Consider the following 144,179-nt stretch of genomic DNA (forward strand, 5'->3'; position numbering starts at 1 on the left):
CCAACACAAGGTGGATTTAATTCGTGCTCTTCATCATCCATATCATCAACTTCATTTTCTACATCTTCCTCAAAATGAACATTCCCTCCAACTTCTTTATTTGCCCCCGCATCAACCTCAACTTTTGCAACTTCAAAATACCTTGAGAATGTACACTTTCTTGTTGTACATCATCGACTTCATTGTCAACATATTCAATGTTCAAATCCCAATCGACCTCAACAAACTCATCATAAACATCATCTTCAATTCCTTCATTATCACGATAAATATCCTTAAATAAACGGTACAAATCGACCTCATCAAACTCATCATGTAACCGAAACTCATTTTCAAACTCCTCATCCAGATCAATATCCATACTGCATTCAACAATAACAAAAACATATATTAAAATTGAAGGAACTTCAATATTGAACCCTTTAAATATAAGTATTTAACTCTAAGTCAATATGTTACTATGGATAAAAAAGTTCACTGCACCAAAAGATATATTTAACTCTAATTCAATAAGTATTTACCAGATGTAAAAAAGATCTCTAATCCTAACTGTTATCCCCACTTTTAATATTAAACCCTCACTATACAAGTAATTAACTACAAATCAATATGTATTTACCAGGAATAAAAAAGTACCATGATTCTCAGTAATAAAGCACAATTGGTCTAACACATATATATCAAATCATCCACAACTGTATAACAAAGTATTAATCCCTGACAAACAAACAAAAACATGACATTAAGAACAAAAAAACTTGAATTCAACCATTATTAGTACTATGATATAGTATTAATATCAGTTTTTATCAAGTGTTCATACTACATCAATCAATTATACATTCACAAAATCATAAAATACCTGATCAATTCTTGCAATAACTAATCGATTGAAAAAATCACAGCTCACTAGCGAATACCAGATCACCTGAAAATATGAACGACGAATTAAAATAACTATGCATCAAAACATTAATCCTAAAATGTACGAGTATTAATACTACATGAATCCATAAATTATTGATAATTTGTGAAATAATACCTGATCAATTGCTCAATTAATCAATCACTATGAAAAGTGACAGATCGCCTGAAAATATGATCAATGACTTGAAATCAAATTCAAAAATAGTATTAATCCTGAATTTTAACAAGTATTAATCCTACATGAATCTATCATACATCCACAACTGGTTGAATTTTCTAAAAAAAATCCATCGATTAAGAATTCATCGAATCTAGATAATAAAATGACATAGAAATAGATTGAAACTAGATAAATTGTTATAATTCAAAACGCACTCGCCTGAAAAATTGAAGATCGTTGAAGAACAACAGAGATCGGATGAATGATTCTCTCGCCTCTATCGCCTCTAATACACCCCGCGCTCGTGCAATTCCTAATGGACAATTGCTTCTCTCGCCTCTATCGATTGCAGTCTACGCTCGCCTATGTCGCCTTTGAATTCAGCCTTTAATTGCCTCAATCACCTCGGATCGCTGGAAAAATTACCTCAGAGCTGAAAATGGAAATTGCGGGACGCTTTAATTTTGAATTTTGAAAATGAAAATTGGGGGGATGCATTAAGGGAACATATATAATATATATGCGATGATGAAGATGCTTAATTTCAAAAATTAGTGCGGGAATTATAATCTCTTGCGGGCCTACACCAGGCAGCTAAGGCAGTTAATCCTATATAGAATTCTGCGGAGAAAAAAAGAGGACGGGTGTGAGGAGAGCAATATAATTATTCAAAAATCAGCAAATAGTATTTTCTTTTTAAAAGAATCGGGAGACGCCAAACATTAACTGTCAATAATATATTTAGATTCTCCCTCCTATTCGTACATCATGAGTTCTATATAATGTCCAAGTCTCCGTTTCCTGGGCGGCTTCTAGGCTCCTATTTTCACTAACCGAAATAGCAATTTTACATATTAGCACCTACACTTTATCAAAAGATCTCCTCCCCAAATTTTCTCAATCTATCACCTACTATAACTATTTCACTTAAATGGAAGGGAAGATAGGAAAGATTGAACAAGGTCATCCCCTTCTAAGAGGGAAGAAAAGAGAGAAAGGAGAATACACTCATGGCTTTTCTCAAGCACAGATCCAATCATTGTCTGCCATCTGTGCTACCATTATCCCGTCTGTGCCAACTGAGGACCTCCACGTTAGCAATGGCAAGGAGGGCTCGCCGACCAAACCTCTTCAGGAATTTTACATGGCTTCTGGCTCTGATTTGAATATTCCAGATGAGGTATCCTTCTTCTTTCTTCGTATTTTCCAATTTTGAGTTGACTTTTCATTTCATTGTGTCATGATTTCCAGAAAAGTACTTTTATTATTATTTAGTGGATTTGGTGTTTGAGAGTAATGATAGTGTAGAGGATATTAAATTCCACAAGAAAAGCATTAAATGTTGATCTAGTTTGTAAAATTTTGTAGAGGATATTAAATTCCACAAGAATAGCATTAAATGTTGATGTACTTTGTAAAATTTTGAGCTTGTTTTTTATGAATCTGTATCCTCTGAATTAACTCAGAATTTAAGTTAGTGCATCTCGGCCGTTTGATCAGGATTCGAGCCAATCCGGTCCGAGGTGGAATACGCAAGGCCTTTTTAATATTCGTGCCAACATGGTTTGAGTTAATGCAGACCATATGAATTTATTTTTTATAACATCAGGAAGCTGAAATTCAGTAATTCGTTCTGATTAATTTGATTTGGTATATAGTTTTCTCCATCTTCTAAAAAATGAACTCTAAATTTACCAATATGTTTGTATTATCTTAATCAATAACACTGCTTTTTTGTTTGGAATTAAATTTTTGACTAAAGGTTAAAAGCATGACATGCAAATTTGTTTCCTCCTTGTTGCATTTACCTTTTAGTTCATACAAATAAATGGTACAACATATGCAAATAAAACAGTAGTATAAGAAAGGGTACTGCTTGTGATCAATTTTAGTCTATTCTATTTATGCGTTAATAATTTAACAATTGTTTTTCCTAATAGGTGGCTGAGCGCTTAGTAAAGAGGTGTATGAAAGAGGCGCGTATTCTTGTTAGAGTAATTCTATGGCTTCTGGCTACCAGACTGGGAACATTTATTCTTTGTGGTTTCGTATGCATATCTCGGGATTTCCCGTTTATACATAAATTCTCTGAATTACCCTTGGGTAAGCGAGAAACTGTACTTAAGAAATGGAGCAGAGAAACAAAGTATAACCCTCTGAGAATGTTCTTTGTGGTCATCAAGATCTTATCTCAGTTCATCTTCTATACTGTGGTAAATATATTTTTGCTGTGTCTTTATACATAATCATTTCATTTAATTACCCTCACAATGTCAAATTTGCAATTAGATTCATCAATATAACTAATTTGCATCAGTGTTTAATTAATTGTCAGTACTTAATGAACAAAATAATAGCAAATATTAATTTAAATTTGGGCATGATGAACAAGATGGACTTGTTTTTCTTGTCAAATTGGTGCCACTACTTTCAATGTTTTCTCTGCTTAGATATTTTTTTATGTCACTATCATGTTTGTTAGAGCTTCAATTTTAAAAAGATTTCTTGTCAAATCTTATCATGATGGCCATCCTGTCACTATCATGTTTTTAATGCCAATATATTTTGTGGGACTGTACATGTGACAATTACATATTTAATGTAACAAAATTGATTTTGTTCAAAACAATCCTTGAAATGAAGAATATGCTTTTTATGGGCCTCTTATATCACTAGGATGCCACTAAGATATGAGCAATCTGAAAAAAAAACTGATGCTAAAGTATTGTAAAAGTTTTGGGGTATTTTGAAAATACAATCTTTAGGATATACCCATCCCCGTTTCACTTTCATAAAAGTACACCAAACAAAAGGGAAAAAGAGTTCCCCATAATTTCTTAAAACATTGTGGTCCCCTTTTGATTTCGTACTTGATGTCATTAAGGCGTTTTGATCTTGATTCGTTTTTTTTTTGTTTGTTTGTTTAATTTCTGCTTTGTTTGGCTGCCTAAGCTAGTTGTTGCCTCTTGCATAAACTAAGTTATACTTGTTGTGCTGATTTAGGATTTAGGATTTTTTTTAATTCCTACTTTTGTAATTTAGGATTTTTTTTTTTGTATTGTGGTATGGTCTAATTCAGGCTCTGACACTCGTTAACTTTTTAATTCAAATATCTGACAGCATCTGCTACTATACCAAATGAGCCACTGCATATGTAAAACCAACTAAAACCAGTATATGCATAATGTATTCAAAGTAAGTTCATCAAATGAACTTGTTAATAAGTAAATGTGTTTACTTGACAATAATTATGTTTGTGCAGACTGATGAAAAATCTCAAAACCCAACATGGGAAGCTATTGGTTACAACCTGCCAACCGATCCAGAACACGATTTAATAACTGAACCCCAAACTAACCGCCCACTTGAGAAAGGAATAATAGAAACAATCCACCTAGAGTCCTCATCAATCCTTGAAAATCTAGCCAAAAAGAATCTAAATCTCGCCACCAGCTCCTTAGGAAACCACTATTGTATACAATGTGATGTTGTCATATGTGGCTCCGGGAGTGGGGGTGGTGTTGCAGCAGCAGTTCTCGCAAAATCAGGGTACAAGGTCGTAATTCTCGAAAAGGGAAATTATTTCACATGTAAAGATTACACCTCTTTAGAAGCCCCCTCTATGGATGAAATGTATGAATCGGGTGGCATTTTGAGCACAATGGATGGAAAAGTGATGGTTCTTGCAGGGTCAACTGTTGGTGGGGGGTCGGCAGTTAACTGGTCAGCTTGCATTAAAACACCCTTTACGGTTTTGCAAGAATGGGCTCAAAAAAGAAAACTCGATCTTTTTACAAGCAAGGAGTATGCTACAGCTATGGATGAGGTTTATGCGAGATTAGGTGTTACATGCAAGTGCGAAGAAGAGGGATTTCAAAATAAAGTTCTGCGAAAGGGATGTGAGAAATTAGGGCTGCCAGTTGAGTATGTTGGGAGAAACTCTTCGGAGCGACATTTTTGTGGGAGTTGCAGTTATGGCTGTAGAACTGGAGAGAAGCGTGGTACTGACACCACTTGGTTGGTAGATGCGGTAAATTATGGTGCGGTGATTCTAACTGGGGTAAAGGCTGAGAAGTTCATATTAATGGATAATATTTCGGGGGGTAAGAATAAGAGATGTACAGGGGTAATAGCTAAGAGCATAAATCCAAATATTTCACATAGGTTTGAAATTAAAGCTAAGGTGACAGTATCGGCTTGTGGGTCTCTGTTAACGCCTCCTTTAATGGCTGCTAGTGGGTTAAGAAATCCTAATATTGGGCGCCACCTCCATTTACACCCTGTAGTTTTTGTATGGGGATATTTCCCGGATACCGACCCAGATTTGAAAGGAAAGGTTTTTGAAGGTGGCATTATAACCTCCTTAAACAAAGTTGAAACTTCATTAGAAAATTTGAATTCAAATTCAACACCACGTGCAATAATAGAGACCCCAGCTCTGGGACCTGGTTCAATTGCTTCTCTTCTTCCATGGGTATCTGGTTTAGACATGAAACAAAGGATGCTACGATATAGCCGTACCGCACATTTGTTGGTACTAACTAGAGACCATGGTTCTGGCAAAATAATTAGTGAAGGAAAGATCAAATACAGACTAGAGGATATAGATAAGGAGAATCTAAAATACGGCTTGAGACAAGCTTTACGAATCCTTGTTGCGGCGGGTGCGTCAGAGATTGGGACCCACAGGAGCGACGGCCAGAGGTTGAAATGCAGAGGAACTGGAGAAAAGGAGCTGGAGGAGTTCCTAGATGAGGTTGAAGTGTCGAGAGGGCCTGCGAGCAAGAGCGAGGTGTGGGGCCTAGTCTCAACTGCTCACCAAATGGGCAGCTGTAGAATGGGAACGACTGAAGAGGATGGGGTTGTTGATCAAAATGGAGAGAGTTGGGAGGCTGAGGGTTTGTTTGTGTGTGATGGAAGTGTGTTGCCTAGTGCTGTTGGGGTTAATCCAATGGTCACCATTCAATCAGTTGCACTTTGTATCAGTAAGAGGATTGCGGGGTTGATGAAGGAAAAGAAAGCCAAGAGATTGTAAATTGCTACTAGTAAGGTAATAAGCTCTAAGGCTAAGAGGTATTTATTTTTGGTATATGATGTTAGAATATTGCATAAATTAGAAGTTGCTAAACTGTATGCTGGACGTTTTCCAAAATAATAGTTCTATATCTCACATGTTTGGTGATGAAATTAAAAATACTATTTTCTTAGTTGTCACCCTAATGTGCATTTTGATCTAATACACGGGGGAGATAATTTTCTTCTTAGATTCGGACGGGCTTAAAACAAAAAATTCCAGGAAATCCACCAGATGTCCAGTATTGTTTGTGTAAAAAATTGAAATTCAGATCCAGTGCAACACCTGACAGTGTCAAATGAGATCTAAGTCGTTAGGGGTGTCTGATATGGGTCGGGTGAATGTATTTACATACTCGTTGTGAAATTGAACTGTTACTGTTAAAATTAGCACTCTAACACGTCATAGAATCAGAATAGATCTAATCAAAGAAGGAATAATAAAACAAAGAAGGCAACTCGTGGAGGTGAATCTGGCCAGCTCATGACCCATGAAGGATTCGGTCATGAACATGAAGGATTCTGTCATGACTGATGGAGGAGGCGATGCTTCTTGATTTCTTTACTTAGATGGCTGAAGTTATTTATTATTTTGTATAGATAGAGATATATGTTAAATATAGAAAAGATAAAATAAAAAGGAAGAAGATCTATTTGTAATTCTATAAGAGAGGCTGTATTGTAACAGCAGTGTAAGAATAAAAAAATTTAAGAATAAATAAAAAACAGGGAGGGAGGTTTGGGGATCAATGTGGTCTTCTCTGTGTTTGATTCCTTAATTTTTTGAGAGTCGTATCCGTTAAGTTAACGAAAATAGAGGTACCATTGACACTTTAATAAGTGGTTCATTTTAATTTGACACGAATCTCAAATCAAACCCTCTATATTTTAAATAATTAATTTTGAGACCTTGAGTACTTTGCAGGGTTAGATGCATTAGGGGATACTCAAAATATTGTAGTACTGGGTCAGGTCAACCAGAAACTGGCAGGTGGTACCAAATATCAACTACCAACAAAGTAGTTCTGGATGAATCTGAGTGGCTAACATTAATTTTTAAAACACATAGGGATGATTACGGGATGAATCTGACCCCTCGACACACACGCATGGACCAGATCTTTTTGCAATAAAGAGCTAAGCAGAGGCAAGCTATTATAAATGTTCAACAGCTCATATAAATGCTGACTTAGTAAAGGTGAAATGTCAGAACTAAAGAATCAGAAGAGTAATTGAAGCTAGAGTCTAATAGTAGCTATTGTCATATTGCGCTACTATAGCTGGCTATAACGCTGGTAGTGTCATAATTTTTATGGTTCGAAAATGCTATAAGTCTGTAATAGAACTATAGTGCTGTTATAGTATGCTAATTAGAACCTTGGTTCTGATACGAATCAGAAGAGTAATTGAAGCTATAGCCTAATAGCAGTTATTTTTATATTGCACTGCTATAGCGCTGATAACGTCATAACTTTTATTATCTCAAAACATTATAAGTCTATAATATGCTATTTAGAATCTTGATTCTGATTATTTTTATAGCAGAACCCTAGTTCTGATTACCTGAGGTATCAGAATATTATAACATCGAAGTTTTCCTCATCCTCATAGAAAACAACTCCAAAAAAGAAACTTCATAGAATACCACAAGCAAGAGTTAAAACTTCTTTATAATTGTACAGCTTTCAATAGAAAGCTCTAGATAGTCTTGATTGCTTAGTTCGAATCAAGCTCTATACCTATCGGGTAAGGATTCAAATCGGCTGTTATCCTTTTTTGTGAATTAGTAATTTTGCTATTTTTTCGAATTTAGTCGTTTAATTTTTTTTCAGGAATAAATCTCAAAGCAACTTTTTTTTCAGAACTTTTATGTGTACGCATTTCAAAACAATTTGATAACTGGATTTGGAAAAACAGAGATAGTAGAGTTACTGTTCATGCACGAGAATAACAATAGATTTAGATCCATTGGGTAAACCGTTCGATTTTAAATGTACAGATACACAGATTATCTTTTAAATTAAAATTGCAATTTTAAATGAACAGAAAAAATATGCTTAATATTTTCCAATAAAATCTATACAAATGAAGAGGAGCCTAATCTCGCACGCAATGGAGATACTGAATTTGTCTGGAATTAGTGAAGCAAATTAGTTACATCATTGTCGGTTAAGCAAATTAGTTTCAACGGTTCGGATTCGTCATTTGAAATTGATTTGATGAATTTTAGAGTTAAGCTCACCAAAACTTTGGTAAGCTTAAGAGCACCCTAGTTCTACTCATATATTAGATATAGATACTTGATATGTTATATATTAACACTTGTATGTTTAAGTATCAATATTTATCTTATAAAAAATAAATTTATTTATTTCTCTCTCATCACTCATTCATTTTTTACATGTTTTAAAAAGATATAGTTTTTTCTCAATTCAATCTCGTTCATATTTTCGACAACCTGTGAGGAATTTGAGAATCTAAAACTACGAACGCCTTGTACTCGATTTTTTTTTCAAATGATATACATATTGAAGTACTGTCATGTTCTATTTGCTCCTCTTTTCTTCTTCTTCTTCTAGATATGTAATGTATAGAGACTTGACATGTTAGGTATAAGTACTTCAAAGTTTAAGTATTCGGACTTAAAATTAATATAAGACTTATGAGTATATATGTATAAATAATTGATATGTTAGATATAAATATTTGATATACTATATATAAATAATTGATTTTTTTCAGGGTATGATGAAAAGTTTAAAATCAATGAATTTTTAATATTTTACATTATTTTTTATATAGAACATTTATTGAAGATTCTAATTTTAATTAATACCCAACTAACACTAATTGTACAATCTTTATGCCACTTGATATGTTATATATCAATATGTATACATATATATGTAATTAATATGTTAAATATAAATACTTGATATGTTATACAATATGTATACATATATATGTCAATACTTGTATGCGTTAATTGTAAATCCATTAGCGATCTTCTAGAAGATGATGTCAGTCAAAATTAGTTAGAGTGGGAAATTTGACCGGAGATTTTTTTGAATGACAATTATGACATCTTAAAATATAATTAAACATAATTAGTTACATCACATCACGTAATATGACATAATTATTCATGTGATATAACTAGTTGTATGCATCAGATCATATAAAAATAATTTTGTTATCATGAGATATGAATATATGATCAAATTAATTAGATGACATATCGAATCTCCTGCCCCCAGAGTCACTGTTAGTGGGTCCCCTAAACTCTAAATCCTAAACCCGGCCCCACCCACCCTAAACCCGATCCCACCCCGCAGTGACTGAGGGGGCAGGAAAATCCTGCACCCCGGGGGTAGGTGATCTGCTTCTAGGGGTGTCAATGGGTACGATACGGGTCGGGTGGAGACATTTTCATACCCATACCCATTAAAATTGACCTTACCCATACCCTACCCATACCCATTAAAAATTGATCTTACCCTACCCTACCCTTACCCGTTAATCTTATCGGGTAACGAAACGGTAGCGGGTGAATAACGGATAATACTAGTATAATAATTAGTTTTATTATATTTTACAAATTAAACATCAAAAACTCATTCATTTTAACACATATATAATTGCATTTCTAATAAAAAATAAAATAAATGTGCAATCAATTCCAACTAAATTATTTTTTATAAAGAATAAAAATTCAAAAACACGAATAAACATTTAAGTGGGTTAGAAATTGAATTAAATATACATTTAAGTGGGTTGGAAATTGAATTGAATACATATTTGAATTTTATAATTACCCTATAGGGTAACGGGTACGAAATAGTCATTACCCATATCCTTACCCATTTATTTAACGAAAAAAAATTCTTACCCATACCCATACCCAATAAGCTAACGAAAAGAAAATCTTACCCATACCCGCCTTATCGAATACGATACGGGTCGGGTAAACGGCTAAAAAGGTACCATTGACACCCCTATCTGCTTCCATGGACCATACTGTAAGGACTCCCAATTGGAGAGAGAATTAAAAAGGTATCTTTTAATAATTCATAAATTGTTTAGCTTCAAGTCCTTGTTGATAAATGCAGCTACAGGAACAGGACCACCATAAGTCCATAACTGTCCCAACTCCCAATTACTGACATCATTTAGTGCCTGGTAGATATTTTGTTTGGGTAGTATAAGCAAGCTACCTTTTGATAACAATAATAAAGTTTCCAACTTTTGAAAATAACAATTTTACCATTTCACATGCACCATTTAAAAACCATAACCTTTATTTAAACTGAAGTGCCAAAAAATGTAACATAAATAGTTGCTAATATTATTATTATAAAGATTTAGCTAATTTCTTGTACCACATATATTTTTTTTAAGATTAATAAAGTTATCATTTTCAAATCATATAATAATGGTGTAAAAAGAAAAATATAATTATGATCGTCTGTACAATCACCACACAACTTGGGAATATTTATAACTCGAAAGATTCCGTCGAATCTCTACAGCTATCTTTTATACTAGACAGTGTTGTAAATAACGGTATGCGTTCGTCGGACGGATAGGATACCGCCAAGTGATTAGTTGAAAATAATCAGAAATAATTGACTGATTATTCGAAAAAATTAGTGATGATTTGATCACCGCCAACAACTAATCGGACGATTAATTGGACTAAACAAACGTTTTTTACAACACTGATATTAGATAAGATATATTTTATTTCTTATGTAAAATAAAATTTAAAAAAGTACTACTAAATATAAAAAAAATTACTTTTTTTTTATAAGAAAGACAAAACCGTTTCATAAAAATAATTAATATTTACAAGAACTATATACTAAAAATAGATGATTTAATGTTAAAAAAAAAAAGAAAATTATATTATTATAATTATATAATAAAAATAATTATCTAAGTATGATATATGAATAAGACCAGCGTATTACCTAACACTGATATTAGATAAGATATATTTTATTTCTTATGTAAAATAAAATTTAAAAAAGTACTACTAAATATAAAAAAAAATTACTTTTTTTTATAAGAAGGACAAAACCGTTTCATAAAAATAATTAATATTTACAAGAACTATATACTAAAAATAGATGATTTAATGTTAAAAAAAATAGAAAATTATATTATTATAATTATATAATAAAAATAACTATCTAAGTATGATATATGAATAAGACCAGCGTATTACCTAAAATAGTGATATGCGGTGCTACCCATAAAAAAATTTATTGGATATGCTTCAACGATGAATCAAAACTGTTAAAACCGATCTACATCATGAGTAATGTATTTACATGCAAAGATTATAAGTTTATGCATTTATTTAGTATAAAGTCAAGCGGTCAAAAAATGAATATTTATAAATCAATTTTAATATATTCATTGTTCATTATTTTTTGACTAGTTGATTTTATACTAAATGAATGCAAAAATTTATAAATTTTATATGTAAATGCATCACTCGTGAAGTATATCGGTTTCAACTGTTTGAATTTTTCGTTTGAAATATACTCAATAGGTTTTGAGGGGGTAGCACAACATGTCACTATCTTACGGGTAGCACGCTAACCTTTCCCATGATATATATTATAATATAATATATTTATTTAAAAAAAGTAACTATTGAATACTATTTCTGATACAAAATAAATATTTAGTTCAATAGGTTTTGAGGGGGTAGCACAACATGTCACTATCTTACGGGTAGCACGCTAACCTTTCCCATGATATATATTATAATATAATATATTTATTTAAAAAAAGTAACTATTGAATACTATTTCTGATACAAAATAAATATTTAGTTCAATAGGTTTTGAGGGGCTAGCACAACATGTCACTATCTTACGGGTAGCACGCTAACCTTTCCCATGATATATATTATAATATAATATATTTATTTAAAAAAAGTAACTATTGAATACTATTTCTGATACAAAATAAATATTTAGGACGTGAACTCAACATAATTTTTGCTTTTTAAAATTCATCAGAAAATAGAAACACATTCAAACTACAACAAAAGATAAAAGATGTGAAATAATACGCTAACCATTTGATGTGCCAATCTACAGAAATGGTGTAAAATTGATCATCAATAAATGGCTTTTAAGAGATATAGATTAAGCAATAAATGAAAATGAGAATCTATTAATAACGGATTAATTTAATAATTTTAATACATATAAAAAATTAATATTTATTTCTGACACTTGAAATATAATTTATACTTTATTTATATTATATAGAAAAAATAATAAAATTTTATCGTTCATGGAGTTGAGATTTACAATTCATTATAACCACGTTCTCGCCCATTAAATCTGCCCCATAAAAGTCTTTGTTTCTTAACATGGACCCCTCAAACATAATAACATACAAGTCATGATATTAAAACTATTAAATTTTTTTATTAACACAAACAATAATGTATGATAAAGGTGTGAGTTTTTAAAAGAAATAATTAACGAAGAATAAAATTGTTCATACATTTAAATTTTTAAAAGACGAGCTAATAAAATGATGAGTAAGGTTAAAATGCATCATTTATTTTGTGCTCCAATCTGTTGTTCGTACAATAATCTTTTACGTCTATTTGACTAATTTGCAAAAACATACAATTATTGAATTTTACGATTTCTTCTATTTTAAGAACATATAGGTCCAAGAAGAGAAAGAACTGCGATGAAATATGCTTGGACTGAAGAAATCACGAAGACTTTTATCAAGAATATAAAATGTAAATTCAAAAGATTGATAAAGTATGTGTGAGGTTGATCAAAGTGGGATAAAACGTTATGAACGTTTACAAAACGTTGGTAACGTTTTATAATGATCAGAAGCTTCAAAAATATCAAAAGAAAACCAAGTTATAACGTTAGAACGTTTTATAAAACGTTGTAACGTTTTACAAACGTTATAACGGTTATGAAACGTTGTAACGTTTAACAGGCTCAGAACAACTGAAGAACAGGTGTTCAGTATAAACTAGAAACGTTGGAACGTTTAGAAAACGTTATAACGTTTATAAAACGTTGTAACGTTTTATAAAACGTTGAGCAACGTTTTACTAAGCTGTCAGAGAATTAAAACCCTAAATCGCATTTGAATAAAACGTTGGTAACGTTTTATATCAAACAGCTCATTTTTGAGCTGCCACTATAAATAGATTGAAGGGATCACTTTCAAAACTACCTCAGCCGACCCTAATTATTTAAAAAGTGATTTTCTGAGAGCTTAGAATCCACCATTGTTGTGAGAGCCTATAACTTCAAAATCCCTCAAGCAACCTCAACCTACTTCACCAATCTAGCTATAGATTAGGTTAGAGTAAGCTATTGAGTGTTTCTCTTGTGTTCCTAGATAATCAAGACCTTGTTCTCACCTCTTTGAGTTGGCCGTTTGACTTCCCGCTTGGTGTGTAAGGGCTCAACGGTTCACAAGTTGTAATCCTTTCGTATTGGGTAATAGGAAGGCGCACCTCACAAGGTTGCGAAGCCCCGGAGACGTAGGCCTTTGTTTTGCCGAACTCCGTTATCACCCCGCGTGTCAAATTTCTCTAAACTCATCTCTTTACTTTCAATTGCAATTTAATTTCAGTTTTTGAGCAATTAGAGGTGCCCCTAAGTGTAACAAAGTGGTATCAGAGCAAGTTACTCGAATTAAGACACACTTAATTGGAGATTAGATCAACTTGACAAATGGCACCTTATAGATCCGTGAAAGAACCCCTAATTTTTGGTACTACTACCAAAAATTTCATGCATTGGAAGAAAACCATGATCAATTACTTGAATATCCTTGAGGTATGGTATGTGGTTGAACAAGGGTATACACCAACATACACAAGTGTAGCTACCGAGGGTTCAACCGATGCCAAAATTGAGACCATCATTTCCAAACAAACCAAGAAAGACAATGATCTAGCAACCAATGCCATATTCAATTTGGTTAGTGAATCGGTAGCCTCACTCTTTGGTAGTGCATCAAGTGCGAAAGAAATGTGGGATGCTCTTGTAAACCGGTATGAAGGGAATACCCAAATCAAACGAACCAAAATAACCGGTTTAGAAGCAAAATTTGAAACCTTTAAGGTTGAAGATGGTGAAAGCATTGAGGATATGTATAATAGACTTATGCATATCCAAAATGAGTTTACCGAATTGGGAGAACCACTTTCTAACAATAAACTTGTAGGTAAGCTATTAAGGGTGATGCTCATGAGGGATAAATGGTCCGGGTTGGTGAGTGCTCTAGAGGCAATCCAAGGCACGCACGACACATTCACACCGGATGACCTCTATGCTCATTTTAGGAGTTTTGAAGAAAAACTTCGACAATCCGGTGATTTGAAGCAAAGCTCAAAGTCCAAAACCGTAGCTTTTCCGGCACAAAACCGAAACTTTCCAAGCTCCTCAAACACCCGTCTCTCAAATGATCAATTTATCAACAAAATTGATCATGAAACATCCAAGGATGCTCTTCTCTTATCCAAGATGTTTCAAGGAATGCTTGATTTTGAAAGAAAATACAACAAGGAACGAGAAGAGAAGAACAAAAGGGTAATGTGTTTCGCATGCCATAGAGAAGGGCATTCCATTCAAACATGTTTCAAGCTATTTCCACAATTGAAGAACACGGATGGCGAAACACAACAAGATAGAAAACCAAGACAAAAGTATGACGGGTATAAGAAGAAGAAGGCCAAAGCTTTGCAAGCCTTGTTCTCGGATAGTGAGACGGAACAATCCGACACGGAATCGGATAATGAAGAGGAGATCAACCTTGCATTGATGGCAAGTGTAGATGAAGATTCCTCAAAGATTGACATAGACTCAATTATAGCTAGCAAGAACATCACCGATGAAACAACCATCAACTTTCTCATGGAACTTGTTAAATCAAGGAATGCCAAGAAGGGAGATGAAGGAGTCAACACCTCAACAAACTTTGCTAGTGAGGTACATTCAACTCTTAGTCTTGATGGTTATGAGACCGAACTTGAATTTGTAAATGAAGGTGGTGAAGAATATAGTGGTGAAATTGATATTGAAAATTGTATCATCACAAATGAGACCAATAATGACTTGAATATGAATCGGTTAGATACCAATGATACAAGCACTTTCAATAGTGAAATTCTAATGCACTATGATAATGAATCTAGGTTGAAATCACTCCTTGATGAGTCAAATAGAATCTTGGTTGAGAAGGAAGGTATTATCCAAAAATTAATTGCAAAAAATGACATGCTAGAACTTGAAAATAAAAAATTAAAAGTATCTCACTTAGGTGAAATAGGCATTTTAAAAGTTAAAGTTCAAATTTTGGAAACCGAAATTCGGGCATTGAAATCTCCTAGTGAATTATCAAAAGTCACTAGTCTAGATCCCTACTATGTGAGCAAATTGATAAATGATCAATCCTATTATAAAAATGATAGAGTTGGTCTTGGATTTGAGAAGGGTAAATCCTCACTTAAATCTAATCACATGCTAAGCCCTAAAGAAAAAGGGGAACATTCTCAAACTTCATGTATTCCAAATGAAAAGCTAAAGTTTAATTGTGAACAATATTCAAATTATCAATTCTTTACCAAAAATGGTTTGACTCCCTTGAACAAGGAGTCATCCAAATTGAAGTCCTCTCATGCCTCAAATGCTAATCAAGATAAAAAGTCACCTAATTATGCATTTAGATATAAGTATAATAAAAGAAATTTCAAGAACAAAAATACTTTTCAAAATAGTGATAAGAACATGTTTAATCCAAAGGGGTCAAACAAAACTTATTTCAAAGGACCCGATGGATGGTTTTATGAACTTAAAAATAAAAATGCTTTACAAAACCAAACTCAAAGAAATGGTGTAGCTAGAGATGTTCCCCAACATCACAATAGATTTAATTCTAACAAAATCAAAAGTGTTGCATTCAAAGTTGCAAATAGGTCACATGATAGTAATAAGAGTAGTGTATGTGAAGTGAAGTACCAATCCATTCTCAAACAAGGTTCTACTACACTTAAGCAATCGACTACAATATGCAACTATTGTTGTAAATTTGGCCACACTTCCTTAGAATGTGGATTTAGGAATGTAAACAACAAACATAATGTTGTTTGGGTTCCTAAATCTATTCTATCTTAGGTTCACACTTAATCTCCCCTAAAAGTTTTAAAATTGCCAAATACAAAGGGGGAGATTAAAAGCAAGGTATATGTTAGTTACTAACTCAATAATAACTAATATATACTTTGTAGGTGTGTTTGATTTCATCTCAAAAGGAAAGTGCTTGGATCATTGATAGTGGATGCTCACACCATATGACCGGTGACAAATCAAACTTTAAATTCTTAGAACCATATGATGGAGGTACGGTTACCTTTGGAAACAATCAAAGGAAGAGCTCTATTATTGGTATAGGCTCAATTGGTAACCAACACTTGACCATATCCAATGTATATCTAGTTGATGGATTAGACTATAACTTACTTAGTGTAAGTAAGTTATGTGATTCGGGATACTGTGCCAAATTTGATGCTAATGCTTGTCACTTAGTTAGATCTTCGGATGATGCTCTAATCTATTCGGGTAAACGAAAGAAAAATGTATATTACTTGTATTTTACTCATTTTGATTCCGGTGAAACTTGTCTAAGTGCCGTATCTAGTGGATCATGGTTATGGCATCGTAGGTTAGGTCATGTTTCAATAGATACCATTAAGAAATTGATCAAACTAGACCTTGTGCGTGGTTTACCAACACATAAATTAGAACTTGAAGGATTATGTGATGCATGTGTTCAAGGTAAACAAACCAAGAGTAGTTTTAAATCCAAAGACATGGTTTCAACCGATCAACCTTTGCAATTGTTACATATGGATTTATTCGGACCAATTAGTGTACCAAGTTTGGCCAAAAAGAAATATGCATATGTAATTGTAGATGACTATAGTCGCTTTACTTGGGTTTTATTCCTACAACACAAGGATGATGCAATTAGCAACTTCATTGAATTTTGCAAACGTGTTGAAAATGAAAAGGGGTCAAAAATCATTAGGATTAGAAGCGACCATGGGGGGGAATTTGAAAATGCAAAATTTGATCAACTTTGCTCTAAAAGGGGATACAAACATGAGTATTCGGCTCCTCGCACACCTCAACAAAATGGGGTAGTTGAGAGGAAGAACCGAACCTTAGTTGAGCTTGCCCGAACCATGCTAAATGAATACCCCTTACCCAAACACTTGTGGGCCGAAGCGGTAAATACGGCATGCTACGTGGTAAATCGCGTAAGCATAAGGACCATATTGAATAAAACACCTTATGAGCTATGGAAAGGGTACAAGCCTAAGATATCTCATTTTAGAGTATTTGGTTCAAAATGCTTTGTTCTTGATGAATCTCCTAAAGTAACTAAATTTGATTCTAAATCTATTGAGGGAATGTTTGTAGGATATTCAAATTCAAGTAAAGCCTATAGAATTTACATTCCATCTCAAAGAATTGTAATTGAATCCGTGCATGTTAAATTTGATGAAAATGCTAATCAAAAGGTCGAGAAAGGTATTGAGATTGTAGGTGTTGAAGTGCCAATTCTTGATCAAGATGAAATTGAGACAAGAACCGATACAATTGAGGATCAACCCGAGCAAACTCAACCCGAAATGGATGCAACCAACATTGTCGAGATGGATCCAAGAGTTGAAGGAATACAAACCGAAGAGATGCAATCTTCACGAATTGAGTATCAAATTCCTCAAGACCTAAGGGAAGTATCTTCTCATCCTCTTTCTAATGTAATTGGTGATCCTAGGGAAAGAGTTAAAACAAGATCCGAATTAAATCAAATGATTGGTCATTGTGCATTTGTATCTCATATAGAACCTAAAAATTTTAAAGATGCAAATATAGACCCAAATTGGATTTGTGCCATGCAAGATGAACTTGCTCAATTTGAAAGGAACAAAGTTTGGGAACTTGTACCTAAGCCAAATGATAGAATGATTATTGGAACCAAATGGGTCTTTAGAAATAAAAAGGATGAAGATGGAAATGTAATTCGCAACAAAGCTAGGTTGGTAGCTCAAGGGTACAAACAACAAGAGGGTATTGACTTTGAAGAAACCTTTGCACCTGTAGCTCGTCTTGAATCCATTAGAATGCTTTTAGCATATGCCTCAAACAAAAATTTCAAACTATTTCAAATGGATGTTAAAAGTGCATTTTTGAATGGATTCATAGATGAGGAGGTGTATGTTAATCAACCTCAAGGCTTTGTTGATCCAACATTTCCTAATCATGTATATAGACTCACCAAAGCTCTCTATGGACTCAAACAAGCCCCTAGGGCATGGTATGGTAGATTAAGTTCCTTTCTAATTGACAATGAATTCATTAGAGGCAATAATGATACAACTCTTTTCACTAAGAAAAGAGATGGATCACTTTTGGTGGTGCAAATCTATGTAGATGACATAATTTTTGGTTCACCTAATGCGGCACTGGCCGAGGAATTTTCTTCTCTTATGAGTAGTGAATTTGAGATGAGCATGATGGGTGAATTGAACTTCTTCTTGGGGCTTCAAATCAAGCAACTCATGGATGGCACATTTGTGAGCCAAACCAAGTATGCGAAGGAATTGATCAAGAAATTTGGGATGACCGAAAGCAATACAAGCAAAACTCCAATGGCTACGAATGCAAATCTTGACTCGGATCCAAATGGCACATCGGTGGACATCACTCAATACCGAGCTATGATAGGTAGCCTACTCTATTTAACTGCTAGTAGACCCGATATAATGTTTGCGGTATGTCTATGTGCTAGGTATCAAGCAAATCCCAAAGAATTGCACTTGAAAGCCGTTAAAAGAATTCTTAAATATGTCAAGGGTAGTTTAAATTTGGGATTATGGTATGGCAAACAATCGGATTTAGACTTGATAGGATATGCCGATGCCGATTTTGCCGGAGACCGTATGGATAGAAAAAGCACAAGTGGTACATGCCAATTTCTTGGTGGTTCACTTGTATCTTGGTCAAGTCGCAAACAAACCTCGGTTGCCCTTTCCACAACGGAAGCCGAGTATGTAGCGGCCGGTAGTTGTTGCACACAAATTCTTTGGATGATTCAATCCCTAAATGATTATGAAATTCGCTTCCGCAACGTACCAATTATGTGTGACAATACTAGTGCCATTATGATATCCAAAAATCCGGTCCTTCATTCTAGAACCAAGCACATAGAGATAAGGCATCATTTTATTAGGGATCATATAGAAAAAGGTGAAATTGAACTCATACATATCGACACCAAAGAACAAATTGCCGATATATTCACAAAACCCCTAAATACACAACAACACAATGAATTAAGATTTAAATTAGGCATGCTTGAACTTAGAGAATAGTCATATTCATAACTTATTTCAAAATTATTATTTGCAATCAAAATAGGTCATTTAAGGAGTGTTTTAAAGAAACAAAACGTTATAACGTTTCTGAAAACGTTCCTAACGTTTTGTGAAACTTCAAAAAGTCCGAAAGCATTATAAAAACGTTACATAACGTTTTATAAACGTTATAAACGTTTTCACTTCCAATACTTAGCCAAAATATTGACAAATTACAATATAAACGTTGTAAACGTTTTGAAAACGTTGGTAACGTTTTATTAGACTTCAAAAAGTCCGAAAGCTTCACAAAAACGTTGGACAAACGTTGCACAAACGTTCCAACGTTTTCAAAACGTCACAACGTTTATACAAACGTTGCAACGTTTGTCTGACAAGGGACCAAAAGTGCAAAAATTACAAGTGAAAACGTTGTAACGTTTTCCAAACGTTGGTAACGTTTTATGAGACTTCAAAAAGTCCGAAAGCTTCACAAAAACGTTGGACAAACGTTACACAAACGTTATAACGTTTTAGGTAAAAACAATGTATTTTAAACAAACGTTGGTAACGTTTTATAAACGTTGGTAACGTTTTATAGCGAAAAATGGTTTTAAAGCCTCCAAACCCGTCCCTTCCTCCCTATTCTTTCTTTCTTCCTTCAAACCTCTCCTTCTTCCTCTACTCCGACTCTCTCTCTCTCTCTCTACCCATTCTAGCCATCTACTTCACCAAATCAAGAAATTCTTCTTGATTTCTCTTCTCCTCTCTTCTCACTACTCAATTCTCTTCTCCAAATCTCCTTTCCCTCTCTCAATCTCTCTCTCTCCAAAACCCTAGCCAAAACCCTAGGAGCAAATCCGGCGATCCGACCGTTGGATTGACGATCCGGCTTCACCACTGCACTTCTAGGGCTCTCCTCTTCTCGGTTTAGCACTTCACCTCTCAATCGGTAAACTTTCTCTTTAACCCTAATCTAATGGCTCCAAAGAAAGATGCAGTGCCTAAGGGTAGTAAGAAAAGACGTGTGGACTCGGAGGTTGGTCAAGGAAGTGGGGGAAATTTGGAACCAAATTGGAACATTCACCGGTCAAATAGATACCTATTCCGGGATATTGTGGCCTATGAGAATTATGTGGGTTCTTTTATGAATAGGAAAATAACCGATTGCTACTGGTTTAACAAAGCCGCGGTTACCTTCTCCCAACCCGAGGATGACAAGATAATTGCTTATGTGAATCATTGGGGATGGGAACCTATTGTCACTTGTTATGAACCCTACAATGACCTTCTCACCCGCACGTTCTATGCAAACATCCAAACTAGTGATGAACCCTTCAGGATCATCTCTTGGGTAGGCGGGAAAGAAATTGTCCTATCTCTGGATACTGTGGCACAATGGCTTGGGGTTGAGAATGACGGGGAGGAAACCTACCCCTTGAGAAGTTGGCCTCTTTATGCCGATGGAACTTCACTTGACTATAAGAAATGGTTTGACCGCAACTACATATCCGGAGCTAAAATCTATGCTTCTCACCTTCCATCTCTACATCGATTGCTCTTTCTCTTCATCAACAACATCCTTATGCCCAAAGCCACAATCAAAACCAATCTTGAGTGGGGACCCATGTACTTTCTTCGTCATCTCATTCAAATGGATGAAAAGAGGATTAATATACCCTACTTCTTTCTTCGTCACATTAATGGTGCATTTACAACCTCGGTCCACTCTCTGCCTTATGCCCACCTCATTCACAAAATCATCCGTCTCAACGGTATCCAACTACCTGAAGATGCAGAAGTATCCTTCCCGACAAATTTGGTTGACCACCTGACAAGAATCGGGTGGGTCTATGGTCATTCAGAATCGGGTCTGAGGCGCTATGAACCCGATGCAAGAGCCATCAACCAATGGATAAACCATCAAGAGGCACTACCCAATCAATACTGGGATCCGGAAGAACAAGTTGCACCGGCTCAACCTCCACCTCAACCACAATTTGTGCCACAAGCTGGTGCGTTTGTCCCTCCAGAAGGTCAAGAAGCACAAATGATGTGGCTTTGTCAACAAATGCACAACCAACGTCTTGAGATTCAACAGAATCATCAAGCCATGAATAGGAGGTTCGACAAGCTTGAAAAGGGGCAAATGAAGATAAGGCAACAACTGCGAGCACATGCTCGAGCTCTCAATACGCTTGATGAAGCACAATCAAGCCTCTCCAATCGCTTTATCAAGCAATATGGTCCCTCTGGAAGCCCGGCACGAGCACGTGAGCGTCTGGTTGAGGAAGAAGACCTGGATGATGAAGAAGAAGACATCCCAGTTGAAAGTCAAGAAGAAATGGCCGAAGAACCAAACGACCCCATGAATGACGAATAGATCGAATTTTTTTTATAACTTAAATTGTGTGTTATTTGCATGAACTGTTTGTTGATTGCATGTTTAATTTGAATTGTTTGAATTGCTTTGATTTTTGTTATGTTAGTTCAATTGTTGTTTTGAAATGTTTTGAATTGTTAAATTGGTGAATTTCAACTAGTTTAAATTGATTGAATTGCATGATTTGATTGAATTGTGGTATTTGAAATTTGGTGTAGATATGTATGAGATATTGATATCTTAAAAATGGTGTATGAATTGCTAACTTGTAAGGGGCTACATTGCAAAATTGCAAAAAATTGGATATCTTGGCGCCTTGACAAGTTTTATTGAATTACTTGGATTGCATGAGTTGAAATGTTGTATATGCATGAGCTATGCACATGGATATATACAACTTGATATGGTGAATTGAAATTGAATTGTTTTGCATGTAAAAGTTATGCCCTCAACTTTATTGTTGTTTGTAAATTATTGTTGCTATATTACTAAATTGAGGGGGAGTGCATAATTTGAGGGGGAGCACTTTAAATTAGTGCTAATTTTCAACCCTTTCGTCGATTTCCAAAAGGGGGAGAAATTGGTACAAATGGATTGAAATGCAAAATCAAAACTGGATTAACTAATTTCTGAAAATTTTCGATTTATGCACTTACTCACATTGTATGTTTTTGCAAATCGCCAAAAGGGGGAGATTGTTGTTCGTACAATAATCTTTTACGTCTATTTGACTAATTTGCAAAAACATACAATTATTGAATTTTACGATTTCTTCTATTTTAAGAACATATAGGTCCAAGAAGAGAAAGAACTGCGATGAAATATGCTTGGACTGAAGAAATCACGAAGACTTTTATCAAGAATATAAAATGTAAATTCAAAAGATTGATAAAGTATGTGTGAGGTTGATCAAAGTGGGATAAAACGTTATGAACGTTTACAAAACGTTGGTAACGTTTTATAATGATCAGAAGCTTCAAAAATATCAAAAGAAAACCAAGTTATAACGTTAGAACGTTTTATAAAACGTTGTAACGTTTTACAAACGTTATAACGGTTATGAAACGTTGTAACGTTTAACAGGCTCAGAACAACTGAAGAACAGGTGTTCAGTATAAACTAGAAACGTTGGAACGTTTAGAAAACGTTATAACGTTTATAAAACGTTGTAACGTTTTATAAAACGTTGAGCAACGTTTTACTAAGCTGTCAGAGAATTAAAACCCTAAATCGCATTTGAATAAAACGTTGGTAACGTTTTATAAAACGTTGGTAACGTTTTATATCAAACAGCTCATTTTTGAGCTGCCACTATAAATAGATTGAAGGGATCACTTTCAAAACTACCTCAGCCGACCCTAATTATTTAAAAAGTGATTTTCTGAGAGCTTAGAATCCACCATTGTTGTGAGAGCCTATAACTTCAAAATCCCTCAAGCAACCTCAACCTACTTCACCAATCTAGCTATAGATTAGGTTAGAGTAAGCTATTGAGTGTTTCTCTTGTGTTCCTAGATAATCGAGACCTTGTTCTCACCTCTTTGAGTTGGCCATTTGACTTCCCGCTTGGTGTGTAAGGGCTCAACGGTTCACAAGTTGTAATCCTTTCGTATTGGGTAATAGGAAGGCGCACCTCACAAGGTTGCGAAGCCCCGGAGACGTAGGCCTTTGTTTTGCCGAACTCCGTTATCACCCCGCGTGTCAAATTTCTCTAAACTCATCTCTTTACTTTCAATTGCAATTTAATTTCAGTTTTTGAGCAATTAGAGGTGCCCCTAAGTGTAACACAATCATGCTCTATGTCATTTTATCTTTTTTTTTTTCAAAGTTCGAACAGTCAATACAAACTGCTCAACATGATCTGCATATTAAAATGTGCTTGTAGTCCAAATTTTATATTTTTTAGAATATTTTTACTATTTTTTTAGGTAGGTACAAAATTATTGTTTTTTTATGGTCTATAATCTTCCGAAAACAGTGATTTCATACCAATCTAAAAAAATAGTAAAGAAATTTAACAAAATATATAAAATTTGAACCCAATAATATTTTAATGTAAAAATTATATTAAACAGTTTGAATTACTATTTAAACTTTAAAAATAAAAAGGTTACGAAAACATAATTAGAGCACAAAATTACAAAATAATGATCCATTTTAATCCTACTCTGAAATGATCGATGGTATTATTACATGACCTATAAAACTGCAATAGACAGGCGACGTTTCAGCTACTTTCCAAAAAAAAAAAAGGACCCAGCTCTAGAGTTTGGCAAAAACCCGGGTCGGGTATACCGCCCGTACCCTCCCGTACCCGCCGCCCGGGTTACCCGTGCCCGAGCTCGGGTATGGGTCGGGTACTCGGGTACGCGGGTACGGGACAAAAATCGGACCGGACCCGTTATTTTGGACCAATACCCGACCATACCCTACCCGAGTTTATCCGTACCCGATTAAACCCGTACCCGACTACCCGAGTACCCGTATACCCGAGTTACTGTTCATCCATTTCAAAATTCAAAAATTCTGATTTTTCCCCCCCAAACCAACAAAAAAAACCAGAAAAAATAGGAAAAAACCAGAAAAAAAACCAAAAAAACCAACAAAAAAACAAAAACAAAAAAACCAGAAAAAAAAACAGCAAAAAAAAAAAAAAAAAAAAAAAATACCCGTACCCGTACCCGCCTTACCCGTCAAGGGTACACGGGTAAGGGTATAGGACGGGTAGGGTATGGGTTTTGAAAATTATACCCGCCATACCCGTACCCGAATACCCTTGTACCCGAGTATACCCGTACCCAAGACGTACCCGTACCCGAGACGGGTATACCCGGGGTACCCGTACCCGCCCGAGTATAAATACACTACCCAGCTCTCAAGTGAATGAATAGTGCAACCGATAAATCATTAATAGTTTCGAGGAAACTTTGTGAAGTGCAACCGACAATTCTAAAGATAGAATATATTAATTACGGATGAAGACAGTATACAGAATTCTTTTTATAAACTATAAGGGCGTGTTCGGATGTCACGGGATTACGGAATAGAATTCTTTTTATAAACTATAAGGGCGTGTTCGGATGTCACGGGATTACGGAATGGGAATGAGAATAGGAATTCACTTTTAAAAAAGTGGGAACCCACGGGTACGGAATGCACGGGATTAATTATGGGAATATGAGAAAAATGAGTGTTTGTTTGTATTATGGGATTAATTGTGAGAAAGTTTATTTGTTTTAAAATATGTATATTTATTTAATTAGTTTAGTTTAATTAGTTATAAATAATTTTTTTATTTAATTATTGTTTTTGAATAGTATAGCGTTCTGTTTTGTATTGCTGTTAACCAATGGTAAACATAATTTTTTTTAAATTATATTAATGAAATTAAATAAAATTGATAAAATAATAATATTAAAAAAATGAACCATTTCTAATAAAAATATTACTAGAATGGTACAAATAAAATAAGAAAATATTTATAAATAAATTAAAAAATAAATAAGAAAACAACAATTAAAAACATTTAAAAATATTTACAAAAAAATAAATATTTATAAACAAACACAAATTAAAAATATGTAACATTTGGTAAATATTTTATTAATAATAAAATAAAATAAAATTGATTAAATAATAATATTAAAAAGATGAACCATTTCTAATAATAAAATATTACTAGAATAGTACAAATAAAATAAGAAAATATTTATAAATAAATTAAAAAAAAAGAAAACAACAATTAAAAACAATTACAAAAAATAAATGTTTATAAACAACCAATAATTTAAAATATGTAATTAAAAAAAAAAAAAGACAAGGCCGGTCCGGACAATTTCATTAGTCCCACAATTGAAATGAATTGGTTCCCTCTCGTCTTATATATACATGAAACTGGATCTGTCAAATGGAAGAGACATGAGAGAGCCACGTGGCTGAGGTGAGGCAGGAAATGAAATAAAAATTGGGTGACGTGCATTCCAGCAGGAGAGAGAGATCGGGAAAAAAAAATGAAGTTGGAGTTCGCGTTTTTTATCCCAGAATTTTACAAAGAGAAGGGAACGAGTGGGGTGTTCCATTCGGAATTTCCGGGGACTAAAATGGATCGCCGAACGCCCAATTAGAAATTTCAACTCATCAAGTCCAAACCCACGTAATTCCCAGATGGAATTGTGCAGCCGAACACGCCCTAAATAATTAAATTAATTTTACAGAACTAACACGATTGTTTTTTTTTTTGAAAAACCATAAGTACCGAACGGGCCGTTCGGTCTCACAATTGTCTTTTCCCCAGACCGAACGGTTCGTTTGATCTCAACTTTTTTTCTTTTTTCAATTTTTTCAATTCTTCACGATTGTTGCACAATTTCTACCACAGAAGATCCCATCAATGATATTTTTTTCACCAGACCAGACGGACCGTTCGATCTCTACATTTTTTTTCTCCAGACCGGATCCACCGTTCGGTCTCTATATTTTATTATTGTTTCCATCGCAACCGTTTTTTTTTTAAATAATTTCAAAGTAAAGATAAAAGTAATTTTTTTAATTTTTCTAAAGAAATAATTATTACTAGTTTGACTAAACAAGTGTTATTATTGACTCGAGAATTTTAATTGGAGACCGAATTAGGAATTCGGTCTCCATATAATTTTTTTTTTTAATATAAATATCCATCTTCTTCTTTCCTCCAACAGACAATTGATTTCTTCTTCTCCACCATTTTCAGCTAAAAACCAAGCTCTATAAAAATATTGTGTTTTTACACATCGGCCTCTGCATTGTGTTGGTAGCTTTTATCTAAAGATTATAATAAGTTTATTTTTTTTCAATTACGATCATATTTTAAGTTGTAAAATTGAAAATAATATCGAAGATTGATTATGAATTTTTTTTGTTTAGAACACACAGCTAATTGCTAATTCAAAAAGAGAGGTCTAATTATAAGATTATGTATTAAATTATGATGATATCGAAGATTGAGACCAAACGGTCCGTTGGTACTTGTGATTTTTCCAAAAAAAAAGCAATCATGTTAGTTCCATAAAATTGATTTAATTATTTATGATTTATAAAAAAAATTCCACGCTTTCAGGTCTGGGCTTTCCATCTCATTCTTTCCCTCTTATTTTGCGTCTCAATCCAACGGCCCACGTAGCCCCCACTTTTTTTTTTGTTTTTCGTGTATTTATTATAAAAAGGTTGTGAATTTTAACTTAGGCGAGTAATAGTTTCATATCTATGATTTGCTTTTTTGTTAGACTAGCTCATATTTATGGATGCGCTACACTGTTCTGGAGAAAAAAATGCAGAGACCGAACAGTCCGTCTGGAGAAAAAAAATATCATTGATAGAATCTTCCGTGACAGAAATTGTGCAACAATCGTGAAAAAATTGAAAAAATTGAAAAAAAAAAACAAAGTTGAGACTGAACGGTCCGTTCGGTCTGGGAGCAATTATGAGACTGAATGGTCCGTTCGGTACTTATGGTTTTTCAAAAAACAAAAGCAATCATATTGGTTTCGTAAAATTGATTTAATTATTTATGGTTTATAAAAAAAATTCCAGCATACACCATTATAAAACATGAACATATCCCTTATACCCCTTAATAACTTTGTGAAATAAATTTCCTTCCTTCTATCTATGAGGTTTCTTTAGAGGATAACACAAGTTTCCCTCTGTTTATTGTTCTCTTCCAAATTGGGTATTGGTGATTATATCTCATCTTTTGGGTGTAATTAAACATTTTAAGATCTAACCAGGATTTGACTGAGCAGGGACACTAGTTCTGAACAAATTTCTTCCCTTCACAGAGATCACAAATAGTGTAACCAAGGCCTTCGCAATATGGGCATTTGGTTCCTTCATCAATCCACTCCAAAAACTGAAAATTACAGGCACCCAAAAGGCATCATAGATAGAAATAGTAATACTACGTTTATTGAAAAAGAAATCTCTGGTAAATTAAAGTAACAGTTTACCTGTTCCTCAATATTTGGCTCCCCAGTCCCATCACACTCTACAATAAAGAAAAAAAAAAAAAAGACAATTTGTAATTTTTTTGCAACATAAAAGTATTTACTAATGCCAGTGTGTAATTGATTTAGTTCTGAAATTCTCGGTAAACTACCATGGTCCTTCTAGCAATTTGCACGGAAAACCAACATTTGGCACTTTCACAAAACTAACTCGAGACATATTTGACAAAGAGCATCAAAATTAGATAACTGAAGTAGAAAATGTGACAATGTTTGGCTATTATATGATATAGAATGAAAATGAATTTAAGCATATTCAGGTGTTAGCTCACAAATTAATATAAACTAGTTGTGATTTGAGGGTTATGCTGCTTCTGCATCATTTGCATAAGATAATAAATAGAATACAGTATTTGTTAAAATATTTCAAAATTGGTATTATTTACAAAAGTCGTGAATGGTAGTATCATTTCCAAAGACCACGGAAGATGTGCAAAGAAATAAAAACGATAGGAAGATATGTCAGTACCAATGCACATTAAGCGGCCTTCACCACGGCATGAGATGCACTTAGTACCACTGCTTTTGATTACTTGTTTAATGTTATTTTGTACCAACCTAGACGGCTCTTCCCACCTATTTTCACCTAGTAGAAAAACTCGATGTTCGGAAACCTCTACTCCAGAATTGCTGGCACTGCTTGCTTTTACAACAGTTTTCTCAATTTCTGCAGCAACTTGAGCTACAGAAGCAACTGCAGCTCCATTTACACCTTCCTGTAATTGAGAAAGAGGAACGAAGAAACAAATAAAGTTCCAATATATTGGTTTGCAAACAAAAGATCAAGATTTGGGTATTAAAAAGGAGTTCAATGTTAGCAGATACGGTTAAGTAGACAAAAGTGTTCACTTCAGGATTTACTTTTACATGTGCACCACTTGTTTCCTGTTCTGAAAATAACATCTCAAGCAGCTCTTCTGTCATAATGCCATCCTCTTGAATCCCCAAGGTTGCCTACAAAGTAAGATTTATAACTACTGAACAAAACATACACAGAATAATAGATTCATACATTTAGACTCCCACACGACACGGGAAATGTGTTTCCTAGTTCAGAGGGATGCAAATTTGAGGGCGACCAGATTTAACTAAATTTGATCATTTGTATATTCTGTACCAGGTCTTGTTTCTTAGTTAAGCAGTCTATTTGACCTACTTCAGAAAAAAATAAAAAGCTTTATAAACTACACATGCCAGGTTATGGTACACCTGTTTTGTACCAGATAAAGAGTTATTTTTGTATCATGTTGTGACTTTGTGCTAAATATATGTTTTGTAACTAGGGGTAATTTGAAAGTCCGGCCAAAATATCTACTATAGTCATCAATTACTAGAAACTTCAGTTAAAAGAAATCACAATGGTCTTCTAGCTTGTAAAAGAATTCACTCACCTGCCATGTTTTGACGGCACGTTGTGTCCCACTTGAAAAGCTAAAGAATTCCGTATCCTCTTCGCCACAATAAAAGCCCAATTTTTGCAAAGCCTCCTACAAAACAGAAATCAAATTGGAGTTAGTGTAAACATTGTTAGTCTATAGCAGAAACAGAGACTTCTAATGTCCAATGGACAGATTGTACCAGTGATTCAGACTTACTGGTAGCTTAATACGGTTTCCTTAAATATAAAAAATATCCTTATCCAATACTTTTATATCTGTTGTGTTGCTAAGAAAAATTACAGCTGAAACATACATGACAGTCAGCCAGTCAGCACTTCCTTGTCTCTTGTGTATCAACAATAACTAAAAAGTATCAGTATCACAAGTTCGGCAACTAAGCCCCAATAACCCCCAAAATCAATCCTCATTTCACCCCCAATTGTGCAATCAAACCTCAATTTGATCCAACTTAGAGTTAGAGGGACTTGGCAACTCTATGACCAAAATTGGCTATTTCTTAAAGCAATGACATTTTCTTAATGAAATAGTGAAAGGCTCAAAGCTCTCCATGATTATACCAACTTATAATTTCAGCACATGATCTCTCAATAACCATTTAAACTTCATACAATGAATGATTACTTTGATCCATTCGCAGGAAATTCACATATTATTTGAATACCAGTGCATGATCAAACTAAGAAAAGATGATTTGAATTGCTACACACCTGCATGACACGCACATCATCTCCTTCGGCACCAACTCTCAGAGTTCTTTTGTCAGGCTTCTTCTTTTTCATTTTCCCTGTCTCTTTCTTTTCTTCTACACCCACCTCTCTCACCTCTCTAGCTTCCTCAACCTTCACTGTCTCTTCAAGAAGCATCTTCTTCACTTCGGCCTTCTCCACCAGCACCGGCCTCGGCCGAGTCACCACAGCCTCCACATCAGTCAACTTCTCCTTCTCCATCATCTCTAACTTCATCCTCAGAAGGCCTATCTCCGCCAATAAACTTTCTCTCTCCTCCCTCCATCTCGCCTCTTCACGCAACCACCTCTGCTCTTCCCTCAGCCAGCGCTGCTCCTCCCTTAACCATCTCGCCTCTTCTCTGTCCCAGGAAGAAGAGGAGGAACAGAGCAGAGTAAATCGGGTGAGCCGGATATTAGGGTTCGGGTTTTGGGAGAATGTTTTGGATTTAACACGAGGGAGGTGGGAGAGGAATGGAAAGCGGGAATGCTGGAGAGGAAGTGTAATAGCCATGGCTCCTTGCTTGGAAGGTGCTTTGCAATATTTTTTTTAGTTTATCTCGAGAGATTTTTTATCTCAATTTTGGGCTGATCTGGGCCTATATGGGCCGATATTTTAGATTTTTATTTACTGTCCGATATTTTTTAAGTGTAGTAGCCATGGCTCGCTGTCTGGAAGGTGCTTTGCAATATTTTTTTAGTTTATCTCGAGAGATTTTTTTTTATCTCAATTTTGGGTTGATATTGGCCTATATGGGCCGACATTTTAGATTCTTATTTCCATTCCGTTATTTTTTCTCTTTTGGTAAACAATAGCTCGGCCCTCTGAAAATTGACTATATCCTTTTGGCAAAAAAGAGGTTGCCCGCTAAACATGAACAAATCTCCACCTCATTCTCAATTTGATCTGTCTGATTAATCCCTCTTGTGAGACAGTTGAATTTGTGGCGTGCACTCAAAATGGAAAGTTTGTTTCTTTGAAATTTGGGAGGATCCAGTTTCCAGTTTCCAGTTTCCAGAGGACATCTGGCTTTGGAATTTTCCAAATACAAACATAAGTTTTTCATTTTTCCTTCTCATGACAAATTTATTAAGGAAATATTGGGTTGGATTGGGTTGGATGGTACAGATTGGCTCTGTTTCGGGTAAAATATTATGTAGGCACAAATGCATTAGGTAGTCAAGTTCTACCGATTTTTTTATTAATATCCAACATTAAATAGAAAATATTACATATATTCAAGTTAGCTGGGTATTTTTAAAAATACTTAGATCAGCCATTTTTTTACCGATTGGATTAAAAATTCGGACCAGCCAAAAAATGGCCAGTCAGTTTTTTTTTTTTTTTTTTTTAAATATTTGATAGATTACTTCTTTTGATATATAATTAGCATAATTATATTAAAATATGCTACATTACGCTAATTAAGGTTAAATTACACTAAATTGTATTAAATTTAGCATAATTATACTAAATTTAGCTTGAATGCTAAATAATGCTAAAATACACTAAATTTTGCTAAATTTTGCTAATTAATTATGCTAAATTATACTCTTGTTCACTTTCATGAAATATTGGTAATTTTCTTTTATTTTTAAGTCATTTTGTGTCATCTTTCATAAATCATAAAAATAGTAAAAAAAAATTCAAAAATAGTAAAAATTGGTATTCTACAAGTTCATTATATAACTAATTTATTGAGCTACTTAGATTGAAAATTAGAAATGAAAAACTTAACCGGAAACTTCAACTCAAGTTTTCAGGCTCTTCCCTTTATTTTTTGACAATTTTGAATATTGAAAAATAACATAACGATCACTAATACATGCATCTTTTCACCAGCTTTCTGAAAAGTGGGAATTTGGTGAAATCGGACACTTGAGCACCGTTTTATGACCGTTGGAAGTGTCGTTGTCGTTTTTCGCCTTTTCAGTGAATATATTGTCTCTCGTACCTTATCCCTTGTCCTAGTCTCGCCTGTTTATGACCTGTTTATAAGAGATCTCTTAGATAAATACATGTATAACATACAAGTGCTTTAGAAATGAGAAAAATAACTTAAAATTATTTGATAAAAGAGGAGGGTTCAAATGCCTCCATTTTTTGTGCCTCCACCATGCCTCCATTTTTTAAAACTTTAATAATTCAAAATTTAAAACTTAAAAATCAAAATAAAATCATTGGATATGATCTACATCATTTTATCTATGTACATCTAAAAAATTATGACATTTCAATTTTATTTTGATTGTTATCAAGAGCTTGTAAAAAATGCACTAATTTGGATGATTTCTAGACGTTGATTTTTGAACTTATTGATTCACATAAAAACAAAATTGAAATGTGATCATTTTTTATAAGCACATAGAGAAAATAACATAGATCACATCTAACGGTTTTATTTTGACTTTTAAGTTTTAAATCTTGAGTTATTAAAGTTTTAAAAAATGGAGGCATTTGAACCCTCCTCTTGATAAAATGCATTATAACAAAAAGACACAGATCGAAATTGTTGGAGCATTCATAAACATCCGCCTGAAAGAAAAATATTTCTCATTTAGCTTTGAAATAACTCAAATAATATTTATTTATTTACTTATTCTTACTAGATTTTGGATTCAAATTGTATCAGAATTACTGCTAGACCAATATAACCCAAAATCAAACAATAAGAGTATCCAAAAAGAGAGAAATTTAGCGTATTTTAGTATAATTATGCTAATTATACATTTTAAAAAGTAATCTAACAAATATTTCAAACAAACAAAAATAAACTGACTAACCATTTTTTATCTAACCGGCCAAAAATGGCCGGTCTGGACATTTTTAGAAATACTCAACTAATATGGATATATTTCATATTTTCTATTTATTGTTGGATTAATAAAAAAATGGCAAATTCTATAAACAAATAAAAAAAAAGATGAGTCAAATCCAATATATATTGACCAAATTAAGTCTATTGAGGGGGTGTCAATGAATTCACATCCTCTCCAATACTGCACAATCTATTACAATTAATGAATCTGGACTGTTCTTTTTTACTTGGCACGAATCTCAAAGCCCAATAATACTGCCCCCTATGCTAGCCGAATCTCAAAGTGATGAGATTTAATCTTAAACCGCAAAATGAGGCTAATCCTCTACAGTATTGGAGAGAAGTTGAATCCGGTGTCAATGGCACCCTTTTATTTGTTTTATCTCAATTTTGGGTTGATATGGGCCTATATGGGCCAACATTTTAGATTCTTATTTACCTTCCGATCTCTTTTTCTCTTTTGGTAAACAAGAGCTCGACCCTCCAAATTACATTAGGAAATTTTATAGTAAATATTATTGACACAAAATTGACTTTATCCTTTTGGGAAAAAAGAGGTTGCACGCTAAAGATGAACAAATCTCCACCTCATTTCAATTTGATCTGTCTGCTTAATCCCTCTTGTGAGACAGTTGAATTTGTGGCGTGCACTCAAAATGGAACGTTTGTTTCTTAGAAATTTGCGAGGAAGCAGTTTCCAGAAGGACATCTGACTTGGAATTTTTCCAAGTATACAAAGAGAAGTTCTTTCATATTTTTTTCCCCATGACAAATTCAACGGATTGTTGGGTTGGATAGGATTGGATCTTGCTGATGTAGCAAAATTGGCTCCGTTTCGGGGAAAAAGGGAAATCCTTATGGACTTGGTTGTTATTTGTGCATATTCGGATTCATATCGGAAAACGACTTGGTTGCACGGAACGTTAGGAACAATCGATTATTTATTAGCCTATCTCTCTCTTTCTCTCTCTCTCAGAAGCTACTGTTGGATGAGCGATATTCAAAGTGGCTTAATAAATAGTTAAAAAAATTTCAAAAAATATAAAATTTGGTCTCCTAGTACATTATAATATAAAGATCACATCTAACAGTTTGGACTTTAAAAATCGAAAAACGATTTGGTTGCACGGGAGGCTATGAACAATTGATTGTTTATTAGCCTATCTCTCTCTCTCTCTCTCTCTCTATATATATATATATATATATATATATTCAGATACGGATAGTTAGCGGAACTGGATACGGGTACGAGTATGATTTTAATTTCAAAAGTATATATATGACTATGGATATGAATGATTATATGTATCATTGTTTAATTTTCAAATACATGTATGTTTCTAGTGCTTCTGCAGGTAGCGTACAAGAAAATTATTAAATATATAAGATTAATTAATTTGCACGGCTTGGCACATCTGGAAGAACAGAAATAAGGTTATTTTCAGGGATGCAGTTTCGAAACCAGACTCGATTGCTTACAGAGTATTCCAGGATATGAGGTTATGGCTAAAGTACTGCTAATAGTATTTCTTTAACCTATCTCTAATCTAAGTGGTCAAAGAACAATGTATGCGTAAATATTCCATTCAATAAAGCACATGGCAGCTACTGTCAGGTTTTCAAAAAAAAAAAAGATTAATTAATTTTAAGTACTATGTAGTCGTGGAATCGAAATTGTTGGTAAGTTGAAGATTGGCATGACAATTAAGGATGGTTATCTTGTAATTATATTATATCTGATAAGTACGGTGCTGCGTGCGCTAGCTGGACATTGACACAAATGTTATCTAGTACATGATAACGACGCCACGAAATCTCCTTTTAATTTAACATTGAAGAAGTACGTTCGAACGGTTTCGTGCTGCTGCTTTCAAAGTCCAGTCTTTATATTTGGAACAGAAATAGAGATGCGAAGAAGATTGAATATTATAGATAATATATTAGATCCATGGTTCCTAGAGAAGTGTGAAAAAAATTGGATTTCGCGTGTGACGCGAATTAATGACTTGGAAAAAACTGTACATAAGGCTATATCTATCTTTGATTTTGGGACTGATCAAACCTTGCTAAAATTCTCGATTTTAAAGAGAACACAATGCAACAAAGTTTTAGCCACGTATTGTTGTAATCTTGACAAGTTAGATATTTTTATAGGTTTCTTGAGAGGCATATTTGATTGGTTGTACTCTACTATTGATAAAATAAAATAAAAGACCCACTAAATATATTAAATTGTAATCTTTAATATATTTTTATATTAAATAGCAAATCGGATATTTTTATTAGAGGAGAACAAAACAATAGCAAATCAGATTTAAATAGCGAATTGGGTTTAAACTCATTAACTAATTGAGTACTCGATAAAAAAACAATACTTTTACGGTTAATTTTGACCGTTATAATCTATAACATCCAGAGAACGTTATAAACTATCACGCTTTCTCTATATCTCGAATTCTCTATATCTCGAAAAAACTCAGATTCGTTCTCCATTGTCAATATTTATTTAATTAATTTCCTATTAATAAAAATTTCGGGTAGAACTTAATTTAGTGGAAGGAAAATATTATTTATGTTTCATAAATAAGAAAGAAAATATAAGACCCTGTCCGTTAACGAGTCCTTATCCAATTAATAAGATATTCCAAATTTTCTGTTTATCTAAAGTCATATCATTTTTTTTTTACTTATTCAAATTGCACGTGATCAATATTATTATGTTTTCAGATTCATTCAAACAACACATGTAAACCGTCCAGAATTTCTACAGATCAACTCAAAATAATTTTGAGTTATCTCAGAGTGGATGTGAATTTGTCCGTTGACCGTATAAATCAATTATGATCGTGTTCTTAAGTTTAATTATCAAGTACTTTTATACGAACTCAACTCTAAAACCTATCGAATTGATTTTAAATAACGAATCTAAATAGTTGAAATTCATTTACTTTACGAGTGATGCATCTACGTGTAAAAATTTTGAATTTTGAAATTAATTTTGTATAAAATTAAAGTAGTAAAAAAATATTTAAAAAATGAATGTATTAAAATTAATTTATAAAACCTTTTGATTTTGACCGCTTAATTTTATACTAAATTAATTTGAAAGTTTAATTTTTTTTACATGTAGACACATCACTCATAAGTTAGATTAATTTTAACAATTTAAATTAGTCTTTTAAAATGAATATAATATATTTTAAAATTGAGTTCAAATAAAACTTAGTAAACTTAATAACACGTAGTTCTTCTACTCAATTATATATACTCCGATCTTAGTGAGAGACACGTAAGTAGTTGAGTCGGATCCTCTCCATTTTCAACTATAAACTTTAAAGAGGAGGGTTCAAATGCCTCCATCATGCCTCCATCTCTTCATCATTTTCAAAGTTCAAACAGTCGATTCGAACCGCTCAACTTAACCTCCATACTAAAATATGTTTGGAGACCAAATTTTATATTTTTAGGAATTTTTTTACTATTTTTTTAGATAGGTACAAAAATACTGTTTTTAGATGGTTCAGATTTACTGATTTTGTACTTATCTAAAAAAATAGTAAAAAAATTCCTAAAAATATAAAATTTGGTCTCCGAACATATTTTAGTATGGAGGTTAGGTTGAGCGGTTCGGATCGACTGTTTGAACTTTGAAAATGATAGAGAGAGATGGAGGCATGATGGAGGCACAAAAACATGGAGGCATTTGAACCCTCCTCAACTTTAAATCTCTCTCTACAACTCTTTGAAGTACCTGTGTCAAGACTTTAAACTTTACATGTAACTTATCAAAGTGCAATATTTATACGTAGCATATAAAACCTTTAAACACATGTGTGTAAGTCTTTAAATATTAATCTAGCATATCAAGTTTTTTACATCACACAAAAAAAAAAAAGACAACACAAATATAACTCAAAATATTTTATCATAGATCTTATTTGAAAGTAGAAATCGAGTAAAAAACGTTTGTATTTTTAGATTTGCAAAATTCATCACAGATTGTTAGAAAAAATAAATGAGAATTATGGAGGAGGAAAAAACCGTGATTTTTATTGATAGGAAAATAAAAATTAAAAATATTAAAAATAAGAATGGTTGACGGGAATTTTCAAAAACGGGAAGGTTGTTTATATTCAATTGATTGCGAATCCTGCAATTGAGGTTGTTTATATTCAATTGTTTATATTTCAATCTACATTACCCTCTCTCAAATCCTGCAATTGATTGCGAAAGTATTTAACTCCAGCACTCCCATGAGGTTGTTTATATTCAAGGGCACCACACCACTTAGCTTCAAATGCAAGGAAAGACTGGGGATCCGGTTTCCCCCAACCAGGAGCCCAACCTTTGGATGGACACGGACGTCCGGTCTGCAACCGCGACCATGCCCAATGCTGTAAAAGTACCACTGGACCCGCTAGCGTTTTCACCATTTTAGCTTTACGGGTAACGCCCCAACATAGATTCCTGTAGAGCAATGCTAAAACAGCCCCACCCCAATTGTATTGCCCAGGCGTATTGAGATCCCTGATAAACTGTAAATACATCACCGGTACCGAATCTCCAGAAGAATCGGCAAAAAGTAAAGACCCAAACAAATCGAGTATGTAAGCTCTTGTATATTGATGTATCTGCTCTGGTGTAGGCTCACCCTGACCCGAAGGCATGGCTTTAAATCGATTTCGCAAACTTTTTAAGTTTATGGCATACCCAGATTTTTCAATCCCAGAAAGGCCTTTTCTTTGGTTTCATCAATGCATCCCATGCCCCAACTCCAAGAAACTCATTTACTAAACCCTCCCAATTACCATCTGACATACCAGTCACCGGTATCCCCGTAATTGGCAAAGCCCACAAACAAGAAACATCATCTAAAGTAATGGTCATCTCACCTACAGGAAGATGAAATGTATGAGTCTCTAGTCCCCAACGCTCTAAGAGACCACTGAGAAGTGAAGAATCGACGTTTGCAGCCTTCATCTGAGACACCTTATATGCCGAGACTCTTTAAGATGTCTTCACATTGCCAATGGTACGGAATAATGTGCTTGTGTCCTCAAGCCCTCACTCCATTGTTAGGCTGCCAGGAATTTAAAATAAGTACAAGTTCAACAAAAAATTAACTTAAAAAACAATGAAACCAGGAATTTAAAATAAGTACAAGTTAAACAAAAAATTTAGTAACTTACATCATTAGAAATTAATGAACTCCGATGTTGCTGATGTGGCATCCACAATAACGAACTAAAATGATTTGATGATTGAGTTTGAGTCACTACATCTTCTTCAAAGACATCATTAGTGTTTTGATAGCCATACTCACCACAAGGGGCAGACATCTTGCATACATAATATTTTCATTATCCAAATCTTCAATGAACGTAATCTAACTAAATTAAAAAGAACCAATGCCTAATTTTGGGACCTTAACTATATGAGATGTTGACTTTTGATGTTATAATATTAATGACTATAAATGTTCGCACAACAAATGAACTTTATAAGTTGTTTAAAAATATTCAACATATATTTGAAAATAGATCCAACATTTTCAACAAATTTAAACCAATCAAATTTAATTCCAATCTAAACAAAATTAAAATTCTTAACCTAATTCTTATCTTTAAAATGAATTAAGTTTGTATAATAGCAATAATTTTTAAAAATATATTATTTAAATAAACTAATGACAATCTAAAAAAAACCAAAATTCTTAATCTAATTACAATTTTTAACCTAATTATTTCTCTAAAATAAAAATAATTAACCTAATTCATAGTCTAATAAAACTAACAATCAATTTTAATTCCAATCTAAACAAACTATTTCACAAAAAAGTCTAATTGAAAATCTATTTTAATCCTATATATAAAACTAATTCAGAAAAATAAAATAAAAACTTACTTAATAAGAGATTAAGAAGGGGCTGGGGCGCAGTGGACCGGGATCAGTCAACTGGGACGCCACGGACGTAGGCAGGGGACCAGCGGAGTGGGATCAGTGCTGAATCGCGGTTTTTTTTTTCGGCTATGTCGTTGTCTAAACCAGTAATGGAGGTAGGGACGGGAAGGTTCAACGCAGTATCGAGGTTTCTATTTAATTTTTTTGAGGGATTACACAGCAGATGGCGTCCCACTTTACTTCTATTTTTTTTTTTGCGGAACCAAGGATGGCATGGCGTCCCAGTTAATTTTTTTTTTCGCAGACCCAAACCATACCATGGCATCCCACTTATGCAATTGTTTTTTTTCCACCGCACCAAACATTCCAATGACGTCCCAGTTATGAAATTGGATTTTTTTTTTTTTACCGTGCAACAAAAGTTTGGCATGGTGTCCCTTGGAAAAAATTTTGCACCTCTCGTTCTGGATATTTGATTTGTAATTCGGGTTAAATTTAGTATTAAAACTAAAATAAATTTCTTAAATTATGATTGTTAATTAGAATTATAAGTTAAAAGCATCATAAATTACAAGTTAGAGCATTGAAAAATACAAGTCAAAACATTGTCTTTTTATTGAGTACCTAATTAGTTAATGAGTTTAAATCCGATAAGCTATTTAAACACGATTTGATATTTTTTTTGTTCTGAAAATCCTGGATCCACCCCTGTCAGAGTTGTTGTGCATTCTAGGATCCGTATCCTCCCAAGTACCTGACTCAAGCAAATTGAAACGAACGGTACATATTTGCTCTCAGCCGGTACTTATTTGGGATATCACAGGGTGCAGTATTATTTGTGTGTTGAGATTCGTGCTAAGTTAAAAGAACAATCCTAGACCATCCATTTCAATTGTCGTCAGGTAACCTGAGGATTACCTGAGCCTGAGGGGATGTGAATTCGTGCATTCCACTCCTGCATCCTCAAAAGTCAAAATTCTCCGAATGCTGAATGGTGGTTTCCAGTGGTTTAGAAATGGAGAGAACAAAAATTCATATCGGCGCTCCCTATATATATATTCTACAAGTACCATGCGGCTAAGCCATTTGTTCCAATCTACCATACAAAAACGATTCGGAAGCCACACACCTAAGCTATCAAGGTATCAATTCTCAATTATCCATAAAAAGCGTGAGATAGCTTAGATTTGGTAAAGTCTCAGTGATCTACATTTGGTTAAAGTGCAGAGATTATGGGGATGAAGAAGAAAACCTTCATGATCGCAGCTTTTTATCTTCTCTACTTCCTCTCCTTGCTTGTCGAGGGATTCGACCGAAGCGACTTCCCTGATTCGTTCCTCTTTGGCACTGCCACCTCTTCTTATCAGGTTCTTTCTCCTCTCTTTTTTTTTGAAAAATTTGCAAGAATCATAAGCAACATACAGGGCTGGTTCTGAAGATTTTGGAACTCAGGGCGGAAGAACATTTGGGTCCAGGCCATTTTTGTATTTTCAGAGTCTAAACAGTCGATCCGAACCATTCAATATGATATCCATATTAAAACATGCTTGGAGATCAAATTTTATATTATTTTCGGAATTTTTTTACTATTTTTTAAGATAGTAGAAAATCTATTGATTCAAAAAATTATGAACCATAAAAAACAATGATTTTCTACTTAACTTAAAAAATAGTAAAGAAATTAAAAAAATATATAAAATTAGGTCTCCAAGCACGTGTTAATATGGATATCACGTTGAACAGTTTGGATCGACTATTTGGACTTTTAAAACGCAAAAACTACTTATAAGCATATGGTGTTGAAGTACTTATGGAAGCAATTAGGAGTGTTCATCGGTTCGGTTTTGTTTCAACTGAACCGAATTAGGAAAACCAAAGTTACAATTTGGTTTCAAAATAAGAACCGAATTGATTTAGCATTACAACCGAACTGAACCAAACTAAAGTTTTATTTCGGATTGTTGGGTTTCTTCGGTTCAAACCGAAATATATTCATTTTTTATTTAAAATAATTGATTTATAATAAACCAAACTATATTAAGAAATAAACCGGGTATTAAGAAATAAACTGAGATATTAAGAAATAAACTAAAGTATTTAAAACAATTGATTAATAAATAAACTGGAGTATTAAGAAATAAATCAGGACAGTCAGGACCAAATTCATAAGATATAAAAATTCGGTCACCAAAGTTCTACTCACTATTTAATTAAAAACTACAAATATTTCAAATAAAATTTTGCAAGACAATATTTTGTATATTTTTAATACAAATATACATGTGTAGTCAGGCTTTGCTTTTTTCATTCGCAGATTGAAGGTGCTTATTTGGAAGGAAACAAAGGACTAAGCAATTGGGATGTTTTGTCCCACATACCAGGTTTGTTTTTATTAATTCCAAAGAATAATTAACTCATTAGTTTTTTTGAGTAAAGGTTGGAGGTCAAGCCACTCAACTATTTAATACCCTTGTTATTATAACAAATGATTTCTTCCATCTGGGTTTCTAATCCATGACCTCTCACATATAAATCATGTGTCTTTGCCACTAGACCAAATAATCAACTCATCAGTTGCTTAAACAAAAGATTATGTAACTATTGAATTAACTGATCAGGGTTTTGAGGGTTCAAATGCTTCCATTTTTTTTGTCTCCACCATGCCTTCATTATTATAAACTTTAATAACTCAAAATCTAAAACTTAGAAGTTAAAATAAAACCATTAGATATGATCTACATCATTTTATCTATGTACGTGTAAAAAATTAAGACATTTCAATTTTATTTTGGTTGTCATTAAGAGCTTGTAAAAAACATACTAATATGGATAATTTCTATACATTGATTTTTCAACTTATTAATTTACATACAAACAAAATTTAATTTGATAGTTTTTTATGAGCACATAAAGAAAATAATATAGATCACATCTAATGATTTTATTTTGACTTTTAAGTTTTAAATTTTGAATTATTAAAATTTTTAAAAATAGAGTCATGATGGAGGTACAAAAAATGGAGACATTTGAACCCTCATCTTTAAAGATAATTAAATCAGCCACTTCTGGAAGTATCAATTCCAATGGCATCTTCTGTATAGGATGCTTTTGATCCATGAATAGCAGCAGAATAGTTCTGAGTTTTGGATCATACATTTCAACATCATTTCCCATAAATGGGGCTAGGAATATTGAAAAAGAAACCCATATAAGACATCAGTTAAGTGTTTGCACCCGGTACATCCGTTGCTTTTCAAGATGTGAAAAACAAGCATATAAGACCCCTCTTGTATCTACTTAAACCATAAGGTTTTTCGGTGTTGTAATAACAAGTGATTTGTAATATAAGCAACTTTTTATTTCTTTTGACTTAGGAAAAATTGAGGATGGTAGCAATGGAGATATTGCGGATGACCACTACCATCTCTACATGGTGAGTTGAGAAACTGTAAAGTAAAGAAGGAACCAAAAATAATATTCTTCCCAAATAATTCCAATAATTCTCACATCTTTAACTCAGTCCTGAAATTTTGGTGCAGAATACATCTTTTTAATACACTTGTAGAATATAATGGGAAGAATATATTTTTTCAATAGTTGTTATATTTTTCATATCATTTACATAATTTCATCGATGTAATTGAAATAGAGTTCGATGTTGATTTTTTATAGGATGATATCGAGTTGATGCATTCTCTTGGGGTCAATGCTTATCGATTCTCAATTTCTTGGTCCAGAATTCTTGCTGGTAAGCTAGTATTATTTTTGGCTGATTTATTTTAAATTACTATATCTCTCTAGCAGGTAAAATAAATAGTACCAGATATTAGTTGAGAACTAAATTTTCATGGTAAATCGATGAACCTTTGATTGCCTTAAAGCATTTGACAATTGGTGCTTCAATAATTAAACTAAAAGGACACTTGAAAGATCAGGAAAAGATAAAAGAAGGGAAAAGAGTTAAACCGAGATATTCGTGAAGTGACTAAATTTGAATAACTATCAAAGTTCAGTGACTTAAGTTGAATAAATCAAGTTTGTTAACTTTTCTGAGGTGAAGTTCAGTGGTTCCAAGAAATTCACCCTAAAAAAGTTGAAAAACATAGATTAAATAAGGTAGCTAGGTCCACAAAGCAAAAAACCAGACACTATGCATAAAGTACAATTAATGGAAATTTGGTAAAACAAAGTATTTTAATCATTGACAGGAGATAGATTTCAAGGCGTAAATCAAGATGGTATTCAATTCTACAACAATCTTATAAATGCACTATTGCTTAAAGGTACTTTTTATCACAATCTTAATTATATGATTGCTAGTTTGCTACCTGTACAATTTTTATTGTATTTTATAATCTTCTATTCTAGAGAATGTCCGTGTGGCTAACTTAATTTGTTCATTGATGTTTTACGGTCAATCAGGAATAGAGCCATTTGTTACTCTCAATCACTATGACATTCCTCAATATCTGGAAGACAAATATGGAGGATGGCTTAATCCAGAGATTCAGTACAAATATTTTTTTTTTCTTTTTTATTTCTTTTTTTATTTTTGTTTAGTTTTATTTTATGTTGTGAACTGGATAAATTACAGACCATGATGCATTAAGCCAATTTGTCTTTGTTTGCTTGCTTACATACTCGTAAAAATAGAGCTAATGAATAGAAACCACCAAAACAAGGCACATAAGTAATCCTTATTTCTACAAGAAAAAACACAAGTGATCACAAAAAAGAAAACAAATAAAATGTTACTCAATTTTTTTTGGTTTACAGGAAGGATTTTGGGTACTTTGCAGAAGTATGTTTCAGAGAATTTGGCGACCGAGTGAAATACTGGGCAACATTTAATGAGCCCAATGTCATGATTAAAAAGGGATATTTGGTTGGTACATATCCCCCTCTTCACTGTTCAGCACCATTTGGTGAGTGCCTCAGCGGAAATTCATCTGTGGAACCATATGTTGCTGCTCATAATGTCATACTATCACATGGAATTGCGGTTCAAATATATAAGAAAAAATATCAGGTATGTAGATGCATATTATGTAAAGTCGTGGATCTTGGTACTTTACCAGTCAGCAACTCTGATGCTTTGCATCATTGCATGCATGAAGTTCAATGAAATTCAAGTATGCTTGAATGATTTACATAGTATTAAATGAATATCAGGTATATGTGTATTCTGATTCTGGTGCTTTACATAAAATTGATTAATGTATGTTAAATTCATAGGCAAAACAAGGTGGTAGAATTGGTATTGTAATGTCTGCAACCTGGTATGAACCGCTAAGGAACTTGACAAATGATTGGGTGGCCACTAAGCGACTTCTTGCATTTGATGTGCCATGGTAATTTGAGACAAATCATAATGATTAATTTTCATCAAAAATTTAAATTAATTAGAAAAATAATAATGTACGATATTAAACTAAAGTAAAATTCGTTTTTAATATAGTACCACAATGAACTAGGTTCACATATAGGGCACTCAAACTTCTGCATAGCTCTAATTTGAAAAACAAAAGGCTGCAGTGTTGTGGTACTGCTGGTTAACTCTGTAATTACTGAAAAAGAGGAACTTATTCTATATAATTCTCTACAGCAAAGTTCATTATATTTGTATTACTCACTACAAAGTTCGTATTGACTTACTATACTTGTTTGTTTAAGATGTTATATTTTCTATCGAACATTTTATTGGCAAATTAATTAGTGGTATATAAATGCATATATGTCCATGTCTGTATAGAATTTTTATCGCAGTTGATTTCAGAAACTTTTTACTATAGTATCAATTCAAATAGAAAATTAGATTTTGACATATGATGTTAATAAGATAGTTATACATTCAGTCATAACATTATCCTTTAAAACATGACCAACATAGAGAATATCATAATAAAATTTGAAAATTTCAAAGAACACCATATATTTGTCTGATTTTACTCTCTTACTGAGTACAGGTTTCTCGATCCAATCATTTTTGGAGATTACCCTTCAGAAATGCGGCGAATATTAGGCTCCAATCTGCCAATATTCTCATCTAAGGATAAGAAAAAACTAAGGTACAAGATGGACTTCATTGGTGTAAACCACTACACTACTCTATATGTGAGGGACTGCTTGTATTCTCCCTGCGAGGTAGCGGATTTTAATGGAAATGCCTTTACATACACTACAGGCGAGAGAAATGGCATCCCCATTGGAACCCCTGTAAGTGCAAAATGCAAATAATGTGGTTTCTCTGATTTCATCTGACAATTTTATGTTAATAGCTTCACCCAGAACCTCAGGCTCTTGATTGAAATGAAGAATTAGTTAAGGTGTGTCTGTTTGTGTAGGTGTTAATTTTTAGGTCAACAAAGTTTTAGGACCTTCTGTTGTTTTGCCAATTTGATTGAACAAGTTGAGTTGATAGTATATCAGGTCCAGTATAGTTCCATATCCTCTGAATTTGGTTGTTCTGAAATTTTGCGCATGCACACATTTTAATTAAATTTCTGTTCTGGGTATATGGGTAATTATAACACACACAACAAGAATGAGACACTTTTCGTGAGGATAAAAAAGTAATTTTTTGCAACGAACTACTCTCATTATTCAGTTTTTTCTTTTTGCGACGGACGACCGTTATAAATGCCCTTTTTTCCTCGCAAAAAGTGTCTACTTCGTTGTAGTGACAAATATTGAGGTGTCTGGGTATATGGGTAATGAAGCCCGGCCATGCACATTTTCTTTCAATGCAAATGGGGTGGATATTTGAAAAATTACTCTTTAGTGCCACTATCTGATCTGTTGGTCCTGCTGGAAAATTAATAAATTGAACCATACCCAGCCCATTGTGGTACTGGGTCTGTTCAGATCCAATTCATATTTGGTCGGGTTCTAGTAATCATATATAGGGGGGCCTCCTAATTCAAACTTCATATTTTTCATGTTTTTACAGACTGCAATGCCAACATTCTATGTTGTTCCTCATGGTCTAGAAATGATGGTCAATTACATCAAGGAAAGATACAACAACATGCCTATGTTTCTCACTGAAAATGGTACATCATATATATCATATTTATGACCTTTTTACTCCTTTTCAAGTCATAATGGGTCTTACAATTTTCCTAAACAAGGTTATGCACAAGGCGTAAGCAACTACACCACGGTGAAGGATTTCGTCAATGACTTGGACCGGGTGGATTATCTGAACAAGTATCTTGGAATGCTGCTTAAAACCATCCGGTAAAACATATCTCTGCACTTAATTAGTTACATTAAAGAGTTAGGGTATTGATTTTTGCTACAAATTAAGTCTCTTTCCTAATGTCAACAATCCTAATACATTTTAGTTTCTATTACTTTTTTATGTCATATATCTTTTTTATGTACTATGTTAGGGTTTATGGTTTGGAGTTTAGGGGTTCAGGTTTCAGGGTTTAAGGTTTAGGTGTAGTTTCTACACAGCATGTTCCAAGTTCAAAAAATGGGGGTTCGTGATAGGTTTGGCGAGCGAGCGGTAAAAAAAACTTCTTTATGAAAATGAAACCCTCACAAATTGTTGCTGATTTTGGTTGAGTTTCATTTCTAGCTTATCCGAACTTGTTTGGTAATAAAGACTTTGAATATTATTATTATTATGTTAGTTGCAACTTAATTAATTCTTGAAATTAATCAATGTGTGCCCTCTTAATATAGTGAACTTATTAGTTTACCTTTGTTTATATAGGAATGGAGCAGATGTAAGAGGCTACTTCATATGGTCCATAATGGACAACTTTGAGTGGCTGTATGGCTATACTCTCAGATTTGGGCTTTACCATGTTGACTTCACCACACAAGTAAGGACACCTAAGCTATCTGCCATGTGGTACAAAGAGTTTCTTCAAGGGTCAGATTCACTGTTGAAAGCAGATTAAATTATAGTAAAACAATTGTATGTAATTTCAAAATTACAGTTCTTTTAGATAAAAAAAAAAAGAGGCAAATGAATTTTAAAAATTAGCTACCTCTTTTGAATAAGCCAATAAGGATTTTTTTCCATAGGAGGCAAACACTACATTAAAAAAGGAATAATGAGATTTATAGTTGGATGCTATTTTGTAAATGGACTTGCTTGGTTTTTTTATTTTTTATTTTTTATCATCTATGTACAGTGTAATTATGAACATATGGGAAATAACATATGTACAGTGTAATTATTAACATATGGGTATATATGCCTCCTTATTTAGAATGCTTCTGTAATTAGAAATCCCAATGCTCAACACAAGTTAACAGTACAATTTTAGCACAACCCAGATTTTTCTGCATGAATATTTACTGTGTATTCTGATTTTTAAATTTTTTTTTAATGACAACATCCTTAATTTTTTTAGGTTTTATTATTTTATATCTATTTTCTGAACACATATGTTCGACAATTTTGACTGAACTTGTATGTTTATACAGTTGACAAATGTTGGAAAATATTTCCAAGTACAAAAATAAATAGACTAAATACAGGCACCAAACGAATACATTCAGACTGATTAATCCATCCGACTTTTACTTTTACGGACAATTCATCATTATTAATAGAATATATATATAAGAGATAATAATATAGTTCGTACAAAATATAATAAAATTTACAACACTAAACATTAATTATACGAACTAACATTTGTGACTGATCAACCATCATTATTTATAATTATTCAAACAAAAATCTAGCCTTTTAAATTTTTATATTCATAAAAGATTCATATTCCAATTCGAACCAACAACATAGATTATTGTCTTTTGTTACTAAATTAAAGGCTAGTTCTCTCATATTTTAAATTATACACTAGTGAAAAATGTTCAAGTAGTATTGCCTCATTAGCAGGGGTGGACCCACTGTAGCACAGGGGGGGGGTCAGCTGCCCCCCGCTGGATTTTCAAAAATAGTGCTAAAAATCTGCTTTTCGGACCTCTGCCCCTCCCTGGAATTCAAATTGCCCCCCTGTAGCCAATTTTGAAATTCTAATAGACGAAACGGAGCCCATATAAACTCTGAGCGAAACAAATTAACGGAGCCCAAATAGGGGCTGATCCCAAATAGCGAAAATTAGTTGAACCAAAATTCCCTATAAATGTTGAATTGTTTATTTTTTTTTCAAGTAATTTAGGATTTTTATTATATTGATTGGTATTTTTTTTGTTATGTTGAATTGTACCCGATAAGCTATTGGGTTTGAACCCGATAAGCTATTTGCATCCAATTATTGCCCCGCCTTGACAAAATTCCTGCGTCCGCCCCTCCTCATTAGTGAACGGGTTGATCACTTTCAACTAGCTTCATTTGCGAGAACTTGGGAGAGGAGATGGAGAGTGCATGGACTACTGTTAGCCGACGGAAAGGAAACCCTACCACCTCCCAGCAACCTGCGTCGATTAACCTCTACACCCCATATAACAACATGCCACTGTTCTCCCAAGTAGCCACTACCCCTCTCCTTCCTCAGCATCTCTCCAAAACCACCCCCAATCAAGCTCCCATGGCCACTTCCTCTCCTCCCTATTCACCCCCGCCGGCCAACCCAACCTACTACTTCTTGCCGCACAGCCCCACTCAGCTCCAATTTCCCCCTCTGCTCACTTCACCGAATGGCATGGCCGTTGTTTTAGGTGCTGCCGCACGGGCCACATGGCTGCCTCTTGCTGAAATCCAATGTGTTGCGGCAAGTGCTGGGGCAAAGGTCACATGAGATCAAGATGCAACACAAAAACCCTCAATCTGGCAGTCATGCCATACTGGGCCGGCAAGCCCAGGCGCCTAGCTTCTCCTCCAAAGCAAGCATCGCCTTTTGATGAGTTGCTCAAGCCATGTCAGGGGGCTATTGAAGCCTTTCCCAACAACCGTCCCAAGAGGTTGTCCTATCACATAACTAAGGACTCAATTACCAAATCAGAGCTCATGAAGCTCAGCTCTGCTGTGGTCTTTGACACCCATGGCAGGGAATATGGCTTCTCGTTGCAAGGTGTTCTGGGCTTTGCCATGAGGACTGAGCTGATCCAACCTGCTGAGGTCTTCATTGGCAGGCTACAGAGGGATAAGTTCCTCATTGTTCTTCCACATGGCATGGCGGCTGAAACTTTCATCAATGCTACAACGCCAGAGCTCTGGGATACGGATACAGATAGTCTCGGATACGGATACGGATACGGATCGGATATTAAATGTCATAGATACGAATCAGATATCGGATGGATACGGATATTTTTCATAATTAGGTTGTAAGTTACAAAACATTTATTATATTATTAAAATATTAGTCACTAATTATGTCATAGTGTCATATTGTTCATAAATATATATATATATATATATATATATATATATAGGAATATGCTAGCATGCTATGCATAGCATAGAGCCCCTCCATGCAACGCCTTGGATTTCGACTTTTCAAAATTCTAACGGTCGATCCGAACAGTTCATCTTGTTCTCCATATTAATATGTATTTGGAGACCAAATTTTACATTTTTTGGAATTTTTTTACTATTTCTTTAGATTTATTGAAAATCGCTGTTTTTTTATGGTCCAGATTTGCTGAAAACAACGATTTTCAATAAATCTAAAGAAATAGTAAAAAAATTCCAAAAAATGTAAAATTTGGTCTCCAAACACATATTAATATGGAGAACAAGATGAACGGTTCGGATCGACCGTTAGGATTTTGAAAAGTCAAAATCCAAGGCGTTGCATGGAGGGGCTCTATGCTATGCATAACATGCTAGCATATTCCTATATATATATATATATATAGGGCATGGCTAAATTGCTGCCGGCAGCATTTCTGCCGATAGTGCTGCCACCGTTTTTTTTTATTTTCTGATATCCAAACAACAAATCCAAACCGTTAGATGTTTAATCTATATTATATTCTACTTGAAGACCAAATTTTACATTTTTTGGAATTTTTTTACTATTTATTAAGCTGGTTTGAAAACTGCTGATTTCAATGCTGTAGAAATTTACTGAAATCAGCAGTTTTCAAACCAGCTTAATAAATAGTAAAAAAATTCCAAAAAATATAAAATTTGGTCTCCAAGTAGATTATAGTATAGATTAAACATCTAACGGTTTGGATTTGTTGTTTGGACATCAGAAAATAAAAAAAACAGTGGCAGCACCGCCGGCAGCAATTTAGCCATGCCCTATATATATATATATGCAATTTAATAAATTATTCATCCAATATGCAATTTAAACAATCAATTTAAGAACATATATCACATTTGTTGTGGTTTAAAAGTGTAAACGGTCGGATACGAATAGTTAAAGGTCTTACCGTATCCGTATCCGTTATAATTTTTCGGATACGGATACGGATACGGTCGGATAATTTTAGTGCTTTTCCAGATTCGAATCCGGATGAAATCGGATATTATCCGATCCGTTTATACCCCTAAGTTTCGCGGATTCAAATATATATTTGAATACGAATAATTGTCAGATATGGATACAAGTATGATTTTAATTTCGAAAGCAGATATGACTACTGATATGAATAATTATCAGTATCAGTGTTTTAATTTTTAAATACATGTATGTTTCTAGTGCTTCAGGTAGCGTACACAACTAAGCAAGAAAATTATTAAATAAGATTAATTAGTTAATTATGTAGTCGATCGTGGAATGGAAATTGCTGGTAAGTTGAAGATTGGCATGACAAGGATGGTTATCTTCTTATTATATTATAGCTTCTGATACGGTGCTGCGTTGGACATTGACACAAATGTTATCTACATGATAACGACGCAACGAAATCTCCTTTTAATTTAACAGTGAAGTGTTCGAACGGTTTCGTGCTGCAACTTTCCAAGTCCAGTCTTCATATTTGCAAAAAGAAAGTTTAAAAGGGTACTTTTTTTTCTTTTAAATAAAGGAGTGATAGATATTGTGTTGGGTTTTAGGCCCAAATAAGCTCAGCCTAATAATTGCCTTGTTCTCCTCTATTTCTTTGCCGGGATTCATATCCTCTGCATTAACTCAAAAGAGAATATTTTGAGTTAATGTATCTCAACTATTTTATTGGCTTTAAGATCTGTGTGGACTAGATCTGCACTAACATTAAAGATCTGTGTAGACTAGATCCTCACTAATTTTTTGAGTTAATGCATCTCAATCATTTGATTGACTTTAAGATCCGTGCAGACTAAATCCACACTAATATTAAAGAGACCCTATGTTAAAATCAGACGACCAGATTGTCTTCATTTAAAATCAAACAGCTGAGATGCATTAACTCAAAAGATTTCCTTTTGAGTTAATGTAGAGGATACGTGTTCCTGCTAACCTACGTTTAATGTGGCTGATGCTTGGCGGCTCTTTGTGCTAAATAGAGAGAGAGAGAGAGAAAGAGATAGTGAGATAGAGTGATTGTTTGTATTAATATTTGGAATACTCTTGTTATCTCTTGTTTGATAGTGAAATTTGTCGGTCGTTTGTCTTTCGGTAGAGTAGGCTCGACCGAATCACATAATCTCTATGTTTGCTCTCTTGTATACTTTTTGGAGTCGATCTATCTCCCGGTAACATATTTCATCCACTTTGATATATTTGCTTGTATGCAAGATTGCATTTGTTTCTAACTTCTCGGTTCTTATTGGTATACAATTTTTTGGGTCTATTGCAGGTTTTTTGTAGTTGATACGGAGTGTACCGGTATTCCGCATTTCTAGATTTAACCCGAACAAATTGTATTTCTTATCTGCAACTTTTATGTATACTTTAGATTGGTTTATATTTTTTAAGAAAATATTTATACCTTATCTTATTAAAATAAAGGGTTATTTTTTTAATGAAAATATCTTTTTAGTTTATCTCGAGAGATTTTTTATTTCAATTTTGGGTTGATACGGGCCGACATTTTAGATTCTTATTTACATTCCGATATCTTTTTCTCTTTTGGTAAACAATAGCTCGGCCCTCTGAAAATTGTTTCAAATTACATTAGCAAATTTATTTAGAGTAAATATTATTGACACAAAATTGACTTTTATCCTTTTGGGGAAAAAAGAGGTTGCACGCTAAAGATGAACAAATCTCCACCTCATTCTCAATTTGATCTGTCTGCTTAATTCCTCTTATGAGACAGTTGAATTTGTGGCGTGCATATATTCAAAATGGAACGTTTGTTTCTTTGAAATTTGCCAAGACCTCAAAGTATTAGATATTCCAAGAGAATAAATTATATATATGATAAAACGTCTTAGGAAATACGTTGTGTTTAATTCAAAATACATTTATTTTTTATATTTAATTATCTTCAAAGTAACAATGATCACTATTTTATTTTTATTCTAATTTTCATTTATTTTGGTTGATGTGTTCTTTTTTTTTATTAAGATATAATTTATTATTTTTACAAAGTATCAAACGAAATAGAAGCTTTATCCACCTTAAAAATATTCAATTTTTTTTACTAAAATCAGTATTATTGTTTTATTTAAATGTTGAAATCAGTATTATTGTTTGGATGAATTAAATGCTCTCCAAACTCAATTTCCTAAATGCCTCCGAACTATTCATGTCCAATCTTTCAAAATTTTGTTTACTATATTTTAAACTACTATTAATGAATCTTTTAAATCTAGAACCTAATTAGTTCAACCTGTAACTATTTTTTCTCTCAATTTGTCTCCAAGCTAAAAAAAAGAAAGTTTTCTTTTATTCATTTGTTTTGCTTTAAATTATTCTTATCAATTTTTCTAATGATCTGTGATGAAGTTTGTGAATCTAAAACTACGAACACCTTCTATTCGATTTTTTTTTCAAATGAGATCCATAATAAAATATTTTTGAATTATATTCGTGTCGATATTTTTTAAGTAAAAATTTCACATATATATATTTTAAATTTTGTTTCTCAAATCTTTAAATATCTCTCTACAACTCTTTAAAGTACTTGTGTCAAGACTTTAAACCTTACAAGTAACTTATCAAAGTGCAGTCTTTATAAGTAGCATATGAAGCCTTAAAACCTATGTGTGTAAGTCTTTAAACCTAGTATATCAAGTTTTATACATCACACATCTCTAAGAAAAAAAAAATACTCAAGTATAACTCAAAATATTTTCTCATGGATCTAATTTGAAAGATAAAATCGAGTAGAAAAATGGTTGTATTTTTAGATTTACAAAATGCATCACAGATTATTAGAAAAATGGATGAGAATGATGGAGGAAAAAAAAAAAGTGGAGTAAATATTTTTGGTTTTTTTAAACTTGAGAACAAATTGGGAGTTGAATCGAATTACTTGGAAAATATTTCGGAGATGAAGGCTTGGAAGAGGACAAAAACTTTTCTCTTTTTTTTTGAACAATATTTTCTCCTTTTTCATTAAGTATCTTTGTACTTCTCAGTTTAATTGGTTTTTGAGGTTTAATGTTACTTGTAAATTTTAATCATTATTCATTAATCCTAATATAATTTATCTTTAATATATATTTTTTTTGTTCTACTTCTAGTTTTTTTATCAGATATTTTTATTTATACACAGTAAATTTTTGAAGAAAAATAAATGTGTTCTTATAATTTTATTTAGAGGGCAGATGTACTCAAACGATAATTGGGTCATTTAACACAAATTTATTTTATAAGTTCATGTTTTATGACAAATTGTGAAAGATGAAAGGGGAGGTAACACAGTTAGCTAGGAAAAATAAATCTTAAGATTGTTAGTTATTCAAAGGTTGAGAGTTCGATTTTCCCTCACGATTTTGTAGCTTTTGTGAAGGTTTTTTTTATATAAAAAATAAATTTTGAAAGATAATTCAAAATTGACTCCAATATATTTAATAACAATCACTCAATATGACCTCCATTTTACAAATAATAGACTAAAATTTGAAGTATGGTCCCCATTATTATTATTTTTAAATAACAACTCCATTTCAGATCGAATTGATCTGAATTTTGATCTAACAGTTCTCATCTACACTGAAAAGTTGAGTTACGTCTGACTTTAAGAGGATCCTCCAAATGCGAATTTTTATTAGAAACCATAAATAAAGAAATAATTTTTACCAAACCAACTTGATTACTTTATTTTTTACAAAAAAATGTAAGAACTGAGATGTCATTTCGGTCCCTTTTTTTGGACCAAATTGTCATTTTAGTATGATCCATTTTCATAGATTTTGAGAAAAAAAATACACTGAAAAATTGTGAAAATATTTAGGACAGAATTGTCATTTTGATAAAAAAAAATTAAAAATTCGGGACTGAAATGACATTTTAGTTCTTATGACTTTTGTAAAAAAAAAAATAATCATGTTGGTTTGATAATTTTTTTTAATTATGGTTTATAAAAAAAAGGGAGCTGATAATTGTCTCCGCAAGCTCATCCCCACATTATCCCCGCACATACTGCCAAAAACAATCATGGGGGGACCAGTAAATAAAATAATAATCATTAAATATTTATTCTGAAGAATAAAAGTATTTACCATTAGCTGTAGCAGTATTAACTACTATTCGATGAACTCTATTTCTAAAGGGTCATGATAATTGCGCCCCCCCCCCACTCTTATCCCCCCAATTTTATTTGTTCAATCTCGTCCACATTTCTCATGATCTATAAGGAATTTTGCGAATCTAAAACCACGAACGTCTTCTACGCAATTTTATCTTTCAAATGAGATCCATGATGACATACTTTCGAGCTCGTCGTCACACAAGTATTAATATCAAGTATTACAAGTATTTATACATATGCATTGAAGTATTTATACCTATGTGGTCAACTATTTTTGTTAGAGAAAGGTTGACGCATGGATGATTGGGGAAGGTTGATGCGGAGATGCGGGGTCCACGATTGGGGAAGATAAATACTTACAAGTATAGGTATAAATACTTGCATGATGAGGTATAAATACTTGTGTGGTGATGAGCCCGAAAGTATGTTATCATGAATCTAATTTGAAAGATAAAATTGCGTAGAATACGTTCGTGGTTTTAGATTCTCAAAATTTCTCATAAATCGTGATAAATGTGGACGACATTGAAAAAAAAAACCTCCTAAAAAATGTGTATGATTTTTCTCCCTATGTAGTTTGAGTGGTCCCCCATATAATCATATCAAGTTAGACATGTAAGTATTAATATCTTAGTTTGCAAGTATTAATTAATTATCTTTCAAGTATTTATACCCATGAATTTAATTAAACTTGGAATAGCACATTGTTTTGAATAAATTTAATTAAACTAGTTAGTTTATAGAAGTTAAACACGATTGGGGAAGATAAATACTTACAAGTATAGGTATAAATACTTGCACGATAAAGTATAAATACTTGTGTGATGATGAGCCCGAAAATATGTCATCATAGATCTCATTTGAAAGATAAAATTGCGTAGAATACGTTCGTGGTTTTAGATTCACAAAATTCCTCATAGATCGTGAGAAATGTGGACGACATTGAAAAAAGAAAAAAAATACACCTTTAAAAACGTGTATGGAGGGTTTAAGAAAGGAAGCTGATATGAGTACCCGCGCTACAGTACCCGCACCTAAACTGCCATAACTGTTTGTGGGGACCAAACTGCCATAACCGCACTTCAGATCTGTAACTTTTTTTTTAATATTAATAGTCAAATTTTGAAGTATGTAGTCCAAAGAACACAAGTATTTATATCTATATAGTAAACAATGTAAATGATAAATTAATTATTTTTAAATAATCGTATCCGCACCTAAACTGCCATAATTACTTGTGGGGACCGCAACTGTTCTAGATCTGTAACTTTATTTTAAAATATTAATAGTCAAATCTTGAAGTATATAGTTCAAAGAACACAAGTATTGATATCTATATAGTAAACAATGTAAATGATAAATTAATTATTTTTAAATAATCGTACCCGCACCTTTTTTTGAAATTTCTGACGTCGTACCCGCACCTAAACTGTCATAATTGCGTGTGGGGACTGCAATCGTTCCAGGTCTATAACTTTTTTTTTAATATTAATAGTCAAATCTTGAAGCATATAGTTCAAAGAACACAAGTATTTATATATATATAGTAAACAATGTTGTAATTTTTACATAACTGCTTGTGGGGACCTAAACTGCTATAATGTTGTAATTAGATCCCTCCTCTTTTTACATATGACACTGAAAGTATTAATATCTAAGTATTGAAAGTATTTATATCTATGCACTGAAGTATTTATTTTTATGAGGTCAACTATTTTTGTTAGAGAAATATTGACGCGGAATTAGTGCCGAGGTTTTGAAAGGGTGCTGCTGGAATTTTAGAATAATAATTAGTTGAGACTATAGAAGATCTTTTAAGAATAATAATTAGTGGGGACCATAATACATTATTCCTCTAAATGCTGGTACTGTAGTGCGGCTACAGAAATGATTATTCTTTAAGAAATGGGGGATGATGGAAGATGAGAGTGGAGGAATTCATATAATTATTCATAAAAAAAAAATTCTCCAAATGCTCCTTCAATATTTCCGTGCATTCCACTCCTGCATTCTAATTCTCCGAATGGTGAATGGTGGTTTCCAGTGACTTACAAATGGAGAGAACAAAAATTCATATCGGTGCTCCATATATATAAATATTCTACAAGTACCAAGCCACTTGTTCTAATCTATTGTACAAAAACGATTGGGAAGCCACCCACCTAAAAGGTATCAATTCTCAATTATCCATGAAAAAGCGCAAGTGATCGATCTACATTTGGTTAAAGTGCAGAGATTATGGGGATGAAGAAGAAAACCTTCGTGATCGCAGCTTTTTATCTTCTCTACTTCCTCTCCTTGCTTGTCGAGGGATTCGACCGAAGCGACTTCCCTGATTCCTTCCTCTTTGGCACTGCCACCTCTTCTTATCAGGTTCTCTCTCCCTCTCTCCTCTCTTTCTTTTTGAAAAGATTGCAAGAATGATAAGCAACATATAAGATCATATAGGTAGAGCCACATAACATCCCTGCGTTTCGCTCTAACAGAGCAATTGCATCACTTAAAAGAAAAAATACAGAGCAATTACCAATTGCATTTCAAATTTCCAATATTTGCTACTAAGACCAACAATGGAGTTAGGCAATTATATGATTATCCACATTTGGTATTAAGAAGAAGAGCATCTAATTAAATAAAAGAAAATATATATTTAGCATACGGCTTGATATTGACATGTACAAAAAATGTTTAGCATGCTTTATGGCTTGATATTGACATATACAAAAATATTTAGCGTGATCTTGTAAGCATTTCTATCAAGGGGCACGGGTATAGAAACATATCCAATATTAATTTAAATTATATAAAAAAAAATATGACATAAAACATTCACTGATGTTATCTGATAAGTTCCAATATTGTTCGGAGGAGCATGGCCGAAATTTTTATTTATACCCTTTTAAAAAAATAAATAAATTAAAACACTTTCAAAATAGGGGAATTCAACATTTAAGTGAATTGTTAAGCCAATCTACAGTCCATTTATGGGAGGTCCCAGATTTATTTAGAGTTCTCTTAAAACTGTAATATATTTAACATTACAGTGTATTTTTTGGGCTTTTGGGGGCCGCTAATTCAATCTGCGCTATCCCCATAAATAAGCTGCAGATTAACTTAGCGATCCAGGTAAACATAGAATTCTCCCATTTTGGAGGTGTTTTGTTTTTGTTTTTGTTTTTGTTTTTGTTTTTAATGCTATTAGGGAGCATGTGCTTCCATTTCCCAAGATTTGTCTCTAGCTAAAAGTAGTTATTTAGTCCAAGTTTATTCTTAAATATTGTTGTGGACTATAGTACTGAAGTGGTATAATAAAAGACCTAAACATAGGTGAATATAATATTTCTGTTTAGATTCTGACCATCTGATCATAATCTGCACGAATATTAAAGAGGCCTCGTGCATTTTATCTGGACATAATTGGTCCGAATCATGATCAGATGGTCCAGATTTCTGAATTTTTTATTAATAGAAAATAAATAAATAAAATATCGAAATAGGGGATAGTTTTTGATTTTTGTCGAAAAATAAGTAGACCGGGTCCGTTTATTCTGTCCAGCGGACGGGACTAATTATCCCGTCCAGCTTAATTTAATTAACAATCAAATTAATCAAACTCAGCGGAGAGAAAAGAAAGAAAAAAAAAAATTCAAACGGTATAATCCAACCCGTCTGGGTTTAAAAAAAAAAAATGAGACGGTATGATTAAACCCGTCCGGATAATAATCTGCGACAACAAATACTTTTTAAGTACCATTTAATTTATACATTAATTTAATTAGCCTGGTGCCGATTTCAACCTATGTAACAGCTACACTTCGTTTGCAGACATTCATTATATTGACTTTGTGGTTAGTCAATCCTTGATTTATAACCAGATGGCCTTATTACCTTGATTAATGGATCATTTATAATATATTTTATTTTTACTTGTATGGTAACAAGTCAAGCATCAATAGTTTTATAATACACGGTTTATATATGCTTAATTAACAAATGCATTCAGATATATATATACCAGTGCAAATCTTTGTTTATGTACTATTTAAGTATGTACATTCAAAGGCTGTTAGCGTCGGCCAATTAATCGGTGACGGTGGCCAAACCGTCACGCATATTTTTAACGGAGGCATGTTTGCGGTGAAAAACGTTTAATCGGCTGTTTTTCCCGATTAATCGGCCGTTTTACCGATTAATCGGCCGATTATTCCCGTTTATTTCCGTTTATTCTAATTTTTTTCAGTAATTTTTTTCACATTGATTTTTTTTATGTGATAGTGTGTGATAATAAGTTTTATAAATCATGTATTGCGGTTTTGTTTGTGCTTGGACATGCATTCAATATTTTTTGTATATGTTTTTTCTTCTTACTTTAAAATTTATTAATTTTTCTTCTATTTATTTATCATATATTTTTCTTACTAATTACTGATGTAATTTTTTCAATTAGTACGACATATTCATCTATGAAACTAAGTTATTATTATAAACTAAATTTAGTGATTTTATGTTGGAATGCTTCATTTCTTTCACATAATATGTTATTAGTATTTGAAAAAAGTTTTAACTCTTGAATTTATTTTTTCATTAAATAAATGTGTTACTGACACATGTAAAGTGCTTGTGCGTTAAAAAAAAATAAGTGCAGTGTCATGTTATAATAATGAAATTAAGTTAAATTAAGTTTATTTGATAAGTTTAATGAGTTAAATAAATTATTTTTAATAAATTATGATATATATAAATAAATTTAATAGAAACGTTAAATTGTCCGCATAATTCTGATTAATTGGCCACATACCAATTAATCGCTTGACGGTACTCTGTCCATCTGACAACCGCATACCGTTATTTAAACCACTGGTGTATATATATATATATATATATATATATATTGAATGGCTAAGCTCAAATCGTTTGTTCCTGGGCTCAGGAACAAACGATTCGGTTCTCCTATTTTTGAAGTTCAAATGGCCGATTCAAACCATTAGATGTTTAATCTATATTAAAATGTGCTTGGAGACCAAATTTTACATTTTTTGGAATTTTTTTACTATTTATTAAGATGGTTTGAAAATCGCTGTTTTTATTAAAATTCTGCACCATGAAAAAACAGCAACTTTCAAACCATCTTAATAAATAGTAAAAAAATTCCAAAAAATATAAAATTTTGTCTCCAAGCACATTTTAATATAGATTAAACATCTAACGGTTTGAATTGGCCGTTTGAACTTCGGAAATCAGAGAACCGAATCGTTTGTTCCTAAGTCCAGGAACAAACGATTTGAGCTTAGCCACTCTCTCTCTCTCTCTCTCTATATATATATATATATATATATATATATATTGACTTGATCTAATGCTGCACCAGTATGCTTCTGATAACGAGGAATGGCGTGCTCCTTTTTTTAAAAAGAAAAATTCATTTTGGCATCTTTCATTTCAAGTGCACTACTATACTATAATTATAGTATAGTTAGCTGTTGAGGATTAGTTGAACGTGTGTTTTCATTGATCCTTTTTAGCCGGGGTATTTTCGCTGGGGACGGGATCCCTTAATCCGTCCGTTTTTTTTTTACCTCAGAGCCCGGACGGGTTTAACCATACCGTTCCATATATATATATATATATATATTTTACTCCGAACAGGTCAGATTATACCGTCTGGTTTTTTCTTTCCTCTCCTCTGAGTTTGATTAATTTGATTATTAATTAAATTAAGGCGGACGGGATAATTAGTCCCGTCCGCTGGACGAGATAAACGAACTCGTTCTACCTATTTCTCGACAAAAATAAAAAACTATCCCCTATTTCGATATTTTATTTATTTATTTTCTATTAATAAAAAATTCGGTCCAGATTTTGGTTGGTAGGTACCAAATTGTTCTCCTACATGAATAGGATAGTTTACATAATTATGTCAATTAATTCTGATAGCGAAACCTAACCACTGCCAAATACCTTCTGGCCCAGTACACGTAATATTTTGGAACCGTTAGTATTAAATATTATTAATTAATCTGTCTCAACTGTTGACATATCTAATAAATGCACTATTTAATTAAAAACTACAAATATTTCAAATAATTTTGCAAGACAATATTTTGTATATTTTAGTACAAATATACATGTGTAGTCAGCCTTTGCTTTTTTCATTCGCAGATTGAAGGTGCTTATTTGCAAGGAAACAAAGAACTAAGCAATTGGGATGTTTTGTCCCATATACCGGGTTTGTTTTTATCAATTCCAAAGAATAATTAAGTCATCAGTTGCATAAACAATGGATTAAGCAACTGTTGAATTAACAGATCAGGGTTGTAAAGAATAATTAAGCCAGTACTTGTGGAAATATCAATTCCCATGATATCTCATATATATATATATATAGGGTGATTGTTTCTATTCATCAATGAATAGCAGCAGAATAGTTCAGAGTTTTGGATCTTGCAATTTGGATCATACATTTCAACATCAGTTCCCAAAAATGGGGCCAGGATTGAAAAAAACCCATATAAGACATCAGTTGTTTCTTTTCAAGATGTGAAAAACAAGCATATAAGACCCCTCTTGTATCTACTGAAACCATAAGGTTTTTCGGTTTTGTAATAACAAGTGATTTGTAATATAAGCAACTTTTTATTTCTTTTAAATTAGGAAAAATTGACGATAGTAGCAATGGAGATATTGCGGATGACCACTACCATCTCTACATGGTGAGTTGAGAAAAAACTGAAAAGTAAAGGAACCAAAAATAATATTCTTCACAAATAATTCCAATAATTCTCAAATGTCTAACTCAGTCCTGAAATTTTGGTGCAGAATACATCTTTTTAATACACTTGTAGAATATAATGGGAAGAATATATTTTTTCGATAGTTGTTATATTTTTCATATCATTTACATAATTTCATCGATGTAATTGAAATAGAATTCGATGTTGATTTTTTATAGGATGATATCGAGTTGATGCATTCTCTTGGGGTCAATTCTTATCGATTCTCAATTTCTTGGTCCAGAATTCTTGCTGGTAAGCTAGTATTATTTTTGGCTGATTTATTTTAAATTTCTATATCTCTCTAGCAGGTAAAATAAATAGTACCAGATATTAGTTGAGAACTAAATTTTCATGGTAAATGGATGAACCTTTGATTGCCTTAAAGCATTTGACAATTGGTGCTTCAATAATTAAACTAAAAGGACACTTGAAAGATCAGGAAAAGATAAAAGAAGGGAAAAGAGTTAAACCGAGATATTCATGAAGTGACTAAATTTGAATAACTATCAAAGTTCAGTGACTTAAGTTGAATAAATCAAGTTTGTTAACTTTTCTGAGGTGAAGTTCGTGATTCCAAGAAATTCACCCTAAAAAAGTTGAAAAACACAGATTAAATAAGGTAGCTAGGTCCACACAGCAAAAAACCAGACACTATGCATAAAGTACAATTAAAGGAAATTTGGTAAAACAAAGTATTTTAATCATTGACAGGAGATAGATTTCAAGGCGTAAATCAAGATGGTATTCAATTCTACAACAATCTTATAAATGCACTATTGCTTAAAGGTACTTTTTATCACAATCTTATATGATTGCTAGTTTGCTACCTGTACAATTTTTATTTTATTTTATAATCTTCTATTCTTGAGAATGTCCCTGTGGCTAACTTAATTTGTTCATTGATGTTTTACGGTCAATCAGGAATAGAGCCATTTGTTACTCTCAATCACTATGACATTCCTCAATATCTGGAAGACAAATATGGAGGATGGCTTAATCCAGAGATTCAGTACAAATATTTTTTTTTTCTTTTTTATTTCTTTTTTTATTTTTGTTTAGTTTTATTTTATGTCGTGAACTGGATAAATTACAGACCATGATGCATTAAGCCAATTTGTCTTTGTTTGCTTGCTTACATACTCGTAAAAATAGAGCTAATGAATAGAAACCACCAAAACAAGGCACATAAGTAATCCTTATTTCTACAAGAAAAAACACAAGTGATCACAAAAAAGAAAACAAATAAAATGTTACTCAATTTTTTTTGGTTTACAGGAAGGATTTTGGGTACTTTGCAGAAGTATGTTTCAGAGAATTTGGCGACCGAGTGAAATACTGGGCAACATTTAATGAGCCCAATGTCATGATTAAAAGGGGATATTTGGTTGGTACATATCCCCCTCTTCACTGTTCAGCACCATTTGGTGAGTGCCTCAGCGGAAATTCATCTGTGGAACCATATGTTGCTGCTCATAATGTCATACTATCACATGGAATTGCGGTTCAAATATATAAGAAAAAATATCAGGTATGTAGATGCATATTATGTAAAGTCGTGGATCTTGGTACTTTACCAGTCAGCAACTCTGATGCTTTGCATCATTGCATGAAGTTCAATGAAATTCAAGTATGCTTGATTGATTTACATAGTATTAAATGAATATCAGGTATATGTGTATTCTGATTCTGGTGCTTTACATAAAATTGATTAATGTATGTCAAATTCATAGGCAAAACAAGGTGGTAGAATTGGTATTGTAATGTCTGCAACCTGGTATGAACCGCTAAGGAACTTGACAAATGATTGGGTGGCCACTAAGCGACTTCTTGCATTTGATGTGCCATGGTAATTTGAGACAAATCATAATGATTAATTTTCATCAAAAATTTAAATTAATTAGAAAAATAATAATGTACGATATTAAACTAAAGTAAAATTCGTTTTTAATATAGTACCACAATGAACTAGGTTCACATATAGGGCACTCAAACTGCTGCATACTTGCATAGCTCTAATTTGAAAAACAAAAGGCTGCAGTATTGTGGTACTGCTGGTTAACTCTGTAATTACTGAAAAAGAGGAACTTATTCTATATAATTCTCTACAGAAAAGTTCATTTGATTTGTATTACTCACTACAAAGTTCGTATTGACTTACTATACTTGTTTGTTTAAGATGTTATATTTTCTATCGAACATTTTATTGGCAAATTAATTAGTGATATATAAATGCATATATGTCCATGTCTGTATAGAATTTTTATCGCAGTTGATTTCAGAAACTTTTTACTATAGTATCAATTCAAATAGAAAATTAGATTTTGACATATGATGTTAATAAGATAGTTATACATTCAGTCATAACATTATCCTTTAAAACATGACCAACACAGAGAATATCATAATAAAATTTGAAAATTTCAAAGAACACCATATATTTGTCTGATTTTACTCTCTTACTGAGTACAGGTTTCTCGATCCAATCATTTTTGGAGATTACCCTTCAGAAATGCGGCAAATATTAGGCTCCAATCTGCCAATATTCTCATCTAAGGATAAGAAAAAACTAAGGTACAAGATGGACTTCATTGGTGTAAACCACTACACTACTCTATATGTGAGGGACTGCTTGTATTCTCCCTGCGAGGTAGCGGATTTTAATGGAAATGCCTTTACATACACTACAGGCGAGAGAAATGGCATCCCCATTGGAACCCCTGTAAGTGCAAAATGCAAATAATGTGGTTTCTCTGATTTCATCTGACAATTTTATGTTAATAGCTTCACCCAGAACCTCAGGCTCTTGATTGAAACGAAGAATTAGTTAAGGTGTGTCTGTTTGTGTAGGTGTTAATTTTTAGGTCAACAAAGTTTTAGGACCTTCTGTTGTTTTGCCAATTTGATTGAACAAGTTGAGTTGATAGTATATCAGGTCCAGTATAGTTGCATATCCTCTGAATTTGGTTGTTCTGAAATTTTGCGCATGCACACATTTTAATTAAATTTCTGTTCTGGGTATATGGGTAATTATAACACAAATATTGAGGTGTCTGGGTATATGGGTAATGAAGCCCGGCCATGCACATTTAATTTTCTTTCAAGGCAAATGGGGTGGATATTTGAAAAATTACTCTTTAGTGCCACTATCTGATCTGTTGGTCCTGCTGGAAAATTAATAAATTGAACCATACCCAGCCCATTGTGGTACTGGGTCTGTTCAGATCCAATTCATATTTGGTCGGGTTCTAGTAATCATATATAGGGGGGCCTCCTAACTCAAACTTCATATTTTTCATGTTTTTACAGACTGCAATGCCAACATTCTATGTTGTTCCTCATGGTCTAGAAATGATGGTCAATTACATCAAGGAAAGATACAACAACATGCCTATGTTTCTCACTGAAAATGGTACATCATATATATCATATTTATGACCTTTTTACTCCTTTTCAAGTCATCATGGGTCTTACAATTTTCCTAAACAAGGTTATGCACAAGGCGTAAGCAACTACACCACGGTGAAGGATTTCGTCAATGACTTGGACCGGGTGGATTATCTGAACAAGTATCTTGGAATGCTGCTTAAAACTATCCGGTAAAACATATCTCTGCACTTAATTAGTTACATTAAAGAGTTAGGGTATTGATTTTTGCTACAAATTAAGTCTCTTTTCCTAATGTCAACAATCCTAATACATTTTAGTTTCTATTACTTTTTTATGTCATATATCTTTTTTATGTACTATGTTAGAGTTTATGGTTTGGAGTTTAGGGGTTCAGGTTTCAGGGTTTAAGGTTTGGGTGTAGTTTCTACACAGCATGTTCCAAGTTCAAAAAATGGGGGTTCGTGATAGGTTTGGCGAGCGAGCAGTAAAAACAACTTCTTTATGAAAATAAAACCCTCACAAATTGTTGTTGATTTTGGTTGAATTTCATTTCTAGCCTATCCGAACTTGTTTGGTAATAAAGACTTTGAATATTATTATTATTATGTTAGTTGCAACTTAATTAATTCTTGAAATTAATCAATGTGTGCCCTCTTAATATAGTGAACTTATTAGTTTACCTTTGTTTTTATAGGAATGGAGCAGATGTAAGAGGCTACTTCATATGGTCCATAATGGACAACTTTGAGTGGCTGTATGGCTATACTCTCAGATTTGGGCTTTACCATGTTGACTTCACCACACAAGTAAGGACACCTAAGCTATCTGCCATGTGGTACAAAGAGTTTCTTCAAGGGTCAGATTCACTGTTGAAAGCAGATTAAATTATAGTAAAACAATTGTATGTAATTTCAAAATTACAGTTCTTTTAGATAAAAAAAAAAAGAGGCAAATGAATTTTAAAAATTAGCTACCTCTTTTGAATAAACCAATAAGGATTTTTTTCCATAGGAGGCAAACACTACATTAAAAAAGGAATAATGAGATTTATAGTTGGATGCTATTTTGTAAATGGACTTGCTTGGTTTTTTTATTTTTTATTTTTTATCATCTATGTACAGTGTAATTATGAACATATGGGAAATAACATATGTACAGTGTAATTATTAACATATGGGTATATATGCCTCCTTATTTAGAATGCTTATGTAATTAGAAATCTCAATGCTCAACACAAGTTAACAGTACAATTTTAGCACAACCCAGATTTTTCTGCATGAATATTTACTGTGTATTCTGATTTTTAAATTTTTTTTTAATGACAACATCCTTAATTTTTTTAGGTTTTATTATTTTATATCTATTTTCTGAACACATATGTTCGACAATTTTGACTGAACTTGTATGTTTATACAGTTGACAAATGTTGGAAAATATTTCCAAGTACAAAAATAAATAGACTAAATACAGGCACCAAACGAATACATTCAGACTGATTAATCCATCCGACTTTTACTTTTACGGACAATTCATCATTATTAATAGAATATATATATAAGAGATAATAATATAGTTCGTACAAAATATAATAAAATTTACAACACTAAACATTAATTATACGAACTAACATTTGTGACTGATCAACCATCATTATTTATAATTATTCAAACAAAAATCTAGCCTTTTAAATTTTTATATTCATAAAAGATTCATATTCCAATTCGAACCAACAACATAGATTATTGTCTTTTGTTACTAAATTAAAGGCTAGTTCTCTCATATTTTAAATTATACACTAGTGAAAAATGTTCAAGTAGTATTGCCTCATTAGCAGGGGTGGACCCACTGTAGCACAGGGGGGGTCAGCTGCCCCCCGCTGGATTTTCAAAAATAGTGCTAAAAATCTGCTTTTCGGACCTCTGCCCCTCCCTGGAATTCAAATTGCCCCCCTGTAGCCAATTTTGAAATTCTAATAGACGAAACGGAGCCCATATAAACTCTGAGCGAAACAAATTAACGGAGCCCAAATAGGGGCTGATCCCAAATAGCGAAAATTAGTTGAACCAAAATTCCCTATAAATGTTGAATTGTTTATTTTTTTTTCAAGTAATTTAGGATTTTTATTATATTGATTGGTATTTTTTTTGTTATGTTGAATTGTACCCGATAAGCTATTGGGTTTGAACCCGATAAGCTATTTGCATCCAATTATTGCCCCGCCTTGACAAAATTCCTGCCTCCGCCCCTCCTCATTAGTGAACGGGTTGATCACTTTCAACTAGCTTCATTTGCGAGAACTTGGGAGAGGAGATGGAGAGTGCATGGACTACTGTTAGCCGACGGAAAGGAAACCCTACCACCTCCCAGCAACCTGCGTCGATTAACCTCTACACCCCATATAACTGTTAGTTTGTAATAATCTAGAAGTCAATAATACGATAATTTATCATAAAGCTTTGTTCATGAATTGGATGATTAATATCATTTTGTTGCCTTGAGTATTATTGAATTTATGGATCATTTCGAGTTCATGACTGAAATTGTGAAACTCCATAATATAGATGATATATACTCTTAATCTTAAAAGGTCACTAACCAAGGTAATTAGCAGGAACACTAATTACCGCTATAAGGTTAGTATGTGGATTAAAAGATGGTTAAGTTTTACAAACCATTTGACACGAGATGTCATTTTAATCACATAGATACATGTTCTAGGAACATGATATTTGACAGACCCCGAATGAGACATTAAATAGAATTGTGTTCGTGTCATTAATGTTTCTCATTCAGTGTCACGTTCTAAAGTATGAGGTATTTATCGTTCCCACTAAGAAATATATATGTGTGAGTGTTATCTAACACTGTCCGTAAAAATCAGTCATAACGGTAGCATTTCGATATATATAGCTTAGCTGAGGAAGTGATAGTCTGCCAAGAATACTACTTGTCCCTCGTATCTCTATACGAGTTATAGCATCACTGGGCCCCTTGATAGAGTAAGATTATCAGCGCGCGGTACGATTACAAGAGTAATCATATTTGATAATATGCTCAAGATCAAGAAAAGATTCAGTTAGCAAGGATGACACACATCTACCTTGAAACTGATCTGATAGCTATGAGACAGAAGAACAGACACAAGTAAATTGTTTACTGGATCGTGATATTGTACAGTACAGCATCATCTGTGTAATTGGATGGTCATGATGTGTTGCCAGACGCCACCCATGATTATAGAAGTTAAAACAGTTTTAACTCTATTTACCAACATAACACAGATCCTATTGGGTCACACCATATAGGAGTTAATCGGAGAATCTTATTTTGATTGATTATAAATTGGTTATGATCAATGATAAGATGGTTATAATTAATTATACGTGTTATAATTAAATTATAAATGTTATGTAAAAATAACAAGCAAAAACATTGGTTAATTTATAAACGTGTATGACATGTTGTATAAAAGTTAACCGGTTAATTTATAAATGTGCATGACACATTGTATAAATTATCGAAACAACAACCGCAAGAAAAATATATATAATTATTCAGAATAATTATACGAATATTATTTGTGGTCGGGCCGAGGGCATTCGGATCTTTTCAGATTCGACCTTATCCGCATGACACGTCATCGATCCTATCCAGATGACATGTCATCGATACCGAAACAAATAACCGAAAGAAAAATATATATATAATTGTTCAGAATAATTATACGAATATTATTTGTGTTCGGGCCGAGGGCATTCGGGTCTTTTCAGATTCGAGCTTATCCGCATGACACGTCATTGATCCTATCCAGATGACATGTCATCAATCCTATCCACAAGGGCAAAATGGTCATTTCACACCTATGCCACCTTGCATGTGTAGAAGCATGGAGAAGGATGTGGAAGGGTGTGGAAGGGGTATTTTGGTCATTTCACATATAAAAGGATGAGGTGTCAATGGCATATCTTGTAAATAGGCCGAACTTGGAGGGCATTTTGGTCTTTTGCAACCGAATCTAAACACTATAAATAGGGGTGGAGGGGTAGAGAGAGAAAGATATATTCACATATATACATATGCACATTCACATGTATCTTTTCGTGCAGAAACGAATCGGTATTTTCTCTCTTTCCCGGTTTCTCTCCCAAATAGTGTTTCGGTTGAGAAAAGAAAGTTATACGTAGTTGACGTATAATCTTGCGGGTTGTTGTGAAGAATATTTACGGGATTGATGAATAGTGTTTTACCGAATTTCGCGGTATGTCAGTTTTGCATATTGATGAAACTGAGCAACCGAAAATTCGTGTTTACGGGTTTTCGTCTTATTCCCGTGAATAGTGTTTTTGCATAATTCTGCGGTTTACGGTATTTCTGGCAGAAGAAATAAACCGCTCTCCGGTTAGTCCTGGTGGATAACCGATAGAGGTATCACACGTGTGATACTCCGAGTCGACTCCTTCCCTGGTGAGGCTCTACTCGCTCGGTCTGCATTCCAACTGTGATTTGGAAACAAGGTATAAATATGTTATATTAATCTATTTAATTTGTAAGTAGATTAAAGTTTTAGAAATCAATCATGGAGTAGATCTGTAAAAAGGATTAAAAGGGTCCTTGCAATGAAAGACTTCAGAAGGAACTCTGCTTTGGTCTTTCCGGCATATCCCTTTTAATTCACGGCTTGAGTTAGAAGTAAAAATTTTTGTTTTACGTTCTTTCCGCAGCTTAAGCCTAAAAGGGTTTTGGTTACCGCAAAACCCCAAAAGTGGTATCCGAAAACCCAACAATAACAACATGCCACTGTTCTCCCAAGTAGCCACTACCCCTCTCCTTCCTCAGCAGCTCTCCAAAACCACCCCCAATCAAGCTCCCATGGCCACTCCCTCTCCTCCCCATTCACCCCCGCCGGCCAACCCAACCTACTACTTCTTGCCGCACAGCCCCACTCAGCTCCAATTTCCCCCTCTGCTCACTTCACCGAATGGCATGGCCGTTGTTTTAGGTGCTGCCGCACGGGCCACACGGCTGCCTCTTGCTGAAATCCAATGTGTTGCGGCAAGTGCTGGGGCAAAGGTCACATGAGATCAAGATGCAACACAAAAACCCTCAATCTGGCAGTCATGCCATACTGGGCCGGCAAGCCCAGGCGCCTAGCTTCTCCTCCAAAGCAAGCATCGCCTTTTGATGAGTTGCTCAAGCCATGTCAGGGGGCTATTGAAGCCTTTCCCAACAACCGTCCCAAGAGGTTGTCCTATCACATAACTAAGGACTCAATTACCAAATCAGAGCTCATGAAGCTCAGCTCTGCTGTGGTCTTTGACACCCATGGTAGGGAATATGGCTTCTCGTTGCAAGGTGTTCTGGGCTTTGCCATGAGGACTGAGCTGATCCAACCTGCTGAGGTCTTCATTGGCAGGCTACAGAGGGATAAGTTCCTCATTGTTCTTCCACATGGCATGGCGGCTGAAACTTTCATCAATGCTACAACGCCAGAGCTCTGGGATACGGATACAGATAGTCTCGGATACGGATACGGATACGGATCGGATATTAAATGTCATAGATACGAATCAGATATCGGACGGATACGGATATTTTTCATAATTAGCTTGTAAGTTACAAAACATTTATTATATTATTAAAATATTAGTCACTAATTATGTCATAGTGTCATATTGTTCATAAATATATATATATATATATAGGAATATGCTAGCATGCTATGCATAGCATAGAGCCCCTCAATGCAACGCCTTGGATTTCGACTTTTCAAAATTCTAACGGTCGATCCGAACAGTTCATCTTGTTCTCCATATTAATATGTATTTGGAGACCAAATTTTACATTTTTTGGAATTTTTTTACTATTTCTTTAGATTTATTGAAAATCGCTGTTTTTTTATGGTCCAGATTTGCTGAAAACAACGATTTTCAATAAATCTAAAGAAATAGTAAAAAAATTCCAAAAAATGTAAAATTTGGTCTCCAAACACATATTAATATGGAGAACAAGATGAACGGTTCGGATCGACCGTTAGGATTTTGAAAAGTCAAAATCCAAGGCGTTGCATGGAGGGGCTCTATGCTATGCATAACATGCTAGCATATTCCTATATATATATATATATAGGGCATGGCTAAATTGCTGCCGGCAGCATTTCTGCCGATAGTGCTGCCACCGTTTTTTTTATTTTCTGATATCCAAACAACAAATCCAAACCATTAGATGTTTAATCTATATTATATTCTACTTGAAGACCAAATTTTACATTTTTTGGAATTTTTTTACTATTTATTAAGCTGGTTTGAAAACTGCTGATTTCAATCCTGTAGAAATTTACTGAAATCAGCAGTTTTCAAACCAGCTTAATAAATAGTAAAAAAATTCCAAAAAATATAAAATTTGGTCTCCAAGTAGATTATAGTATAGATTAAACATCTAACGGTTTGGATTTGTTGTTTGGACATCAGAAAATAAAAAAAACGGTGGCAGCACCGCCGGCAGCAATTTAGCCATGCCCTATATATATATATATGCAATTTAATAAATTATTCATCCAATATGCAATTTAAACAATCAATTTAAGAACATATATCACATTTGTTGTGGTTTAAAAGTGTAAACGGTCGGATACGAATAGTTAAAGGTCTTACCGTATCCGTATCCGTTATAATTTTTCGGATACGGATACGGATACGGTCGGATAATTTTAGTGCTTTTCCAGATTCGAATCCGGATGAAATCGGATATTATCCGATCCGTTTACACCCCTAAGTTTCGCGGATTCAAATATATATTTGAATACGAATAATTGTCAGATATGGATACAAGTATGATTTTAATTTCGAAAGCAGATATGACTACTGATATGAATAATTATCAGTATCAGTGTTTTAATTTTTAAATACATGTATGTTTCTAGTGCTTCAGGTAGCGTACACAACTAAGCAAGAAAATTATTAAATAAGATTAATTAGTTAATTATGTAGTCGTGGAATGGAAATTGCTGGTAAGTTGAAGATTGGCATGACAAGGATGGTTATCTTCTTATTATATTATAGCCTCTGATACGGTGCTGCGTTGGACATTGACACAAATGTTATCTACATGATAACGACGCAACGAAATCTCCTTTTAATTTAACAGTGAAGTGTTCGAACGGTTTCGTGCTGCAACTTTCCAAGTCCAATCTTCATATTTGCAAAAAGAAAGTTTAAAAGGGTACTTTTTTTTCTTTTAAATAAAGGAGTGATAGATCTTGTGTTGGGTTTTAGGCCCAAATAAGCTCAGCCTAATAATTCCATTGTTCTCCTCTATTTCTTTGCCGGGATTCGTATCCTCTGCATTAACTCAAAAGAGAATATTTTGAGTTAATGTATCTCAACCATCTTATTGACTTTAAGATCTATGTGGATTAGATCTGTGTAGACTAGATTCTCACTAATTTTTTGAGTTAATGCATCTCAATCATCTGATTGACTTTAAGATCCATGCAAACTAGATTTGCACTAATATTAAAGAGACGCTGTATTAAAATCAGACGACCAGATTGTCTTCATTTAAAATCAAACAGCTGAGATGCATTAACTCAAAAGATTCCCTTTTGAGTTAATGTAGAGGATACGTGTTCCTGCTAACCTACGATTAATGTGGCTGATGCTTGGCGGCTCTTTGTGCTAAATAGAGAGAGAGAGAGAGAGAGAGAGAGGAAGAGATAGTGAGATAGAGTGATTGTTTGTACTAATGTTTGGAATACTCTTGTTATCTCTTGTTTGATAGTGAAATTTGTCGGTCGTTTGTCTTTCGGTAGAGTAGGCTCGACCGAATCACATAATCTCTGTGTTTGCTCTCTTGTATACTTTTTGGAGTCGATCTAACTCGCGGTAACATATTTCATCCACTTTGGTATATTTGCTTGTATGCAAGATTGCATTTGTTTCTAACTTCTCGGTTCTTATTGGTATACAATTTTTTGGGTCTATTGCGAGTTTTTTGTAGTTGATACAGAGTGTACCGGTATTCCGCATTTCTAAATTTAACCCGAACAAATTATATTTCTTATCTGCAACTTTTATGTATACTTTAGATTGGTTTATATTTTTTAAGAAAATATTTATACCTTATCTTATTAAAATAAAGGGTTATTTTTTATGAAAATATATTTTTAGTTTATCTCGAGAGATTTTTTATTTCAATTTTGGGTTGATACGGGCCGACATTTTAGATTCTTATTTACATTCCGATATCTTTTTCTCTTTTGGTAAACAATAGCTCGGCCCTCTGAAAATTGTTTCAAATTACATTATCAAATTTATTTAGAGTAAATATTATTGACACAAAATTGACTTTTATCCTTTTGGGGAAAAAAGAGGTTGCACGCTAAAGATGAACAAATCTCCACCTCATTCTCAATTTGATCTGTCTGCTTAATTCCTCTTATGAGACAGTTGAATTTGTGGCGTGCATATATTCAAAATGGAACGTTTGTTTCTTTGAAATTTGCCAAGACCTCAAAGTATTAGATATTCCAAGAGAATAAATTATATATATGATAAAACGTCTTAGGAAATACGTTGTGTTTAATTCAAAATACATTATTTTTTATATTTAATTATCTTCAAAGTAACAATGATCACTATTTTATTTTTATTCTAATTTTCATTTATTTTGGTTGATGTGTTCTTTTTTTTATTAAGATATAATTTATTATTTTTACAAAGTATCAAACGAAATAGAAGCTTTATCCACCTTAAAAATATTCAATTTTTTTTTTATAAAATCAGTATTATTGTTTTATTTAAATGTTAAATTTTGATATATATTTATAAATACATTCTTAAATCTTATTATACTATATTATATTTGTATGAATTTTTACAAATAATATGTAAAAAGATTTGATTATTTTATAATAATTCTCATATCTCATATACATAGTGTTACATCTGTAAATAAATAAAAAATAAAAAAAAATAAATAAAAAAAATCGTAAAACGTTATAACGTTTTTCGCTGTAAAACTTGAGAAAAATAGCAATTTTATGAAGGCTAGATTCAATTAAAACGTCATAACGTTTTCAGAAAACGTTATAACGTTTTATACACTAAATTCTGCATTTTATACACTATTTTATGTGTTTCTCACCAGCTGAATCGTTATAACGATTTACCAAAACGTTATAACGTTTTATCCGACAATGTGAGGGTCTATTAGCAAAATTCTGTGTCTCTTCCTCTCTCACTTCGTCCCTTCTCCTTGCCTCTTGGGTGTTCCGCCAAAGAAAGAAGAAAAGAGAGAGAGAGCTTCCCTTCCCTCCAAAACTCACCAAAACTCCCGTGAAATCGAAGGAAGGAGCGAGAAATTGGTTGCTTCTCTCATCTAGCCCTCCCATTTGGTAATCCCTTCTCTCATCTTCTCTCTCAAAATCCGAATTTCACCATTGTTAGGGTTTTTCGTTTTAAACCCGAGATTTGTGGTTGAATTACTTGTAGACTAGCTCCTTGAGCCTCATTGGTTGTTTATGTGTCGATTCTTTTCCCGATTTCACCTCGATTTTAGATTCCCATTTCTAGGGTTTTTGGTACCAAATCCAAAATTTGGAAATGTTGTTGATCGATTAGGCTAATCCGACCAAATAGACTTGTAATCGGTAAACCTCTCTCTCAACTTTGACATAGAGCAATTAATTCAATTTTCAACCAAATTAGGGTTTAATTAATCGGCAAATTGAATTGTTACGAGAACCAAAATAGTGAGAGGAATTGTTACCCAATTCAAATTGTGTATGGTCTAGAGGACCCAAACGTAAAAATGAGAATTGATAAGAGATGTTAAGTAATTAAGACCAATGAAGAAAGGGTTGACACTAAAATATATGAATTTCGTTAAGGAAAGTATAAAGAGATTAATACAACTCAAGCAAGCACTCGAACAAAGGTTAAACCAAGGGTACATGTAATATAGGTGTAGGCTCGGTCGAGCAAGACTTTGCAGGACATTTCGAGACGCCTGATCCATAAGTAAGCGGTACGCTCGTCGTAATCAGGTGCGGGATTCTTGGACTTGTTTGATACTTTATTTTCAGGAATTAAACTGTTTATTCGTTTGTCATGTTGAATGCTTAATTGTTGCATACTTTGAAATTCATGTTGCATATTGATTCTCGCATAAATGAGAATGATTGAATTGTTCGGTTAAGGTAAATTGGCATGTTGGTATGGTTATTATTTGATTAGTTCTATTAATTGTTCTATACGTGAATGGATCTGTCAGGCCGACCTGTTTAGGTGGCTGGATCAGGTGACGGTGACCTATCCGTTGATCTGTTTCTGAATTTGCCAGGCCGACCTGTTTAGGTGGCTGGATCAGGTGACGGTGACCTATCCGTTGATCTGTTTCTGAATTTTCCAGGCCGACCTGTTTAGGTGGCTGGATCAGGTGACGGTGACCTATCCGTTGATCTGTTTCTGAATTTGCCAGGCCGACCTGTTTAGGTGGCTGGATCAGGTGACGGTGACCTATCCGTTGATCTGTTTACTGAATTTTGCAAGGCTGATAGCCGACTTTGGTTCTATTTGAATGAAATTGGAAAGTTGAGCAGTATGGCTGACTTTGATTCCGCGTGATTGCATTTTTGTCAAGTTGACCTGTATAGGTGACTTGTAACCAGATCTTAAGAAATGGTTAAGCCAAACAGCTACAGATGGGTGTCAGATAAAGGGTCCAGCTTGGTTGGCCATCTGTAGGCGCCTGTAACCCTACAGATGTGGGTTTGATAACGATCCAGCTCGAAAGAACATCTATAGTTGCTACAAGCCCTAATGAATTAAGTTAAGCCAAATATATGTTGGGTTTTGAAATTCATCGTGGAAATTCCGTAAACTGTGATTCGATTTATTATTTGTTGTCGAGCATATGCATTCCTTTTTATTATGAATATGTATTTGTTTGAATTGCTATTGAATGGGTTTCATTTTTGAATATGGAGTTTGATTGCAAGTCCAATAATCTAACTGTGGCAAATACGCACTGAGAATTTATTCTCACCCCCTCCCTTTGGGTCATTTTCAGGTTTATTACACGAATACAGCAAATGAGGATATTGCTAATGCATATAAAAGATCCACTGCCTTGCGTATATATATGTCTTAATAAATATACACGGCAGGCTGTCAGACCCGGGATTTGGGGTGTGACACATAGGTAGTTAAATAAACTAGCAATTGAACTGGTTGAACTATCGGTTTGACTAATAAACCGTTAACATGAAGCTTTACGTATTAGACAGATAATTTGACGCTACAAATTGTAACACCGTGAACTTTCAAAATTCAGATTTAATTAAAATAATAAGTGGTTAAATCAAATAATATATATATACGTATATAGGAAATTAGTGACGTGGATGGTGAAAAATAATTATACGATTAATTGTGTTAAGAGAGAGGAGCAATTGGAGTTATATAAATCATTTAAACAATATCGAACAAGTGGAGGGTTTATTTTGCAAAAATACCACTTACAAGTGGGGGCCCCTTGTCATTCCCTCCTCTTCCCCTCCTTCCTTTCCTTTCCTGCCCCATCTCTTTTCTTCTTCTTTTCCTTCGTTTCCGCCAAGAGAGAAAGAACGAGAGAGAGAGAGAGTGAGAGAGAGACACCCCGGTGACCGTTTTGCCCGAAAACCGAGATTTAAGAAGAGGAGCTCAAATCTCGCACATCCATCCATTCCATTGGTAATTTCCGTTTCTATTTCTCTCTCATTTCTCGATTCCGTGTTTTTAGGGTTTCGGTGAAAACCCGTAGAATCGTACCAAATTGATTATTCCGTGCCTTTGTTGTTTATATAGTGTAAATTGACTGATTCCGTGTTCCAAAGTGCAACCAAATTCCAATTTACGAATTTTTCCCAAAAAAATTGATTTGAGGGTTTAAATTGTAAAAATGCCGGAATTTAATAAATTGACCTATGTATAGATCCTAACGAGCACGGCTAGCGGGATTGACGAGCTTACCGAGTCGCGAGATCGCGGACCCTCTACGTGCCCTACGTAACCAGGTGCGGGGGTTCACGAGATCTGTTTTGGGGTTTATTCGTAGAACTAAATAACGGTGCATATTATTATATTTATGTTGATTGCTTGATTTAAATAAACTGTGCATAGCATGTTGAATCTCTGATCGAAAGCATTTGTTGCCGCATTGCATTAATTGTGATATTAGTGAAATTGAATTGTATAACTGTTATGATTCTCATGTTGGTACGGTTTATCGATTGTTGATCTGTCGTTTTGAATAAGTGAGTGGAACCACAGTATGACTTGGATTGATTGTGTGAAGTGAACAGTGTATCATAGTGGAAAGTCTAGCTAGCTACTAGACTTTCATCCAGGACCCTTATGCGCATCTGGAGAATGGCCCTAGTGAACCCAGTACCGGTTGGGTAAGGGAAGTGCAGTGTAATTTTAGGTAGAACTGTGGTTCAGTGATTCAGTGAAAGTATCAGTGATTTCTTTTTGAGAAAAGTGATATTTTGTTGCATATTCGAGGAATATGCCCGTGTATATTTTAAGTGATGAATTGATGAGATTGTATGACTTGAAACCAGAAAATAGAACGGTTAAGCCGGAGGTGACCGATAGTTGATATCTGTACCTCATAACCAGACTTATATATATTATATCTGTGAAACCAAATCTTTCTGGAAATTCGTTGATTGATGTTGATTTTATGTGAATTGAAATCCGTTTGAATCTATTCCCGGTACATGTGCATTTATGATTATTGGTGAATAAATAAATAGATGCCCTATTGCTAGTGTATTTAGTTCTGGTGATGGATTTCGCACAAATCCAGTAGCCCTTTAAATTCCGCACTGAGAAAACGGATGACAGGTTTTCTCACCCCCTCCCCTCGGGGAATTTTTCCCTTTGAATTGATATGTGCAGGTAAACGCGAGTGAAGTGGGACTCGGGCTCGACACGTGAGTTTAGGCCGGGCTAATAGGTTATGCCAAACCCTTTTATGTCCATTTTGAATGTGTAGTTGAACCCGTAGTCGGTTATTTTGATGTATAGGTTGTTATCGAACCGTATTATGTTATAAAACCCTAACGGTATGTTTTAAATGGTTGTTATGATTTAAATGTTGAAATTGCATTTTAAATGTCATTAAAATTGCTAGTGAATGGGGAATAATTGTTTAGTTATACGGGGATTTGATCGGGTTTGAAAACGGGGTGAAATTTCACGAAAATGGGCAAAGGAATGAAAATCAGTACCCTTATTGCGGGCCGCAATAACCCTATTGCGGGCCGCAATGAGAGTAGACAAAAAAATTCGCAGCTTAACAAGCCAACCAGGTCATTGCGGGCCGCAATGAATGGAGGCAGAAGCGCTTTGCAGAGGCTGGGAATTTTGGAATTTGTTGCGGGCCGCAATAAATTCATTGCGGGCCGAAATGAATGGAGACAGAGGCAAATTTCAAAGGCTGGAAATTTTGGGAAGTGTTGCGGGCCGCAACAGCCCTATTGCGGGCCGCAATGGGTTCCCAAAAATACTGTTTTGGGTATAACTTAGCCAAATTAAATCGGTTTTGAACCAAACTTGTTTTAAATCAAATCATATGATAATTTGACTAATCTGGACCGTCGGTTAAAGGATTTTCATACCATTTGACTTCTCCAAAATCAAATTTTCCGGGCTCTATTGAGCGGTGCTTCGTAACCTCAAACAACGCTCGCAGGGGGCTGCCGCCCCCCTGCCACCCCCCGCATACCAATAGAATCGGGCCCACACACATAAACATAACGTTTTATATATATATATATATATAGATCTGCATGAACGAAACCGCATTTTAAAACAAAACTGCGCGACCCCCTGTTCCGGGGTGTGACACAAATTGACATAACTGCGCATCAGACTCTATCAAAACGACTCCTTTGTTGTAATTGTAAAAAAAATTGAATTGTTACAGAATTATCCAGTGACCAATAGCCGTAGTTTGAGGCGGATTCATAATTTTTGTTAGGACAAAAAAATAATTAATTGGACTTAAACTCATTAACTAATTGTCAAAAAAATTATTAATATCCAAAAAACATTAAATTTCAGAAATTACCCAGATTTTCGTGTTTTTTTTAAATCTACCCAAACCGCAATTTCTTTTTGCAGTTTTAGATAGAATTATCGCAAACAAATTTGCAGTTTTGGAAAAATTTTGCGGTTTGAAAATAGAAATTGTAAAACCTCAAAAAAATTTTGCGGTTATTCATTTTTAATATTTTTTAATTAAATAAAAATATTTATAATTTATTTATCTTTTGTATTGAAATATTAGAATTTTTTATATATAAAATAGATGAAATACTATATAATTTGATTTATTAGAAAGACTACCACAAATAATCCGAATGAACATTTTTCATGTCATATTTTTTGCTTGTGTGGCGATGAGCCCGAAAGTATGTCATCATGAATCTCATTTGAAAGATAAAATTGCGTAGAATACGTTCGTAGTTTTAGATTCGCAAAACTCTTTATAGATCGTTAGAAATGTGGACGACATTGAAAAAAGAAAAAGAAAAAAACCACCTCTAAAAATGTGTATGATTTTTCTTCCCATGTAGTTTGAGTGGTCCCCCATATAGTCGTATCAAGTTAGACATGTAATTATTAATATCTTAGTTTGTAAGTATTAATTAATTATCTTTCAAGTATTTATACCTATAAATTTAATTAAATTTGGAAGAGCACATTGTTTTGAATAAATTTAATTAAACTAGTTAATTGAGTTAGTTTATGGAAGTTAAACACGATTGGGGAAGATAAATACTTATAAGTATAGGTATAAATACTTGTGTGACGTTGAGCCTGAAAATATGTCATCCTAAATCTCATTTAAAATATAAAATTGCGTAGAATACGTTCGTGGTTTTAAATTCACAAAATTCCTCATAGATCGTGAGAAATGTGGACGACATTGAAAAAAAGAAAAAAAACACACTTTTAAAAATATGTATGGAGAGTTTAAAAAATGGAAGATGATGGAAGATGGGAGTGGAAGGATTCATATAATTATTCATAAAAAAAAATTCTCCAAATGCTCCTTCAATATTTCCGTCCATTCCACTCCTGCATTCTCAAAAGTCAAAATTCTCCGAATGCTGAATGGTGGTTTCCAGTGACTTTCAAATGGAGAGAACAAAAATTCATATCGGTGCTCCATATATAAATATTTACAAGTACCAAGCCACTTGTTCTAATCTATTGTACAAAAACGATTGGGAAGCCACCCACCTAAAAGGTATCAATTCTCAATTATCCATGAAAAAGCGCAAGTGATCGATCTACATTTGGTTAAAGTGCAGAGATTATGGGGATCAAGAAGAAAACCTTCATGGCCGCAGCCTTTTATCTTCTCTGCTTCCTCTCCTTGCTTGTCGAGGGATTCGACCGAAGCGACTTCCCTGATTCCTTCCTCTTTGGCACTGCCACCTCTTCTTATCAGGTTCTCTCTCCCTCTCTCCTCTCTTTCTTTTTGAAAAGATTGCAAGAATCATAAGCACCATATAAGATCATATAGGTAGAGCCACATAACATCCCTGCGTTTCGCCCTAACAGAGCAATTGCATCACTTAAAAGAAAAAAATACAGAGCAATTACCAATTGCATTTCAAATTTCCAATATTTGCTACTAAGACCAAAAATGGAGTTAGGCAATTATATGATTATCCACATTTGGTATTAAGAAGAAGAGCATCTAATTAAATAAAAGAAAATATATATTTAGCATACGGCTTGATATTGACATATAATATAATATTTAGCATGTCTTTATTGCTTGATATTGACATGTACAAAAAATGTTTAGCATGCTTTATGGCTTGATATTGACATATACAAAAATATTTAGCGTCATCTTGTAAGCATTTCTATCAAGGGGCACGGGTATAGAAACATATCCAATATTAATTTAAATTATATAAAAAAAATATGACATAAAACATTCACGGATGTTACCTGATAAGTTCCAATATTGTTCGGAGGAGCATTTCCGAAATTTTTATTTATACCCTTTTAAAAAAATAAATAAATCAAAAAAATAAATAAATCAAAACACTTTCAAAATAGAAGAATTCAACATTTAAGTGAATTGCTAAGCCAATCAGTAGTCCATTTATGGGAGGTCCCAGATTAGCTTAGAGTTCTCTTAAAACCGTAATATATTTAACATTACAGTGTATTTTTTGGGCTTTTGGGAGCCGCTAATTCAATCTGCGCCATCCCCATAAATGAGCTGCAGATTAACTTAGCGATCCAGATAAACGTGGAATTCTTCCATTTTGGAGGTGTTTTGTTTTGTTTTTTTATTTATTTTTTAATGCTATTAGGGAGCATGTGCTTACATTTCCCAAGATTTGTCTCTAGCTAAAAGTAGTTATTTAGTCCAAGTTTATTCTTAAATATTGTTGTGGACTATAGTACTGAAGTGGTATAATAAAAGACTTAAACATAGGTGAATATAATATTTCTGTTTAGATTCTGACCATCTGATCATAATCTGCACGAATATTAAAGAGGTCTCGTGCATTTCATCTGGACATAATTGATCCGAATCTTGATCAGATGGTCCAGATTTCCGAATTTTTTATTAATAGAAAATAAATAAATAAAATATCGAAATAGGGGATAGCTTTTGATTTTTGTTGAAAAATAAGTAGACCGGGTCCGTTTATTCCGTCCAGCGGTCCAGCGGACGGGACTAATTATCCCGTCCAGCTTAATTTAATTAACAATCAAATTAATCAAACTCAGCGGAGAGAAAAGAAAAAAAAATCCGAACGGTATAATCCGTGTCTGGGGTTTTAAAAAAAAAAATGGGACAGTATAGTTAAACCCGTCCGGACTCCGGGTTAAGAAAAAAAAATGCGGTTAAGGCATATCCAAATAATAATCTGCGACAACAAATACTTTTTAAGTACCATTTAATTTATACATTAATTTAATTAGCCTGGTGCCGATTTCAACCTATGTAACAGCTGCACTTCGTTTGGAGACATTCATTATATTGACTTTGTGGTTAGTCAATCCTTGATTTATAACCAGATGACCTTATTACCTTGATTAATGGATCATTTATAATATATTTTATTTTTAATTGTATGGTAACAAGTCAAGCATCAATAGTTTTATAATACACGGTTTATATATGCTTAATTAACAAATGCATTCAGATATATATATACCAGTGCAAATCTTTGTTTATGTACTATTTAAGTATGTACATTCAAAGGCTGTTAGTGTCGGCTGATTAATCGGTGACGGTGGCCAAACCGTCACGCATATCTTTAACGGAGGCATGTTTGCGGTGAAAAACGTTTAATCGGCTGTTTTTCCCGATTAATCGGCCGTTTTACTGATTAATCGACCGATTATTCCCGTTTATTGCAGTTTATTCTAATTTATTTCAGTAATTTTTTTCACATTGATTTTTTTTATGTGATAGTGTGTGATAATAAGTTTTATAAATCATGTATTGCGGTTTTGTTTATGCTTGGACATACATTCAATATTTTTTGTATATGTTTTTTCTTCTTACTTACTTTAAAATTTATTAATTCTTCTTCTATTTATTTATCATATATTTTTCTTACTAATTACTGATGTAATTTTTTCAATTAGTACGACATATTCATTTATGAAACTAAGTTATTATTATAAACTAAATTTAGTGATTTTATGTTGGAATGCTTCATTTCTTTCACATAATATGTTATTAGTATTTGAAAAAAGTTTTAACTCTTGAATTTATTTTTTCATTAAATAAATGTGTTACTGACACATGTAAAGTGCTTGTGCGTTAAAAAAAAAAGTGCAATGTCATGTTATAATAATGAAATTAAGTTAAATTAAGTTAAATTAAGTTTATTTGATAAGTTTAATGAGTTAAATAAATTATTTTTAATAAATTATGATATATATAAATAAATTTAATAAAAACGTTAAATTGTCCGCATAATTCTGATTAATTGGCCACATACCAATTAATCGCTTGACGGTACTCTGTCCGTCTGACAACCGCATACCGTTATTTAAACCACTGGTGTGTGTATATATATATCTATGCTACCCTGACACTCCTAGAAGGTCACCGTACCCGTGTCCGACACGTATCCGACACCGACACTCCTCTGACACGGCCACGATACGTGTCAGGTACGCCAGCTGGCGTGTCAGATGAGCTGGCGCGTCCCTACCCTCTTGATACAGTCTCCGACACCTCGTTGAATGCGCTGATACGGTTGGACACGGTCGGGACACTTCTAATTTTTTTTTTATCTCCGCAGATTGCTCATGGAGTCCTGTCCTAAGCTTTCACAGCATATATAATTATTTTTTTCTCCTGGACCTGGTCCAATACACCCCGCCAACAAAGTAATAATTAGACTATTTTTTGCTCTGGGTGTGATTCGAACCCAAGCTTTCCTGTTAAGAGCCAAAATACTTTCTCACTGTAATAGACTATGTTATGTGTTACATTATAGTAGGTATGGTATTTAATTCATACTTGAGTAAGTCTTTGTACAAGTTTAGTTTAAATTTAATATTAATCTAAATATCATAATTAAAATAGAAAAATAATATATATAATAGCCGTGTCGTATCCTCTATTTTTGAGAATTGCCGTATCGCCGTACCCGTGTCGTGTCCGACACGATACCCGTACCCGTATCCATGCAACATAGATATATATATATATGAGGAGGGTTCAAATGCACCCAAATTTTTGTGCACCCAAATGTACTCTATCTTTCAAATCCTTTTTCTCCGTTTTCAAAGTCCGAATAGTCAATCCGAACCGTTAGATGCGATCTATATATTAAGATGTGCTTGGAGACCAAATTTTACATTTTTTTGGAATTTTTTTACTATTTATTAAACACTTTGAAAATCGCTGATCCAATGGTCCAGAAAATGTAAAATCAGCGATTTTCAAAGTGGCTTAATAAATAGTAAAAAAATTCCAAAAAATGTAAAATTTGGTCTCCAACCACATCTTAATATATAGATCGCATCTAACGGTTCGGATTGACTATTCGGACTTTGAAAATGGAGAAAAAGAATTTGAAAGATAGGATGCATTTGAGTGCACAAAAATTTGGATGCATTTGAACCCTCCTCTATATATATATATATATATATATATATTGACTTGATCTAATGCTGCACCAGTATGCTTCTGATAACGAGGAATGGCGTGCTCCTTTTTTTAAAAAGAAAAATTCATTTTGGCATCTTTCATTTCAAGTGCACTACTATACTATAATTATAGTATAGTTAGCTGTTGAGGATTAGTTGAACGTGTGTTTTCATTGATCCTTTTTATCCGGGTATTTTCGCTGGGGACGGGATCCCTTAATCCGTCTTTTTTTTTTTTTTACCTCAGAGCCCGGACGGGTTTAACCATATCGTTCCATATATATATATATTTTTTACTCCGAACAGGTCAGATTATACCGTCCAGTTTTTTCTTTCCTCTCCTCTAAGTTTGATTAATTTGATTATTAATTAAATTAAGTCGGACGGGATAATTAGTCCCGTCCGCTGGACGAGATAAACGAACTCGTTCTACCTATTTCTCGACAAAAATAAAAAACTATCCCCTATTTCGATATTTAAAAAATTCGGTCCAGATTTTGGTTGGTAGGTACCAAATTGTTCTCCTACATGAATAGGATAGTTTACATAATTATGTCAATTAATTCTGATAGCGAAACCTAACCACTGCCAAATACCTTCTGGCCCAGTACACGTAATATTTTGGAACCGTTAGTATTAAATATTATTAATTAATCTGTCTCAACTGTTGACATATCTAATAAATGTACTATTTAATTAAAAACTACAAATATTTCAAATAATTTTGCAAGACAATATTTTGTATATTTTAGTACAAATATACATGTGTAGTCAGCCTTTGCTTTTTTCATTCGCAGATTGAAGGTGCTTATTTGCAAGGAAACAAAGAACTAAGCAATTGGGATGTTTTGTCCCATATACCGGGTTTGTTTTTATCAATTCCAAAGAATAATTAAGTCATCAGTTGCATAAACAATGGATTAAGCAACTGTTGAATTAACAGATCAGGGTTGTAAAGAATAATTAAGCCAGTACTTGTGGAAATATCAATTCCCATGATATCTCATATATATATATATATAGGGTGATTGTTTCTATTCATCAATGAATAGCAGCAGAATAGTTCAGAGTTTTGGATCTTGCAATTTGGATCATACATTTCAACATCAGTTCCCAAAAATGGGGCCAGGATTGAAAAAAACCATTATAAGACATCAGTTGTTTCTTTTCAAGATGTGAAAAACAAGCATATAAGACCCCTCTTGTATCTACTGAAACCATAAGGTTTTTCGGTTTTGTAATAACAAGTGATTTGTAATATAAGCAACTTTTTATTTCTTTTGAATTAGGAAAAATTGACGATAGTAGCAATGGAGATATTGCGGATGACCACTACCATCTCTACATGGTGAGTTGAGAAAAAACTGAAAAGTAAAGGAACCAAAAATAATATTCTTCACAAATAATTCCAATAATTCTCAAATGTCTAACTCAGTCCTGAAATTTTGGTGCAGAATACATCTTTTTAATACACTTGTAGAATATAATGGGAAGAATATATTTTTTCGATAGTTGTTATATTTTTCATATCATTTACATAATTTCATCGATGTAATTGAAATAGAATTCGATGTTGATTTTTTATAGGATGATATCGAGTTGATGCATTCTCTTGGGGTCAATTCTTATCGATTCTCAATTTCTTGGTCCAGAATTCTTGCTGGTAAGCTAGTATTATTTTTGGCTGATTTATTTTAAATTTCTATATCTCTCTAGCAGGTAAAATAAATAGTACCAGATATTAGTTGAGAACTAAATTTTCATGGTAAATGGATAAACCTTTGATTGCCTTAAAGCATTTGACAATTGGTGCTTCAATAATTAAACTAAAAGGACACTTGAAAGATCAGGAAAAGATAAAAGAAGGGAAAAGAGTTAAACCGAGATATTCGTGAAGTGACTAAATTTGAATAACTATCAAAGTTCAGTGACTTAAGTTGAATAAATCAAGTTTGTTAACTTTTCTGAGGTGAAGTTCGCGATTCCAAGAAATTCACCCTAAAAAAGTTGAAAAACACAGATTAAATAAGGTAGCTAGGTCCACAGAGCAAAAAACCAGACACTATGCATAAAGTACAATTAATGGAAATTTGGTAAAACAAAGTATTTTAATCATTGACAGGAGATAGATTTCAAGGCGTAAATCAAGATGGTATTCAATTCTACAACAATCTTATAAATGCACTATTGCTTAAAGGTACTTTTTATCACAAGCTTATATGATTGCAAGTTTGCTACCTGTACAATTTTTATTTTATTTTATAATCTTCTATTCTTGAGAATGTCCCTGTGGCTAACTTAATTTGTTCATTGATGTTTTACGGTCAATCAGGAATAGAGCCATTTGTTACTCTCAATCACTATGACATTCCTCAATATCTGGAAGACAAATATGGAGGATGGCTTAATCCAGAGATTCAGTACAAATATTTTTTTTTTCTTTTTTATTTCTTTTTTTATTTTTGTTTAGTTTTATTTTATGTCATGAACTGGATAAATTACAGACCATGATGCATTAAGCCAATTTGTCTTTGTTTGCTTGCTTACATACTCGTAAAAATAGAGCTAATGAATAGAAACCACCAAAACAAGGCACATAAGTAATCCTTATTTCTACAAGAAAAAACACAAGTGATCACAAAAAAGAAAACAAATAAAATGTTACTCAATTTTTTTTGGTTTACAGGAAGGATTTTGGGTACTTTGCAGAAGTATGTTTCAGAGAATTTGGTGTTGAATAAATGATTCAAACTTAGATAATTTCTGTTATTAGAGAAATGAGTGAAGGGCTGTGAGTAAATTTACGTTTATTAGGGTTGTCTTTGTTTATTTAAATTGCTAATTTAGGCGCACTCTATTTTGTAACTGTTTGTTAAGTGAAGGGTTGTAACTCTTCAGGGGTTGGATCTATTCTGCTTTATATATAGCAGTTAGATAATAGACAATTTGTATCTCTTTTTCAAATACATAATATTGAACTTTGTCTGCTTCTCTTATTTCCTCTCTAAATATTCCAACATTCTGGTATCAGAGCCAGGTTAGAACCATGAATCAATCTACCATTCCTCAATTCGATGGAGAGAATTACAATTTCTGGTGTATCAAGATGAAAACGCTGCTTAAGTCTCATGGGTTATGGGACATAGTTGAGGCTGGTTTGACGGGAACTGATCAAGAAAATGTTAAGAAGGATTCAAGGGCGATGTGCTTTATTCAACAAGGTGTTAGTGATGCAGTCTTTCCCAAAATCGCAGCAGCAGAAAATGCCAAAGTAGCCTGGACGAATCTGTCTACTTCGTTTGAAGGAAACACTCGGGTAAAGGGGATGAAACTTCAGGGATTGAGAAGGGATTTTGAGACACTGCAGATGAAGCCTGAAGAGAACATCCAAACTTTTCTTACAAAGGTGCAGGATGTGGTGAATCAAATGAAGGTATATGGTGATACGGTGTCAGATCAGACGGTGGTTTCCAAAGTGTTGAGAAGTCTAAATCCTGATTTTGATCATGTTGTCGCTGCGATTGAGGAATCCAAAGATTTAGCAAATTATTCATTCATAGAACTTACAGGATCTCTACAGACACATGAATCTAGATTAAAGAAAAGGGAAGAATCGGTTGGAGAACAAGCCTTTTATGTAAGAGGAGAAGTTGTGAGAGGAAGAGGAAGAAGCAGGGGTAGTTTTGCTAGAGGGAGAAGAGGCAGGGGATCGAGTTCGAGAGGGGGAAGCACCACTGGAGAATCGAATTCCAGAGGGGGAAGGAATATTGATTCGTCAGATTGTGACTCATCCGATGAGTTTAAGAAAGGAGTTAGGTGTTATAACTGCAATAAGATGGGACATTACAAATCTGAATGTCAAGAGCCAAGTAAACGGGTGGTGCGTTGCTATTATTGTAACAAACTGGGGCATCTTCAATCTCAGTGTTACACCAAAAAAAGAGAAGAAGGTCAGGCAAGTTTCGCCCAGGAGAATGAAGAGGAGTATGAGGAGACAGATGATGCACTTTTCATGGCTTACACCAGTCACAAAATTGATCCAAGCACGATTTGGTTTCTGGACAGCGGGTGCTCAAATCACATGACAGGGCATAAGGAGCAGTTTGTTACTCTTGATGAATCCTTTAAGCATCAAGTGAAACTTGGAGATAATAAGATGATTCAAGTAGAAGGTAAAGGGACAGTATCTGTTCTTACAGCAACCGGTATGAAAAATCTTCAAAACGTGTATTTCATTCCAAAATTGTCACAAAACTTGTTGAGTATTGGGCAATTGACTGATAACGGTTATTTCGTTGTATTTGATGGTAAAACCTGTACCATAAAAGAGAAGACAAGTGACCAGTTAATTGTAAAAGTAGAAATGGCTGCAAACAAATTGTTTCCTCTAGAAATGACCACTGTGATGGATCGGGCATTAATTGCAAAAGGGACGAAGATCTCTGATCTGTGGCATCAGAGATATGGGCATTTAAATGAGTCAAGTTTGAAGTTATTGGGTCATAAAGAGATGGTCTATGGTATACCTGCGATTGATGAAGTAGAATTTTGTGAGGGATGTGTGTATGGAAAACAATCCAGAATACCATTTCCAAAGAATCAAAGTAGAAAGACTGAGAACATTCTTGAGGTTGTGCATACCGACTTATGCGGGCCAATGAAGACTACATCTTTAGGTGGCAGTAAGTATTTCTTATTGTTCATTGATGATTTTAGTAGGAGAAGTTGGATTTATTTTCTTAAGGCCAAATCTGAAACATTCAATGTGTTCAAGAAGTTTAAAGCTTTGGTTGAAAAACAATCAGGCAGCAGTATAAAAGTTCTAAGATCTGATAGGGGAGGGGAGTTTACTTCAAGAGAGTTCAATGAATTTTGTGAAGTAGAAGGGATACACCATGAGCTGACCACACCGTATACACCGCAACAAAACGGTGTAGCAGAAAGGAAGAATAGAACAGTAGTTGAAATGGGAAGGAGTTTGATGAAACACAAGAAGCTGCCTAATCAATTTTGGGCTGAAGCTGTAGGAACAGCAGTTCATATACTGAACCGATCACCAACCAAGGCAGTGAGTGAAGTTACTCCATTGGAAGCTTGGTCTGGAAAGAAACCCGATGTAAGTTATTTTAGAGTATTCGGTTGTATAGCTTATGGGTTCATTGATGATCACATGAGAAGTAAACTTGATGACAAAACTCTAAAACAAATCTTTATTGGGTACAGTGAGCAGTCAAAAGGGTACAGGTTATATGATCCTGTAAGTGGAAAGGTTACAGTGAATAGAAATGTTGTTTTTGATGAAGGGTCATGTTGGGATTTGGATGAGAAGAAAGAAGCGGTAGCTGCTGAAAAAGAAACTGTTACAGTTACTGACAGTGAATTAATAGAAGATGAAAGTGATAGGAGTGAAGAGCAGGAGATATTGGATAGAAATGAAGTTGTCGAAACTCCTCTGAAAACTTATACCAGGAGGGGGAGAGATGTGCGGCTCACAAACAGGAAGACAAAAGCACTAACAGACTTGTATGAATCAACGCAAGTAATGTTAGTGGCTGATCCGACATGTTTTGAAGAAGCAGCTATGAAGGATGAGTGGAAAGTAGCCATGAAGGATGAGATTGCAGCAATAGAGAAGAACAAAACTTGGAGATTGGTAAGATTACCGGAAGGAAAAAATGTAATTGGGGTGAAATGGGTGTACAAAACTAAAGTAGGACCAGAGGGTGAAATACTGAAGCATAAGGCTAGACTTGTGGTGCGAGGGTACACTCAAGAGCAGGGAGTTGATTTTGATGAGACATTTTCTCCTGTGGCACGATTTGAAACCATAAGAACTCTTTTGGCAATTGCAGCACATTCAAAACTGACAGTGTATCAATTTGATGTAAAATCAGCCTTTTTAAATGGGGAATTGAAGGAGGATGTTTACATAGAGCAGCCAAAGGGGTTTGAAGTTCACGGGAAAAAGGAGCATGTATACAAATTGGATAAGGCTTTGTATGGATTAAAACAGGCCCCACGAGCATGGTACAGTAAAATTGATAGTCACTTTCTTGAAACTGGTTTTGAAAGGAGCAGTAGTGAACCTAATCTTTACATAAAGAAGAATGGTGGAAATGAACTGCTGATTGTGTGTCTTTATGTAGATGACATGATCTACATGGGAACAAATCAGAGTTTAGTTGATCAGTTTAAAGAGAGTATGAAAAAGAAGTTTGAGATGACTGACTTAGGAAGGATGAAATATTTCTTGGGTTTGGAAGTGATTCAAGATGACAAGGGCATTTTTGTCTCACAAAAGAAATATGCCTGTGACCTTTTAAGAAGATTTCAGATGGAGAACTGTCAGGCAATGAGTACACCCATGAACGCAAAAGAAAAATTAGTCAAGGAGGATGGAAGTGCATCAGCTGATGGTGTGAGATATAGAAGTATGGTGGGTGGCTTAATTTATCTTACTCACACAAGACCTGATATTTCATTTTCAGTTGGAGTTGTATCAAGATTTATGCACAATCCAACAAAACACCATATGGGAGCAGCGAAAAGAATTCTGAGGTACATTTCTGGAACAACTGAGTATGGGGTGTGGTACGATAGGAAGAGTACAGGAAAGTTGTCTGGGTACAGTGACAGTGATTGGGCAGGGTGTTATGAAGATATGAAGAGTACATCTGGTTACTTGTTCTGTTTGGGGTTAAGTCCTGTCAGCTGGAAATCAAAGAAACAGCCAACAGTAGCGCTTTCCTCAACAGAAGCGGAGTATGTAGCAGTATGTACAGCAGCTTGTCAAGGGGTATGGCTCAGTAGAATTTTGAAAGATGTTGAGAAGCAACAGGAAGGATCAGTAGTGATTAAATGCGACAACAAATCAACAATAGCTATGTGCAAAAATCCGATGTATCACGGTAGATCAAAGCACATTGATATTAAACTTCATTTCATCAGGGAGTTAGTCACAAATAACACTATTGAATTGGAATATGTGCCCACTGCAGACCAGAAAGCTGATATTCTGACCAAGGCGTTACCAGCAGCTGATTTTCTAGCTATGCGCAGGAAGATAGGAGTAACCAAGTTTGAATCAAGAGGGGGTGTTGAATAAATGATTCAAACTTAGATAATTTCTGTTATTAGAGAAATGAGTGAAGGGCTGTGAGTAAATTTACGTTTATTAGGGTTGTCTTTGTTTATTTAAATTGCTAATTTAGGCGCACTCTATTTTGTAACTGTTTGTTAAGTGAAGGGTTGTAACTCTTCAGGGGTTGGATCTATTCTGCTTTATATATAGCAGTTAGATAATAGACAATTTGTATCTCTTTTTCAAATACATAATATTGAACTTTGTCTGCTTCTCTTATTTCCTCTCTAAATATTCCAACATTTGGCGACCGAGTGAAATATTGGGCAACATTTAATGAGCCCAATGTCATGATTAAAAAGGGATATTTGGTTGGTACATATCCCCCTCTTCGCTGTTCAGCACCCTTTGGTGAGTGCCTCAGCGGAAATTCATCTGTGGAACCATATGTTGCTGCTCATAACGTCATACTATCACATGGAATTGCGGTTCAAATATATAAGAAAAAATATCAGGTATGTAGATGCATATTATATATGTAAAGTCGTGGATCTTGGTACTTTACCAGTCATCAACTCTGATGCTTTGCATCATTGCATGAAGTTCAATGAAATTCAAGTATGCTTGAATGATTTACATAGTATTAAATGAATATCAGGTATATGTGTATTCTGATTCTGGTGCTTTACATAAAATTGATGAATGTATGTTAAATTCATAGGCAAAACAAGGTGGTAGAATTGGTATTGTAATGTCTACAACCTGGTACGAACCGCTAAGGAACTTGACAAATGATTGGGTGGCCACTAAGCGACTTCTTGCATTTGATGTGCAATGGTAATTTGAGACAAATCATAATGATTAATTTTCATCAAAAATTTAAATTAATTAGAAAAATAATAATGTACGATATTAAACTAAAGTAAAATTCTTTTTTAATATAGTACCACAATGAACTAGGTTCACATATAGGGCACTCAAACTGCTGCATAGCTCTAATTTGAAAAACAAAAGACTGCAGTATTGTGGTACTGCTGGTTAACTCTGTAATTACTGAAAAAGAGGAACTTATTCTATATAATTCTCTACAGCAAAGTTCATTCGATTTGTATTACTCACTACAAAGTTCGTATTGACTTACTATACTTGTTTGTTTAAGATGTTATATTTTCTATCGAACATTTTATTGGCAAATTAATTAGTGATATATAAATGCATATATATCCATGTCTGTATAGAATTTTTATCGCAGTTGATTTCAGAAACTTTTTACTATAGTATCAATTTAAATAGAAAATTAGATTTTGACATATGATGTTAATAAGATAGTTATACATTCAGTCATAACATTATCCTTTAAAACATGACCAACATAGAGAATATCATAATAAAATTTGAAAATTTCAAAGAGCACCATATATTTGTCTGATTTTACTCTCTTACTGAGTACAGGTTTCTCGATCCAATCATTTTTGGAGATTACCCTTCAGAAATGCGGCAAATATTAGGCTCCAATCTGCCAATATTCTCATCTAAGGATAAGAAAAAACTAAGGTACAAGATGGACTTCATTGGTGTAAACCACTACACTACTCTATATGTGAGGGACTGCTTGTATTCTCCCTGCGAGGTAGCGGATTTTAATGGAAATGCCTTTACATACACTACAGGCGAGAGAAATGGCATCCCCATTGGAACCCCTGTAAGTGCAAAATGCAAATAATGTGGTTTCTCTGATTTCATCTGACAATTTTATGTTAATAGCTTCACCCAGAACCTCAGGCTCTTGATTGAAATGAAGAATTAGTTAAGGTGTGTCTGTTTGTGTAGGTGTTAATTTTTAGGTCAACAAATTTTTAGGACCTTCGGTTGTTTTGCCAATTTGATTGAACAAGTTGAGTTGATAGTATATCAGGTCCAGTATAGTTGCATATCCTCTGAATTTGGTTGTTCTGAAATTTTGCGCATGCACACATTTTAATTAAATTTTTGTTCTGAGTATATGGGTAATTATAACACAAATATTGAGGTGTCTGGGTATATGGGTAATGAAGCCCGGCCATGCACATTTAATTTTCTTTCAAGGCAAATGGGGTGGATATTTGAAAAATTACTCTTTAGTGCCACTATCTGATCTGTTGGTCCTGCTGGAAAATTAATAAATTGAACCATACCCAGCCCATTGAGGTACTGGGTCTGTTCGGATCCAATTCATATTTGGTCGGGTTCTAGTAATCATATATAGGGGGGCCTCCTAATTCAAACTTCATATTTTTCATGTTTTTACAGACTGCAATGCCAACATTCTATGTTGTTCCTCATGGTCTAGAAATGATGGTCAATTACATCAAGGAAAGATACAACAACATGCCTATGTTTCTCACTGAAAATGGTACATCATATATATCATATTTATGACCTTTTTACTCCTTTTCAAGTCATCATGGGTCTTACAATTTTCCTAAACAAGGTTATGCACAAGGCGTAAGCAACTACACCACGGTGAAGGATTTCGTCAATGACTTGGACCGGGTGGATTATCTGAACAAGTATCTTGGAATGCTGCTTAAAACCATCCGGTAAAACATATCTCTGCACTTAATTAGTTACAATATTAAAGAGTTAGGGTATTGATTTTTGCTACAAATTAAGTCTCTTTTCCTAATGTCAACAATCCTAATACATTTTAGTTTCTATTACTTTTTTATGTCATATATCTTTTTTATGTACTATGTTAGGGTTTATGGTTTGGAGTTTAGGGGTTCAGGTTTCAGGGTTTAAGGTTTAGGTGTAGTTTCTAAACAGCATGTTCCAAGTTCAAAAAATGGGGGTTCGTGATAGAGGTTTGGCGAGCGAGCGGTAAAAAAACTTCTTTATGAAAATGAAACCCTCACAAATTGTTGCTGATTTTGGTTGAGTTTCATTTCTAGCCTACCCGAACTTGTTTGGTAATAAAGACTTTGAATATTATTATTATTATGTTAGTTGCAACTTAATTAATTCTTGAAATTAATCAATGTGTGCCCTCTTAATATAGTGAACTTATTAGTTTACCTTTGTTTTTATAGGAATGGAGCAGATGTAAGAGGCTACTTCATATGGTCCATAATGGACAACTTTGAGTGGCTGTATGGCTATACTCTCAGATTTGGGCTTTACCATGTTGACTTCACCACACAAGTAAGGACACCTAAGCTATCTGCCATGTGGTACAAAGAGTTTCTTCAAGGGTCAGATTCACTGTTGAAAGCAGATTAAATTATAGTAAAACAATTGTATGTAATTTCAAAATTACAGTTCTTTTAGATAAAAAAAAAGAGGCAAATGAATTTTAAAAATTAGCTACCTCTTTTGAATAAGCCAATAAGGATTTTTTTCCATAGGAGGCAAACCCTACATTAAAAAAGGAATAATGAGATTTATAGTTGGATGCTATTTTGTAAGTGGACTTGCTTGGTTTTTTTATTTTTTATTTTTTATCATCTATGTACAGTACTGTAATTATGAACATATGGGAAATAACATATGTACAGTGTAATTATTAACATATGGGTATATATGCCTCCTTATTTAGAATGCTTCTGTAATTAGAAATCCCAATGCTCAACACAAGTTAACAGTACAATTTTAGCACAACCCAGATTTTTCTGCATGAATATTTACTGTGTATTCTGATTTTTAAATATTTTTTTAATGACAACATCCTTAATTTTTTTAGGTTTTATAATTTTATGTCTATTTTCTGAACACATATGTTCGGAAATTTTGACTGAACTTGTATGTTTATACAGTTGACAAATGTTGGAAAATATTTCCAAGTACACAAATAAATAGACTAAATACAGGCACCAAACGAATACATTCGGACTAATTAATCCATCCGACTTTTACTTTTAGGAACAATTCATCATTATTAATAGAATATATATAAGAGATAATAATATAGTTCGTACAAAATATAATAAAATTTACAACACTAAACATTAATTATACGAACTAACATTTGTGACTGATCAACCATCATTATTTATAATTATTCAAACAAAAATCTAGCTTTTTAAATTTCTATATTCATAAAAGATTCATATTCCAATTCGAACCAACAACATAGATTATTGTCTTTTGTTACTAAATTAAAGGCTAGTTCTCTCATATTTTAAATTATACACTAGTGAAAAATGTACAAGTAGTATCGCCTCATTAGTGAACGGGTTGATCACTTTCAACTAGCTTCATTTGCGAGAACTTGGGAGAGGAGATGGAGAGCGCATGGACTACTATTAGCCGACGGAAAGGAAACCCTACCACCTCCCAACAACCAGCGTCGATTAACCTCTACACCCCATATAACAACATGCCACTGTTCTCCCAAGTAGTCACTACCCCTCTCCTTCCTCAGCAGCTCTCCAAAACCACCCCCAATCAAGCTCCCATGGCCACTCCCTCTCCTCCCCATTCACCCCCGCCGGCCAACCCAACCTACTACTTCTTGCCGCACAGCCCCACTCAGCTCCGATTTCCCCCTCCTGCTCACTTCACCGAATGGCATGGCCGTTGTTTTAGGTGCTGCCGCACGGGCCACATGGCTGCCTCTTGCTGAAATCCAATGTGTTGCGGCAAGTGCTGGGGCAAATGTCACATGAGATCAAGATGCAACACAAAAACCCTCAATCTAGCAGTCATGCCATACTGGGCCTGCAAGCCCAGGCGCCTAGCTTCTCCTCCAAAGAAAGCATCGCCTTTTGATGAGTTGCTCAAGCACAGGGGGCTATTGAAGCCTTCCCCAACAACCGTCCCAAGAGGTTGTCCTATCACATAACTAGGACTCAACTACCAAATCAGAGCTCATGAAGCTCAGCTCTGCTGTGGTCTTTGACACCCATGGCAGGGAATATGTCTTCTCGTTGCAAGGTGTTCTGGGCTTTGCCATGAGGACTGAGCTGATCCAACCTGCTGAGGTTTTCATTGGCAGGCTACAGAGGGATAAGTTCCTCATTGTTCTTCCACATGGCATGGCGGCTGAAACTTTCATCAATGCTACAACGCCAGAGCTCTGGATACGGATACGGATCGGATATTAAATGTCATAGATACGAATCAGATATCGGACGGATACGGATATTTTTCATAATTAGCTTGTAAGTTACAAAACATTTATTATATTATTAAAATATTAGTCACTAATTATGTCATAGTGTCATATTGTTCATAAATATATATATATAGGAATATGCTAGCATGCTATGCATAGCATAGAGCCCCTCCATGCAACGCCTTGGATTTTGACTTTTGAAAATCCTAACGGTCGATCCGAACCGTTCATCTTGTTCTCCATATTAATATGTATTTGGAGACCAAATTTTACATTTTTTGGAATTTTTTTACTATTTCTTTAGATTTATTGAAAATCGCTGTTTTTTTATGGTCCAGATTTGCTGAAAACAACGATTTTCAATAAATCTAAAAAAATAGTAAAAAAATTCCAAAAAATGTAAAATTTGGTCCCCAAACACATATTAATATGGAGAATAAGATGAACAGTTCGGATCGACCGTTAGGATTTTGAAAAGTCAAAATCCAAGGCGTTGCATGGAGGAGCTCTATGCTATGCATAACATGCTAGCATATTCCTATATATATATATATAGAGGGCATGGCTAAATTGCTGCCGGCAGCATTTCTGCCGACAGTGCTGCCACCGTTTTTTTTTATTTTCTGATATCCAAACAACAAATCCAAACCGTTAGATGTTTAATCTATACTATAATCTACTTGGAGACCAAATTTTACATTTTTTTGAATTTTTTTACTATTTATTAAGCTGGTTTGAAAACTGCTGATTTCAATGCTGTAGAAATTTACTGAAATCAGCAGTTTTCAAACCAGCTTAATAAATAGTAAAAAAATTCCAAAAAATGTAAAATTTGGTCTCCAAGTAGATTATAGTATAGATTAAACATCTAACTGTTTGGATTTGTTGTTTGGACATCAGAAAATAAAAAAAACGGTGGCAGCACCGCCGGCAGCAATTTAGCCGTGCCCTATATATATATATATATATGCAATTTAATAAATTATTCATCCAGTATGCAATTTAAACAATCAATTTAAGAACATATATCACATTTGTTGTGGTTTAAAAGTGTAAACGGTCGGATACGAATAGTTAAAGGTCTTACCGTATCCGTATCCGTTATAATTTTTCGGATACGGATACGGATACGGTCGGATAATTTTAGTGCTTTTCCAGATTCGAATTTGGATGAAATCGGATATTATCCGATCCATTTACACTCCTAAGTTTCGCGGATTCAAATATATATTTGAATACGAATAATTGTCAGATATGGATACAAGTATGATTTTAATTTCGAAAGCAGATATGACTACTGATATGAATAATTATCAGTATCAGTGTTTTAATTTTTAAATACATGTATGTTTCTAGTGCTTCAGGTAGCGTACACAACTAAGCAAGAAAATTATTAAATAAGATTAATTAGTTAATTATGTAGTCGATCGTGGAATGGAAATTGCTGGTAAGTTGAAGATTGGCATGACAAGGATGGTTATCTTCTTATTATATTATAGCCTCTGATACGGTGCTGCGTTGGACATTGACACAAATGTTATCTACATGATAACGACGCAACGAAATCTCCTTTTAATTTAACAGTGAAGTATTCGAACGGTTTCGTGCTGCCACTTTCCAAGTCCAGTCTTCATATTTGCGAAAAGAAAGTTTGAAAGGGTACTTTTTGTTCTTTTAAATAAAGGAGTGATAGATATTGTGTTGGGTTTTAGGCCCAAATAAGCTCAGCCTAATAATTGCCTTGTTCTCCTCTATTTCTTTGCCGGGATTCATATCCTCTGCATTAACTCAAAAGAGAATATTTTGAGTTAATATATCTCAACTATTTTATTGGCTTTAAGATCTGTGTGGACTAGATCTGCACTAACATTAAAGATCTGTGTAGACTAGATCCTCACTAATTTTTTGAGTTAATGCATCTCAATCATTTGATTGGCTTTAAGATCCGTGCAGACTAAATCCACACTAATATTAAAGAGACCCTGTGTTAAAATCAGACGACCAGATTGTCTTCATTTAAAATCAAACAGCTGAGATGCATTAACTCAAAAGATTCCCTTTTGAGTTAATGTAGAGGATATGTGTTCCGGCTAACCTACGTTTAATGTGGTTGATGCTTAGCGGCTCTTTGTGCTAAATAGAGAGAGAGAGAGGAAGAGATAGTGAGATAGAGTGATTGTTTGTATTAATATTTGGAATACTCTTGTTATCTCTTGTTTGATAGTGAAATTTGTCGGTCGTTTGTCTTTCGGTAGAGTAGGCTCGACCGAATCACATAATCTCTATGTTTGCTCTCTTGTATACTTTTTGGAGTCGATCTATCTCCCGGTAACATATTTCATCCACTTTGATATATTTGCTTGTATGCAAGATTGCATTTGTTTCTAACTTCTCGGTTCTTATTGGTATACAATTTTTTGGGTCTATTGCGGGTTTTTTGTAGTTGATACGGAGTGTACCGGTATTCCGCATTTCTAGATTTAACCCGAACAAATTGTATTTCTTATCTGCAACTTTTATGTATACTTTAGATTGGTTTATATTTTTTAAGAAAATATTTATACCTTATCTTATTAAAATAAAGGGTTATTTTTTTTATGAAAATATATTTTTAGTTTATCTCGAGAGATTTTTTATTTCAATTTTGGGTTGATACGGTCCGACATTTTAGATTCTTATTTACATTCCGATATCTTTTTCTCTTTTGGTAAACAATAGCTCGGCCCTCTGAAAATTGTTTCAAATTACATTAGCAAATTTATTTAGAGTAAATATTATTGACACAAAATTGACTTTTATCCTTTTGGGGAAAAAAGAGGTTGCACGCTAAAGATGAACAAATCTCCACCTCATTCTCTATTTGATCTGTCTGCTTAATTCCTCTTATGAGACAGTTGAATTAATTTGTGGCGTGCATATATATATTCAAAATGGAACGTTTGTTTCTTTGAAATTTGCCAAGACCTCAAACTATTAGATATTCCAAAGTAACAATGATTCAAAATACGTTATGTTTAATTCAAAATACATTTATGTTTATATTTAATTATCTTCAAAGTAACAATGATCACTATTTTATTTTTATTTTAATTTTCATTTATTTTTGTTGATGGGCTCTATTTTTATTAAGATATAATTTATTATTTTTACAAAGTATCAAACGAAATAGAAGCTTTATCCACCTTAAAAATATTCGATTTTTTTTACTAAAATCAGTATTATTGTTTTATTTAAATGTTTAATTTTGATATATATTTATAAATACATTCTTAAATTTTATTATACTATATTATATTTGTATGACTTTTTACAAATAATATGTAAAAAGATATGATTATTTTATAATAATTCTCATATCTCATATACATAGGTAGTTAAATAAATTAGCAATTGAACCAGTTGAACTATTGGTTCAACTAGTAAACTGTTAACTTGAAGCTTTATCGGGTCGATGTCCATAACATTGCAAATCGGTGTATTAGACAGATAATTTGACGCTACAAATTGACATAACAGCGCATCAGACTCTATCAAAACGACTCCTTTGTTTTAATTGTAAAAAAAATTGAATTGTTACGAAATTATCCAGAGACCAATAGCCGTAGTTTGAGGTGGATTCAGAATTTTTGTCAGAAAACAAAAATAGTTAATTGGACTTAAACTCATTAACTAATTGTGAAAATTTTTATTAATATTCAAAAAACATTAAATTTCAGAAACTATCCAGATTTTTGTGTTTTTTCGAAATCTACCCAAACCACAATTTTTTTTTGCAGTTTTAGATAGAGTTATCGCAAACAAATTTACAGTTTTGGAAAAATTTTGCGGTTTGAAAATAGAAATTGTAAAACCTCAAATTTTTTTTTGCGGTTATTCATTTTTAATTTTTTTAATTAAATAGAAATATTTATAATTTATTTATCTTTTGTATTAAAATATTAGAATTTTTATATATTTCTTTAAAAATAGATGAAATATTATATAATTTGATTTATTAGAAAGACTATCACAAATAACCCGAATGAACATTTTTCATGCCAGATTTTTTTGCGTGTCACCGCCCAAATCGAGTATAATAGCCTGCCACATATATTTATTAAAATATATACGTAAGGCAGTAAATCTTTATATGCATTACCAATAACATCATTTCATATTAACAATATCCCAATATTTCATATAAAATTTATCTGATAGAATACAACAAACCATATTTTAGAAATGCCTCCTGCATCTTGTCAATTTCAACAACCCAACTCCCCAATTTTATGTGGTTATGCTGTCAGATGCAATTCAGAACTGTCTCTCTGTATCCGTGTAATAAACCAAAAAATAACCCAAAAGGTGGGGGTGAGAAATAATATAAATATTATCTCGCAGTGCGAATTTGCTACAATTAGGCCACTGGATTTGCAATCAATCCATATCCAGAATGAAATCCTCTCAACTTGATATTAATAGTTCATTTATATATATTAAATGAATGCATATGCTCAATCACAATATTCAATTAAATCTCAACTTATAGAATTTCAAATGAAGCTCAACATAGATATATTTGGTTTAAACTTAGATTATAAGGTATGGTAACACAAACAAATGACCCACCAACTTATCACACAGGTGGCCAATCTAAACCCATACCTGCCAGTACTCAGTACTCTCCGCTCACCCTCATATGATGTGTTTAGACTTATACCGTTTATTAAAGTCTGGTTCACAATCAGATAATATTTTGTATGAAATATTGGGATGTGGTTAATATGAAATGGTATTATTGGTAATGCATATAAAGATCCACTGTCTTACGTATTTGTTTTAATAAATATACGTGGCATGCTGTTATACTCGATTTGAGGTGTGTGACAGTTAAAATGGTATTAGAGTATGGATATGCAGTGCCAATAACCCATTTGATGTCTAGAGAACGTCATTGAGATCAGATCGAGTCATTATAATCGCTCATGAATTTTTGTTCTTGTTTATTAACGTCATTTATTAACTGACATGAAAAAGTGAGTTACAGACTTGAAGAACATATATTTAAGAGCTAAATTGAGATTAGTTAAATATATAAAAAAAATAATACAGTTTTTTTATAATCATTTAGCTCTTAAATATATGATCTTAAATATTTCTTTTTATAAAGTTTTTTTTCTATAAACTTGAAAACAGTCAAACACCCTGATTCTACTGATCCAAACGATCTTACTGTGACACTTACAAGTAGTTGAGTATATATGATCCTCTCCATTTTTTAACTATAAACCGAGCCTCTTAGAAATGTATTTGAAAGAATTTCTAATTTGTTTAAGCAAAAGGCAGAACTAGAAAATCTCAATAGAAAAGTCAAAAATTAGAATATATAAATTGTGATTAGTGGGAATTAAATCCAAACTCTTCACAATTAGTAGTACATAAGTTCTTATGATCACTAGACTACAAATGAATATATGATAATTTATGAGGGGACTAGAATATATAAAATGTTTCAAAAATATTAAATTAAATTAAATTTTATAAAATTATAAAAGTTTTTTAGTCACCTTTTAAATAACTTTAGATCCGCCTCCGTTTCTAAGCACCTATATATGTTGCTTTGCAACCGATCGTATACTAATGTTTGGATGAATTAAATGCTCTCCAAACAATTTCCTAAATGCCTCCGAACTATTCATGTCCAATCTTTCAAAATTTTGTTTGCTATATTTTAAACTACTATTAATGAATCTTTTAAATCTAAAACCTAATTAGTTCAACCTGTAACTATTTTTTCTCTCAATTTGTCTCCAAGCTAAAAAAAGAAAGTTTTCTTTTATCCATTTTTTTTTCTTTAAATTATTCTTATCAATTTTTCTAATGATCTGTGATGAAGTTTGTGAATCTAAAACTACGAACACCTTCTATTTGATTTTTTTTTTCAAATAAGATCTATAATAAAATATTTTTGAGTTATATTCGTGTCGATATTTTTTTTTAAGTAAAAATTTCACATATATTTTAAATTTTGTTTCTCAAATCTTTAAATATCTCTCTACAACTCTTTAAAATACTTGTGTCAAGACTTTAAACCTTACAAGTAACTTATCAAAGTGCAGTCTTTATAAATAGCATATGAAGCCTTAAAACTTATGTGTGTAAGTCTTTAAACCTAGTATATCAAGTTTTATACATCACATATCTCTAAGAAAAAAAAAATACTCAAATATAACTCAAAAGATTTTCTCATGGATCTAATTTGAAAGAGAAAATCGAGTAGAAAAACAGTTGTATTTTTAGATTTACAAAATGCATCACATATTATTAGAAAAATTAATGAGAATGATGGAGGAAAAAAAATAAGTGGAGTAAATATTTTTGGTTTTTTTAAACTTGAGAACAAATTGGGAGTTGAATAGAATTACTTGGAAAATATTTCGGAGATGAAGGCTTGGAAGAGGACAAAAACTTTTCTCTTTTTTTTTTAACAATCTTTTCTCCTTTTTCATTAAGTATCTTTGTACTTCTCAGTTTAATTGGTTTTTGAGGTTTAATGTTACTTGTAAATTTTAATTCATTAATCCTAATATAATTTATCTTTAATATATATATTTTTTTGTTCTACTTCTAGTTTTTTTATCAGATATTTTTATTTATACACAGTTAAATTTTGAAGAAAAATAAATTTGTTCTTATAATTTTATTTAGAGGGCAGATGTACTCAAACGATAATTGGGTCATTTAACTCAAATTTATTTTATAAGTTCATGTTTTATGACAAATTGTGAAAGATGAAAGGGGAGGTAACACAGTTAGCTAGGAAAAAAAAAAATCTTAAGATTGTTAGTTATTCAAAGGTCAAGAGTTCGATTTTCCCTCACGACTTTGTAGCTTTTGTGAAGGTTTTTTTTATATAAAAAATAAATTTTGAAAGATAATTCAAAATTGACTCCAATATCAGGACTACTAATATCATGCATATTCTTTTGGGATCCAACCCTCTATTTGTCCAAACAAGATCTGAGCCGTTCATTCAAGAGATCTCAGCCACTCATCAAAACTGATCTTAATCTCAGCCTTTAATAAATGAGTTTGATTTTATACATTTGTTTCATGTAGTCAAGCGTGTAGAAATCTAAATTTAATTAAAGATGTATCCATCACATGAAAAGCCGCATAGTAATTCAATAAAGTGTCCACACGTTTTCCCGTCTTTCCACGCAGTCTACGCGTTTTCCCAACCGAATAGGCACCGGATATGCTCCACACGAATAGGCACCGGATACACTCCACGCGTTTTCCCAACCGTTTAAATACGCTCCACACGAATCTCAAAACACACATAATACTGACCCCTACAGCACCCCGAATAGGCACCGGACACGCGTCACGCAAAAGTTGGGATATCTCACATGATACAGCACTCCCAATAGGCACCGGACACGTGTCACGCAAAAGTTGGGATATCTCACGAATTCGCATCCTCTGAGATATCTCATATGGTGCGTGACTTTTAAAAAATCTCAAAAGTTCAAGTACGTTCTGCACAACTCTCAAAGCTCAAATAAAACTCACTCCCATGCTATCTCCGAATAGGAACCGGACACGTCGGTCATGCAAAATATGAGATATCTCAGAGGATACGCACTCATATCTCGCAGAATAAGCAAAAGTTGGGATATCTCAGGGGATATATTCCCGGATCTTCCGTGGCCCTGTTTAATGTGGTTATTTGTGTTTCCATCTATTAACACCTCGATTGAATTTATTGATTAATACATTATTACAAAATCAAATAAATATTAATCACATCTAAAAAAAGAAATCAAAATAATATTTCAATTCCATTGCAACGCACGGACACTTAACTAGTATTTAATAACAATCACTCAATATGACCTCCATTTTACAAATAATAGATTAAAATTTGAAGTATGGTCCCCATTATTATTTTTTTTAAATAACAACTCCATTTCAGATCGAATTGATCTGAATTTTAATCTAACAGTTCTCATCTACACTGAAAAGTTGAGTTACGTCTGACTTTAAGAGGATCCTCCAAATGCGAATTTTTATTAGAAACCATAAATAAAGAAATAATTTGTACCAAACCAACTTGATTACTTTATTTTTTACAAAAAAATGTAAGAACTGAGATGTCATTTCGGTCCCTTTTTTTTGGACCAAATTGTCATTTTAGTATGATCCATTTTCATAGATTTTGAGAAAAAAAAATACACTGAAAAATTGTGAAAATATTTAGGACAGAATTGTCATTTTGATAAAAAAAATTAAAAATTCGGGACTGAAATGACATTTCAATTCTTATGACTTTTGTAAAAAAAAAATAATCATGTTGGTTTGATAATTTTTTTTTTTAATTATGGTTTATAAAAAAAAGGGAGCTGATAATTGTCTCCGCAAGCTCATCCCCACAATATCCCCGCACATACTGCCAAAAACAATCATGGGGGGACCAGTAAATAAAATAATAATCATTAAATATTTATTATGAAGAATAAAAGTATTTACCACTGGTTGTAGCAGTATTAACTACTATTCGATGAACTATATTTCTAAAGGGCCATGATAATTGCCCCTCCCCCCCCCCCCCCCCCCCCCACTCTTATCCTCCCATTATCCCCCCAATTTTATTTGTTCAATCTCGTCCACATTTCTCATGATCTATAAGGAATTTTGCGAATCTAAAACCGCGAACGTCTTCTACGCAATTTTATCTTTCAAATGAGATCCATGATGACATACTTTCGAGCTCGTCGTCACACAAGTATTAATATCAAGTATTATAAGTATTTATACATATGCATTGAAGTATTTATATCTATGTGGTCAACTATTTTTGTTAGAGAAAGGTTGACGCATGGATGATTGGGGAAGGTTGATGCGGAGATGCGGGGTCCACGATTGGGGAAGATAAATACTTACAAGCATAGGTATAAATACTTGCACGATGAGGTATAAATACTTGTGTGGCGATGAGCCCGAAAGTATGTTATCATGAATCTAATTTGAAAGATAAAATTGCGTAGAATACGTTCGTGGTTTTAGATTCTCAAAATTCCTCATAAATCGTGAGAAATGTGGACGACATTGAAAAAAAAAACCACCTAAAAAATGTATATGATTTTTCTCCCTATGTAGTTTGAGTGGTCTCCCATATAATCATATCAAGTTAGACATGTAAGTATTAATATCTTAGTTTGCAAGTATTAATTAATTATCTTTCAAGTATTTTATACCTATGAATTTAATTAAACTTGGAATAGCACATTGTTTTGAATAAATTTAATTAAACTAGTTAGTTAAGTTAGTTTATAGAAGTTAAACACGATTGGGGAAGATAAATACTTACAAGTATAGGTATAAATACTTGCACGATGAAGTATAAATACTTGTGTGATGATGAGCCCGAAAATATGTCATCATAGATCTCATTTGAAAGATAAAATTGCGTAGAATACGTTCGTGGTTTTAGATTCACAAAATTCCTCATAGATCGTGAGAAATGTGGACGACATTGAAAAAAGAAAAAAAAATACACCTTTAAAAACGTGTATGGAGGGTTTAAGAAAGGAAACTGATATGAGTACCCGCGCTACAGTACCCACACCTAAACTGCCATAACTGTTTGTGGGGACCAAACTGCCATAACTGCACTTCAGATCTGTAACTTTTTTTTTAATATTAATAGTCAAATTTTAAAGTATGTAGTCCAAAGAACACAAGTATTTATATATATATAGTAAACAATGTAAATGATAAATTAATTATTTTTAAATAATCGTACCCGCACTTTTTTTTGAAATTTATGATGTCGTACCGGCACCTAAACTGCCATAATTACTTGTGGGGACCGCAACTGTTCTAGATCTGTAACTTTATTTTAAAATATTAATATTCCAAACTTGAAGTATATAGTTCAAAGAACACAAGTATTTATATCTATATAGTAAACAATGTAAATGATAAATTAATTATTTTTAAATAATCGTACCCGCACCTTTTTTTGAAATTTCTGACGTCGTACTCGCACCTAAACTGCCATAATTACGTGTGGGGACTGCAATCGTTTCAGATCTATAACTTTTTTTTTAATATTAATAGTCAAATTTTGAAACATATAGTTTAAAGAACACAAGTATTTATATCTATATAGTAAACAATGTTGTAATTTTTACATAACTGCTTGTGGGGATCTAAACTGCCATAATGTTGTAATTAGATCCCTCCTCTTTTTACATATGACACTAAAAATATTAATATCTAAGTATTGAAAATATTTATATCTATGCACTGAAGTATTTATTTTTATGAGGTCAACTATTTTTGTTAGAGAAATATTGACGCAGAATTAGTGCCGAGGCTTTGAAAGGGTGCTGCTGGAATTTTAGAATAATAATTAGTTGAGACTATATAAGATCTTTTAAGAATAATAATTAGTGGACACAATATAATTAGTGGGGACCATAATACATTATTCCTCTAAATGCTGGTACTGTAGTGCGGATACTGTAGTGCGGGTACATAAATGATTATTCTTTAAGAAATGGGGGATGATGGAAGATGAGAGTGGAGGAATTCATATAATTATTCATAAAAAAAAAATTCTCCAAATGCTCCTTCAATATTTCCGTGCATTCCACTCCTGCATTCTAATTCTCCGAATGGTGACTGGTGGTTTCCAGTGACTTACAAATGGAGAGAACAAAAATTCATATCGGTGCTCCATATATATAAATATTCTACAAGTACGAAGCCACTTGTTCTAATCTATTGTACAAAACGATTGGGAAGCCACCCACCTAAAAGGTATCAATTCTCAATTATCCATGAAAAAGCGCAAGTGATCGATCTACATTTGGTTAAAGTGCAGAGATTATGGGGATGAAGAAGAAAACCTTCATGGCCGCAGCCTTTTATCTTCTCTGCTTCCTCTCCTTGCTTGTCGAGGGATTCGACCGAAGCGACTTCCCTGATTCCTTCCTCTTTGGCACTGCCACCTCTTCTTATCAGGTTCTCTCTCCCTCTCTCCTCTCTTTCTTTTTGAAAAGATTGCAAGAATCATAAGCAACATATAAGATCATATAGGTAGAGCCACATAACATCCATGCGTTTCGCCCTAACAGAGCAATTGCATCACTTAAAAGAAAAAATACAGAGCAATTACCAATTGCATTTCAAATTTCCAATATTTGCTACTAAGACCAAAAATGGAGTTAGGCAATTATATGATTATCCACATTTGGTATTAAGAAGAAGAGCATCTAATTAAATAAAAAAAACGAGAAAAGGTTCTTATCCATCATGTTTTGTCCACCATCTGTCCACAAACATTATCCACTCTCAATTTAACTGTCTATAACTATCTTCGCTCCCCACCGTTAGACCACCTTCTAACGGGCTCGCATGCCTATTTAAACCTCTCCTTCCCCGATCGTTTATTTTCAATTTTTGAAACGATGAGATCAGATCGAGTCTCTCATCTACCTTTAGCTCTCCGATCAAACTCGCGCTACTACAGTTTCCTCCTCTCCCTCTCCCTCCTCTCCCTCTCTCTCTTTCTTTTCTCCTTGCTCTCCGATCAGATATGGTCCGGATCTATTATTACTTTCTTCCCTAATCCTAAGAAGTGCTTCAAGTACAAGATGCTTACCCTAGTGCCTATAATATAATATTTAGCATACGGCTTGATATTGACATATATATAATATAATATTTAGCATACGGCTTGATATTGACATATAATATAATATTTAGCATGTCTTTATTACTTGATATTGATATGTACAAAAAATATTTGGGTAATTATAATATCTCCCTCTTATCCATCCCTCATTCATCTTCCAACTAACTAACTTTCTATTTTAACTATAACTAACATTTCTAACAACCTTTTATTTCTTTCCTCTTTCCCTCTTCTTCTTCCACATCCATCTTCCTTTTCCACATCCATCTTTTTCTCCCACCTCCCTCTTCCACCTCCACCTCCGCCTCCCTCTCCCACCTATGCCTCCGCCTTTCTCTCCCACCTCTGCCTCTACCTCCCTCTCCCACCTCCGTCTCCGCCTCCGTTTTTCCATCGATAAGCTCTCTCCATCTCCCATCTCGAAATAGTAAATACGATAAGCTCCCTCCCTCTCGTACCTCCACTTCTGCCTCCGCCTCTATTTTTTCCATCTATGCCTGCAGCTCCTGCTCCAACGGACGTTCTGTCGGAGATCATCGGTCACTCCATCTCAATCAAGTACGCCTCTGCCGGGATTGAATACTTCAACATGTATGAATGAATACTTCAACGTGTATGAATGAATACTTCAACGTGTATGAATGAATACTTGAGCACGCCTGTGCCGGGTCAAATCCACCACTGTCGACCGTATCAAAAAAATTTTGTATCTGTGGATGCAATTAATCCCTTTCATGTCTATGTTTTGTTTCCTCATAAAGTATAGAGTTATTTGCAAAGAAGAAAGCTTTATTAATGATGAATTAAGCCGCTGTGTACTAAGAAATGATATAAAAAATTTTTGTAAAAAAATAGAGGTATACGAATGAATATTTCAATGTGTATGAATGAATACTTAATATCTTAAGTATGAATATTTGCATGACAAGATATGAATACTTGTGCAACGGATAACTCGAAAGTATGTCATCATGTATCTCATTTGAAAGATAAAAATTGTGTAGAAAACATTCGTGATTTTAGATTTGCAAAATTCCTCACAAATTAATCGTCAGAAATATTGTTTAAATTAAACAAAGAAGAAAAAATCATCTCTAAAAACGTGTAAAAGATGGATGAGTGATGTGTCCAGTTTTTGTATTTATATTTGCACGACGAGGATGAATACTTTCAAGATGAGATATGAATATTTGCGTGATGAGATATGAATATTTGTGCAACGGACAACTCGAAAGTATGTCATCATGAATCTCATTTAAAAGATAAAATTGTGTAAAAAACATTTGTGGTTTTAAATTTGCAAAATTCCTCACAGATCGTCAGAAATATTGGTTAGATTGAACGGAGAAAAAGAAATCACCTCTAAAAACGTGTAAAAGATGGATGAGTGATGTGTTAAGTTTATATATTTGTACTTGCACAATGAGGATGAATGCTTTCTCGATGATGATGAATACTTGTGCAACGGACAACTCGAAAGTATGTAATCATGGATCTCATTTGAAAGATAAAATTATATAGAAAACATTCGTGGTTTTAGATTTGCAAAATTTCTCACTGATCGTTAGAAATATTGATTACATTGAACGGAGAAAAAAAACCACCTCTAAAAACGTGTCCAGTTTTTTTTTAAATACTTGATATCTTAGATATGAATACTTGACGTGTTATAGATAAATACTTAATGCATTATAGATAAATACTTGCGCGCGCCAGTTGTAAAATCTTTCAAATATTAGATGGTCCCCAAATAGTAAGTGCCCCTAGGTAGTTAGTAGTTATTCAAATAATTAATGACTGGGGGATAAATGAGAGATTGTTGCGGGGGGAATAGCTAGGTGCTCCCAAAATGTTTAGCATGCTTTATGACTTGATATTGACATATACAAAAATATTTAGCGTGATCTTGTAAGCATTTCTATCAAGGGCACGGGTATAGAAACATATCCAATATTAATTTAAATTATATAAAAAAAAATATGACATGAAACATTCACGGATGTTATCTGATAAGTTCCAATAATGTTCGCAGGAGCATGTCCGAAATTTTTATTTATACCCTTTTAAAAAAAATAAATAAATCAAAACACTTTCAAAATAGGAGAATTCAACATTTAAGTGAATCGCTAAGCCAATCTGCAGTCTATTTATGAGAGGTCCCAGATTGGCTTAGAGTTCTCTTAAAACTATAATATATTCAATATTACAATGTATTTTTTGGACTTTTGGGAGCCGCTAATCCAATATGCACCATTCCCATAAATGAGTTGCAGATTAACTTGGCGATTCAGGTAAACGTGGAATTCTCCTATTTTGGGGGTGTTTTTTTTTTTTTTTTAAATGCTATTAGGGAGCTTGTGCTGCCATTCCCAAGATTTGTCTCTAGCTAAAAGTAGTTATTTAGTCCAAGTTTATTCTTAAATATTGTTGTGGACTATAGTACTGAAGTGGTATAATAAAAGACCTAAACATAGGTGAATATAATATTTCTGTTTAGATTCTGACCATCTGATCATAATCTGCACGAATATTAAAGAGGCCTCGTGCATTTCATCTGGACATAATTGGTCCGAATCTTGAACAGATGGTCCAGATTTCCGAATTTTTTATTAATAGAAAATAAATAAATAAAATATCGAAATAGGGGATAGCTTTTGATTTTTGTCGAAAAATAAGTAGACCAGGTCCGTTTACTTCGTCCAGCGGACGGGACTAATTATACCGTCCAACTTAATTTAATTAACAATCAAATTAATTAAACTCAGCGGAGAGAAAAGAAAAAAAAAATCCGAACGGTATAATCCAACCCGCCTGGGGTTTAAAAAAAAAAATGAGACGGTATGGTTAAACCCGTCCGGACTCCGGGGTAAGAAAAAAAAATGCGGTTAAGGCATATCCAAATAATAATCTGCGACAACAAATACTTTTTAAGTACCATTTAATTTATACATTAATTTAATTAGCCTGGTGCCGATTTCAACTTATGTAACAGCTGCACTTCGTTTGGAGACATTCATTATATTGACTTTGTGGTTAGTCAATCCTTGATTTATAACCAGATGACCTTATTACCTTGATTAATGGATCATTTATAATATATTTTATTTTTACTTGTATGGTAACAAGTCAAGCATCAATAGTTTTATAATACACGGTTTATATATGCTTAATTAACAAATGCATTCAGATATATATATACCAGTGCAAATCTTTGTTTATGTACTATTTAAGTATGTACATTCAAAGGCTGTTAGTGTCGGCTGATTAATCGGTGACGGTGGCCAAACCGTCACGCATATCTTTAACGGAGGCATGTTTGCGGTGAAAAACGTTTAATCGGCTGTTTTTCCCGATTAATCGGCCGTTTTACTGATTAATCGACCGATTATTCCCGTTTATTGCAGTTTATTCTAATTTATTTCAGTAATTTTTTTCACATTGATTTTTTTTATGTGATAGTGTGTGATAATAAGTTTTATAAATCATGTATTGCGGTTTTGTTTATGCTTGGACATACATTCAATATTTTTTGTATATGTTTTTTCTTCTTACTTACTTTAAAATTTATTAATTCTTCTTCTATTTATTTATCATATATTTTTCTTACTAATTACTGATGTAATTTTTTCAATTAGTACGACATATTCATTTATGAAACTAAGTTATTATTATAAACTAAATTTAGTGATTTTATGTTGGAATGCTTCATTTCTTTCACATAATATGTTATTAGTATTTGAAAAAAGTTTTAACTCTTGAATTTATTTTTTCATTAAATAAATGTGTTACTGACACATGTAAAGTGCTTGTGCGTTAAAAAAAAAAGTGCAATGTCATGTTATAATAATGAAATTAAGTTAAATTAAGTTAAATTAAGTTTATTTGATAAGTTTAATGAGTTAAATAAATTATTTTTAATAAATTATGATATATATAAATAAATTTAATAAAAACGTTAAATTGTCCGCATAATTCTGATTAATTGGCCACATACCAATTAATCGCTTGACGGTACTCTGTCCGTCTGACAACCGCATACCGTTATTTAAACCACTGGTGTGTGTATATATATATCTATGCTACCCTGACACTCCTAGAAGGTCACCGTACCCGTGTCCGACACGTATCCGACACCGACACTCCTCTGACACGGCCACGATACGTGTCAGGTACGCCAGCTGGCGTGTCAGATGAGCTGGCGCGTCCCTACCCTCTTGATACAGTCTCCGACACCTCGTTGAATGCGCTGATACGGTTGGACACGGTCGGGACACTTCTAATTTTTTTTTTATCTCCGCAGATTGCTCATGGAGTCCTGTCCTAAGCTTTCACAGCATATATAATTATTTTTTTCTCCTGGACCTGGTCCAATACACCCCGCCAACAAAGTAATAATTAGACTATTTTTTGCTCTGGGCGTGATTCGAACCCAAGCTTTCCTGTTAAGAGCCAAAATACTTTCTCACTGTAATAGACTATGTTATGTGTTACATTATAGTAGGTATGGTATTTAATTCATACTTGAGTAAGTCTTTGTACAAGTTTAGTTTAAATTTAATATTAATCTAAATATCATAATTAAAATAGAAAAATAATATATATAATAGCCGTGTCGTATCCTCTATTTTTGAGAATTGCCGTATCGCCGTACCCGTGTCGTGTCCGACACGATACCCGTACCCGTATCCATGCAACATAGATATATATATATATATGAGGAGGGTTCAAATGCACCCAAATTTTTGTGCACCCAAATGTACTCTATCTTTCAAATCCTTTTTCTCCGTTTTCAAAGTCCGAATAGTCAATCCGAACCGTTAGATGCGATCTATATATTAAGATGTGCTTGGAGACCAAATTTTACATTTTTTTGGAATTTTTTTACTATTTATTAAACACTTTGAAAATCGCTGATCCAATGGTCCAGAAAATGTAAAATCAGCGATTTTCAAAGTGGCTTAATAAATAGTAAAAAAATTCCAAAAAATGTAAAATTTGGTCTCCAACCACATCTTAATATATAGATCGCATCTAACGGTTCGGATTGACTATTCGGACTTTGAAAATGGAGAAAAAGAATTTGAAAGATAGGATGCATTTGAGTGCACAAAAATTTGGATGCATTTGAACCCTCCTCTATATATATATATATATATATATATATTGACTTGATCTAATGCTGCACCAGTATGCTTCTGATAACGAGGAATGGCGTGCTCCTTTTTTTAAAAAGAAAAATTCATTTTGGCATCTTTCATTTCAAGTGCACTACTATACTATAATTATAGTATAGTTAGCTGTTGAGGATTAGTTGAACGTGTGTTTTCATTGATCCTTTTTATCCGGGTATTTTCGCTGGGGACGGGATCCCTTAATCCGTCTTTTTTTTTTTTTTACCTCAGAGCCCGGACGGGTTTAACCATATCGTTCCATATATATATATATTTTTTACTCCGAACAGGTCAGATTATACCGTCCAGTTTTTTCTTTCCTCTCCTCTGAGTTTGATTAATTTGATTATTAATTAAATTAAGTCGGACGGGATAATTAGTCCCGTCCGCTGGACGAGATAAACGAACTCGTTCTACCTATTTCTCGACAAAAATAAAAAACTATCCCCTATTTCGATATTTAAAAAATTCGGTCCAGATTTTGGTTGGTAGGTACCAAATTGTTCTCCTACATGAATAGGATAGTTTACATAATTATGTCAATTAATTCTGATAGCGAAACCTAACCACTGCCAAATACCTTCTGGCCCAGTACACGTAATATTTTGGAACCGTTAGTATTAAATATTATTAATTAATCTGTCTCAACTGTTGACATATCTAATAAATGTACTATTTAATTAAAAACTACAAATATTTCAAATAATTTTGCAAGACAATATTTTGTATATTTTAGTACAAATATACATGTGTAGTCAGCCTTTGCTTTTTTCATTCGCAGATTGAAGGTGCTTATTTGCAAGGAAACAAAGAACTAAGCAATTGGGATGTTTTGTCCCATATACCGGGTTTGTTTTTATCAATTCCAAAGAATAATTAAGTCATCAGTTGCATAAACAATGGATTAAGCAACTGTTGAATTAACAGATCAGGGTTGTAAAGAATAATTAAGCCAGTACTTGTGGAAATATCAATTCCCATGATATCTCATATATATATATATATAGGGTGATTGTTTCTATTCATCAATGAATAGCAGCAGAATAGTTCAGAGTTTTGGATCTTGCAATTTGGATCATACATTTCAACATCAGTTCCCAAAAATGGGGCCAGGATTGAAAAAAACCATTATAAGACATCAGTTGTTTCTTTTCAAGATGTGAAAAACAAGCATATAAGACCCCTCTTGTATCTACTGAAACCATAAGGTTTTTCGGTTTTGTAATAACAAGTGATTTGTAATATAAGCAACTTTTTATTTCTTTTGAATTAGGAAAAATTGACGATAGTAGCAATGGAGATATTGCGGATGACCACTACCATCTCTACATGGTGAGTTGAGAAAAAACTGAAAAGTAAAGGAACCAAAAATAATATTCTTCACAAATAATTCCAATAATTCTCAAATGTCTAACTCAGTCCTGAAATTTTGGTGCAGAATACATCTTTTTAATACACTTGTAGAATATAATGGGAAGAATATATTTTTTCGATAGTTGTTATATTTTTCATATCATTTACATAATTTCATCGATGTAATTGAAATAGAATTCGATGTTGATTTTTTATAGGATGATATCGAGTTGATGCATTCTCTTGGGGTCAATTCTTATCGATTCTCAATTTCTTGGTCCAGAATTCTTGCTGGTAAGCTAGTATTATTTTTGGCTGATTTATTTTAAATTTCTATATCTCTCTAGCAGGTAAAATAAATAGTACCAGATATTAGTTGAGAACTAAATTTTCATGGTAAATGGATAAACCTTTGATTGCCTTAAAGCATTTGACAATTGGTGCTTCAATAATTAAACTAAAAGGACACTTGAAAGATCAGGAAAAGATAAAAGAAGGGAAAAGAGTTAAACCGAGATATTCGTGAAGTGACTAAATTTGAATAACTATCAAAGTTCAGTGACTTAAGTTGAATAAATCAAGTTTGTTAACTTTTCTGAGGTGAAGTTCGTGATTCCAAGAAATTCACCCTAAAAAAGTTGAAAAACACAGATTAAATAAGGTAGCTAGGTCCACAGAGCAAAAAACCAGACACTATGCATAAAGTACAAATATGGAGGATGGCTTAATCCAGAGATTCAGTACAAATATTTTTTTTTTCTTTTTTATTTCTTTTTTTATTTTTGTTTAGTTTTATTTTATGTCGTGAACTGGATAAATTACAGAGCATGATGCATTAAGCCAATTTGTCTTTGCTTGCTTGCTTACATACTCGTAAAAATAGAGCTAATGAATAGAAACCACCAAAACAAGGCACATAAGTAATCCTTATTTCTACAAGAAAAAACACAAGTGATCACAAAAAAGAAAACAAATAAAATGTTACTCAATTTTTTTTGGTTTACAGGAAGGATTTTGGGTACTTTGCAGAAGTATGTTTCAGAGAATTTGGCGACCGAGTGAAATACTGGGCAACATTTAATGAGCCCAATGTCATGATTAAAAGGGGATATTTGGTTGGTACATATCCCCCTCTTCACTGTTCAGCACCATTTGGTGAGTGCCTCAGCGGAAATTCATCTGTGGAACCATATGTTGCTGCTCATAATGTCATACTATCACATGGAATTGCGGTTCAAATATATAAGAAAAAATATCAGGTATGTAGATGCATATTATGTAAAGTCGTGGATCTTGGTACTTTACCAGTCAGCAACTCTGATGCTTTGCATCATTGCATGAAGTTCAATGAAATTCAAGTATGCTTGATTGATTTACATAGTATTAAATCAATATCAGGTATATGTGTATTCTGATTCTGGTGCTTTACATAAAATTGATTAATGTATGTTAAATTCATAGGCAAAACAAGGTGGTAGAATTGGTATTGTAATGTCTGCAACCTGGTATGAACCGCTAAGGAACTTGACAAATGATTGGGTGGCCACTAAGCGACTTCTTGCATTTGATGTGCCATGGTAATTTGAGACAAATCATAATGATTAATTTTCATCAAAAATTTAAATTAATTAGAAAAATAATAATGTACGATATTAAACTAAAGTAAAATTCTTTTTTAATATAGTACCACAATGAACTAGGTTCACATATAGGGAACTCAAACTGCTGCATAGCTCTAATTTGAAAAACAAAAGGCTGCAGTATTGTGGTACTGCTGGTTAACTCTGTAATTACTGAAAAAGAGGAACTTATTCTATATAATTCTCTACAGCAAAGTTCATTTGATTTGTATTACTCACTACAAAGTTCGTATTGACTTACTATACTTGTTTGTTTAAGATGTTATATTTTCTATCGAACATTTTATTGGCAAATTAATTAGTTGTATATAAATGCATATATGTCCATGTCTGTATAGAATTTTTATCGCAGTTGATTTCAGAAACTTTTTACTATAGTATCAATTCAAATAGAAAATTAGATTTTGACATATGATGTTAATAAGATAGTTATACATTCGGTCATAACATTATCCTTTAAAACATGACCAACATAGAGAATATCATAATAAAATTTGAAAATTTCAAAGAACACCATATATTTGTCTGATTTTACTCTCTTACTGAGTACAGGTTTCTCGATCCAATCATTTTTGGAGATTACCCTTCAGAAATGCGGCAAATATTAGGCTCCAATCTGCCAATATTCTCATCTAAGGATAAGAAAAAACTAAGGTACAAGATGGACTTCATTGGTGTAAACCACTACACTACTCTATATGTGAGGGACTGCTTGTATTCTCCCTGCGAGGTAGCGGATTTTAATGGAAATGCCTTTACATACACTACAGGCGAGAGAAATGGCATCCCCATTGGAACCCCTGTAAGTGCAAAATGCAAATAATGTGGTTTCTCTGATTTCATCTGACAATTTTATGTTAATAGCTTCACCCAGAACCTCAGGCTCTTGATTGAAATGAAGAATTAGTTAAGGTGTGTCTGTTTGTGTAGGTGTTAATTTTTAGGTCAACAAAGTTTTAGGACCTTCTGTTGTTTTGCCAATTTGATTGAACAAGTTGAGTTGATAGTATATCAGGTCCAGTATAGTTGCATATCCTCTGAATTTGGTTGTTCTGAAATTTTGCGCATGCACACATTTTAATTAAATTTCTGTTCTGGGTATATGGGTAATTATAACACAAATATTGAGGTGTCTGGGTATATGGGTAATGAAGCCCGGCCATGCACATTTTCTTTCAAGGCAAATGGGGTGGATATTTGAAAAATTACTCTTTAGTGCCACTATCTGATCTGTTGGTCCTGCTGGAAAATTAATAATTTGAACCATACCCAGTCCATTGTGGTACTGGGTCTGTTCAGATCCAATTCATATTTGGTCGGGTTCTAGTAATCATATATAGGGGGGCCTCCTAATTCAAACTTCATATTTTTCATGTTTTTACAGACTGCAATGCCAACATTCTATGTTGTTCCTCATGGTCTAGAAATGATGGTCAATTACATCAAGGAAAGATACAACAACATGCCTATGTTTCTCACTGAAAATGGTACATCATATATATCATATTTATGACCTTTCTACTCCTTTTCAAGTCATCATGGGTCTTACAATTTTCCTAAACAAGGTTATGCACAAGGCGTAAGCAACTACACCACGGTGAAGGATTTCGTCAATGACTTGGACCGGGTGGATTATCTGAACAAGTATCTTGGAATGCTGCTTAAAACCATCCGGTAAAACATATCTCTGCACTTAATTAGTTACATTAAAGAGTTAGGGTATTGATTTTTGCTACAAATTAATTAAGTCTCTTTTCCTAATGTCAACAATCCTAATACATTTTAGTTTTTATATGTACTTTTTTATGTCATATATCTTTTTTATGTACTATGTTAGGGTTTAGGGGTTTAGGTTTCAGGGTTTGAGGTTTAGGTGTAGTTTCTACACAGCATGTTCCAAGTTAGAAAAAGGAGGAGAGTTCGTAATTGGTTTGGCGAGCGAGCGGTAAAAAAAACCTCTTTATGGAAATGAAACCCTCACAAATTGTTGCTGATTTTAGTTGGATTTCATTTCTAGCCTACCTGAACTTGTTTGGTAATAAAAGGCTTTGAATATTATTATTATTATGTTAGTTGCAACTTAATTAATTCTTGAAATTAATAAATGTGAGCCCTCTTAATATAGTGAACTTATTAGTTTACCTTTGTTTATATAGGAATGGAGCAGATGTAAGAGGCTACTTCATATGGTCCATAATGGACAACTTTGAGTGGCTCTATGGCTATACTCTCAGATTTGGGCTTTACCATGTTGACTTCACCACACAAGCAAGGACACCTAAGCTATCTGCCATGTGGTACAAAGAGTTTCTTCAAGGGTCAGATTCACTGTTGAAAGCAGATTAAATTATAGTAAAACAATTGTATGTAATTTCAAAATTACAGTTCTTTTAGATAAAAAAAAAAAAGAGGCAAATGAATTTTAAAAATTAGCTACCTCTTTTGAATAAGCCAATAAGGATTTTTTTCCATATGAGGCAAACCTTACATTAAAAAAAAGAATAATGAGATTTATAGTTGGATGCTATTTTGTAAATGGACTTGCTTGGTTTTTTTATTTTTTATTTTTTATCATCTATGTACAGTGTAATTATGAACATATGGGAAATAACATATGTACAGTGTAATTATTAACATATGGGTATATATGCCTCCTTATTTAGAATGCTTCTGTAATTAGAAATCTCAATGCTCAACACAAGTTAACAGTACAATTTTAGCACAACCCAGATTTTTCTGCATGAATATTTACTGTGTATTCTGATTTTTAAATTTTTTTTATGTTTTATAATATTATGTCTATTTTCTGAACACATATGTTCGACAATTTTGACTGAACTTGTATGTTTATACAGTTGACAAATGTTGGAAAATATTTCCAAGTACAGAAATAAATAGACTAAATACAGGCACCAAACGAATACATTCAGACTGATTAATCCATCCGACTCTTACTTTTACGGACAATTCATCATTATTAATAGAATATATATAAGAGATAATAATATAGTTCGTACAAAATATAATAAAATTTACAACACTAAACATTAATTATACGAACTAACATTTGTGAATGATCAACCATCATTATTTATAATTATTCAAACAAAAATCTAGCTTTTTAAATTTCTATATTCATAAAAGATTCATATTCCAATTCGAACTAACAACATAGATTATTGTCTTTTGTTACTAAATTAAAGGCTAGTTCTCTCATATTTTAAATTATACACTAGTGGAAAATGTACAAGTAGTATCGCCTCATTAGTGAACGGGTTGATCACTTTCAACTAGCTTCATTTGCGAGAACTTGGGAGAGGAGATGGAGAGCGCATGGACTACTGTTAGCCGACGGAAAGGAAACCCTACCACCTCCCAGCAACCAGCGTCGATTAACCTCTACACCCAATATAACAACATGCCACTGTTCTCCCAAGTAGTCACTACCCCTCTCCTTCCTCAGCAGCTCTCCAAAATCACCCCCAATCAAGCTCCCATGGCCACTCCCTCTCCTCCCCATTCACCCCCGCCGGCCAACCCAACCTACTACTTCTTGCCGCACAGCCCCACTCAGCTCTGATTTCCCCCCTCTGCTCACTTCACCGAATGGCATGGTCGTTGTTTTAGGTGCTGCCGCACGGGCCACACGGGCCACATGGGTGCCTCTTGCTGAAATCCAATGTGTTGCGGCAAGTGCTGAGGCGAAGGTCACATGAGATCAAGATGCAACACAAAAACCCTCAATCTGGCAGTCATGCCATACTGGGCCGGCAAGCCCAGGCGCCTAGCTTCTCCTCCAAAGCAAGCATCGCCTTTTGATGAGTTGCTCAAGCCATGTCAGGGGGCTATTGAAGCCTTCCCCAACAACCGTCCCAAGAGGTTGTCATATCACATAACTAGGAACTCAACTACCAAATCAGAGCTCATGAAGCTCAACTCTGCTGTGGTCTTTGACACCCATGGCAGGGAATATGGCTTCTCGTTGCAAGGTGTTCTGGGCTTTGCCATGAGGACTGAGCTGATCCAACCTGCTGAGGTCTTCATTGGCAGGCTACAGAGGGAAAAGTTCCTCATTGTTCTTCCACATGGAATGGCGGCTGAAACTTTCATCAATGCTACAACGCCAGAGCTCTGGGATACGGATACAGATAGTCTCGGATACGGATACAGATCGGATATTAAATGTCATAGATACGAATCAGATATCGGACGGATACAGATATTTTTCATAATTAGCTTGTAAGTTACAAAACATTTATTATATTATTAAAATATTAGTCACTAATTATGTCATAGTGTCATATTGTTCATAAATATATATATATAGGAATATGCTAGCATGCTATGCATAGCATAGAGCCCCTCCATGCAACGCCTTAGATTTTGACTTTTCAAAATCCTAACGGTCGATCCGAACCGTTCATCTTGTTCTCCATATTAATATGTATTTGGAGGCCAAATTTTACATTTTTTGGAATTTTTTTACTATTTCTTTAGATTTATTGAAAATCGCTGTTTTTTTATGGTCCAGATTTGCTGAAAACAACGATTTTCAATAAATCTAAAGAAATAGTAAAAAAATTTCAAAAAATGTAAAATTTGGTCTCCAAACACATATTAATATGGAGAACAAGATGAACGGTTCGGATCGACCGTTAGGATTTTGAAAAGTCAAAATCCAAGGCGTTGCATGGACGGGCTCTATGCTATGCATAACATGCTAGCATATTCCTATATATATATATATATGAGTTAGGCTGGGGTGCTATGGATAGCATAGTGGCCTCTATGCTACGGCTCAGTATTCGAGTTTTCAAAATCCAAACGGTCGATCCGAACCGTTCATCTTATTCTCCATATTAATATCTGCTTGGAGACCAAATTTTATAATTTTCTGAATTTTTTTACTATTTATTAAGCCACTTTGAAAATCGCTAATCCAACGGTTTTACTGTTTTGTGCAGCCACCGTTGGATCAACAATTTTGTAAAATACTTAATAAATAGTAAAAAAATTCAGAAAATTATAAAATTTGGTCTCCAAGCAGATATTAATATGGAGAATAAGATGAACGGTTCGTATCGACCGTTAGGATTTTGAAAACTCGAATATTGAGCCGTAGCATAGAGGTCACTATGTTATCCATAGCACCCCAGCCTAACTCTATATATATATATATATAGGGCATGGCTAAATTGCTGCCGGCAGCATTTCTGTCGACAGTGCTGCCACCGTTTTTTTTATTTTCTGATATCCAAACAACAAATCCAAACCGTTAGATGTTTAATCTATATTATAATCTACTTGAAGACCAAATTTTACATTTTTTGGAATTTTTTTACTATTTACTAAGCTGGTTTGAAAACTGTTGATTTCAATGCTATAGAAATTTACTGAAATCAGCAGTTTTCAAACCATCTTAATAAATAGTAAAAAAATTCCAAAAAATGTAAAATTTGGTCTCCAAGTAGATTATAGTATAGATTAAACATCTAACTGTTTGGATTTATTGTTTGGACATCAGAAAATAAAAAAAACGGTGGCAGCACCACCGGCAGCAATTTAGCCGTGCCCTATATATATATATATGCAATTTAATAAATTATTCATCCAGTATGCAATTTAAACAATCAATTTAAGAACATATATCACATTTGTTGTGGTTTAAAAGTGTAAACGGTCGGATACGAATAGTTAAAGGTCTTACCGTATCCGTATCCATTATAATTTTTCGGATACGGATACGGATACGGTCGGATAATTTTAGTGCTTTTCCAGATTCGAATCCGGATGAAATCGGATATTATCCGATCCGTTTACACCCCTAAGTTTCGCGGATTCAAATATATATTTGAATACAAATAATTGTCAGATATGGATACAAGTATGATTTTAATTTCGAAAGCAGATATGACTACTGATATGAATAATTATCAGTATCAGTGTTTTAATTTTTAAATACATGTATGTTTCTAGTGCTTCAGGTAGCGTACACAACTAAGCAAGAAAATTATTAAATAAGATTAATTAGTTAATTATGTAGTCGTGGAATGGAAATTGCTGGTAAGTTGAAGATTGGCATGACAAGGATGGTTATCTTCTTATTATATTATAGCTTCTGATACGGTGCTGCGTTGGACATTGACACAAATGTTATCTACATGATAACGACGCAACGAAATCTCCTTTTAATTTAACAGTGAAGTGTTCGAACGGTTTCGTGCTGCAACTTTCCAAGTCCAGTCTTCATATTTGCAAAAAGAAAGTTTAAAAGGGTACTTTTTTTTCTTTTAAATAAAGGAGTGATAGATATTGTGTTGGGTTTTAGGCCCAAATAAGCTCAGCCTAATAATTGCCTTGTTCTCCTCTATTTCTTTGCCGCGATTCATATCCTCTGCATTAACTCAAAAGAGAATATTTTGAGTTAATGTATCTCAACTATTTTATTGGCTTTAAGATCTGTGTGGACTAGATCTGCACTAACATTAAAGATCTGTGTAGACTAGATCCTCACTAATTTTTTGAGTTAATGCATCTCAATCATTTGATTGGCTTTAAGATCCGTGCAGACTAAATCCACACTAATATTAAAGAGACCCTGTGTTAAAATCAGACGACCAGATTGTCTTCATTTAAAATCAAACAACTGAGATGCATTAACTCAAAAGATTCCCTTTTGAGTTAATGTAGAGGATATGTGTTCCGGCTAACCTACGTTTAATGTGGTTGATGCTTAGCGGCTATTTGTGCTAAATAGAGAGAGAGAGAGAGGAAGAGATAGTGAGATAGAGTGATTGTTTGTATTAATATTTGGAATACTCTTGTTATCTCTTGTTTGATAGTGAAATTTGTCGGTCGTTTGTCTTTCGGTTGAGTAGGCTCGACCGAATCACATAATCTCTATGTTTGCTCTCTTGTATACTTTTTGGAGTCGATCTATCTCCTGGTAACATATTTCATCCACTTTGATATATTTGCTTGTATGCAAGATTGCATTTGTTTCTAACTTCTCGGTTCTTATTGGTATACAATTTTTTGGGTCTATTGCGGGTTTTTTGTAGTTGATACGGAGTGTACCGGTATTCCGCATTTCTAGATTTAACCCGAACAAATTGTATTTCTTATCTGCAACTTTTATGTATACTTTAGATTGGTTTATATTTTTTAAGAAAATATTTATACCTTATCTTATTAAAATAAAGGGTTATTTTTTTAATGAAAATATCTTTTTAGTTTATCTCGAGAGATTTTTTATTTCAATTTTGGGTTGATACGGGCCGACATTTTAGATTCTTATTTACATTCCGATATCTTTTTCTCTTTTGGTAAACAATAGCTCGGCCCTCTGAAAATTGTTTCAAATTACATTAGCAAATTTATTTAGAGTAAATATTATTGACACAAAATTGACTTTTATCCTTTTGGGGAAAAAAGAGGTTGCACGCTAAAGATGAACAAATCTCCACCTCATTCTCAATTTGATCTGTCTTCTTAATTCCTCTTATGAGACAGTTGAATTAATTTGTGGCGTGCATATATTCAAAATGGAACGTTTGTTTCTTTGAAATTTGCCAAGACCTCAAAGTATTAGATATTCCAAGAGAATAAATTATATATATGATAAAACGTCTTAGGAAATACGTTGTGTTTAATTCAAAATACATTTATTTTTTATATTTAATTATCTTCAAAGTAACAATGATCACTATTTTATTTTTATTCTAATTTTCATTTATTTTTGTTGATGTGCTCTATTTTTATTAAGATATAATTTATTATTTTTACAAAGTATCAAACGAAATAGAAGCTTTATCCACCTTAAAAATATTCAATTTTTTTTTATAAAATCAGTATTATTGTTTTATTTAAATGTTAAATTTTGATATATATTTATAAATACATTCTTAAATCTTATTATACTATATTATATTTGTATGAATTTTTACAAATAATATGTAAAAAGATTTGATTATTTTATAATAATTCTCATATCTCATATACATAGTGTTACATCTGTAAATAAATAAAAAATAAAAATAAATAAATAAAAAAAATCGTAAAACGTTATAACGTTTTTCGCTGTAAAACTTGAGAAAAATAGCAATTTTATGAAGGCTAGATTCAATTAAAACGTCATAACGTTTTCAGAAAACGTTATAACGTTTTATACACTAAATTCTGCATTTTATACACTATTTTATGTGTTTCTCACCAGCTGAATCGTTATAACGATTTACCAAAACGTTATAACGTTTTATCCGACAATGTGAGGGTCTATTAGCAAAATTCTGTGTCTCTTCCTCTCTCACTTCGTCCCTTCTCCTTGCCTCTTGGGTGTTCCGCCAAAGAAAGAAGAAAAGAGAGAGAGAGCTTCCCTTCCCTCCAAAACTCACCAAAACTCCCGTGAAATCGAAGGAAGGAGCGAGAAATTGGTTGCTTCTCTCATCTAGCCCTCCCATTTGGTAATCCCTTCTCTCCTCTTCTCTCTCAAAATCCGAATTTCACCATTGTTAGGGTTTTTCGTTTTAAACCCGAGATTTGTGGTTGAATTACTTGTAGACTAGCTCCTTGAGCCTCATTGGTTGTTTATGTGTCGATTCTTTTCCCGATTTCACCACGATTTTAGATTCCCATTTCTAGGGTTTTTGGTACCAAATCCAAAATTTGGAAATGTTGTTGATCGATTAGGCTAATCTGACCAAATAGATTTGTAATCGGTAAACCTCTCTCTCAACTTTGACATAGAGCAATTAATTCAATTTTCAACCAAATTAGGGTTTAATTAATCGGCAAATTGAATTGTTACGAGAACCAAAATAGTGAGAGGAATTGTTACCCAATTCAAATTGTGTATGGTCTAGAGGACCCAAACGTAAAAATGAGAATTGATAAGAGATGTTAAGTAATTAAGACCAATGAAGAAAGGGTTGACACTAAAATATATGAATTTCGTTAAGGAAAGTATAAAGAGATTAATACAACTCAAGCAAGCACTCGAACAAAGGTTAAACCAAGGGTACATGTAATATAGGTGTAGGCTCGGTCGAGCAAGACTTTGCAGGACATTTCGAGACGCCTGATCCATAAGTAAGCGGTACGCTCGTCGTAATCAGGTGCGGGATTCTTGGACTTGTTTGATACTTTATTTTCAGGAATTAAACTGTTTATTCGTTTGTCATGTTGAATGCTTAATTGTTGCATACTTTGAAATTCATGTTGCATATTGATTCTCGCATAAATGAGAATGATTGAATTGTTCGGTTAAGGTAAATTGGCATGTTGGTATGGTTATTATTTGATTAGTTCTATTAATTGTTCTATACGTGAATGGATCTGTCAGGCCGACCTGTTTAGGTGGCTGGATCAGGTGACGGTGACCTATCCGTTGATCTGTTTCTGAATTTGCCAGGCCGACCTGTTTAGGTGGCTGGATCAGGTGACGGTGACCTATCCGTTGATCTGTTTCTGAATTTTCCAGGCCGACCTGTTTAGGTGGCTGGATCAGGTGACGGTGACCTATCCGTTGATCTGTTTCTGAATTTGCCAGGCCGACCTGTTTAGGTGGCTGGATCAGGTGACGGTGACCTATCCGTTGATCTGTTTACTGAATTTTGCAAGGCTGATAGCCGACTTTGGTTCTATTTGAATGAAATTGGAAAGTTGAGCAGTATGGCTGACTTTGATTCCGCGTGATTGCATTTTTGTCAAGTTGACCTGTATAGGTGACTTGTAACCAGATCTTAAGAAATGGTTAAGCCAAACAGCTACAGATGGGTGTCAGATAAAGGGTCCAGCTTGGTTGGCCATCTGTAGGCGCCTGTAACCCTACAGATGTGGGTTTGATAACGATCCAGCTCGAAAGAACATCTATAGTTGCTACAAGGCCTAATGAATTAAGTTAAGCCAAATATATGTTGGGTTTTGAAATTCATCGTGGAAATTCCGTAAACTGTGATTCGATTTATTATTTGTTGTCGAGCATATGCATTCCTTTTTATTATGAATATGTATTTGTTTGAATTGCTATTGAATGGGTTTCATTTTTGAATATGGAGTTTGATTGCAAGTCCAATAATCTAACTGTGGCAAATACGCACTGAGAATTTATTCTCACCCCCTCCCTTTGGGTCATTTTCAGGTTTATTACACGAATACAGCAAATGAGGATATTGCTAATGCATATAAAAGATCCACTGCCTTGCGTATATATATGTCTTAATAAATATACACGGCAGGCTGTCAGACCCGGGATTTGGGGTGTGACACATAGGTAGTTAAATAAACTAGCAATTGAACTGGTTGAACTATCGGTTTGACTAATAAACCGTTAACATGAAGCTTTACGTATTAGACAGATAATTTGACGCTACAAATTGTAACACCGTGAACTTTCAAAATTCAGATTTAATTAAAATAATAAGTGGTTAAATCAAATAATATATATATACGTATATAGGAAATTAGTGACGTGGATGGTGAAAAATAATTATACGATTAATTGTGTTAAGAGAGAGGAGCAATTGGAGTTATATAAATCATTTAAACAATATCGAACAAGTGGAGGGTTTATTTTGCAAAAATACCACTTACAAGTGGGGGCCCCTTGTCATTCCCTCCTCTTCCCCTCCTTCCTTTCCTTTCCTGCCCCATCTCTTTTCTTCTTCTTTTCCTTCGTTTCCGCCAAGAGAGAAAGAACGAGAGAGAGAGAGAGTGAGAGAGAGACACCCCGGTGACCGTTTTGCCCGAAAACCGAGATTTAAGAAGAGGAGCTCAAATCTCGCACATCCATCCATTCCATTGGTAATTTCCGTTTCTATTTCTCTCTCATTTCTCGATTCCGTGTTTTTAGGGTTTCGGTGAAAACCCGTAGAATCGTACCAAATTGATTATTCCGTGCCTTTGTTGTTTATATAGTGTAAATTGACTGATTCCGTGTTCCAAAGTGCAACCAAATTCCAATTTACGAATTTTTCCCAAAAAAATTGATTTGAGGGTTTAAATTGTAAAAATGCCGGAATTTAATAAATTGACCTATGTATAGATCCTAACGAGCACGGCTAGCGGGATTGACGAGCTTACCGAGTCGCGAGATCGCGGACCCTCTACGTGCCCTACGTAACCAGGTGCGGGGGTTCACGAGATCTGTTTTGGGGTTTATTCGTAGAACTAAATAACGGTGCATATTATTATATTTATGTTGATTGCTTGATTTAAATAAACTGTGCATAGCATGTTGAATCTCTGATCGAAAGCATTTGTTGCCGCATTGCATTAATTGTGATATTAGTGAAATTGAATTGTATAACTGTTATGATTCTCATGTTGGTACGGTTTATCGATTGTTGATCTGTCGTTTTGAATAAGTGAGTGGAACCACAGTATGACTTGGATTGATTGTGTGAAGTGAACAGTGTATCATAGTGGAAAGTCTAGCTAGCTACTAGACTTTCATCCAGGACCCTTATGCGCATCTGGAGAATGGCCCTAGTGAACCCAGTACCGGTTGGGTAAGGGAAGTGCAGTGTAATTTTAGGTAGAACTGTGGTTCAGTGATTCAGTGAAAGTATCAGTGATTTCTTTTTGAGAAAAGTGATATTTTGTTGCATATTCGAGGAATATGCCCGTGTATATTTTAAGTGATGAATTGATGAGATTGTATGACTTGAAACCAGAAAATAGAACGGTTAAGCCGGAGGTGACCGATAGTTGATATCTGTACCTCATAACCAGACTTATATATATTATATCTGTGAAACCAAATCTTTCTGGAAATTCGTTGATTGATGTTGATTTTATGTGAATTGAAATCCGTTTGAATCTATTCCCGGTACATGTGCATTTATGATTATTGGTGAATAAATAAATAGATGCCCTATTGCTAGTGTATTTAGTTCTGGTGATGGATTTCGCACAAATCCAGTAGCCCTTTAAATTCCGCACTGAGAAAACGGATGACAGGTTTTCTCACCCCCTCCCCTCGGGGAATTTTTCCCTTTGAATTGATATGTGCAGGTAAACGCGAGTGAAGTGGGACTCGGGCTCGACACGTGAGTTTAGGCCGGGCTAATAGGTTATGCCAAACCCTTTTATGTCCATTTTGAATGTGTAGTTGAACCCGTAGTCGGTTATTTTGATGTATAGGTTGTTATCGAACCGTATTATGTTATAAAACCCTAACGGTATGTTTTAAATGGTTGTTATGATTTAAATGTTGAAATTGCATTTTAAATGTCATTAAAATTGCTAGTGAATGGGGAATAATTGTTTAGTTATACGGGGATTTGATCGGGTTTGAAAACGGGGTGAAATTTCACGAAAATGGGCAAAGGAATGAAAATCAGTACCCTTATTGCGGGCCGCAATAACCCTATTGCGGGCCGCAATGAGAGTAGACAAAAAAATTCGCAGCTTAACAAGCCAACCAGGTCATTGCGGGCCGCAATGAATGGAGGCAGAAGCGCTTTGCAGAGGCTGGGAATTTTGGAATTTGTTGCGGGCCGCAATAAATTCATTGCGGGCCGAAATGAATGGAGACAGAGGCAAATTTCAAAGGCTGGAAATTTTGGGAAGTGTTGCGGGCCGCAACAGCCCTATTGCGGGCCGCAATGGGTTCCCAAAAATACTGTTTTGGGTATAACTTAGCCAAATTAAATCGGTTTTGAACCAAACTTGTTTTAAATCAAATCATATGATAATTTGACTAATCTGGACCGTCGGTTAAAGGATTTTCATACCATTTGACTTCTCCAAAATCAAATTTTCCGGGCTCTATTGAGCGGTGCTTCGTAACCTCAAACAACGCTCGCAGGGGGCTGCCGCCCCCCTGCCACCCCCCGCATACCAATAGAATCGGGCCCACACACATAAACATAACGTTTTATATATATATATATATATAGATCTGCATGAACGAAACCGCATTTTAAAACAAAACTGCGCGACCCCCTGTTCCGGGGTGTGACACAAATTGACATAACTGCGCATCAGACTCTATCAAAACGACTCCTTTGTTGTAATTGTAAAAAAAATTGAATTGTTACAGAATTATCCAGTGACCAATAGCCGTAGTTTGAGGCGGATTCATAATTTTTGTTAGGACAAAAAAATAATTAATTGGACTTAAACTCATTAACTAATTGTCAAAAAAATTATTAATATCCAAAAAACATTAAATTTCAGAAATTACCCAGATTTTCGTGTTTTTTTTAAATCTACCCAAACCGCAATTTCTTTTTGCAGTTTTAGATAGAATTATCGCAAACAAATTTGCAGTTTTGGAAAAATTTTGCGGTTTGAAAATAGAAATTGTAAAACCTCAAAAAAATTTTGCGGTTATTCATTTTTAATATTTTTTAATTAAATAAAAATATTTATAATTTATTTATCTTTTGTATTGAAATATTAGAATTTTTTATATATAAAATAGATGAAATACTATATAATTTGATTTATTAGAAAGACTACCACAAATAATCCGAATGAACATTTTTCATGTCATATTTTTTGCTTGTGTGGCGATGAGCCCGAAAGTATGTCATCATGAATCTCATTTGAAAGATAAAATTGCGTAGAATACGTTCGTAGTTTTAGATTCGCAAAACTCTTTATAGATCGTTAGAAATGTGGACGACATTGAAAAAAGAAAAAGAAAAAAACCACCTCTAAAAATGTGTATGATTTTTCTTCCCATGTAGTTTGAGTGGTCCCCCATATAGTCGTATCAAGTTAGACATGTAATTATTAATATCTTAGTTTGTAAGTATTAATTAATTATCTTTCAAGTATTTATACCTATAAATTTAATTAAATTTGGAAGAGCACATTGTTTTGAATAAATTTAATTAAACTAGTTAATTGAGTTAGTTTATGGAAGTTAAACACGATTGGGGAAGATAAATACTTATAAGTATAGGTATAAATACTTGTGTGACGTTGAGCCTGAAAATATGTCATCCTAAATCTCATTTAAAATATAAAATTGCGTAGAATACGTTCGTGGTTTTAAATTCACAAAATTCCTCATAGATCGTGAGAAATGTGGACGACATTGAAAAAAAGAAAAAAAACACACTTTTAAAAATATGTATGGAGAGTTTAAAAAATGGAAGATGATGGAAGATGGGAGTGGAAGGATTCATATAATTATTCATAAAAAAAAATTCTCCAAATGCTCCTTCAATATTTCCGTCCATTCCACTCCTGCATTCTCAAAAGTCAAAATTCTCCGAATGCTGAATGGTGGTTTCCAGTGACTTTCAAATGGAGAGAACAAAAATTCATATCGGTGCTCCATATATAAATATTTACAAGTACCAAGCCACTTGTTCTAATCTATTGTACAAAAACGATTGGGAAGCCACCCACCTAAAAGGTATCAATTCTCAATTATCCATGAAAAAGCGCAAGTGATCGATCTACATTTGGTTAAAGTGCAGAGATTATGGGGATCAAGAAGAAAACCTTCATGGCCGCAGCCTTTTATCTTCTCTGCTTCCTCTCCTTGCTTGTCGAGGGATTCGACCGAAGCGACTTCCCTGATTCCTTCCTCTTTGGCACTGCCACCTCTTCTTATCAGGTTCTCTCTCCCTCTCTCCTCTCTTTCTTTTTGAAAAGATTGCAAGAATCATAAGCACCATATAAGATCATATAGGTAGAGCCACATAACATCCCTGCGTTTCGCCCTAACAGAGCAATTGCATCACTTAAAAGAAAAAAATACAGAGCAATTACCAATTGCATTTCAAATTTCCAATATTTGCTACTAAGACCAAAAATGGAGTTAGGCAATTATATGATTATCCACATTTGGTATTAAGAAGAAGAGCATCTAATTAAATAAAAGAAAATATATATTTAGCATACGGCTTGATATTGACATATAATATAATATTTAGCATGTCTTTATTGCTTGATATTGACATGTACAAAAAATGTTTAGCATGCTTTATGGCTTGATATTGACATATACAAAAATATTTAGCGTCATCTTGTAAGCATTTCTATCAAGGGGCACGGGTATAGAAACATATCCAATATTAATTTAAATTATATAAAAAAAATATGACATAAAACATTCACGGATGTTACCTGATAAGTTCCAATATTGTTCGGAGGAGCATTTCCGAAATTTTTATTTATACCCTTTTAAAAAAATAAATAAATCAAAAAAATAAATAAATCAAAACACTTTCAAAATAGAAGAATTCAACATTTAAGTGAATTGCTAAGCCAATCAGTAGTCCATTTATGGGAGGTCCCAGATTAGCTTAGAGTTCTCTTAAAACCGTAATATATTTAACATTACAGTGTATTTTTTGGGCTTTTGGGAGCCGCTAATTCAATCTGCGCCATCCCCATAAATGAGCTGCAGATTAACTTAGCGATCCAGATAAACGTGGAATTCTTCCATTTTGGAGGTGTTTTGTTTTGTTTTTTTATTTATTTTTTAATGCTATTAGGGAGCATGTGCTTACATTTCCCAAGATTTGTCTCTAGCTAAAAGTAGTTATTTAGTCCAAGTTTATTCTTAAATATTGTTGTGGACTATAGTACTGAAGTGGTATAATAAAAGACTTAAACATAGGTGAATATAATATTTCTGTTTAGATTCTGACCATCTGATCATAATCTGCACGAATATTAAAGAGGTCTCGTGCATTTCATCTGGACATAATTGATCCGAATCTTGATCAGATGGTCCAGATTTCCGAATTTTTTATTAATAGAAAATAAATAAATAAAATATCGAAATAGGGGATAGCTTTTGATTTTTGTTGAAAAATAAGTAGACCGGGTCCGTTTATTCCGTCCAGCGGTCCAGCGGACGGGACTAATTATCCCGTCCAGCTTAATTTAATTAACAATCAAATTAATCAAACTCAGCGGAGAGAAAAGAAAAAAAAATCCGAACGGTATAATCCGTGTCTGGGGTTTTAAAAAAAAAAATGGGACAGTATAGTTAAACCCGTCCGGACTCCGGGTTAAGAAAAAAAAATGCGGTTAAGGCATATCCAAATAATAATCTGCGACAACAAATACTTTTTAAGTACCATTTAATTTATACATTAATTTAATTAGCCTGGTGCCGATTTCAACCTATGTAACAGCTGCACTTCGTTTGGAGACATTCATTATATTGACTTTGTGGTTAGTCAATCCTTGATTTATAACCAGATGACCTTATTACCTTGATTAATGGATCATTTATAATATATTTTATTTTTACTTGTATGGTAACAAGTCAAGCATCAATAGTTTTATAATACACGGTTTATATATGCTTAATTAACAAATGCATTCAGATATATATATACCAGTGCAAATCTTTGTTTATGTACTATTTAAGTATGTACATTCAAAGGCTGTTAGTGTCGGCTGATTAATCGGTGACGGTGGCCAAACCGTCACGCATATCTTTAACGGAGGCATGTTTGCGGTGAAAAACGTTTAATCGGCTGTTTTTCCCGATTAATCGGCCGTTTTACTGATTAATCGACCGATTATTCCCGTTTATTGCAGTTTATTCTAATTTATTTCAGTAATTTTTTTCACATTGATTTTTTTTATGTGATAGTGTGTGATAATAAGTTTTATAAATCATGTATTGCGGTTTTGTTTATGCTTGGACATACATTCAATATTTTTTGTATATGTTTTTTCTTCTTACTTACTTTAAAATTTATTAATTCTTCTTCTATTTATTTATCATATATTTTTCTTACTAATTACTGATGTAATTTTTTCAATTAGTACGACATATTCATTTATGAAACTAAGTTATTATTATAAACTAAATTTAGTGATTTTATGTTGGAATGCTTCATTTCTTTCACATAATATGTTATTAGTATTTGAAAAAAGTTTTAACTCTTGAATTTATTTTTTCATTAAATAAATGTGTTACTGACACATGTAAAGTGCTTGTGCGTTAAAAAAAAAAGTGCAATGTCATGTTATAATAATGAAATTAAGTTAAATTAAGTTAAATTAAGTTTATTTGATAAGTTTAATGAGTTAAATAAATTATTTTTAATAAATTATGATATATATAAATAAATTTAATAAAAACGTTAAATTGTCCGCATAATTCTGATTAATTGGCCACATACCAATTAATCGCTTGACGGTACTCTGTCCGTCTGACAACCGCATACCGTTATTTAAACCACTGGTGTGTGTATATATATATCTATGCTACCCTGACACTCCTAGAAGGTCACCGTACCCGTGTCCGACACGTATCCGACACCGACACTCCTCTGACACGGCCACGATACGTGTCAGGTACGCCAGCTGGCGTGTCAGATGAGCTGGCGCGTCCCTACCCTCTTGATACAGTCTCCGACACCTCGTTGAATGCGCTGATACGGTTGGACACGGTCGGGACACTTCTAATTTTTTTTTTATCTCCGCAGATTGCTCATGGAGTCCTGTCCTAAGCTTTCACAGCATATATAATTATTTTTTTCTCCTGGACCTGGTCCAATACACCCCGCCAACAAAGTAATAATTAGACTATTTTTTGCTCTGGGCGTGATTCGAACCCAAGCTTTCCTGTTAAGAGCCAAAATACTTTCTCACTGTAATAGACTATGTTATGTGTTACATTATAGTAGGTATGGTATTTAATTCATACTTGAGTAAGTCTTTGTACAAGTTTAGTTTAAATTTAATATTAATCTAAATATCATAATTAAAATAGAAAAATAATATATATAATAGCCGTGTCGTATCCTCTATTTTTGAGAATTGCCGTATCGCCGTACCCGTGTCGTGTCCGACACGATACCCGTACCCGTATCCATGCAACATAGATATATATATATATGAGGAGGGTTCAAATGCACCCAAATTTTTGTGCACCCAAATGTACTCTATCTTTCAAATCCTTTTTCTCCGTTTTCAAAGTCCGAATAGTCAATCCGAACCGTTAGATGCGATCTATATATTAAGATGTGCTTGGAGACCAAATTTTACATTTTTTTGGAATTTTTTTACTATTTATTAAACACTTTGAAAATCGCTGATCCAATGGTCCAGAAAATGTAAAATCAGCGATTTTCAAAGTGGCTTAATAAATAGTAAAAAAATTCCAAAAAATGTAAAATTTGGTCTCCAACCACATCTTAATATATAGATCGCATCTAACGGTTCGGATTGACTATTCGGACTTTGAAAATGGAGAAAAAGAATTTGAAAGATAGGATGCATTTGAGTGCACAAAAATTTGGATGCATTTGAACCCTCCTCTATATATATATATATATATATATATATTGACTTGATCTAATGCTGCACCAGTATGCTTCTGATAACGAGGAATGGCGTGCTCCTTTTTTTAAAAAGAAAAATTCATTTTGGCATCTTTCATTTCAAGTGCACTACTATACTATAATTATAGTATAGTTAGCTGTTGAGGATTAGTTGAACGTGTGTTTTCATTGATCCTTTTTATCCGGGTATTTTCGCTGGGGACGGGATCCCTTAATCCGTCTTTTTTTTTTTTTTACCTCAGAGCCCGGACGGGTTTAACCATATCGTTCCATATATATATATATTTTTTACTCCGAACAGGTCAGATTATACCGTCCAGTTTTTTCTTTCCTCTCCTCTGAGTTTGATTAATTTGATTATTAATTAAATTAAGTCGGACGGGATAATTAGTCCCGTCCGCTGGACGAGATAAACGAACTCGTTCTACCTATTTCTCGACAAAAATAAAAAACTATCCCCTATTTCGATATTTAAAAAATTCGGTCCAGATTTTGGTTGGTAGGTACCAAATTGTTCTCCTACATGAATAGGATAGTTTACATAATTATGTCAATTAATTCTGATAGCGAAACCTAACCACTGCCAAATACCTTCTGGCCCAGTACACGTAATATTTTGGAACCGTTAGTATTAAATATTATTAATTAATCTGTCTCAACTGTTGACATATCTAATAAATGTACTATTTAATTAAAAACTACAAATATTTCAAATAATTTTGCAAGACAATATTTTGTATATTTTAGTACAAATATACATGTGTAGTCAGCCTTTGCTTTTTTCATTCGCAGATTGAAGGTGCTTATTTGCAAGGAAACAAAGAACTAAGCAATTGGGATGTTTTGTCCCATATACCGGGTTTGTTTTTATCAATTCCAAAGAATAATTAAGTCATCAGTTGCATAAACAATGGATTAAGCAACTGTTGAATTAACAGATCAGGGTTGTAAAGAATAATTAAGCCAGTACTTGTGGAAATATCAATTCCCATGATATCTCATATATATATATATATAGGGTGATTGTTTCTATTCATCAATGAATAGCAGCAGAATAGTTCAGAGTTTTGGATCTTGCAATTTGGATCATACATTTCAACATCAGTTCCCAAAAATGGGGCCAGGATTGAAAAAAACCATTATAAGACATCAGTTGTTTCTTTTCAAGATGTGAAAAACAAGCATATAAGACCCCTCTTGTATCTACTGAAACCATAAGGTTTTTCGGTTTTGTAATAACAAGTGATTTGTAATATAAGCAACTTTTTATTTCTTTTGAATTAGGAAAAATTGACGATAGTAGCAATGGAGATATTGCGGATGACCACTACCATCTCTACATGGTGAGTTGAGAAAAAACTGAAAAGTAAAGGAACCAAAAATAATATTCTTCACAAATAATTCCAATAATTCTCAAATGTCTAACTCAGTCCTGAAATTTTGGTGCAGAATACATCTTTTTAATACACTTGTAGAATATAATGGGAAGAATATATTTTTTCGATAGTTGTTATATTTTTCATATCATTTACATAATTTCATCGATGTAATTGAAATAGAATTCGATGTTGATTTTTTATAGGATGATATCGAGTTGATGCATTCTCTTGGGGTCAATTCTTATCGATTCTCAATTTCTTGGTCCAGAATTCTTGCTGGTAAGCTAGTATTATTTTTGGCTGATTTATTTTAAATTTCTATATCTCTCTAGCAGGTAAAATAAATAGTACCAGATATTAGTTGAGAACTAAATTTTCATGGTAAATGGATAAACCTTTGATTGCCTTAAAGCATTTGACAATTGGTGCTTCAATAATTAAACTAAAAGGACACTTGAAAGATCAGGAAAAGATAAAAGAAGGGAAAAGAGTTAAACCGAGATATTCGTGAAGTGACTAAATTTGAATAACTATCAAAGTTCAGTGACTTAAGTTGAATAAATCAAGTTTGTTAACTTTTCTGAGGTGAAGTTCGCGATTCCAAGAAATTCACCCTAAAAAAGTTGAAAAACACAGATTAAATAAGGTAGCTAGGTCCACAGAGCAAAAAACCAGACACTATGCATAAAGTACAATTAATGGAAATTTGGTAAAACAAAGTATTTTAATCATTGACAGGAGATAGATTTCAAGGCGTAAATCAAGATGGTATTCAATTCTACAACAATCTTATAAATGCACTATTGCTTAAAGGTACTTTTTATCACAAGCTTATATGATTGCAAGTTTGCTACCTGTACAATTTTTATTTTATTTTATAATCTTCTATTCTTGAGAATGTCCCTGTGGCTAACTTAATTTGTTCATTGATGTTTTACGGTCAATCAGGAATAGAGCCATTTGTTACTCTCAATCACTATGACATTCCTCAATATCTGGAAGACAAATATGGAGGATGGCTTAATCCAGAGATTCAGTACAAATATTTTTTTTTTCTTTTTTATTTCTTTTTTTATTTTTGTTTAGTTTTATTTTATGTCATGAACTGGATAAATTACAGACCATGATGCATTAAGCCAATTTGTCTTTGTTTGCTTGCTTACATACTCGTAAAAATAGAGCTAATGAATAGAAACCACCAAAACAAGGCACATAAGTAATCCTTATTTCTACAAGAAAAAACACAAGTGATCACAAAAAAGAAAACAAATAAAATGTTACTCAATTTTTTTTGGTTTACAGGAAGGATTTTGGGTACTTTGCAGAAGTATGTTTCAGAGAATTTGGCGACCGAGTGAAATATTGGGCAACATTTAATGAGCCCAATGTCATGATTAAAAAGGGATATTTGGTTGGTACATATCCCCCTCTTCGCTGTTCAGCACCCTTTGGTGAGTGCCTCAGCGGAAATTCATCTGTGGAACCATATGTTGCTGCTCATAACGTCATACTATCACATGGAATTGCGGTTCAAATATATAAGAAAAAATATCAGGTATGTAGATGCATATTATATATGTAAAGTCGTGGATCTTGGTACTTTACCAGTCATCAACTCTGATGCTTTGCATCATTGCATGAAGTTCAATGAAATTCAAGTATGCTTGAATGATTTACATAGTATTAAATGAATATCAGGTATATGTGTATTCTGATTCTGGTGCTTTACATAAAATTGATGAATGTATGTTAAATTCATAGGCAAAACAAGGTGGTAGAATTGGTATTGTAATGTCTACAACCTGGTACGAACCGCTAAGGAACTTGACAAATGATTGGGTGGCCACTAAGCGACTTCTTGCATTTGATGTGCAATGGTAATTTGAGACAAATCATAATGATTAATTTTCATCAAAAATTTAAATTAATTAGAAAAATAATAATGTACGATATTAAACTAAAGTAAAATTCTTTTTTAATATAGTACCACAATGAACTAGGTTCACATATAGGGCACTCAAACTGCTGCATAGCTCTAATTTGAAAAACAAAAGACTGCAGTATTGTGGTACTGCTGGTTAACTCTGTAATTACTGAAAAAGAGGAACTTATTCTATATAATTCTCTACAGCAAAGTTCATTCGATTTGTATTACTCACTACAAAGTTCGTATTGACTTACTATACTTGTTTGTTTAAGATGTTATATTTTCTATCGAACATTTTATTGGCAAATTAATTAGTGATATATAAATGCATATATATCCATGTCTGTATAGAATTTTTATCGCAGTTGATTTCAGAAACTTTTTACTATAGTATCAATTTAAATAGAAAATTAGATTTTGACATATGATGTTAATAAGATAGTTATACATTCAGTCATAACATTATCCTTTAAAACATGACCAACATAGAGAATATCATAATAAAATTTGAAAATTTCAAAGAGCACCATATATTTGTCTGATTTTACTCTCTTACTGAGTACAGGTTTCTCGATCCAATCATTTTTGGAGATTACCCTTCAGAAATGCGGCAAATATTAGGCTCCAATCTGCCAATATTCTCATCTAAGGATAAGAAAAAACTAAGGTACAAGATGGACTTCATTGGTGTAAACCACTACACTACTCTATATGTGAGGGACTGCTTGTATTCTCCCTGCGAGGTAGCGGATTTTAATGGAAATGCCTTTACATACACTACAGGCGAGAGAAATGGCATCCCCATTGGAACCCCTGTAAGTGCAAAATGCAAATAATGTGGTTTCTCTGATTTCATCTGACAATTTTATGTTAATAGCTTCACCCAGAACCTCAGGCTCTTGATTGAAATGAAGAATTAGTTAAGGTGTGTCTGTTTGTGTAGGTGTTAATTTTTAGGTCAACAAATTTTTAGGACCTTCGGTTGTTTTGCCAATTTGATTGAACAAGTTGAGTTGATAGTATATCAGGTCCAGTATAGTTGCATATCCTCTGAATTTGGTTGTTCTGAAATTTTGCGCATGCACACATTTTAATTAAATTTTTGTTCTGAGTATATGGGTAATTATAACACAAATATTGAGGTGTCTGGGTATATGGGTAATGAAGCCCGGCCATGCACATTTAATTTTCTTTCAAGGCAAATGGGGTGGATATTTGAAAAATTACTCTTTAGTGCCACTATCTGATCTGTTGGTCCTGCTGGAAAATTAATAAATTGAACCATACCCAGCCCATTGAGGTACTGGGTCTGTTCGGATCCAATTCATATTTGGTCGGGTTCTAGTAATCATATATAGGGGGGCCTCCTAATTCAAACTTCATATTTTTCATGTTTTTACAGACTGCAATGCCAACATTCTATGTTGTTCCTCATGGTCTAGAAATGATGGTCAATTACATCAAGGAAAGATACAACAACATGCCTATGTTTCTCACTGAAAATGGTACATCATATATATCATATTTATGACCTTTTTACTCCTTTTCAAGTCATCATGGGTCTTACAATTTTCCTAAACAAGGTTATGCACAAGGCGTAAGCAACTACACCACGGTGAAGGATTTCGTCAATGACTTGGACCGGGTGGATTATCTGAACAAGTATCTTGGAATGCTGCTTAAAACCATCCGGTAAAACATATCTCTGCACTTAATTAGTTACAATATTAAAGAGTTAGGGTATTGATTTTTGCTACAAATTAAGTCTCTTTTCCTAATGTCAACAATCCTAATACATTTTAGTTTCTATTACTTTTTTATGTCATATATCTTTTTTATGTACTATGTTAGGGTTTATGGTTTGGAGTTTAGGGGTTCAGGTTTCAGGGTTTAAGGTTTAGGTGTAGTTTCTAAACAGCATGTTCCAAGTTCAAAAAATGGGGGTTCGTGATAGAGGTTTGGCGAGCGAGCGGTAAAAAAACTTCTTTATGAAAATGAAACCCTCACAAATTGTTGCTGATTTTGGTTGAGTTTCATTTCTAGCCTACCCGAACTTGTTTGGTAATAAAGACTTTGAATATTATTATTATTATGTTAGTTGCAACTTAATTAATTCTTGAAATTAATCAATGTGTGCCCTCTTAATATAGTGAACTTATTAGTTTACCTTTGTTTTTATAGGAATGGAGCAGATGTAAGAGGCTACTTCATATGGTCCATAATGGACAACTTTGAGTGGCTGTATGGCTATACTCTCAGATTTGGGCTTTACCATGTTGACTTCACCACACAAGTAAGGACACCTAAGCTATCTGCCATGTGGTACAAAGAGTTTCTTCAAGGGTCAGATTCACTGTTGAAAGCAGATTAAATTATAGTAAAACAATTGTATGTAATTTCAAAATTACAGTTCTTTTAGATAAAAAAAAAGAGGCAAATGAATTTTAAAAATTAGCTACCTCTTTTGAATAAGCCAATAAGGATTTTTTTCCATAGGAGGCAAACCCTACATTAAAAAAGGAATAATGAGATTTATAGTTGGATGCTATTTTGTAAGTGGACTTGCTTGGTTTTTTTATTTTTTATTTTTTATCATCTATGTACAGTACTGTAATTATGAACATATGGGAAATAACATATGTACAGTGTAATTATTAACATATGGGTATATATGCCTCCTTATTTAGAATGCTTCTGTAATTAGAAATCCCAATGCTCAACACAAGTTAACAGTACAATTTTAGCACAACCCAGATTTTTCTGCATGAATATTTACTGTGTATTCTGATTTTTAAATATTTTTTTAATGACAACATCCTTAATTTTTTTAGGTTTTATAATTTTATGTCTATTTTCTGAACACATATGTTCGGAAATTTTGACTGAACTTGTATGTTTATACAGTTGACAAATGTTGGAAAATATTTCCAAGTACACAAATAAATAGACTAAATACAGGCACCAAACGAATACATTCGGACTAATTAATCCATCCGACTTTTACTTTTAGGAACAATTCATCATTATTAATAGAATATATATAAGAGATAATAATATAGTTCGTACAAAATATAATAAAATTTACAACACTAAACATTAATTATACGAACTAACATTTGTGACTGATCAACCATCATTATTTATAATTATTCAAACAAAAATCTAGCTTTTTAAATTTCTATATTCATAAAAGATTCATATTCCAATTCGAACCAACAACATAGATTATTGTCTTTTGTTACTAAATTAAAGGCTAGTTCTCTCATATTTTAAATTATACACTAGTGAAAAATGTACAAGTAGTATCGCCTCATTAGTGAACGGGTTGATCACTTTCAACTAGCTTCATTTGCGAGAACTTGGGAGAGGAGATGGAGAGCGCATGGACTACTATTAGCCGACGGAAAGGAAACCCTACCACCTCCCAACAACCAGCGTCGATTAACCTCTACACCCCATATAACAACATGCCACTGTTCTCCCAAGTAGTCACTACCCCTCTCCTTCCTCAGCAGCTCTCCAAAACCACCCCCAATCAAGCTCCCATGGCCACTCCCTCTCCTCCCCATTCACCCCCGCCGGCCAACCCAACCTACTACTTCTTGCCGCACAGCCCCACTCAGCTCCGATTTCCCCCTCCTGCTCACTTCACCGAATGGCATGGCCGTTGTTTTAGGTGCTGCCGCACGGGCCACATGGCTGCCTCTTGCTGAAATCCAATGTGTTGCGGCAAGTGCTGGGGCAAATGTCACATGAGATCAAGATGCAACACAAAAACCCTCAATCTAGCAGTCATGCCATACTGGGCCTGCAAGCCCAGGCGCCTAGCTTCTCCTCCAAAGAAAGCATCGCCTTTTGATGAGTTGCTCAAGCACAGGGGGCTATTGAAGCCTTCCCCAACAACCGTCCCAAGAGGTTGTCCTATCACATAACTAGGACTCAACTACCAAATCAGAGCTCATGAAGCTCAGCTCTGCTGTGGTCTTTGACACCCATGGCAGGGAATATGGCTTCTCGTTGCAAGGTGTTCTGGGCTTTGCCATGAGGACTGAGCTGATCCAACCTGCTGAGGTTTTCATTGGCAGGCTACAGAGGGATAAGTTCCTCATTGTTCTTCCACATGGCATGGCGGCTGAAACTTTCATCAATGCTACAACGCCAGAGCTCTGGATACGGATACGGATCGGATATTAAATGTCATAGATACGAATCAGATATCGGACGGATACGGATATTTTTCATAATTAGCTTGTAAGTTACAAAACATTTATTATATTATTAAAATATTAGTCACTAATTATGTCATAGTGTCATATTGTTCATAAATATATATATATAGGAATATGCTAGCATGCTATGCATAGCATAGAGCCCCTCCATGCAACGCCTTGGATTTTGACTTTTGAAAATCCTAACGGTCGATCCGAACCGTTCATCTTGTTCTCCATATTAATATGTATTTGGAGACCAAATTTTACATTTTTTGGAATTTTTTTACTATTTCTTTAGATTTATTGAAAATCGCTGTTTTTTTATGGTCCAGATTTGCTGAAAACAACGATTTTCAATAAATCTAAAAAAATAGTAAAAAAATTCCAAAAAATGTAAAATTTGGTCCCCAAACACATATTAATATGGAGAATAAGATGAACAGTTCGGATCGACCGTTAGGATTTTGAAAAGTCAAAATCCAAGGCGTTGCATGGAGGAGCTCTATGCTATGCATAACATGCTAGCATATTCCTATATATATATATATAGAGGGCATGGCTAAATTGCTGCCGGCAGCATTTCTGCCGACAGTGCTGCCACCGTTTTTTTTTATTTTCTGATATCCAAACAACAAATCCAAACCGTTAGATGTTTAATCTATACTATAATCTACTTGGAGACCAAATTTTACATTTTTTTGAATTTTTTTACTATTTATTAAGCTGGTTTGAAAACTGCTGATTTCAATGCTGTAGAAATTTACTGAAATCAGCAGTTTTCAAACCAGCTTAATAAATAGTAAAAAAATTCCAAAAAATGTAAAATTTGGTCTCCAAGTAGATTATAGTATAGATTAAACATCTAACTGTTTGGATTTGTTGTTTGGACATCAGAAAATAAAAAAAACGGTGGCAGCACCGCCGGCAGCAATTTAGCCGTGCCCTATATATATATATATATATGCAATTTAATAAATTATTCATCCAGTATGCAATTTAAACAATCAATTTAAGAACATATATCACATTTGTTGTGGTTTAAAAGTGTAAACGGTCGGATACGAATAGTTAAAGGTCTTACCGTATCCGTATCCGTTATAATTTTTCGGATACGGATACGGATACGGTCGGATAATTTTAGTGCTTTTCCAGATTCGAATTTGGATGAAATCGGATATTATCCGATCCATTTACACTCCTAAGTTTCGCGGATTCAAATATATATTTGAATACGAATAATTGTCAGATATGGATACAAGTATGATTTTAATTTCGAAAGCAGATATGACTACTGATATGAATAATTATCAGTATCAGTGTTTTAATTTTTAAATACATGTATGTTTCTAGTGCTTCAGGTAGCGTACACAACTAAGCAAGAAAATTATTAAATAAGATTAATTAGTTAATTATGTAGTCGATCGTGGAATGGAAATTGCTGGTAAGTTGAAGATTGGCATGACAAGGATGGTTATCTTCTTATTATATTATAGCCTCTGATACGGTGCTGCGTTGGACATTGACACAAATGTTATCTACATGATAACGACGCAACGAAATCTCCTTTTAATTTAACAGTGAAGTATTCGAACGGTTTCGTGCTGCCACTTTCCAAGTCCAGTCTTCATATTTGCGAAAAGAAAGTTTGAAAGGGTACTTTTTGTTCTTTTAAATAAAGGAGTGATAGATATTGTGTTGGGTTTTAGGCCCAAATAAGCTCAGCCTAATAATTGCCTTGTTCTCCTCTATTTCTTTGCCGGGATTCATATCCTCTGCATTAACTCAAAAGAGAATATTTTGAGTTAATATATCTCAACTATTTTATTGGCTTTAAGATCTGTGTGGACTAGATCTGCACTAACATTAAAGATCTGTGTAGACTAGATCCTCACTAATTTTTTGAGTTAATGCATCTCAATCATTTGATTGGCTTTAAGATCCGTGCAGACTAAATCCACACTAATATTAAAGAGACCCTGTGTTAAAATCAGACGACCAGATTGTCTTCATTTAAAATCAAACAGCTGAGATGCATTAACTCAAAAGATTCCCTTTTGAGTTAATGTAGAGGATATGTGTTCCGGCTAACCTACGTTTAATGTGGTTGATGCTTAGCGGCTCTTTGTGCTAAATAGAGAGAGAGAGAGGAAGAGATAGTGAGATAGAGTGATTGTTTGTATTAATATTTGGAATACTCTTGTTATCTCTTGTTTGATAGTGAAATTTGTCGGTCGTTTGTCTTTCGGTAGAGTAGGCTCGACCGAATCACATAATCTCTATGTTTGCTCTCTTGTATACTTTTTGGAGTCGATCTATCTCCCGGTAACATATTTCATCCACTTTGATATATTTGCTTGTATGCAAGATTGCATTTGTTTCTAACTTCTCGGTTCTTATTGGTATACAATTTTTTGGGTCTATTGCGGGTTTTTTGTAGTTGATACGGAGTGTACCGGTATTCCGCATTTCTAGATTTAACCCGAACAAATTGTATTTCTTATCTGCAACTTTTATGTATACTTTAGATTGGTTTATATTTTTTAAGAAAATATTTATACCTTATCTTATTAAAATAAAGGGTTATTTTTTTTATGAAAATATATTTTTAGTTTATCTCGAGAGATTTTTTATTTCAATTTTGGGTTGA

At 33.6% G+C, this 144,179-nt stretch overlaps 7 protein-coding genes across 10 annotated transcripts; 6 read left to right on the forward strand and 1 right to left on the reverse strand.

Annotated features, from left to right (window-relative positions):
* Positions 1-1,887: 1,887 nt before the first annotated feature.
* On the forward strand, positions 1,888-7,412 carry LOC144561609 (long-chain-alcohol oxidase FAO2-like). 3 transcript variants are annotated; one of them, XM_078310622.1, is made up of 4 exons: positions 1,888-2,267; positions 3,028-3,300; positions 4,350-6,137; positions 7,230-7,412. In XM_078310622.1, the coding sequence occupies exons 1-3, from the start codon at positions 2,019-2,021 to the stop codon at positions 6,120-6,122; spliced, it is 2,295 nt and encodes a 764-aa protein (XP_078166748.1). In that variant the 5' UTR covers positions 1,888-2,018; the 3' UTR covers positions 6,123-6,137; positions 7,230-7,412. The 3 variants fall into 3 exon arrangements, with proteins under 3 accessions (XP_078166748.1, XP_078166747.1, XP_078166749.1); XM_078310621.1 differs by lacking the exon at positions 7,230-7,412 and having other exon boundaries at positions 4,350-6,259; XM_078310623.1 differs by lacking the exons at positions 3,028-3,300; positions 7,230-7,412 and having other exon boundaries at positions 1,901-2,267; positions 4,350-6,259.
* Positions 7,413-27,491: 20,079 nt separating this feature from the next.
* PTAC5 (plastid transcriptionally active 5) lies at positions 27,492-30,688 on the reverse strand. 2 transcript variants are annotated; one of them, XM_078311541.1, is made up of 6 exons: positions 30,124-30,688; positions 29,408-29,503; positions 28,878-28,970; positions 28,486-28,732; positions 27,960-27,997; positions 27,492-27,862 (listed from the first exon to the last, which is right to left on the reverse strand). In XM_078311541.1, the coding sequence occupies exons 1-6, from the start codon at positions 30,652-30,654 to the stop codon at positions 27,761-27,763; spliced, it is 1,107 nt and encodes a 368-aa protein (XP_078167667.1). In that variant the 5' UTR covers positions 30,655-30,688; the 3' UTR covers positions 27,492-27,760. The 2 variants fall into 2 exon arrangements, with proteins under 2 accessions (XP_078167667.1, XP_078167666.1); XM_078311540.1 differs by having other exon boundaries at positions 28,866-28,970.
* Positions 30,689-39,903: 9,215 nt separating this feature from the next.
* On the forward strand, positions 39,904-47,089 carry LOC144561982 (beta-glucosidase 18-like). The gene is made up of 12 exons (XM_078311093.1): positions 39,904-40,227; positions 41,175-41,241; positions 42,235-42,293; positions 42,533-42,608; positions 43,069-43,143; positions 43,283-43,370; positions 43,637-43,889; positions 44,096-44,211; positions 44,827-45,076; positions 45,810-45,912; positions 45,991-46,099; positions 46,584-47,089. The coding sequence occupies exons 1-12, from the start codon at positions 40,093-40,095 to the stop codon at positions 46,771-46,773; spliced, it is 1,521 nt and encodes a 506-aa protein (XP_078167219.1). The 5' UTR covers positions 39,904-40,092; the 3' UTR covers positions 46,774-47,089.
* On the forward strand, positions 39,979-65,548 carry LOC144561983 (beta-glucosidase 18-like). Its single transcript, XM_078311094.1, has 13 exons — positions 39,979-40,002; positions 56,534-56,737; positions 60,524-60,590; positions 61,016-61,074; positions 61,314-61,389; positions 61,849-61,923; positions 62,059-62,146; positions 62,413-62,665; positions 62,868-62,983; positions 63,607-63,856; positions 64,444-64,546; positions 64,625-64,733; positions 65,219-65,548. The coding sequence occupies exons 2-13, from the start codon at positions 56,603-56,605 to the stop codon at positions 65,406-65,408; spliced, it is 1,521 nt and encodes a 506-aa protein (XP_078167220.1). The 5' UTR covers positions 39,979-40,002; positions 56,534-56,602; the 3' UTR covers positions 65,409-65,548.
* A 14,254-nt stretch (positions 65,549-79,802) lies between these two features.
* Positions 79,803-94,372, forward strand: LOC144562316 (beta-glucosidase 18-like). The gene is made up of 13 exons (XM_078311518.1): positions 79,803-80,028; positions 84,518-84,584; positions 85,010-85,068; positions 85,308-85,383; positions 85,843-85,917; positions 86,053-86,140; positions 86,407-86,445; positions 91,103-91,316; positions 91,523-91,638; positions 92,254-92,503; positions 93,091-93,193; positions 93,272-93,380; positions 93,870-94,372. Exons 1-13 carry the CDS (start codon positions 79,894-79,896, stop codon positions 94,057-94,059), a joined length of 1,521 nt encoding a protein of 506 aa, XP_078167644.1. The 5' UTR covers positions 79,803-79,893; the 3' UTR covers positions 94,060-94,372.
* Positions 94,373-106,705: 12,333 nt separating this feature from the next.
* LOC144561410 (beta-glucosidase 18-like) lies at positions 106,706-118,386 on the forward strand. Its single transcript, XM_078310372.1, has 11 exons — positions 106,706-106,906; positions 113,532-113,598; positions 114,024-114,082; positions 114,322-114,429; positions 114,773-114,843; positions 115,110-115,362; positions 115,565-115,680; positions 116,296-116,545; positions 117,128-117,230; positions 117,309-117,417; positions 117,900-118,386. The coding sequence occupies exons 1-11, from the start codon at positions 106,772-106,774 to the stop codon at positions 118,087-118,089; spliced, it is 1,461 nt and encodes a 486-aa protein (XP_078166498.1). The 5' UTR covers positions 106,706-106,771; the 3' UTR covers positions 118,090-118,386.
* Positions 118,387-130,159: 11,773 nt separating this feature from the next.
* Positions 130,160-140,005, forward strand: LOC144562241 (beta-glucosidase 18-like). Its single transcript, XM_078311432.1, has 12 exons — positions 130,160-130,318; positions 134,808-134,874; positions 135,300-135,358; positions 135,598-135,673; positions 136,133-136,207; positions 136,343-136,430; positions 136,697-136,949; positions 137,156-137,271; positions 137,887-138,136; positions 138,724-138,826; positions 138,905-139,013; positions 139,503-140,005. Exons 1-12 carry the CDS (start codon positions 130,184-130,186, stop codon positions 139,690-139,692), a joined length of 1,521 nt encoding a protein of 506 aa, XP_078167558.1. The 5' UTR covers positions 130,160-130,183; the 3' UTR covers positions 139,693-140,005.
* The last annotated feature ends 4,174 nt before the right edge of the window (positions 140,006-144,179 follow it).

Source organism: Carex rostrata, chromosome 11 (genome assembly GCF_964058835.1).
Source record: "Carex rostrata chromosome 11, lpCarRost1.2, whole genome shotgun sequence".
Lineage (NCBI taxonomy): Eukaryota > Viridiplantae > Streptophyta > Magnoliopsida > Poales > Cyperaceae > Carex > Carex rostrata.

What these genes read in the sequence shown, in the direction of transcription:
- LOC144562316 (XM_078311518.1), top strand. Translation starts at nt 79,894, where the DNA reads ATGGGGATCAAGAAGAAAACCTTCATGGCCGCAGCCTTTTATCTTCTC. An exon ending in GCATCCCCATTGGAACCCCT is followed by an intron (nt 92,504 to 93,090) that starts GTAAGTGCAAAA and finishes ATGTTTTTACAG; the next exon opens with ACTGCAATGCCAACATTCTA. An exon ending in ATGCTGCTTAAAACCATCCG is followed by an intron (nt 93,381 to 93,869) that starts GTAAAACATATC and finishes TTGTTTTTATAG; the next exon opens with GAATGGAGCAGATGTAAGAG.
- LOC144561982 (XM_078311093.1), top strand. Translation starts at nt 40,093, where the DNA reads ATGGGGATGAAGAAGAAAACCTTCATGATCGCAGCTTTTTATCTTCTC. An exon ending in TGTTTTGTCCCACATACCAG is followed by an intron (nt 41,242 to 42,234) that starts GTTTGTTTTTAT and finishes CTTTTGACTTAG; the next exon opens with GAAAAATTGAGGATGGTAGC. An exon ending in ACCACTACCATCTCTACATG is followed by an intron (nt 42,294 to 42,532) that starts GTGAGTTGAGAA and finishes GATTTTTTATAG; the next exon opens with GATGATATCGAGTTGATGCA.
- LOC144561983 (XM_078311094.1), top strand. Translation starts at nt 56,603, where the DNA reads ATGGGGATGAAGAAGAAAACCTTCGTGATCGCAGCTTTTTATCTTCTC. An exon ending in GCATCCCCATTGGAACCCCT is followed by an intron (nt 63,857 to 64,443) that starts GTAAGTGCAAAA and finishes ATGTTTTTACAG; the next exon opens with ACTGCAATGCCAACATTCTA. An exon ending in ATGCTGCTTAAAACTATCCG is followed by an intron (nt 64,734 to 65,218) that starts GTAAAACATATC and finishes TTGTTTTTATAG; the next exon opens with GAATGGAGCAGATGTAAGAG.
- LOC144561410 (XM_078310372.1), top strand. Translation starts at nt 106,772, where the DNA reads ATGGGGATGAAGAAGAAAACCTTCATGGCCGCAGCCTTTTATCTTCTC. An exon ending in CTGCCACCTCTTCTTATCAG is followed by an intron (nt 106,907 to 113,531) that starts GTTCTCTCTCCC and finishes TTTCATTCGCAG; the next exon opens with ATTGAAGGTGCTTATTTGCA. An exon ending in GCATCCCCATTGGAACCCCT is followed by an intron (nt 116,546 to 117,127) that starts GTAAGTGCAAAA and finishes ATGTTTTTACAG; the next exon opens with ACTGCAATGCCAACATTCTA.
- PTAC5 (XM_078311540.1), bottom strand. Translation starts at nt 30,654, where the DNA reads ATGGCTATTACACTTCCTCTCCAGCATTCCCGCTTTCCATTCCTCTCC. An exon ending in ATGTAAAAGTAAATCCTGAA is followed by an intron (nt 28,733 to 28,865) that starts GTGAACACTTTT and finishes TCTCAATTACAG; the next exon opens with GAAGGTGTAAATGGAGCTGC. An exon ending in AGGCCGCTTAATGTGCATTG is followed by an intron (nt 27,998 to 28,485) that starts GTACTGACATAT and finishes TCTTTATTGTAG; the next exon opens with AGTGTGATGGGACTGGGGAG.
- LOC144561609 (XM_078310622.1), top strand. Translation starts at nt 2,019, where the DNA reads ATGGAAGGGAAGATAGGAAAGATTGAACAAGGTCATCCCCTTCTAAGA. An exon ending in ATTTGAATATTCCAGATGAG is followed by an intron (nt 2,268 to 3,027) that starts GTATCCTTCTTC and finishes TTTTCCTAATAG; the next exon opens with GTGGCTGAGCGCTTAGTAAA. An exon ending in AGTTCATCTTCTATACTGTG is followed by an intron (nt 3,301 to 4,349) that starts GTAAATATATTT and finishes ATGTTTGTGCAG; the next exon opens with ACTGATGAAAAATCTCAAAA.
- LOC144562241 (XM_078311432.1), top strand. Translation starts at nt 130,184, where the DNA reads ATGGGGATCAAGAAGAAAACCTTCATGGCCGCAGCCTTTTATCTTCTC. An exon ending in TGGCTTAATCCAGAGATTCA is followed by an intron (nt 136,431 to 136,696) that starts GTACAAATATTT and finishes TTTGGTTTACAG; the next exon opens with GAAGGATTTTGGGTACTTTG. An exon ending in TATGTTTCTCACTGAAAATG is followed by an intron (nt 138,827 to 138,904) that starts GTACATCATATA and finishes TTCCTAAACAAG; the next exon opens with GTTATGCACAAGGCGTAAGC.